Raw genomic sequence first — 142,184 nt, forward strand, 5'->3', positions numbered from 1 at the left:
TAATGTTATTAACATTATTTAATATTGCATTATTTTAGATTGAGAAACGGTATATTTCTCTATAATGCAGACTTAAATATTGTTAATAACATTAGTTAACACATCGCTCAGGAACTTACTAGTATAACCTGTTATATTCATATTGATATGCGCGTATAGGCCTCTGTACATGGTCAGTAATACTGTCAGTATCAACGAATACTGACAATATTATTTATTGTGTGTGGTTAATATTAACCACACACAATCAATAATATTGTCAATATTCGTTGATACTGACAACAGAGGCCTAATGGATTGACGTAGAATACTGACGATGATTTGGACTTAAATACATGCTTTTTCCTTAAGATCCATGTCGCCATAGATAATAATATACGTCAAATCACGTCAAACTGAAGTGAAATATTATTAATAATATCTGTTCGTATAAGATTATAAAAACTAATGTATACTGTCAGTAATACTGACTCACAATCAGTATTATTGACCGTGTAGTGAGGTCTTATAGGTTTGAATATCCCCCCTACTGGTCACTTGACCCTTTTAGTTCCAATTTTGGTACCTCAGAACCATTTTTTTTAAAATCATGTACATAGGGAAGATTCGAACCAAAAATCGTGGACATTACCGATACGATCGTGGACATTGGCTACATAGTTCAATGTCCACGTTTTGTGGACATAGAGGCGCTTCAAAATAAAGTTGCATCTATTGCGGTTACAGGAAATAAGCTCTCATGTTCTCTCTCAGATTTTTCTGTATAGTCGAAGTTTTAACTTAATGCATCGTATCAGATTGCGTCACTTGCGTCAAGTTTTATAATTACAGTTGTAAAGTGGTTACTTTTTTGAAATTGAGAGTTTTATTCAATTAACGGTAAGTGTGATTTAGTGCCGAGACACTACCGTGTCTCCAGATGTAGTTATTTCAAATATTTCAATATTTTGAACATGAATTGTGAATGTGTAACAAAATGTTGAAATGATGAAGAAACACAACCTCATTTATATGTATATAAAATCGTTTGTATACATGGAGATCAAGGAAGCAGAAATTTCTAGCTATCTAAATGTATATCAAGACATAGTCAAGTGCTTCTTTTTTATTGCTAATATTGCTAAATATGACTAAGTTCTCATGTATGATTTTAATTGATTTGTTTAAATCTGTTTAAATCTTACTGTTCTTCTTTTTTAAATTATGCTATTAATCTAAATATTTGTCTATCATAACTGATTATTTTAAAAACGGTGATGTACGGTGTTGTTTTCAGAATATTGATCATATGTTTTTTCTAGGGCGACAATGTGAAAAGTGTAAATTTTTATATGTCGCTCATTTATTGGAGCAACGGGCATAACTAAAGAATTATCATTTTTTAATTGTTTACATAAATAGAATGGCCTTTTGAAGTTCTTTATTTTAATAGATCAATATAACTTATTTGCTCATCATAAGAAAGCAATTTTATATCAATATATTGTATTATCACATTTTTTCAATTGCTTTGTTTTAAGGTAATTTCAAGTTACCATGGAAATTTCTAATTTTGTAATATAATAAAGTTGAAGTACCAAAATTAACGTATGCAAAATTTTACAGTATTTATGATGAAGTAAGAGAAAAAAATGTTGAAAATATAACCTTTCATGTATAAAAAACTTAGTGATAAATAAGGCTCAGAAATGCTTCTTTGACGAACTGCATATAAATCTTATCATAAACTTTTCTCGGAAACGAGATTATAGTAGTTTAAAAAATTAAGATTTTAATGGTCATAAAAAAGTAATAGATCAATGGCCATTTTAAAAAGATATTTATGTACATAAATTTGTATATAAATTTAACCTTGGAAAATAAAAATAATCTTGCTTTGTTTTTATTCGATGAAGATGCAACTTAATTTACTATTGTATGTTTCTACTACTTATTACTATATAATATTATTTTATTAAGATATACACTTAGTTTTTTAATATTTTACTCAAATTGTGCAGGTATTTGTAATTTTGGATGGGCCTTAATGAGCATCTCAAATTTTCAGCACTTTACTCTTTAGTAACCATCTTAACAATGTCTTATCTCATAAACCATGATTGTGTAATACTGCAAGTTGACTACTAGTACTGAAAATCTATATTTCCTGTTATGTATACTGATTATATTATACTGACAACAGTAATAAACAACCATCTAAGTTGTTATTGAGTAGTTTTAGTGAAAAATACTTAATATAAATACTTTTATTTTTGTACAATTAGTTATTATGAATAAAGGACTGCGTACGTTTCATATGGAAAAATAATCTTGGTCAAATTGGTTCGTTTTGAGATATGTTATACTCTTATGTTATATTCTTGTGATTCTGAACAAATGTTTCCATTGCCACATTCACATAAAATCAATTTAGATTAAAAGATATAGCGTTTTGAAGTGATAGAATTTGACGCTATATTATCTTCCTAAGATAACTTAATGCTTTTTCTATGTGTAATACAGTGTAATACCAGGTCGATTGATAAGTTTTTAGAATAAAGCCCAAGACACAATGCAAGGGAATAGCGATAGCGATAAGTTTCATCCTATGTGTATTCCTGTGTATTCAATTTCTGATAAGTTGAAACTTATTGCTATCGCTATACACATAGTTGCTTAGTTCTAAATTATCCATTTTGCATACATATTTTTTTATAGCAACTATGTGTTTTCTTTACACCAATTGATTCATCTCATTATTCTGTTCACAAAAGCATTAAGGTACTATTATCAAAAAGTCAATAGTTCACGAGTTATTAAACATTTTATGTCAATATGTACCAAATGAATGTGTCAAATATATATATCTCGTAAACTATTGGTTTTTTTATATCTCTTCCTTGATACTTTTATGTACAGAATAATTAGAGGAATCATATAATGAAAAAAATTCATATAATTCCATTAAAAAAAATGAAGTTGACCTTAAAATCTCCGAAGCGTCACCACCTAAAAAAATTATAACCAGCATATGTTATGGTCCTTTTAATACCGTACAACTTTTGTAATTAAAATATTTTCATACCTCTAAACATAACAGAGATGTTCAAGGTGGACAAAGTTATTACCCCACTGTATATAATATTAAAATACAATTTTAGAAAAAAACACTTATCTTGAATATGTTCTGATATGCATTTACAAATTCAAATGTGACCAAATGTTTTAAACAGAAATGTCTATAGCATAGACATCTTTGTCCCCATTACATTAATTGAACAAATAAGTCTTTACACATGCAACAAATTTTATTTATTACACATTTTACATATAATACGTAATTTTTTATATTATTAATAGCAATCTTTTTTTATTTTATAATTTTATTCTAAAATAATAAGTTTCTTTAAATTCGTTTCACACAATTTAACGATATGTTTACCTAATATTTTTATATCTATTAAAAAATGGTATTAGAAACATGCTTTTTGATTGCAAAAATAATTATATTTTTAATAAAAATGTTTTTTCTACATGCTTTCAGTGATATTAGAAGTTAATTATAAAATGGACGATTCCCATTTTATAATTGTAAATTCAGTTGATTGTACAGAATCTTTACCTAAAAATGTTATTGAAGGAAAAGATAGCGACGATGTTCTTATACAATTATATAAGGAACGAAGATATTTATATGATAATAGTCATAAGGATTTTCCAAATAAACAAATAAAAGGAAATGCATGGTTCGAAATTTCTACTATTATGCAACAGAAAAATTTAGGTTAATAGTTTTTCATTATTGTAATAATAGCTACGTTAATATGATATATATTAGTGTGTATTTAAATTTATGAATAACTCAATTAATATTAATTACAATTTTTATTTTTTTATAGGTAAGCACTACACACCTAAATATTGTCAAACAAGATTCACCTCTTTAAGAGATCAATATAATCGTGAAAAAAGAAATATTAGAAATAATTCCAAAATTGGAAATACTTGTACAAAACGGAGACCATTTCCATTTTTTACTCAATTATCTTTTCTTGACAATTTTATTAAAAGGCGAAGGTAAGTGGTATTACATTATAAAATTAATTAAAATAATTTTTTAATTGAAAATTTTTAGATACGTTTTTTGTTACTTTAGAACTTTTTCCAACATTGAACGAAACAGAAGGAATACACATCAATTCATAAAAGATACAACAGTAAAACAGGAAAATAACAATAATAATGAATCTACTAGCGAATCGGAATATGAACAGCAAAATACTGTCAAAGTATCTAAGAAAAGAATTATTAGTACCTGTCGAGATACATCTCAAGACATAGAGAATCTTGAGCAAGATCATAGTAACCGTACCAAACAAATAAATTGTTCAAGATTCAAAAGACGTAAAATTGAAGAAGCAAGAAATATTGAAGATACATTGACAAACATCAGTAAAACAATTCTGAATTTCCTCAAAAGTACAAGAAACACTTCAGATAATACACGAACAATTGATCAGTCATTTGCTAATTATATTCGCGTACATTTAGAAAATATTTCAGAACCCGAAAAAACAGTAAGAAAAAAGATGATAATTGATGCTCTTACTGCACCTATACATAAAAGAACAGTGTAAGAAATACTACGTTTCTAAAATTTTCTTATAAGAATGCTTTTAATTTTACAATTTAAATTTATGTATAAAAAATATCGGACTGTCCAAAATTCAAACAATAATGATGAATAAGGCAAATAAAAGTAAAAATGTCCGCATAGCAATTAACTGATTTAACATCTCTTTAAATATGGATCTGAAAGGGACATTGCAGTTATTGCATATTAGGACTTAATTTGAATTTACCGTTTAATTGAATTGCGTACCAATTATCGCGTTGAACATAATTACTCTCATTTACTCGTTATCCGTCATTATTATTTAAATTTATATATAAAAATATTAATTTTCAGATTTCTTCATGTTAAGATCTCTTTAATAGATGCTTATTAAGTATCAAAACTTAATTGTGAATTTTTTTCGTTAGTTTAGTTATATTTTCAAGTCCGGAAAAATTTTCGGCACACAGTTTTAAAATGATTACAAATTTGGTATATGTAAGTATATATACATATATACATAGTCCGTATTTAGAATGTGCTTACAACGTGTTAGCGCCTTAACATGCTATAGTTTATGTTACGCATATTATCGAATTTTAAAGATAAAAGTGCATTTTTATCCATAAAAATGCATTTTGAATACGGATCTATATATGTATATATATAATTCACATCAAATTATTTAAAAAGCATTAAGATCCAGCTTCGACCATTACAGCCAGTATATTCTATTTCTTATTTCTTGAGTTTTTATGTGTTTAAAATATGAGTAATTTGTAATATACAATTTTCTATTGTAATATTCTGTAGCATTAGTGGTACTCTTATATAATAGAAAATTATTATAATAAAGATATATCATGCATTATTGTTTTATTTCGTATCTAGATGTATCTATATGTAAAATATCGTTGCATCAGAAAAACCTCTGGTTGCATATATAAAATACTGATGTAATAATTATTTCATCATTTAGCTATCATATATTTTAAAATTTTAATTATAAAAATTATATTTTAAAAATAACATTAGATAAATGAAAATATTAATACAAAATTTATTATTATAATAAATACATAAGTACTTACATACTAAATATTAGCATTTTTTTAAACTAAAGGTTTTAAGATTTAAAAAAAATTAGATATTACATTTATATATGCAAAACTATATATAGTTATTTTTATTATAAATACTGAAAAATTATTGTGTGCGTGTGTGTGTGTCTACGAAACTAATAAATTATAAAGTTAGTACTGTGTTATCAGTTTATTATTTTTAATTACTTAAATTTAACAGTTATGCGACTTCCATAATGCGCTGAGTGTTTTTAAAAGTATCTCGTTGGTGATAGTTGACATCCACTTCTTCAGAAGGCGGTAGTTGGCGGTAGTGCCTTTTGCGATTACAGGTAAAAGGCTTTCATGTCCTTTCTCAGGTTTCTATATATGTATATTCTGTGGCTTTTTAAGCGGGGAGCACAGACTTTTGCATAACGCATATACCATATACATAAAGAATTTGATTGGTCCATTTTCTTATGCTTGAGTCAATGGACCAATCAAATTCTTTATGTATATGGTTTATGCGTTATGCACAAGTGTGTGTTGGTTTTGCATGATGCATAGAAAATCAACAAATCATAATCCTTCTTTTTCTCTCACTTCATGGAAGAGAAGCATTTTGATTGGTTGATTCTCTTAGGGTGCGTCCCGATGGAGAAAGAAATAGCAGAATGGAATGAGAACGGAACATTGATAGAAAAGAGATAGGATTGTTCTATCTCTTTTCTATCAATGTTCCGTTACTGTTCCGTTCCGTTATTTCTGACTCCATGTGACTGCACCCTTATGCGTCATGCAAAAGTGTGTGCTGCGGCCATTACGGCTACGTGAGTTATATGTTTAGTCTTGAGTTGAGTGTTGTTCCGTTTGTGTGATGACAAGACGTGACAAGATGAGCACAGTGGATGAAACGTCAAACGAACCAATATTGTACGAACTATTGGAATATTTTGTTCGTAAGCAAGAACCGGAATTGATAGTAAGTCAAAATTAATAACAAGATGTCAGATATATAAATTTTCACTGATTGTAATTCTACAATGAATCGGTAGTATGTAGTCTCATGCTGATTAATGAGTCAGTAGTCAGTAATCCTAAATCTTATAGATGAATCGTTGAAGTTGACTTAACAGTCAACTTGTAAGATAATCGATTTTCTTAAAACAGGCCAAATTAGACTCCATTCTTTTCCTATTAGTCGAGCTAAATAACTTGTACAATTAACGACTTATTGTATCAATGATATATCAACCGGAAAACTTATGTTTTTAAATTTAAAAAATTAGGTTTTTTTTAATTTGCTTAAGAGAGAGTTTAATGATTAAAGTCGAATAGGTTTTCTATAATAAACCATTATAGATTTAAACTTTAAATCTTAAGTCATAAGAAACTAATCAATCGTGATCAATTATTTTTCTTACATTCAATTGTGATTTGTCAATTTCTTATAATTTATGACTATCACTTATAATTTAAGACTATCAACTCATTGTAGACCTCCACTTAGAAGTTAGTTGCCAACCAACTCTTATCAATTTATCAATTTTAATAAATTACTTAAGTCACCGACTATCTTTCAGACTCATTTCTGATTTATCAACTACTGATTATTGATTACCAACTCGCTAGTCATTATAGAATTAGATAAGAATGTTTATTCGAATCCAATTCTGACTCAACTTTAACCCAATTCTGACCAGATTCCTTCAGTGAAAACTTAGTTATTCTATACATTCATGCAGGGGGAAATAACAGAGTTAAGAAACATTATTGTAGTTAAATCTTTAAAATGTTTCCATATTTTAGAAATGCAAGAACGATACAGCTATCCTTTCAACTACTGGAACGATAAAAAATGCTCTCAGGTACCTCAACAACAGATACTCCTTACCTGAAAGCATCTCACAACAAGTTAGTCTTACACTACCTTGGAAGTTTGCTGTGGGAGATCATGGTCGGGTACTTGCTATTTTACAAGAGAATATCATTGAAATACGAAAGGCTAAAGATGAATATTCTTCTATAGTAGGAAAGGCATTTGGTAAATAATATATTAATATATCATATTAGAGTACTATTAATGTGATAGATATCTAATTCTCTATATCTCTTATATGTAAAATGCTTAAGACCATTGCATGTAAAAGAATTTTAGTCATAATTGTAAAGAAAATCATAAGCAAATTTACGTTTTAGAATGTTTAAGCATGATTGATCGATATATTTACTTATGATATTATGCTACAAATTTTTTATATATGAATGACTTTAATGTATTTTCTAGTTCCAAAGGATGCTTTTCCTCAGTGGCGTAAACTTGTCTGGAGTCCCGATGGAATGATCTTAGCATTGGCATCTAGTAGTGGCTATACATCTTTTTACAACGCACTGGGAAATAATATTTTTAATATAAGCTCGAAAACAATTTCACAAAGTCCTCATATTCTTGAAGCTGGTGACGCTATAGCATCAATGTTGTTTCTTAAACCAAGGATAATGAATGAAAAATGGATCTATGAATTTATTTTAATTTCATACAGCGGGTTACTCAGATCTTATTATATTTCTACAAGTGGTTTCAATGCAAATTATAACTTTTCTTTTGGCAATTTTTACAAAAACGGTGTTAACATTGTTACCTATGATGAAAAACATAATTTATTTTATGTTGCTGGAAATATGTTAACGCAAAAATTGACGGTAAATAAATATATATATATATATATATAAATTATGATACATAATCTTTTAAATATAAATATATTTATATATTGTTTCAGTCTACTGCATCCGAATCTGGATTAACTTCGTGGCGACTTTTGAATGATTATCCATACTGCAAATTATCATTTACATTTGAAGATTCTACTACCAGCAATTCGCGATTTTCTATATGGAATTTAATTCCTATTTTCAATTTTCAATCAGAGTCAATTATATTTTCTATAAAAATTTCACCAAATGGTGAATTTCTGGCTTGTTTGCATATGGATGGTTCAGTCTCACTGTGGAATTTGCCAAATTTAATATTACAAAAAAAATGGAAGTTGTCTGAACAACCAGAATATGATATATCTAATCCTTTAGGATTTACAAAATCTAAAAAATTTCCACCAGGATTTACAGAATTTCATCCAATAGATATTGGCTGGTGGAATGATCAGGTAAGATATCTGATTATTTAAAAATACAAAGTTAATCATTTTTTAAAGCAATGTTAATTTGTTAATGAGATATTACTATTAAATCTAGCATAAATGGCCACGCCACAGTTGTACTTATATTACAATAATGTATTATTTACATAAATTCGTCTATTATCAGTTAATAAATCGTTGTGAATTTGTAAAATGTTAAGTTATGTATGACTTCGCATGTTAAGTATAATAACATAGGATAAATTTATTTAAATAATACATTACTGTTGTATATAACTACATGTGGTAATTTATTTCCCTTTGATTAAAAATTGTAATTAGTTAAGCCTATTATAATGTTCTATATGTATATGTAAAATATTACTATTTTTTAAAATAAATTTTCTGTTTGAAGGCTATTATAATAGCTCGATATTCAGGCTCTACTTCAGTCTGCTCCATATGGAATCTAAAAAATCTTTTAGGCGTTAGTCCAGAATTTCTAGCAGGCCAACCACAAATATGCGAACTTGGTTTAGAAAAAGGATTTTTGTGTTTAGATTGCGAAACTTTTATTACAAGTAAAAAACGAAGTCGAGAACCCAACGACGGTCATTTGTCAGGTTTGTTTATATATATTTATTGTTTACTACTTTATAACTATCTTATATATAACATTATTTATTAACTAATTGTATATGATCTCTTCATTAAGAATGTAGGAATTTATCACATAAATATTACATATATATATATATATATATATATATAAATAACAAAATCAATTCCATTTTAAATAAAATTTAATTTTATTATAATTATCTTTAATCTTATATAAAGAAGCATCATCTGAAAGTGAGAAGGACGATGATGAATTGGAACCTGTTACTATATTAAATTATACTACAAATTTAGTACAGAGCACATTGTATTCAATAACCGATATTGAAAGATTTCAACCAAAAAGAAAGAAATCGAAAGTATTGCATCGAACTTATAGAATTCTGGGCTTAAAAAGCACTACTCCGGAAGAGTTATACTCTAGAAAAATAGACATTGAGGTATATGTATAAATAGTTTTACGTTTTATTTAATTTGGTTATTAATTAACTTTTATTCATCGAATAAAAAATTAATAGGTTATATTTTAGGAATACGAGGAAGCTTTGGCTTTAGCAAATACATATAATTTGGATACAGATCTTGTATACCAAACCCAGTGGAGAAAGTCAGAATTATCTTTAAATGCTATTACAGAACATTTAAGTAAAATAAGCAAAAGATCTTGGGTTTTAAATGAATGTGTTGTACGCGTCCCTGATACTATGGAAGCTGCAAGAGAATTATTAAATTTCGGATTGAAAGGTGCAAATCTAGAAACTTTAGTAGCTATCGATATTTGCGACAATGACAAATTTGTAACTCCCGATACAGATGACGATTGGCAAACGCTAGATCAAATTACTGTAAGTTTAAGACAGGTAAGCAAAACTATATGTGATAATATGTCTTATAAAATACAGCCTCACTTATGTATATTATAAAGAAAAATTGTATGTAATTTAATTTAATTAATAGGTACAGAAAGTCAATGAAATGCTTGAAAAAATAGACATAAAAAATTTATCTGAAGCACAGAAAGATTTAATTAGATATCGGAGGCAACTTCTAAATCATTTAGACAAATTGCTCACGTATGAAATTATATTAGAATCGCCACTCAAATACAAGAAAGAATTTTATGAAGAGTTTCGAAGGTTATCACCTATTAAAAACGCAATTAGGTATTAATATAGTAACATACTTTGTCACTGATTTATGAAATATTATATATTTTTTGTTATAAATATTCTTTAAATTACAGATTTGCCAAAGATAGTGATTATCGAGCTGTTGAAATTATGTTTACCTATTATGGAGAAACTTTATTGCCTCATTGGTTAGCAATTATCAGCTTTTTTCCAGAAACTTTAAATACATTAGATTACCAAAAACTGCTACCAGAATGTGATTTGGAAAGTCAATTATTTTTGTTATATCAACGTGAATTACGACAAAAAGATTGGTCAGAAAGACACGAATTTAATGAAATAATAAATTTCGATTTGGATGATCAAGCAGAAATATTATACGAGTTGGATCCTTCACTATTAATATATAAGTAAAAATACTTTGTATTATACAAGATATCCTGATTTTAAATGATAAAATTTCGGGTGTAGAGGATCGAAAAATTAAAAAAAAAAATTCTTTAAAGATATGCTCGTTTTTGTTTTATTAAAAAAAAAAAAATTAAAAAGAAAGAGAGACATATAAATAGTTTTAATTTTTATATAACTATACGAATACGAAGCCTATAACAGTCTAAGCTAATATATTAATTAGCAATTAAAGATCCAAACTAGACTGTTATAGGCTTCGTATTCATATAGTTATATTCTTACATTAACGGTCTTTAGTACTGAATATTATTTAATTTTTATACTTATTTATTTACACTTATTTATTCAAGTTGTTATTTAATGTAGCTATTGTTCAAAGTGTTGTCTTATGCAGCATTGTACGCATTGCAGCTCGTGTTGCAATCAAACACTGATCTGGTCAATGTAATGACTCACCAAGCCGGTACTCTTTTGTCCAAAAATCAGTGCGCATATTGCCTCTGAAGTATTATCGCTGAAGAAGTAAAAAAATTAAAATAATATTTCGCTTTGAAAACAAATAATATTTCGAAAATTACATTTTGTCTTTTTTGATTCCTTACACGCTCTCGAAGTTTGGCCATATAAATTTGGGACATCTTGTATTATCTATATTTTCTATTTAGTTATATTATCTAATCATCATTATTTTTTCTTTAGAAACGCACAACTTACATCAGATTTATTACAAAAATGGTATAGAACTCGTGCTTATGAAATTGAAAAGAATAGCTCTTTAGTAGATAATGCTTTGCAGTTAGTTAAAATTGGAAAGTCTCATAATATTAAAGGCTTGGAAGACTTGTTATTAGAATTGGAAACTTTAGACGATCTTGTGTACACCGTGCATTTGGAGGATATGCCGTTAGATAAATTAGAGAAAATGAGCAACATGGAAAAGATAAAGCTTTTGATGAGTACATCAAATGAAGTAAATTTTGTTGAAAATATAAAGAATCTTTTATTGCCTTTTATTAAACGAAGGCATCAATATTTGGTATGTATAGTAAAATTTGAGTCACTGCAATTACATGTATATACAGAATGTTATAACAGAATATTATTTTTATATAAATTTTACATATTTTAGGGTGGAGATCTTCAGAAATTCTTATTAAGTGATTATCTAATCTGCTTAAGTAAAGACGATTTGACGTTTCCAGTTAAATTTTTTGAATATTTAAAACAGACACAGGATATTGAAATAATTGAATCGATAGATGATGTTGTTACTTTAGCTTTAGATTGTATATATGCCTGTGACAATCTTGATATGTACGAAAAAGCTAAAGATATTCTAGATTCGATATCTAAAGATCATGATGAAACAAGATCAAACACAACACGAGAAGATATATTAATATGGGATATATCATTATTAAAAGAATGTGAAGGAGAACTTGACTGTGTTAGAATTTTAAGCAAATACGGTGTAAAAATAACGTTAAAATTTATACAAGAGAATATAAACGATCCTGATGTTGCTAAATCACTGTTAATCCAAACAGCAAGAAGTTTAAATAAAAGGTTGTGTCAAGCGTATAATATTTATAAATTTTAAATGATTATCATAATAGACATATGAGAGACTATGTATTTATTATTTCAGTTTGATACCTCCAGATGAAAGGGAATGGGCGCAATTATTAAACGATATGTTGGATGTACATGGATTGATTTTTTCATGTATTGCTGTTGAAACCTGTTTCGAAATATGTGTTTCGGCTCGTTTACTTTCCAGAATTAAATGTATTATTCGCAATTGTGCGACGTTAATAGAAACTAAGAAAAATGAAAAATCTTTGTTAAAAGTATCCTATGAGAAAGCGATTGATCTTATATTAGAAGCATCCAAAGAATATTTTAATGGTTCAAGAACGCTTACGGATCCACACATGGAATTAGCTAAGTAAGTATTTATTGTTAACATAATGATAATTATATGTAAATATATAATAACTTGTTCTGAAATATAACCTATTTCAATAATTATTCTAGAACTTGCTTGGATCTTATTGAAGATGATAACATAAAAATTAAAGAAGAATATGATCTTATTAAATCGCTTCAAATACTGAATGAATTTAATATTGATATATTACCTCTTCAAGTTAGATTAACGGTAGATAGATTAAACTTGATTGAACGCTGTTTAAATAATCAAAGAGATGCTTATAAAAATCAACAAAGATTATTAATGTTAGCAACTTATTTACGAATCGAAGAAAATAACAGTAGACTTCGTGAAAGAAAAATTTCGGAATTAATAGCTAAAAAAGCATTCGAGGTAAGATATAGCCTTCTTCTCTACGTTTTTTTTATAATTTAAAGTGTTTTTTTTTTTAAATAAAATGTAAAGATTGATATATTATATATTATTATATATTTCTTATTTCATAGACTGAAGATTATAATACATGTGCCACGATATGTATGCAGTTAGCAGAAAACAATTATCTTTCTGCTTGGGAAATATGTTTAAATTTGGGACGTTGTGATAATTATCAGGATTTAAAAATTAGACAAAAGTGTCTATGGTTTGCTGTAAATAATGGTCCTTGTGACATATTGGGTAATGTTTTAGAACATATATATTTGTTAGAAATACAAATGTTACATAAGAATTTGAAATTGTGGATGCCCGTTACGGAATTTGAAAATTTAAAAGATGAAGAAAGTGATACAAGCGAAGATGATTTTACGGATGCTATGACAACGGTAAAAGAAATTACTTTAATGAACTATACTAAATTTAATACTTTCCATATATATTGTATAATACGAGATATAAAAAAAAATATATTATGTAATTTACAGCCACAGATAGAAACGAAAGAGTTTGTCCCAAAAATATTGGAAACTTCAACAGGGATTGTAAAAAGTTCAGCTAACATCATGAAAGAATCTACATTTAGTTTAATAAGAAACATCAGTGATACTAATTTTTGGAAATCTAGATTGAATCTTAACTTTAAAAATAAATTAGAAACTAATGAACAACATGAATTTGAAGTGGAACAACACAAAGAAGACACCAATCTTCAAAGTTTTCCATGCTATTATGAATCCTTACACGAACTGTATAGGATAAGCGATAATGAGACAAATTACAATAAGTATTCTATGACAGACATAGAAAATACAAAATTAAAATGTTGCCGAGCGCTTTTAAGAATAACCATGTTGAGTGAATCCTCTTGTTGTGGGCTAGAAATAAGTGACATTAATCATTGTAAGTATTATATTATTAAAAATATATTTAATCGTAAATGTTTGTGTAACAAAAATTACAAAATTATTTTATTAATTTCAGTACTTTTAGAATGCGCAAAACACACTATGTCAAATGACTGGTTACTTAGTATGGCGTATCTATTGAGTTTAAATAGAGATCGTATTTTAGATGCTCAAACAATCTTTATAGATTTGCCACAAACTGAATTGTATATACAGACTGCGCTCTATTACTATTCATTAGAACTGTATAAGAAATTATACACTAATTGTGAAAAATTATATTTATATAATCCATTAGATTTAGTGAAAACTATGCTAATTGCAGCACATAAATCTGAAGAATGTGATATTGTTAAAGCATTACAATATTGGCAAAGTCATCTACTTCTTGAAGCACATATTAGTAATATGAAACAAGTGAAAGTAAAAGATATAAATACATTAGAATTGGAACAAATTACTACCCATGCACATTCTGAAGAGACTGTGAAAATCTCAAAATCCATTAATGAAGAACAAGTATCTGTAGAATGTGTCGATGTAACTAATATTCCATCAAATTCTAAGGCAAATGAAGATCTGAAAACGGTTATCTCAGGTGATATTGATACCGTAGAATGGACAGATGATTGGGGTGATTTTTCCGATGATAGCATGGAAGCAAATAATGATAAGAAGGATAAAATTAGATCCAAAGAAATTTCACAAGAAGAACCCGTTCTTTCTCTTGATTGCACCATTGCCGAGTATGAGACAGAGGAAGATCGATTTAAGCTATTTAAGAAACGGTTTAATCAAATAAATAATTTAGAGCAATATCAGGAAGTGAAAAGAATGATATTGCAGTGGCCGAAATTTAATGTGCCAGAGCATACCACAATAGATAATCATCCAGTTTTAAAAATGATGAAAGTGATAATTGCTCTTATAGAATCAAATACGACTGATTTTGAAGAAAAAATATTAAAAGAGTATGAGAAACTTATTGAATTATTAGAGTCTAAGGAGGTATTGTAATGAATTGCATTATTTCTTTTTTACAGATAATTAAATATTATATTTATCTAAATATATTTTGTAACACAGATTCTCAAACAATTTTTGAAGCTAGAACGAGATCACATTAGCTTTGTACAAAGCCTTTACATAAGATTGTGTTCTCAAGACATTTCGATGCATAAAGAAGCAGTAACTCTTATTAAAGAACAACAGGTCATTGTCGTCTATCTATGCGTCTATAAAAAGTTAACTCTTAAATATATAATTTAATTTTATTTTTTCAGACTGTTTTGTTACCACCATTAATACTGGAAAAACTTTTTCGAAATGATTTAACAGCACTGTTTAAACCAGATCACATTATATACAAACAGATAATCGAATATGTCTTTGTAAATGAGTCTCTAACCGGCATTGAGGAAAATGCAAAAGTACTTGTAAACGAGTTAAAAAAACAGAAATATATACTAGAGGCTTTGCAAATTATAAAATTAATGGAGAGAATACCATCGGTCTTATGCACATTTGATACTTGTTTTCAGCTATTAATGCAGGAATGAATCCTGAATGTAAAAAAAAAACTGTGATGCATATTAAATATAAAGGGAGATTACAGAAAAGGTATTTATTATGAGTAATCTCTCTGTTTTGTATAAAAATTTTTAAAAGACGTGCATGCGATATGGAATTTAAAGTTGCCTCAGTTACAAAATCTATTATATTTCGTGAGGAAAGAACGTAAGAAAGACTGAAACAATTTTGAATCCTCCCGCAAAGCTTTCTATGACTATATTTTGAAAGATTTATATATCTTTTTTGTATATACGAAAGAATTTATTTGTAAATATGTATAATTATAAATTGCGTTTAAAGAATAAGAATCTATTTGATGAAGAAATTCAGATAGTGTCTAACTAGCGTATATCCTTATGCCTTAATCAATCCCTTTGTGATAGAGCGAGTTTACCAGTATTTTCTAAATCGAGTAAGCTCCTTTGATTCAGTGTATCTCAAAGGTAATAACTGGGTTCACCAACGCTATCTTCGTTGATTTTATCAGCCATGATAAGATTGAATTATTTAGTCACCGCGATACGTTATATCGTGCTGCATCGTGTTGTACGCTCAATTACCATTGATGTAAATATTATTGCGCGTTGTACCCTCCAGTTGTGCTGAATGTCAACGATGATTGAGCGTGGACTACGCTCCCTACGCATATGATCGCTTGTCTAGCTTGGCAAACTGCTCCGTCCATCTGAGAATTTAGTTTGCCGCTTCCTTCGGTTGAATAAACACGTCCTCCAGTCGGGTGAGTCAATATATTTATGTATATGTCTGTGGCCACGAATATCCGGTTGCTTATCACATGTATTTATAAACGTGTATGTTTGTGTGTTCAAAAATACTTAAAATTTTTATTATCTTTATTAATTCTACTGAATGTAACAGGAATATGCTTTTTTTTAAATTTTAATTTGTAAAAAAATACGTAACAAGTTTATTTATATATTACTTCTTTGCTATAAATTACTCATTTGTTCGATGTTGAATATTTTGTTTAAAATGTGTATATGTGCGTGTGTGTACTAAAAGTACATTTTAAATAAAATTAAAATTATAATACAATCTAATTATCATTTGAAATGATAATTAGATTATATTATAATTTTATCATAAGAAATGAATATTAAGTAGCTTTGTTATTATGACAGTATCAGGTTTTGTGTGTAATCATTTTTATTATTTATAATTTATTTTTTATCCTGCTAATGTTAATTCAATCAATTGATAAATTGTTCTCACAATATACAAAAATTTTATAGCTGTAGCTTATCTGTACAGTTTAACAATTAATCAGCCGAAGAACAAAGAAGATATTCCAGCTACGGCTTTACTCACCGTTCCAAACGCCCTTCCTCGCTCTCTCTCTTCGCTGTGCAGGAAACGTACGTTGCTCTTTTTCATCGACCCGGCTTCCCCCTTAATAACTCACGGCTATTTTTGCGTCGTGCTTCACGACAGTATGGAGTACAATGACACGCTGCTCATCCCAGGTCAGCATATACGCCCGCCCGTGAACGAAGAGACGGCGATTGCACTGCTGGAGCGACTCTACGGTATGAAGGCGACGAATGTGCGCGAATTAAACTCTTATGACGACCGCAATTACCATATGATATGTGATGAGACGACCGTGAATCCACACGTGATCAGCCCGGAAAAGGCCGGCTATGTTCTTAAGGTGATCAACTCCTTGGATTCCCGTAAGACTGATGTGATAGAAGCGCAGACAGAGTTAATGATTTTCCTCAATGAGCGAAACGTCTGTTGCCCGTTACCGATTAAGAATATCAACGGCGTGTACTTTTCTTTAGAGACTCTGAAGAGCGAGAATACCATGGAGAAGTATGCCGTGAAGCTGTTGGTCTATCGTCCCGGTGAGCTGTTGTATCATGTAAAAATAACCGACGAATTGTTGCGCAAGGTCGGCAGCTTCACCGCGAGAATTGACGAGATATTCATGGGCTTCAATCACCCTGCCTTCGATGATCGCAAATCATTGTGGATGTTGACTTCGGTGCCGCGAGTGCAGCAGTTCACGTATGCGATCAAGAGTTCGTTGGATAAGCAGCTGGTGCACGACGTGATCTTAAGTTTCCAAAGGGAGGTATTACCAATCACAGACCAACTGGAGCAAACGATCATACATGGTGATCTGAATGAGCACAACATCCTTGTGAGTCCCGACGGTAAAGACATCGTCGCCGTGATCGATTTCGGTGATTGTCACAGGACTTGTCGTATTTTTGAACTAGCGGTAGTTCTTTGCTACATGATTCTACAAACAGTCGATGTAGAAATGGGTAGATGCGTCGTGGAGGGTTACGAAAAAATCAAGAAGTTAACCGACATGGAAAAGAAGATTCTCAAGATCAGCGTATGCGCTAGAATATGCCAAAGTTTGGTAATGGGCGCTTATTCGCACTTGCACGATCCTGAAAATCAGTATTTACTGACCACACAGAAAACCGGGTGGATGTTACTAAAGAGATTGTGGCCCATGAGTCGAGAGGATGTGATGCAAGCTTGGGGATTGACTATTTCCTAAACGAATAATCTTGATCAGTTTGCCGAATTAATGAATTAAGTGCTTAATTAAGAAAATAAGATTATTTACAGCTTTGACTATACATTTTTATATAAATATTTGAACGTATTTAATAATTACCTTTTGGAAATAATTAGGCAAAATTATAATTATTAGATTAGGTCGGCGGAAATAGAGGTGTTGAACTTTGAAAAATTTATTTTAGCATTACATATCTATCGGTTTTTAAAGGACGTAATAATATTAATCAGTAATTGAGCGTTTTTAATTGCAGTCATTTATCTATATGTATCAATAAGAATATCTAAAAAGAGCAATATTGTAACTCTAATATTCATAAAGTTTTGTATTCACTTAATATATTTTATTTTACAGTTTTGATTTTATAATTATATTATCTAAATTTCTTCTCTATTATGTTTTTTTTTTTTTTATTAAAACATAATACTTATCGTCTAAGTCAATTACGAGAGCAATAATTCTATATTTTATATTACTTACATAAATGTAAAATATATTTGAAAATATATAATAGGAAAAAGAAAGATATTTTTCAATTATTATTTATTTGCTCAAATGATGCCTCTACGACTGTTAATAAAATAGTATATAGCCGATATTCATAATCGTTCTTTAGTAAATTGAGTTATCATAGAAATTTCTAATTTTTTTATAATGAAGTTAAAGTGCCGAATTTAACTTGTGCAAAATTCTAGAGTAGGTCAACAATGAAACAAGAGGAAAAAAATGTTGAAATTTGTGAAAATTTTACTTTTTATGTATAACTTAGTGACAGATAAGGCTTGGAGATACTACTTTAGCTAATTGCACACATTTTATCATAGATTTCTCAAAAATGAGAATATAATAGTTTAAAATATTACTGGTCACATATAAAAAAAACTAATATCAAGTGAAATGTAATGGTGATATATGACATGATATGAGATAAATTTTATTTATCATCGCAACATTGCTAGAAGATTCTTGAGCGTTGTAAAGGATGCAAACATATGAACGAGTTCAAATACTCGCGCGGAATAGCAGAAAACGCGCAAAGAGTGGGAAGGAGAAAAAGAAAGATGACGTAACGTTACCAAATTGTCACAAAACAAATTGTACAAAATTCAATTTTATTATTTTTGCATATTATTTTTCATATGTTTTATTAAGATATACACGTAGTTTTAATATGTTATCCAAATTATACAGATATTTGTAATTTTGAGTGGATCCTGGTGAGGCACCTTCAATTTTCGGCACTTTATTAAAGAACTATCTTAAAACTGTCAAAAGTCTTAAGATGGTATAAATCAATCAAATCACAGAGCCATATTATGATATTAGCATTAAGATATTATTTAAGTACTATCTTATCCAATACGTATTGAAATACAAAACTATGAATGGGACTTACATTGAATAATTTTAATATATATATCGTACAGCTCAGCTAGCAACCGACTTCTAATTAGATATGAAATACGTTTATTAGGAAGTTTGGAATTGAAATTATTTGCTAAATAAACTTTAAGAAAAACTAACTGCAGTATTGTGCAGTGATATATTCTCTTGTTTTATTCGCATTTTAGGCAGTCACATATTTACATAGATATCATGAACAGTAATGCTTACGTACAGTACTAAGTGTGGAGCCATTTTACATACCTACATCGTGATATATACAAAAATGTACGTGTCGGAACTCATCTCCCTTTCAATAATTGTTGTTATCATGTAGTGTATAACCAGAAAATAACTTATTTCTCGATATCGCATTGATCAGTAACACGGCGGAGTCGTATTGTTATAAGGTAAGTATCAGTTAAATACTTACTAAAATGTAACACAGTGATATACATGACACGCCGATGGTAGTTACATATCATTGCACTTCCTAGCTGTAATCATTATAGGATGTATTAAAAATCGTGTATCTTCCTTCAGCTAAGGAATGCATGGCTGAGGAAAGAATCTCGACTTTTGATGTTTCCGGTATATTCATCGTATATTTTTTCCTTTTAATCTCTCAACATAAAAAGTATTTATAAGCGTGTACCTCAGTAATTTATGATATTTCGTAATATTATACCTTTTATCTCTTGTGTCTCTTTAATACTCTAATTATTATATTTTATTTAAATTTCATTTACGTTTCAGCTCGTTTTGGCAAACTGCTTTAGCTGTGTTGAGGCAAATTCGTTGATAGCGAAAATCTGTTTACAATCTTATCAAATCATATACTGATATATAACTTCACATAGGCGCCGCGCGCCGTAAGTATGAAACGCAGCGAAATGTATTCGCACATTTATACATATTAATAATCTGCCACATCCCTATATTTACTATACAATAATTATAGGAGTTGAAGATATATATTTTTTAAATAAACTTTTAAAAATATTTCCGTTGTCCATATCTCCTACAAAGAGTTCCGGCAGCGCCTATGATGTAATCAAAAGTTTAATACGATTAATCATGTATACATATAAGGGAGGGCCAAATCTTTATTATACGTACAATCAATATCCGCGAGAGGAGTTCTTACTGAAAACATTGAATTCTACGATGGATTCTATGAGTGAATACGCGACAAATGAATATTCGTAACTACTGATAATTATCTAGATAGTGAGAGAAGTGATTAGAGGCACATAAGTAAAGTCGGGCCCTTTAACTAATAACGGAATGGTCATGTTCACGAATTTTCGCCAGAGATTATTAACAAAATATTATATTACAATACTTATATATTTTCTTTTATTGCTTATTGAATATCTATATTGGCTTAAGATCGCCTGACGGGACGCGTATAGGCGCGCAATAATTCATTTGATAACTTATATTCTTAAATAACTTTATATTTTACATTCGTAATATAATTTATATTAAAATTTATAAACATAAAGGAGTGAGGGAAAGACAATGTCAACAAAGATATTCAAGGACAGAGCGTACATATAATTTCTTCCTGTTTATAAAACGGAATGTCAAATGATTCTTTAGTATGTGAGGATTTTTTACATTAATGCCCAAGAATAATGATCCGAAGAGCGTTTCAGTCTTAACAGGATGATTTTCTTTTGCTTCAGAAATAGACGGAGATAATGTATTTAATTGTAGCAGGTAATAAATGTAAAAAAATAAGCGTCAAGAAGAAATGCTTCTAATGTGAAGAAATTTGTGGTGTAAACAATGTATGTTTCCCATGTTCTGAACTTAACGTTTCATTAAAATTTGAATACCGTTCTGTTTAAAGCCATTTTCTGTGCGACTCAAAGCACCAACATTGACGACATTTAATAATATCGTGTCGATATCAACTGTATGTCGTGATAACGAAACGATCTTCTCAGGATATAGTATCTTATAATCGAGAATGGATTGAAACAAATTGAAATAAATTCAGATTTTTAGAAATACACGTTAAAAAAATCCTTTTCAATCTGGAATGCATTTTTATAGGAAGTGTACGTGAAACATATTTCTATGCTTTTTAATTTAAAAATATATTAGCTTTTTTCTGCATCGTAAATATTGCTCAATTCAAAATTCTGAATTAAGAAATGTAGTTTTTCAGTTCCATTGAATCTATTATAATTAAGTTCAATTAAATCTAATTAAATAAAAAAAGTTTCGCTATTTAAAATACGCGTATTTAGATAGATCAAATTTTAATCCATTCTCGTTTACTAGGTAATAAATTTCTACTGCTTTTTCTCTCATTACCATGTTATAACAATATAACGCTCTTAACTTTTTGTGGACGAATGTCGGATTTCCATTTTCCTTCTTTTTTTTTTTTTTTAACTAGGAGAGCAACATGAGGTTTGACGAGCAATTTACAGGAATATATCGCGCCAAACTACACGTGACACATACGTTAGAAAATTATGATTTAATTAATTTAGAAATTGCTAAGATTGGCGGGTTTCTCTCTGTTTACACAAGGAACACTCGAGGCGAGGAGGTAAACTGGCTCTCGCGACGACACGATGAGGAAACTATTACAGCGAAGTAGTTTTGGTCAACTTTCTTGGATACTTGTTTTTTAATCTATAAGTTGGACATCGTAATACTGTGCAATTTTATTCCACAGCGAGTCGCTCCTTCCGCGTGCGTTATATAATTTACTAACAACAGGCATCCCGGGTGCATTTATATATGTCACGAAGTAATTGTCCGACTAATCACGATTTACACTCTCTGTCTTACGCGCACTCTTAATTATCGTTCATTTTGTCTAATCCTCACAATGAGTCATTTATCAATATCTCGAATCTAGCGACACGATGCGCAGCACTGTTTCTTGTACAGCGGCACCTTACATATGTTCATCGTTTTCACTCTGCTGCACAACTGCGAGTGGTCCTTGCAATCTTCTACAAATGCTAAAATAAAATAACATTAAATACAACAATATTTTTTAAAATTGTAATGTGAATATATAGCAGATCAAAAATAAAAAACAAACTTGTACAGAAAATCTGAAAAATTCTAAAATATTCTATGAAGAAAATTTTTTAAGAAAAATGTTCATCAAGGCTTCAGTTAACATGAAGGCTGTGTGAGTGAGAGAACTCTTTAAAATTTAGTATATTTTTCTTATAGAAACCTTACCGGTAGACTGAGGACAAGGCGGACCCCTGCATGTTTTCATTACAGGAGGTCGTGGTATATCTCTACAAGCATTTCCCGCTGGCTTCTTTGTACCGAACCAGACACATTGTAAAATCCTATATTTGATACCATCTTCCTCACAAGACGCGGTGCACTATGTGTTAGAATATATTACAAAATTTTAGCATAAGTATTATCATTATCACGTAAATTCTAGTCGTAAAATTTCTAGTTCGATCTATTTACCTCAGTCCATTCGCCGACCCTCCAGACACCCTTGCAGGCATCGTTATAGCATTCTTGTCTTTGTAGCGGCCTTGTAGCCTCGTCACACTTACTCGGGTCCAACAACGTGACATTCTCGTGACCATCCTTTGCGTCGTGCACCAAACGACAGCTAATGTCCCGTTTCTGCATCGCTGTCTTCCAGTTGAAACATCTGGACGTTTCGCATGGAGTCCATTCCGTGGTATGCCATTGAGGACATTTGCCCATTCCGCAGGGTCTCACCTTCTCCGGTACCGGATATCCGGCGTCCTCGCACAAAGTCTGACCGATTACCGTTCTTGGTGAGACGTGTGTGAAGTTGCCATCCGTTTTTGTCGATCGAACTGTACACTGTGCACCTCGCATCTATGGTATAACAACAAATAATTTGTAATGCAGTTATTTCGAATAAAGATATATTTCAATATGTGAGTATATATAAAATTGGATGAAATTTTAAATTCTTTTGACTTTTAAATATTTTTATTAAAATGTCATGATCTCTTTTTTTTCGTATAAATTGATAAATTAATGAAGTTATAGTATGTATTTTAAATGACAGTAAGTAGAATGTAAATGAATGAATCATGATGAAATAAATGAATGAACACAATCATATATCGAACAAACGTTCGAAATTTGTTATCGCTTCAAACATTCTTAGACAATTGCTTAACAATGATAACAATTAAGTCTAAAATATTCTTTTTATCGAATTAACTCAAAAGAATTGTAAATTTTCTAATTTAAGCTAGTCACAATTAGAAAAAAATGATCTTACCTGGAATCCACTTCCTCCACAAGTTTGAGAACACTTCGACCAATCGGTCGTAACCCACTCGAACACCAGAACATTATCCGCAACTGCATTATAAGTCCTTCGTTTAATTATTGGATCGTTTAAACATTATCAAGACAATGTAAATTATCAAGTATAATCTTACCTAATACAGCGAGAGATTCTGCAGCGGTATCTTTTGTTGTAGCATCCTCTTCCGTTATAGTGGACGTCAAAATGTTCACGGGCTTATTTTCATTACCTTCTCTAAACGCTTCTTTTAGATCCACTGAGAAGGCCTTTTCTATGGAGCCAGCGTGATCCTCTCGATTGCGAGATAAGTTTCTTACGTTCTCATCAGGATTCTCCCCAACAACGCTCGACCTCAGATCATCTATCAATGTCGAGTCATCTCTCGTTCTACTTTCCAAGTCTCTAGTAGTCGGAAATCGCGCGATTGTATAATCCGCCGTGTGATTTTCTACATACGGCACGATTTTCCGCTTATCCAGCTCCTCCTCGAACGCCTCGCTGTACTCTATTGTCCTGTTCGTGTGGTTTAAACTACGATGATCCGGCTCCTGTATCCTTAATCGATCTTCAGGACTTCTAGACATCATTGTGGAGGTGACGGTCGATGAATCTTCAGTTCTCAAGTTCCCATAAACGTCGTGATTGATGGACTTATCACTATCGTCGGTGAAACTGTCTGCCTCCTTGAGCATTTCCTTTTTTGTGCTCGAGTCTTCAATGTAATGTACGCTCATCTTGCCATTTTGTGAAGATGCGATAGATTCCGTTGTGCCTTTGCTTTGGAGGATGTGACTTTTGGGCGTGGTGCTCCAGCGATCTTTGTACCCGGTCTTCGGTTCTTGCCACTGTCGTTTCACATTTTTTAACGATTCTTCCATATAATCGATATCGGGCTTCGTAGTAAGCTTGGTATCAACTTCTTCCATTATATCCGACTTGATGCCGTCGCCGTGCTGCAGCCCGAATACAGATTCGTCCAAATCGTACGGATCGACGTCGATAAATATCCGCTCCTCGTCTGGGCCGAAGGTCTCGTCCGGGATGGCTGTGTTACGATATAGATTGTCAAAGTTATCCTCTACATTTTGATACGTGAAGTCGGCTTCTTTGTTAGACATTTTACGCTTGGTTGTCGCCATCCTTTTATGTTCGTCCTCGACAAATGGCGTGGAAGCGGTTCTGCGATTATTACTCATAGCTATTTCGCTGTGAAACGGCCAATAGGCCTATATAAAGCGTGTTAATACTTAACATTTAGATTTTATAATATGTAACGTTATGTGTCGAGTAAATCATAGAAAATTTAGCTACGATGGCGATATAAGCAGATAGACGCGTGTTATATAACACTTCATCAAGTTTATTCACAAATAAACGTCTTACCTTCAAGCTCGATATCAAGTAATTCAAGTGCGGCACAAGAGTGGAAGCACTTGATGGAGCAGGTGATTCCACGGACTCATGATATCCCGGCTGATTGATAGTCACAAATATCGAATAATCGACATCGAGGAAAATTAGTCCAGGAGTGCAAAGCGGAATACAGAACCATCACCAGAAAATTAGTTTGGCAAAATTCATGCATATACCATTTGTTAAGCAATGTCAAGATACGCGCAATGAATTATTGTAGCGGGAGACAATCTTGACAGTAGAATGCTTTTTCGCGTACCTGGTTGAGAGAGGTAACAGTGTGTTCTTTATGCATCATCGTGGCATCTGACGGAGTGGGACTGGTCTTCTGCTTCTTTTGATGTGGTTTTCTCGTTGGTTTGCTAGGAAACGCACGTTCATGGCTAAGGTCCTCGCTATCAAAACGGTTTCCGTAGGCTGCTGTAAGAAAGAATCAAAGTTGTATGTGTATAAAGCTAAAAATTATATTTTCATTATTTTTAAAATCTGGGTTACTTACATTATGAGCTTAGAATTAAAAAATCTAATAGATTTTTTATATCTCACTAACATAATATTTATTTTTTCAGAAAAATATTAATATTTGTAATATGTTATACTAATGTATATTTTATTAGCTTTGAATTTAAAATATGTTTTAAAATACATTAATTTTTGATATTTGTTTATTTATTTATAAATTGCATTATTTTAATATTAAGAAATGTTGAATATTAAATTAACATAAATATTCAAATGACAATTACATTACATTAAATTATCACGCGGATATGTTAAACATTTATACACAACAATTTTAACGAGAATCGGTTTTAATAGAAATACAAATGAATAATAATGTTTGTAATATGAAATAAAAATGTTTCCTATTTTATAAAAGTAAATTATTTTTTTTAAATAAAAATGCGTTTACCTGCATGATCAGTGTACGGACTTTCGCCAGAATTCGCTGGTGCAGAGTCAAGGTTTGCATTTCGTTGTAGGTGAACGGAATTGCCAAGTCGTAAATATTCCTCGCTGCTTATCTGCTCTTTGGAACGAAATTTCACTATCAACTGCGTCTCTGCGTGCGAATTTCCCGCTGAAAAAGATTATTACCGAATTTTTCATAGAAACGTGTCGAAATACGGATACGGTATAGACTATATGTATATCTAGGCAAGATCTCTTACCAATGCAACCGTAGACTCCCGAGTCCGAGGCAACTATATCGATTATCTTCAAAGCTCCCTTCCTGCTGATCTTGTATTTTCTGGATTTTCGTATTTCCTTGTTATCTTTCGTCCATACGATCTGAGCTCTGAACGATATTGTATTTTGTAGTTATTTTACTTGATTTGCAGTTACATCGATTTTGTGCTTGTACTTACTTGTCAAACTTTCGAACCGGACAGCGAATTTTGATAGAAGGTGTCCCCTGAAAAATCTTGGCGATTCCGCCAATCTTCAAATCCACCTTCGCATTGATATCTGTTTGATTATACGTTGTGTTCAGACTCGTGATGGTTGGTGGCATGTTAGAGCTTAAGTCTGAGTCATGGCAGGCTCTGGTGTTACAGGGTTTCTCGCTGGCCGGCCTTTGAGCTGGGCATTCGCGTTCCTCACGACTCTGCTTACGACCTTGCGCCATTATCTGCTCGCAAACTACGTCTCGCTTCTTCACACCGCCGCCACACGTTCTCGAACACTAAAATTATTCATTTATATCGGAGAAGTTTAGGGATTTTCAAACATGCTTTCTAGAGTATCTATAATAAAATTACATATATAAATCAAATATGAAACCTACTGCTGTTAGATAATTCAAATTCTAAAATTTCAAACAGATAATTTAAATACATGTTTTATATATATTATATAGGTCATATTTGAAAATTATTTGATAATACGTACATATTTTAATTTTATAATCTCACTATATATTTTAATATATATGTATATTAGATTTCATTAATATAAATCATTAATACATATAAATCTTTGCAACGTTTACAGCGTCTTACTCTCATTAATCCATTCTTTACATATATTGTTATTAATAAAAATGACATTTAAATTTTACAATACTTATGCATAATATTTCCTTAAAATAATTAAATTTTTATGATCTTTTTTTTAATAAAAATATATACAAAAGTTTTGGCTTTTTCATCGAGTAGATTCTCTCACGTTCTTTTTGTATGCATGAGAGAAGTGGTTTATATCACTTTACCGTTCTACGCGCGCGGGTTCATGTGTAACAAAGAGCTTTTTCCCCGAGATTGTTGAAGCCTTATACAAACGTGTACAAACATATACCTTCCCCCATTCCCCCGTGCTCCATTTGACAGGACAATCCAGTACATTGCAGTATCGTCTGTCGGCGGGCGGTGGTTGCGGACACATGTAATTTGGAACAGGCACTGCTTTGTTGGTGCCGTGTGTCACCTCATGGATACAGGTAACGTCACGTGTCTGTATACCAATACCGCAAGGGCTCATGCAAGTGGAGAATTCGCTATAATTCCACCTATGGGCGCAGACGATCACATTTGTCAGGAAAGATCGCACAGAAAGTTGCGTCGTAACATTAATTAAACCTTCCTAAATTGTACATACAATTCGAAAAATTGCACAGTCAGGCATATTATGAAAAAGGTCGTTCAAGTACTTTTTAAAGTTTTTTTTTATAATTATACTTTTTATAATTCTAAATATACATAATTAGAAAATGTATAGAAATATACTCGAGTAGCAGGCTGGTGTTATTTGTCGTAATTTTAAAACATCAAAATGACACTATATAAAGATACTACTTTGACATCAAAATGACAACAAATAAGGATAATTTGTTACCTAGGTAGTAACGTATATTTAAAAGAATAAATTCTGGAGTTACTGGAACCTTTTTGATATTTAATAAAATGTAACTTTAGTTATCTAAATCTTATCTTATTAAACATTAAAAAGACTGCACCAAAATATTCTTATTGATTGCTGAGCTAGAGACGCTTTAATATCTGCTTGGGAGAATTTATCCGTGGAAAAATTATCGTTTCCGAAGCGCTTTAAAGTTAGTATCAAAGCTAAAGATATCTATTTTGAACGTTCATTATTTTTTTTATTTAATAAGATATAAATAACAGTCCAGAATTTGTTTTTTCATGAGTATACGTTACTGATAATTTAATAAATTGAAACACAAAATTTGGTAGTCAAATTTTGTGTTTTTTTGTTGTCTTATATATATTTTTTTCATTGAAAAGATGACATTTAACGAGAAAAATGCTTATTACGAGGGTGCATTGAAGCTGATATTATTTGACAGTGTAAGCTGTTAGTTGGAAGCATTCTCAAGATGTATACTTGGCGATTAAACATTATTATGTAACGCGAAGTATTTTAACGTTTAGGCATTAAATCGATCGATATCGCGGAGTTGTAATTTACCTCGGAGGACATGGATGATCGTTACAGACTCGTATCCTCGCCTCTGGCTTTGTTTCCGCGGAGCATAAAAGCGGCATCACTGTTTTCCCGGTGTCGTCCCGTACACAATTTATAATAAGATCTTGAACACCTAGGAAGAAAGAGAAGCACGTGTATAATCGGTGTACGCGATTCGCCATAAACGGCAGATAATCCGACCGGAGCGTACGCTCTCGTCCCTTTGTATCGCGTTAGTCGACACAGAGTAATCTTAATACGATTATATCCCAACGCTGTTAATTGTACAATGACATCAGCACGATTTTGCCGGGCTAATTAAGGACTACGTCGACGAGTTAAATTCGTTTAGCTAATCCTATTCAATAAACGATTAATATCGATTTTGCACAGATTCTGTACAATGCTCTCTTATCTCGTTTACAAATATCACGTAGAAAATTAGAATTTTTTTAATCGTTCAAGAATAACTAGACACGTCTAAATTTAAAAAAAAAAAAAAAGGGAAAAAATAGAGAGACTATTGTTTAGCTAAATGTTTCTAGTATTTCAAAGAAAAAAATGCATAAGACACGAATGATTCAATCATGTGTATCAAGGGTTAATTTAATGATTTCTCGAAATAGTTATTCATTAGCGTAAGATGAACGCGGGACAAGCTTGAGTGGAAATTGTTGTATTCATTTAAAATCCATATGCGATGAATTAAGAGCCGTGGATTACCCAGGCAATAAAGCTCGATCTCCTATCCATCCGAGTATATTATCAAAAGCAATTTTGGCGAACAATGGTTCAATTCGCCTGAACCGTTACCTCCTAAGCATGTCGCGCTGCAGGGGGTGTAGCCAGTTTCCTTCCACGAGTACGTAGTTTGCACGTCGCTACCCGGGGCGACCTTGATACCGCTGTCGTATCCGCTTCCGCCGGAACTACCGGGCGATGATCTACTGTACGAATCCGTTAGGCTCGACTCGGCGTATCCGCTATCGCCAACAGTGTCGATTCTGTAGGACAAGCTGTTCTCCAGCAAGCCGCACGGCTCCATCGTACACTTTTCGGTTTCGACGGGCTTCAGGCCGGAGCACTGGCTGTCCGGTAATTTAGCGATGGTTTGACTGAACTCGAGGAATATCTTACAGTGTACTTCCCTGTGCCTGACGCCCTCGCCGCAGGTGACACTGCAGGGGGACCATTCCTCGGCGATGAACCTGAAGACCCAAGTTCCACCAGATTGATACATTCGCGTATAAGATAGTACGATAGGCGAACGTGAGCTCAACCGGAAACTTAGGTAACTAGAATTTTGGGTCACGAAAGAATGAAAAATGCGATGGACGCTTAAGATTTGATCATTCATTTTCAGTATGAGTACTTGAGAGAGATTTAAAGCATATAAATTATTCTTTAAAAATATATGACCAAAACATTTTAATCTCTTTCTATTAAAAAGAAAAACCTCCATGTTCAGTGAACATTAAATTGTGATTTAAATTTAACGTAAATTTTATAAAATCGCAAATGCATATGCGCATGTATAATAAAGATATTTAATTATCAATAATTAAAGTTGTTTTTTATTAAATACAAAAATTTATGACATCACTGGTACTCATAAATATGTATACACATTTTATCATCAGATTTAATATGTATATTCATACTAAAAATAGTGAAATAATTATGATATTAACCATAATTGTCGCAAATAAAAGTTAGATTAAATTAAATACTTATTGTTAGATATACATACGTTTATATTTTTTATGTATGCATTTTTATATATGATAATAAAGTTATTTTAATATCATATGGATGTTAAAATTTAATTAATGACGGTCCATAATACTTAACGTTTTTATTTATTTGAAAAATATTTCCCGTCAAAACAGATATTGGCGTTTGTTATTATTGTATATAACATGCATTTATTATTTACTTGTACTGTAAATTAATACAAATCATAAAGTTTACAATAATTTAAAATAAATTCCACACTATAAAGCAAAATATGTATAAACAGTCTTTAAAATAAAAAATGAACTTCCAATATAGCTAAATGTACTCATAATTTTGTTTAAAAATCAAGATTATGTGACTATCAAGACTGATTATTAAATCTTAGAAAATTGATCAAATTGACCAAGTCGATTATTCTCCTCATATTTGATTATGATTGGTCAATTTCTTATGACTTAAAAGATCCCACGATCGTCTACGACTTCTACTCGTATTGTAGACTCTCTGCATAAATAAGCGAAACTTTTGTTCTTATTTATCCTCGTATAAAATAAATCTGTGACACATAAAATCGTTAAGGTAACGGGAAGGTAGAATGACGAGTTATAGACGTTAAAAGTACGGGGAAATTGTCAGACAGTTATATAGAGAGAGAAAGTTATAAACGCTGATTGAAGGGAATCTAGATCTAACATCTTATGGAATTTCCTACGGTGGTAATGGTTGCTCTAAAGCCGTTGCCATTGTTCTCGAATTGCGATCGATGTTACATATCCCGCGAGGCTTGTAGCGAAACGGAAAGTTTATACGAGCTAGAAACTTGATGAATTAATCGTTTGGCGGTCGCCTCGCGGACTACCTAAATTGGATTTTAAATTAGATCAAATAAGATAGATATTTTGTTTCTTTACATTTTTCTTTACAGATTACATTGTAAGATAAAATTAAAATGCTATCCATCTGTACATATGTATATTAAGAGAAATTCGCAGAAACGATCAATTATATATTATATGTATAAATAAAGAATCTTATATGAAAATGTATGTAAGTACTTATATCTTATCTTTTTCAAATATAAGTACTTACAATATTAAAAAAAAACCAATAGAAAGAGAAGAGCTGTTAGAACTAATAATTATTGTTACTCTAATTTGATTATAATTACTATTATGTGTGTGTGTATGTGTGTGCGCGCGCGCGCGCGGATGTATAGGTACATATTATATATACGAGAGTAGAACTTACGTTGATTCGGAAGGTATTGGTTGGTCCATCAATTTCTCTGACATTGGAGATAAGGGATACGGCTGCACCAACGGCTGTGACATACCGTCTCCATCTAAATAACATTCCATATGCTATCTTATTTTCTCCATGCGTATTACTTTTGTATGTGATAACCGCATTCTTCGATAATTTCTCGGTATAAGAACTTTACTTCTAAAATTTTTTTCATACGATGAAATACGTTGAGTCTTAAGAAATATATTTTGCGACTTCGATATTTCGCAAATTGTGTTGCAAAATATCAGAAAGGGCTTCGTAAGACTCAACCCTTTTTATTGTATAGCAAAGTGAACTTAATCACATATCTATAGCTGTTTTGTCAATAAAACTATTTTAAATACACCTTTAAACAAACACATACACATAATACATAGCATTTGTACTCCGTTAGAAAAAAGAATGCAATCATTAAAACGTACATATATCAGTATCTTCCTTCAACTCGATATTTTAAAGAAAAAAAGGGAGAGAAAGAAAGAAAGAGAAAGAGGGAGAATTTGTTAAAAATTTCTGCAGAATAATATCCCATTCCACAGAAACGCAAATAAAGACTGAAAATTCTGAATTTGTTTATCTTGAATTATAAGAAACGTAAGAAAGAGTTAAGATAATGTACTCATTTTACAGCTTACACTTCTAGCAAAGTTAATTACACAACACTAAGATTTTTCTTATCAGCTTAGAATAACACGAAGCTTAAATTTCACAGATTCGCTTCTAATTTTGTATAATCTGCTTAGAGAATTGCGCATAAATTTTCAGATCGTCGCTTAAAGCATGTTAAATTTTGCCTGTGTTAAATGTCGTTCGATCTAATACGAGTTTAACTTAGATAACGCAATTACATGTGGGACATGCGACGTTCGTCTTGCATTCCTGCTCGGTATGAGGGCGTTCCGCGAGGTCGCAGTCCCTGGAGATGGCACCAACACCATCTCTGCATTCGATCGTTCTCGTCCGTATTCCGGTGCCACAGGTCACGGAGCACTGCATAAATAAAAAGTTAAAATGCACATTTCGCGTAGAATTGCAATAAGATGCAATGTGGGCCGATAAAAAGCAAGGAATATAATACAAGCGATTTATAAAAAATTGTAGTGGCGACATTCACATTTGAAGAGACAAATCATATCAATATCTATTTGAGAGAGTGAATTAGTAGGAATATTCAATGACATAGTAATATAAAATATGTAATATAATAATATATTAATTATAATGTAGTATATAATATATAGTTGTAATTTAATAATATTATACGAGTCATATGCAAAGGCAATATAAATACATATAAAAAACATTATGAGGGAAAACAGTAAATATATGAGTAATACAACAATTGGTTGTTGAATAAAATACTACAGTTATACTATAGTTAACTAAAAATAAAAATATAAATCATTTAATAGCGCTTCGATTCTTCTTGGAGTCATCCGCAGTTTATAATTGGCGTAATTCACAGTAAAATATTATTAACAGTCTGTTAATGAACCTAAAGATAGAAGATCGTTGTTATTACATGAATGTCATCAAAAACTGACTATATGTAGCTACAAGGTTTGAAATAATTTAATGGACATATGTTTCATTTTAGGTCAACATTAAAAACGAAAACAGGATGTTAAAGAGGCCAAATTTTGCTCACAAAGGTGTAAATAAAAAATAGTGTTTTTTAAATAGATTCTGACCTTCTGAATAAAAGACAATGTTACTAAAAAATTCAGGATTGATACGGAAAATGAGCACAAACAAGATATATTTAAACAACAAATTTCAATATTCTTGCTTACTTTTCAAGGTGTCTCTCAAATGCCACAAACTTTTTAATTTCATCATATTCAAGAAGTCAAAATCTAAAAAAAAAAAAACGCTATTCTTTTTTATTTACACCTTTTCTTGAGCAAAAATCATTTTAACATCCTCTTTTCGGTTCGTAATGTAAAAAATTAAAAATAATGATTATAATTATGTGTAAGACATAGAAGATAAAAAATAAATATGAGGCTTGTTTATTTGATTGTTCTATTTAAAAATTGTTTTATCAATATTTATTCACAATTTATGATAAAAGAGAGGTATAATAAAATAAAAGAGTTTATAATTTGTAATTTGTTTCCTGTGATTTAGTAAAAACACAAAGCATAAAAAGTTCGTTTGACAAGGATAAATCAGAGAACGAAATTCGAAACTGCGCTTTACTCTAAAAGTAAGGAAAGATGCCATCGAAACTATCCGCAGCACATTAACGACGTGGCATTTTCGCATGAAATGCCACATTCCAGGGCGGACTAATGCTGAGGCGCAGTCTAATTTAAAATTCCGGATTGCAATTTTCGGTTCGTATTTCAGCACGAAAAGTCTCGTTCGAGGCATGTTGCCACGAAGTTTCTCGCTCGCAATGAGACCTGCAAAGAATGGCGAGAAAGGAATAAGAAGAAAGTATCGAGAGAGACGGATCAAGGAAACGGAATCTATAGACAGAGAAAGAGAGTGAGAGAGAGAGAGAGAGAGAGAGAGAGAGAGAGAGAGAGAGAGAGAGAAAAAAAAAGAGAGAGAGAGAGAGAGAGAGAGAGAGAGAGAGAGAGAGAGAGAGAGAGAGAGAAACAAAAAAGGAGAGATAGACAATGAAGAAGGAGCTCGGACGTGAGAGCTATCGTTCACGGAGGTGGAAAGGTGACACGAAAGGAAAAGCGGAAACCTACTCGACTTAGGTGCCTCCCCCACTTCCACCCTCTTTCCCCTTTTATCCCGTTCCTCATTCTGGATTCTTCACCCTTCTTCCATCCTTCATCTCCCTCCGTCTGTCTTTGCTTTTCACGGTCGGAGCCATATAACTCGGGAAAGAGTCTCGCGATAGCGAGGGGGAGTGCTTTAAGAAGCCTTGTGCTTTCAGTTCAATATTTGCATGGCTCCCAGTTGCTCACAAAAGAGAGAAATCTATCAATTCCTGTCTTCTAACGGCGCTTCCCCCCCGCTCTGCAGCTTCGGATGAAATCATTACGTGCCACGCTGACGGGCACGGAGCCTTTATGTATCGCTACTAGAAAGAGCGCCATTCTAGGATGTTGTTCGGTTCTCGAAAGCGGATAGGGACGGATTGTATTGTGTATCGATCAGAAATGAAGCGCCGTAAATCATGGACCGCGCACACTTTTGCGTGCACATGACTGGGAAAATTTACTCGTTTTATCTGGTATTCCGCACTCATTAGTCTGTGTACAAATGAACGTAATGGAATAGTGATTCGTTCGTTCGCGCGAAACAAACATTCTTTGAAATATAGAGATATGTAATGGCGCAATGTGCGTTTATATTTACCAATTGCAGTGCAAATGTACTTGTTATAATATTATAATACACTTTATTCTCTCAATTAATCATTTTTAAAAGGGGCAAGATCTCGTAATTTTATAATAACCAAAATCGATCTACATGAAAAGGATGATTTTGCAGAAATATCTAAAAATTTAGTTAGATATACAAATCTAAATATAATTTTGTTAAATCATCAAAATAATTAAATGTAGAATGCTCAAACTGGTAGCTACCAGAATATCAACAATTTTTTCAGCATTGCCCATCATGCTTAATTTTGTAAGTAATCATTTTGATAATCCCACAAAATTTTATTTTCATATCTGTATCAAACTAAATTTATAGATACTTTAGCGAAATCGCTCTTTTCATGTACATTTAATAAAAATATCCATGTATCAGAGTTTCTTATGTTATACAGAATTATATATAAATATAAAAAGGGAAATCCTCTACTATATATGAGATAAGTTCTTAATATAAGTTTACGAGGTTTCCACTAAACTGATAGGCGTTATCTGTTGGTTCTTCCACTACGAAGCTCTTGATCTAAAATCTATTTAGTGGAAAATTCATTATTAGATCGTGTGTGTAGTCGTTGCGGAAAAAGTTTTGTAAAATTAGACCGATATTTTCAAGTTTCCTTGAGATAAATCCACTCTGTTTATTATATTATATACATGTGTATAATAAATAAATATTTCTAATAAATTCCATATAAAGTGATAAAATAAGATTGTGTTATTAGGAAAATACAGGATATGTTGCATTTCATAATTGTAGAGGTAACATTTAACGTGATCGTGAAACTGCAAGGCATGAGACTCGTAATGTGAGATACTCAAGGTACTGCTAATGTAAGATTGCCGAAATTTTTTGCATTATTATAATGTTTTAAATGAGGATAGCGATTTTAACAACAAGGAAATCCGTTGTCTAAATCGTAGCATATTCGTATTCTTCATTTAAAATATTATAACAATGCAAAAAAATTTAAAAGTTACACAAGGAAAAAAGTATATTTTATTGTGTTGTTAAAGACTTAAGAATATATATTTTTCATAATATCTGAAATATTATAATTTTAGAAAATAATTTAAGAAGTTTTTATATGAAACAAAATATAAACACACTTCGTAGTACAATATACATCTTTACATAATAATAAATAGAATAAAAATGTAAGAAGCGTAAAAATATTAGGGAACGTGTAATTTAGAAGATTAGATTGTGGTGCGATTTAGAAAAATACACCGTGGCGCGACTTACTATTGCCGATACTTTTCGGAATTTTTAAAATTTATTGTGCATAGATTGATTGAAAAAGAAAAGAAGAAATAACTTGAAAAGATTTCATACACGCGACAATCTAATATCAGTACCGTAGTACATGATCAGTAAAATATTGCGCTTTACACGTTGCAGATACCGCAATAAATACACATCTAGTGCAACGGGCCGCATTTAGCGACCTCATGAATAAAGCATGACGTCTACATTCCGCAGGGAAGTTGCGGAGATTTTTCCTTTCACGTGTCTGCCAAGAAACTTTAGTTCGCTCAAGAGATGGGAAGCGTTCACGAAAACTCGTACGAACGCCATTCTTTACTGTTATCTTCCTGGACGTTCATCGTCATGTCCTTATTTATGTAACAAGATTCTCTGTATTCTCGAGGATCATGAGAGGCTATTTTACCCACAGCGGGAATTCGCAATGTGTAACTGAACGCGAATACAATTCGCGGATGTATTCTAATACAGGAATTTGTCTCCAGGAATAAATATCTTTCCGCAACATTCCTTCTAACTTCTGACATTTCCATATCTTTTAAACTTTTTCTATATTTTATACAACGGTTAAAAATACTATGCATGTATCTGTAAGAATAATCTCAAATTACTAAGAGAAAGTAGTAGAAAGTATATTTATAACTAGCACTAATTATAAATTATATTTAAATTATAGTAATAGTAACCATTTTTTCCTCTCAATCTATCTATATATTAAAGGCCGATATTTATAGTCAGTTCTTATATTCAAGATCGTCTTAAATTCAGTCTTGAAATGTCACGAACCAATCAGAGAACCGCATTAGCGGACACTTCTTAAGACAGTCTTGAAATAAGAGCCAACTATGAATACTGGCTAGAATATATCAAATTGCAAAGAGCGACTAAAACTGGAAATTTATACTTTTCTAAAAATAAACGTTATACATGTATAAGAGATAGAATAATAAGATCAATATTTATATTTAACAATGTAATTTTATAGATTATATGAAAATGTTCTGATTTTATTTTAATTGCTTTTTAAAAACATGTTTATTTCTTATTGAAATAATTTTTGATTCAGATTCTAAATCGCCCCTTCCCCTCCACAACAAACTTTTATATTATACCTTCATATATCCTTAAACTTTAACAGCGACAGTAGACAATCCAGAAGAATTACATGTTTATTCAATGCAGAATGTGGGCGATTCGAAGAAATAATAAAGACATTTTGGAAAATTTCGACTCTAAATTCTTTTTAGGCGAAAGCACCGCAGAAGGATCGAAAGGTGCATCCAACCGTCTAGAATTGGACGAGTTCCAAGTGGATAAGTAACGCGCATTGTCAGACATATAAAGACACGCGACACTTTTATTGCGGAATAAATTTGAATAATACTCGTAGGTATTTTGAGGAATTGAAAAACGTTTGATAGCGGCTTGAAAAGTAACGTCACAGCGTGCAGGTGATGGAAGTTTGTTTCGGATTTGTCAAAGCGCCCACATCCGTCGTAAAATTCAGCATGTACTACGCCTTTTATTGTTACAATGTAAAATACAAGGTATGTGTAGTTTATAAAACGTTCTAATTTTCAACAAGGGTTTCTTCCAATTTGAGAATCTCGTTGCTATTGGTTATTGCACGGAGCAAACTTTGGAAGCAATCAGAGCAACTGTTGGAAGCGAACTAACGGCGCGACAATTCGTACAATGAAAATTCTGGAAAGCTTCCAGGCAATGTATCGATTTTCGAGGGGTTTAAATGTCTGCTTCGACAAGAAACTGGATCAGAGAGGGAAAGAGGATCAAAGAAAGAAAGAGAGAAAAGAGGGGAAGGGAGAGCAGCAGAGGCAGAGAGAGAGAGAGAGAGGTGAGTGCTGGCCAGAAAATATACCGGAAAACTTGCATAGATGTCACTGACCCGTTCGAATATCCGTGGCAATATGTATTACATACATATACAATACGTATCCGTTTGGATCGCATGTGTTCGCACGCAGGTTGCGACGAAAACATTGATAAACAAAACATGTATGCGCGTTCCGGTTACCGCCGCATAAATTTATCCGAGCTTTCTATGTTTTATGCAGACGTTTTACGATAACTTTTGCACATATGCTCTCTATATCTGCTCCTCTTTTCTTATGTTTCATCTCGAACGTATTTTATAATCTGCACCGATTATATCTCGCGATTAATGGACGTGAATTATTTATTATCTTTTTGATGAAAACAATGTTAATTCTAATTTCTGGTGAAAGGTAGGCAAATATGCGCGGGTCGTTCATGGATACAGATAAGATAGAATTTTTGACAGATTAATCCACAGTCGCTGATTTAATTTAATTGTAAATCGGATCGACTTCCTTTAAATGCTTTTATTTTTATGCTCCTTATATTTGGAATGAACAGATATGAAAATACGCTCATGTTTTTGAGTGAAAAGAAAAGGGCAAAAATAAATTACAATAAATGCATTCAAAAAATAGAGAAACGTCACTTTTAACTGTTTAACTTAATTTTATATCGTTATATAGAGATATAATAGAGAAATTTTGTATATTTGTGACTATATAATTATATGTTATGTTTAATATTGCTAATAATATTACATATATGCAGTTTTACAAAATTGATACTGAAAATGATAAATTATACGTATTATTATAAAAATAGTTGAAATTACTATAATTTAATTACTATAAATTTTAATTATAAGTAAATTATAGCAATTGCAAGTACGTTTTATATAGTTGTACCAAAAAGGATTATAAATCATAGTTAAACTAACAAAAGAAACCATTTTAAAAACTATATTTTTAAAAACCATTTTTTAAATCCTTTTTTTTTTTTATCAAAAGCTTTTCTTTTAGTGAAAAGAATTACATTCACAGACAATTCAAAATTATCTGACTTAAACAAAAGCATTTGCAATTTTGTTATTAACGCCATGCGATGGACGTGTATTGAATTTTGAGTGTGCCGAAATTGAAATTTTGGAATATATCCAGAAACTATCTCAATTTTCGACCAGTCGAAGATAATACAAGAACCATATCTATGCGTTGTCAATTTTGGAACATATCTATAATATACTGGAGCGCGAATCTTCTCTATACCGAACTATAGAAAACTGCGGCTTGACGAAGAAAAGAAAGGCAAACATAATATTGATGTTTCTGACTCTTTTCTACTTAGTTAGATAGTAAAACAGTATTAGCCAATCGGTAAATTTCTGACAAAGAAACAGTATTAACTTTGCATTAGAGTGTTCTTCTTGTTTAGGAATTCAGACATCCCTACTTCTCGATGGTTCGCTCTTCAGGGCGATATTCATAGTTTTCGTTCTTATTTTAAGAAAGTCTTAAGTAATGTTTTAAAAAAGATGCTAATATGGTTTTCGGATTGGTTTATGACATCTTAAGACTGTATTTAAGACAGTCTTAAATATATAAGATTCGACTATAAATATCGTCCGTAGAGCTCACTGGTGTTGACTTTCCCGCGATGCGACGCTCATATCGACAAGAGGTATAAATCGTATAGATAGAGATGTCCGTCGCAGGTATATGTGTATATGTATGCTATTTGTACACGATAGGACGTAAGTGTACGTGCGAATGTTTCACAAGTAACTTCGTTGAGCTACGTGAGCTTTTTCTCAGCAAAACGTTATGTGCCATCCGTGTTTCCTTTTTTTCTCTCGTCTCTTAGTTCCTTTCTCCGCTTTCCTCCCTGTCTGTTTTTTGAAGCTCTATACGCTCTCGAAGATAATTCTCGAAGAAATATTGCAGCAAATATGCGTTACTTGTTATATTGTCTTTCTTGAAAATGATAATTTCATTTTATCCGCGTAACGCAGAATTTAAAGGGCGACGAACAATACGGACGAAGAATAATACGGAAAAGAGGATTTATCAACTTGCTTGTTTTTTTTTTTTTCTTATTTCTTCGTATTGCAATGTTGAAGTATAAAACAAGGAGTTGTTCGTGTAACTGTGTCACGCACTTTTCTCATTTAAAACTTGCAAGAAATGCTATTGCTCGCGTCTCGCCGCGCCGTTGCTTTCTTAGGAAAACGATATCTCTCTACAAATAATGTAGAAAGAAAGAAAGCTTTATCTCCCTATTAAGTAAATTATATCACTCCTTTGTTGTAACAATTCGAAAATTGTTATTTTTCATATTGCCTTATTATTTATTTTAATATTAATTTTATATAGACATTATATATGCTTTCGGACATCCTTAAATCTTGTTGTATAATACCTACAACAGCAAATTATTCTGAAATCGCTTATGTGTTCAGGAGGAATATCTTTAAGGATAATTGTGTGATTTTCTATTTATTTATATCCGTCATATTTATTTTCCATCTATCGGTGTCTCAATTTTCCCTTCAAACCGTGCTAAGAAAGCTCTTCACGCCGGTACAACACGTTCCTTCTTTCCCTCTTAACTTCGGCTTTGCCATGGAAAGAAGGGCAATGCAGTCGCCTCTCACTTAGGCCAGCTGAAGATTTTGGAGGAACGGGGGTCGGAAATGGGAGGGGCGAGAAGAGGCGGTTGTTTGGCGACTAAATTGTCCTGTTTGATGTTGGTGTCTGATGTGGCCTCGAGCATCTTCAAAGAGCAGCTTCACGAGAAAGAGTACGGCTGGATGAGCTCAGTGATAGAGAAGATATTTCGCGGAGAAAGAGACGACAAGAGACATACACCTCGCGTATATTTCGACGTGACCTATTCGCGTGCAAGTTTACCCGTAATTCGTACATACGGCACATAGGAGACGACGAGGCAGTTCACAGTCTGCCTCCATTTTTGCGCTGTATCCGCGAGCGAGAGCCGTTACCGCATTCTCTTTCATATCGGTGGAACAGGATTCGCCGTTGCCATTCGCAACGATGGTCAACGGCGACTGCACGGCGATGTTCCACTCGGACGATTCGCAATTCCTTGGCTTCGAGAAAATCGGATTTCATCGCGCGAACGATGTGGCAGTGCGAATGAGAGCACCGTTTCATTCACGTTCGTCTACAACCATCCGCGCGCTTGAAAAAAAGCAAATGCTTTCTCTTTCTCTTCGGGCAGGATAAAGATACGAGTCAGTATCGAGTCACGCTTCTCTGCCGATTTTGAGTCGGTTCTCCCGCTGAGAGCATTTTGAACGGATATTAAAGACGTTTCTACTGAGTTAATAGTTTTTTCTCGGACACTAACATATATTCTATGGTGCATCAAAATGTACTTTACCAGTATATACTTTACAGTATATACATATATCTCGTCTTTACGAAGATATTGCACAAATTTGGCATCAAATTAACTATTACAGGACGGAGAGTCGCAGTGGCGTTGAATGATTTATTGTTATTTAAGAAAAAGCAGTAAGATTTTTAAAAAAATCACCTTGCGCTTTTTAAAGGTTAAAAAATTGTGTCACTAACTAATTATATTTTATGATAACATCTATTTTGCTTTGTTTTAAACAAATGTACGAAATTATTTAATATATTACTAATATAATGTAATGTGTATTATTAGTTTTGACACATGATGTAATGTTATGTATATTTACATTAAACGTTGTGGAAGAAAATAAAAATAAGTAGCATGAAATGTAAAAGTTACGGAACTCCGTTTCAATTTATTTAGACTAGGAATCCATGCACTGTGAATGAAAACTTTCAATGTGTCAGTAAAGAATTAAAGTATATTTTAACGATGGCATCTCTCTCTATGATGCTTTAAGTGACAGAAACAAACAAATTACCTTAATCAAGAATGAGAAATTTATCGCATTTCGTGCCACGTAAACGAGTTGTTTGCTCAAAACTAAACGCAAACCAGATTATTTGCGAGTTGATCCATAATTCACGCTTAAATAACATACTTAAATTCGATTCCATTCGTATTCAATTCGTATGTTGCTCCGTGATTTTTAGCAAATAATTAAAATAAAAAATTAGATTCAAATTAATGTACAATTAATTGCAAAAATGTTTTGACCTGCTGTAATTTCTCGATTAGCTTTAGAAACGACTTGATGTTGTTAAAATAAAATAGAAATAAATAATTAAATTTCTTCTTTGATGCCCATAAATTAAAAAGAAAATTTATTAAAATGTTAAACAAAGTTATTTTATTTAAGAGGAAAAAAAATAGATCGCTTGTTCGTGTATGTGTGTGTGTATCATATTGAATTGAATCAAAAGTATTAAATGTAGTGTATTTGTATAAATTAATTTAAAAAACTCCGTTACGTTTATTTATGAAGATCTTTGCGAGCGTCGTTCCCACCGGAGGCAACTTTATCCATGTAGTCAGTCCATCGTCCATGTGCAATTACGGTGGTTGTACACGTGGGGCTTTTCGAGAAAATCGCATTCTCTCCGCAGAGAAACGGAGAAATGTGAAATCGCGATTGCGGCAAGAGGAGGATCGCGTTTCCGTATAATTCGCGTTGACCTATCCGTCGCCACAAGCGCGCATCGTGCAAATCGCGCGCAGTTGTTAATTTGCTTTACCTTTAAACGCCACGGTGCGTTGTAACTTGTCGAAAAGGGCGAACGGATGGAAACAGAGTTTTACAATTAGAGGCTTCCTTGCTGCGCGCGTTTGTGCCCAAACGTGTAATAACGCCGTAATCTGGATTTGCAGATAAATTAACGCGTGCTTTGAGTAATGCGCGCACAAAGTTATTCGAGGAACCTTTAATCTGCTAATTGTGAGATCTTCGGATACATCGATAATGTTAGTGTAATATAGATTTGAGCTAACTTTGCAAGTGCTGTACTAAACATTTCGTCATTGTTAGTTAAAAAGCTATTTACGTTATTCTATTATTACCTCTCTTTTAAAAATGCGAATAAAGTATCAGATTGAAATGGAAATAAATCTATTAATGGAATATTAATTATATATGTAATTATAAAAATTCTAACATCATTAAAAGGTATCGATAATTATAATTTCTTTCTAATTCAGGCTATCTAAAGATTATAGAAGAGACTTATTGTAATAATCTAAAGGTCGTTTGCAATTGGAGAATAATTAAAGAAACCAATATCACAGATCAATTTCCAAAAGTCTTACATTAATTTCACATTTACGATTTTGATTTGGGTAATAATTAATCAGGTAAGATTTAAAAGCACAATTTTGTCAGAAGTGCAAGTTATTTGAATCGGTTATTTCATACGCGTAACAGCCTAGTTACATTTACGTGAAGGGTAAAGGGAGCGCGCAAATCGCGCACAACCATTAACCCTGTTTCCATCTGGGCAGTACGTTTTGCAGTAAAACTCGCAGTTGAGATAGCAAGCGGTACCGTATGTGTGCAGTGCACGTACATACGGAGTTAGGTATGTGCGCGTGTGTGTTTGCAACTGGACCCTGCGAGTGCACCTAAATCCGTGATTGTGGCGAGAAGGCTTAACGTTTTCGCTCTTAAATGATACGAGCGAGGCGCCCGCGCCGTGTCTCCGTCTGTATTCCAGCGCGTTTTACTCTCGCGTAGAATCGTGCATGCACTCTCACCTCGCTCCATTTATCGGTCTCCCACATTGGACAGGACACGGTATTGCAGGTCTCCTGAGTGCGCGGCTTGTGCGTGCTGCTACACTTGTGATCGGGTAGCTGTAACAACAACTTAACATTACTATAGCTGTTGGAATTTAATAGGGAAGTAACTTGTTATTTGTAATAACAGTTAAAGTTACTTTTTGCAGTAACTGTAACTCTCAGAGCTTACGGTTAGTTAAATTTTTTGTAATTATTAACTAATGGTTCCTTTTATAGTTACTTTTTATATATTTCAAACTCATTTGTCAATAAATGGGCTAAAATAGAAACAAAAGAGTTTTCAAAAATTGAGAAATTTCATTTTTATTATGAATATTAGACGACAAATGTCAACGTGTGTTTGGACAGCGGAACATCGACGATTACCAATGAAAGAAGATATACTTACAACTACATAACTACATGGTAAAACAATTTTGATTAGGATTTTATTTTTATAATTATTATTAATGTTAGTAATAATAATTATATCCATAATTTCTAAAAAAAATAGTTGCATCGAAAACTATAAATTATAATAATATGGCAATATCGTTATTTATTTTCAGTGCAGTCTTCACGAAATAATAAACACGATAATTAAATTGTGTCTCGGTAGAAATTTAACTTGGAAGATAATCATCAAAACGTTTAATATCAATGTTTAAAAAGAAAAATTGATAAAAGTATTTCGTTAAAGAAAAATCAGTCGTAAAAATATGGTATATAAATATTAAATTCTCGAAAGATGTCTAGAGTTGTAGGCTGCGCAAGACACCGTGCATATGTGAAATATGAATGTACACTGTCTTATATACGTGTGCGTGAGAGCTGTCGGACGGGGGAGGTTTTACGATGAGCGACGGCGTGTACTCGCGGTGCAGCTCCTCGAGTTTAAACGAACCGAACTGGGTTAGGGATCGTGGGATCTTCCAAGACCGTCATGGAAAGCGGGACAGGGCTGCGTATGTAAATGCGACTCGTAGACAAGTACGAAAGTACGGCATAAAATTTCCCCGAGATGAGAGGAATGGTTAACGTTCCGTCCGCGCGGAAGCGCGGCGGAATTACGGCCGTGTCTAACGTCAGTGGCGAAATGTGAAAAATGTGGCGTTTTATCGTGTGCACGCGTAACGCTGATTCCGTCGCGCCTGGCAGATTTATTCTGGAAAGATTTATTTGTCTTTACATCGTAAAAAGCGCCGCCGCGTTGACATCTCTCTGAAAGGTGGACGCGAACACACTCCACCGGGTTTTCAAAACCGTCGACACGATTGTATTGATTTCTCGCATCATTAGGCAAATTTAAATAATTTAATTACGATATCTCAAATTAGAATGTTTCACACAAACATGAATATATTTTGTGCGTGAAAAACTTTCTATCCTTTCTCTTGTTGAAGAGTTCTTTAATTAGAGAAGAAATGGATGAGTAATATATGTATAGTACTCGTTAAATACGTATAAAACAATAAAGAATGAGATTGTAAATAACAATGTGTCAAGTGTAAGACAAATGCCAATAATATCGACAGCCGCAGGATTATTTGCACGATATGAAATATCGAAATCGAAGCGAAACCGAACGTTTGTTTCGCGTTATTAAGAGATAAGTGATTCTCCAACTCCACCAAGCTCGTCATAGAGTCAAGGAGAAAACTTGACTAAAACGAAAACTTTATTATTTAAGAACCTTTCTCCCGGATTTACCTTCGTGGTCTCGTTCCCGTTCTCCTCGGTGCAGAAGACGGACCTTGTTCGCGAACCGCCGCCGCAGCTTGCACTACACGCACTCCATTCCCCGTTCATCCATCTGAAAAGATAAAGAAAGAGTTTTCTCAAGGTGGTATCATAAAAAACCGAGATTAAGTTTGTTGTAGAGTTATCCGCAGCCGCGTAGTGTTAACTAATGCACGCGCTAATGAAATCCGATTAACATTCCGTCTTCGTCTGATGGCAAAAGTGCGATCAGTCAGCCAGCCTTTGTGCGTTATTTAAAATTGGTGTAAAAAATGTATGTGCCATCGACATCTGCGATGTAAAGTTTATGATAGAAGGTGGCAACATGCTGTTTGAAACGCGTTTAAAATGCAACGGACGTTCCCATCGATACGCTTCTCGTTCTTTTACATCGGTGAACACGTTCATTTTTTACGTTCGATTTTCGTAAAACACGAAATTGTCGGATTGCTAAACATGAAATAGAACTCGGCGTGTAGATTGCCTAAATTTTGCGTGCTCTTTCCGTTATTTTTTGTTATGACAGAGAAAGAGAGAGAGAGAGAGAGAGAGAGAGACCTGTAAGCTCTTAAATGTTAAAAAATAGTTACAATAATAAAAAGAGTAGCTTAATTGCAATACACACAATATGCATAATATATATTTGTTTTCTGTTTCAACATACAGATTTTAAATTACGATTTTTTAAATTAATGCTAATTTTTCATGACACTTCGAAAATTTTGCTAAATAACAGTAATTAAAAATGCACTTGAAATAAAATTACAAACAAAATATAAATATTCAATAATATGTTATCTATACAGGGTGTCCCAAATATACTCGAAAGTCCTCTTTTTCGCTGGTAGATTTTATGAAAAATTCTAAACACACAAACTCACATGCGCGCGCGCATGCACAAAGTGTTAATTAGACTGTACAACCTTCACGTGGTACGCTTCGGGTAATGCTAATGCCAACGGTGATTGCATGCTGCGATACAAGATTATACTCAGTACAGCAAATGCCGTCTTGTCCAAAGTCGTAACTTCGAACATGAAGAATATTAATTTAAAAATGTCGCGTGTAAAACTATATGTTAACATCGTATGGTTTAATTCTCTCTCTTTTTAACCGGAATAGATCGAGTTGAATAGAAACAGATAATTGCTTTAGTTTTCAACCTTTCACTTAAGTTTTTACATAAAAAGCTTATCTGTGTCTAAAAGATAATAAAAGCATCTTAAAAAGAAAACTTAGAACTTTTTTTTTTAACGAATGTTGTACGTTATACTCAGTACACGCGGTTTTTATAAGCAGTCAAATTCAAAGGAATCATTTTTACTTCAATGTTGAATAACTCAGTAAAAAAAAATCGTACAGAAGTTAATAAAGAAGCAAATTAAAGGTAAAAATCAGCCGAATCGTTATTTTAGGTATAGATCTAAAAAGTAGATATTTTAAGCTACAAAATGCTTTTTGAACGTCTCATTTCGACCATTTTTATAGAAATTATACTTATTTAAGTTTATCCATTTTTCGAAAATATGAGAACTGATGCTTTAATTTCCGCTGGAGTATATTTAATTCATATATTATATAACTTATGATATGTATTCTCAAATTTCCACTCAAGAATAATTCTGTTTCGTCATAAATGGTAGTATCTTTTTATTTCAAAACGTCAAAAATATTTAACATAAAAAACTTGGTGATCTCATGAATTTATTGGCAGTATTTAATTTGTGATTTATTCTTGGAGCTTAATAAATAAATTTATTATTTATAATTATTTAATCATGTTATAATATATTTATAATTATTATAATTAAATATATAATATTTTCTTTTAAAAAAGTACAATACACTTCTTCATTATTTCATACTTTATTTACAAATAAATTATCAAATTTATAGTATGTTCTATATTTCAATCATTTTTGAATATGTATGTATTATAGTTTCTTCAAGATGTATGTTTTTAATTCTAAAGTGAAGATAACTGTTCTGTAAAAGTTTTTATATCAATCTCACTTTCTCCGCAAGTAACTTTTACATTTTGTGTTTCTTTTATCCTACTGTAGGAAGTTCTTTCGACTTAGAGTAAGGTTGTCGAAATCGTGCTATTTTTCACGTAAAGGTTTGTAACTCAGAAATTATAAAGATTATTTTGAAGTTTTTCTGTAGCATATAATAAACTACAATCTTTTCCCTTTTTATGCAATTTTTTCATAACTTTTTTTGCATTATGTTATGACGTTTTAAATGAGGATTTTTAACAAGCTTGTAAAATAGTGCGATTTAGGAAACCAGTCATCAATCAAAATCGCACTATGATTAAAATTATTTGCAGGTTTATTAAAATTCCTCATTTAAAACTTTATAATAATACAAAAAGAATTTAAAAATTACATAAGAAAGTTAAAAGTTATATCTTATATTATGCTGTGTTAAAAAACTTAAGAATATATTCTTCATAATTTCTCGAACACATGATAACATCAGGAGGTAATTTAAGAAGAGCTTTTATGTGAAAAACAAAATAAACATTTCGCACGAAAACAAAATAACGGAGTTTATCTTTATGTGAAACAAAATAAACACTTCACATTTTACAATATATATTTTTACACAATAATAAACGAAATAAAAATGTTAAGAAACGTAACAGTTTTATGCGATTTAGGAAACTGCAACATTTTGTAAAGCTTTATTTACGAGTGTATTTATTAATTTACAAACACAAGAACATAAAGGCAACTTAAAATCTAATTCTAATATTATTTTAACCTCAACAAATTATTAAAACTTACGCTATTTAACTTAAGCGATTGTAAGTGGTTATAGTTGTAAGAATTGATCAATAACGGTCGAAGGAGAAAAATACGTATAGATACGCAATTATAAAATGGGCGTTGCAAAAATTTGGGCGCTATCATCGATAAATCCGATAAATGATAGAAATGGCTTTACTTTTGATATCATTACTGGATACTTTTAATCTAAATGCTAAAGTGTTTTTCTCTATTAAAATTCTCGATTGATACCTTTGATGGTATTCAGTCCCAATGTACATATCGCGCATCGAGTGGGTGAGAGAAGATACCGATTTGCTAAACATTTACCAAGTAACACGGGTGAAAAGTGTCTTCCATCGATGTAAAAAACTTTTTATGAAACTGTCAAAGTCACTCTTGGCATTTTTCATGAACGACGCCATAAAAATGTTTCGTGTACAAGCGCGATTGCGCTAAATGACAAAGTCAAACGGTAAACCCTTGCATCTGGGTTTACGTGCAGGATATCGATCATCGATTACCACCGACCTTGCCGATCTTGCGATCCCCGACATTCTTTTCACGTGATCTTCAAAGTCATCTTTGATACGTTCAATTTCCGATGGTAAAGCTGCGCGCATTAGATTTAAGAGCGTTTGATAGAAGTGATCCTTGAAATTTGAAATTAATTACTGTCAGTCTTTTCAATTTCCTTTCTATTGTATGTGTTGCAACTGAACGGTAATAAATAAAATTAATGACTTATCGGGAAAGTAAAAACATATATTGCATATATTATACATATACGCGTATGTTACAAATATATATACGTATGCTGAGCAAAGATTCAGAGTGATACATAGAGTAGTAATTGTACACGATTTTGCAAAAGATGCGTTGCAACATGTTAAATAAAGACAAAGATATGCGTTAAAGAGACAGAACAATAATATAAAAACTGTAAAATTATAGATTTCACTATTATCGATATTTTTTATTTGGAATAAAAAAAGTTTATATTATTGATGATAATCAATCAACTTCGGCTGTTACATATTTCTTTAACATCTTGTCCAACGTGATATCTGTCGACTCTCCCTCCCCAAATTTATCCTATACATAGTGGATACCAAAAATGACTACAAATTATAGTTGAATCATGGTATAATTTTTTTTCTGTCAATGCGGTCTTTCTTGCCTGCGTCTTTTAATATAAACATAAATTGTATTACGTTCTTTATTATTACAAGTATCGTAATATATAATATATTATTCTGTAATAAATTTTTCTAGTGTATGTACAAGATCTGTCTCGCCATTGCCCGATTAAATGCAAACTGGGTTAGATAGTCAATTTTGATAATCATTCATGACTTCCGGTTTCGAATGTAGAGATCGCATAAGCTACAGAGTGGTGAATAACTAAGGGATAAGTCGTAATGTGCGATTAAATCATAACTTCCAGATTGCTACCTCAAAGTGCGGTTGCGGCTTTTCACGATGCAGCGGTCGGAGTCCTGTTTCTCTCTCCGGGGAGGGAAAGGTGAGTCGTTTAGTCGATTCAGCCGAACTGAATTCAAACTAAACTCGCGGCCGCTCCAATTAGCCACTGACCGATTCGCTGCGCGATCGATACAGCTGCTAATTTATCAACGGTTCGTAATCGCGAGTCCGCGATATCGCCATTTCTGGCGCTTGATCGTTAAACGATTATACGAACCGATACTGATTAGCGGCACTGTCGCAGGCACGTACGCGTATCCCAACCGGCAATTTTCTTACATTCTCGCCGATCGATTAATCGAGTGACGTGAGACAGATCGAGTGAGATGTATTACATCGCGAAAACCGTCCGCTCAACGAAACGAGGTAATACGTCTCTCAAATGCAATTTTATAACATGTGACTGGCGCTTATTACAGTACGATTTCTAGTCACTTATTTCTTGTCGAGTGAAAATTTGCAATATAATCACTGCAATGTTAACACTTTGAGAAGATCGGAGTTTTCTAACAAAGTAACAAGTAAAGAACTTGTTTTTCAAAGATTTTCGGGATCGCTGAATTAAATGTTAATTTCAGAGAACTCTAAAATTCAAATAAAAAAAAATCTGATTAAATCGTGAACTCGGTTTTAGGTTTTTGGTATCTTCGAATTTTAATTCCTATAAATATTTCAAAAAGATAAAAAAGGATCTAGTGTTACAGTGTTCATAATCATAATTTGAAAATCACTTTGGAAATAAGTATATTAACTGTTTATATAATTGATGAGCTTTAAATAAAGCAAAATTAAAAACTTGATATTACTTTGTACGTAATTAAGAAGTGCCTAAAATCGAGTTTCATGATAATCGAATTATTTTTAAAAAATTCTGTCCGTCATCTATTTCTATTACTTTGAATTTTTCATTTTTGATCTCAGATTCAAATAAAACCTTATCAAATTACTCCACAGGCTAGGTTTTATAAAAATTGAGGGAGCAATTTGTAAAATGAAACTGGTTGAAAAATGAAAGGGGGTGATTTCAAATAGGGACGCCAGTCTACTAACGTTAAAAGAATATAACGTTCTCCATTAAGCTCGTGTCAGATTACATGTTGAAGATTAAGACTGTGTGCGTGCGTGCGTGCATTAAGATTGCACAGTCTCAGAGTCAACATCTATTAAAATAATGTAACATCTATGTTATAATTTTGCACCCAACAATATGAGAGGGCAGCGGTTTCGTTTATATTTCTTTTTTTTACATTATATTTTGTACTATATACGCGTTATTTTATTCGACATTTCTTAAATTAAACGTACTATCAATTGCAATCATAATTTAAACCTCTTCAATGATTAATCGATAATCTCAATCTCCAGTGTGTAGTCCGATACGAACTTTGCTTTTAGTCTCAACCAAAAGCAATCCTTGATCGCGAAACAACAACAAAAGACAATCGGCAAGGATCGCCAATCGCCCCGTGAACATCGAGCCATGAATTCAAACACAAAGAAAAGATTCTATATACCGAACGGTAAACTTTCAACGCTATTCGATGACTTCTTGGCGTATCCGTTGGAACTAGAGAAAATAGTTTGCGGGAGTTTTTGCCCGAGTCGACGCCGGAGTATTTCGTCGTTTGTCGGACGATTCCCATCGCTAGAACTGGCTTTAAATTGCTGTCCCGCAACCTTTTCGCGAGACAGAAGAGAAATATTGTTGTAAGCACAAAAATCGATTGTAGCGAGCACTTAGTCCCCAATTTTCCGCTCGCTTCATCGCGTACACTTCCTTGAAAATTTTGAGATATCACTCGTAAAAAAATCCAATTTATTCGCCAGTTAATGCGAGATGGGGTAAAAGTAACATTTTATATATCGTCGGAGTGGATATTTTATTATTTGATGCGCAAAATCGTACGTGCAGCTCGCGGGGTAAAGTCCTATAATATCTATTACTTCTCAATTGTACACGCGAGTGGCCTGACATCCCTTGACGTAGAACGTGCATGCAGTTCTACCGTAGATAGTTTAGTCTGTCCGAACGTACTCACTTTGTTGTGCAGGGGTGCGTGTTGCACGGCATTAAGGACTTCACCGAAGGTCTGCTGTTTGCATCGCAATAGCTGTCCTCCACGACGCTCTCGTCGGCCGATTTGCACACCGCCATCCCTATCTTGAAACCTATTAGCGCAAAAACGTGACCGGCAAATTAGCCCTCCAATTTAACGGTAAACGTTCATGCAAATAATGCCACGATGCTCGTGAATTTCACTCGTTATCTTCTTACTCAACGACATGTCAGTTTTTTTTTTCAGACATTTACGTAATACACGTTTGAATCACTGCATATAATAGGCAAAATTTCAAAAGTACACTGAGAGAAAGAAATAATTGCATGGTTACTATAATTTAATTATACGTGTAATTATAATTTATAGTCATTTTTTGCCAACTACGTATCTTTTGATGGAATTATGAATATAATTAATATCACTAAGATTAAATAACAGTAATATAAAAATCAAGCTCCTAATTATAATTATTTTACCAATTACAATCATAAATATCAAACACGTTTCTCTCAGTGTATAAAAATATTATGTTCTCCAAATTAGCATTACGAGAATTATAATTTAATGTATTTTTATGTAATATATGATTCAAATAAATGATAGGAGACGATAATGCTTTGACGATCAATAAATTTTCTCATAACATTGAGCTACTTTGTTCGTGTAATTGTTTGCATAGGGAAATATGACTAAATTAATTCAGTAATTACCAACCTCCACCGCAGGACTTGGAACAGGCGGATATCGATTCCAAACTCCAGGAGTACCGCGATTGGCAGCTTGATCCATTCCCTCCGCACACGCCACACGCATCTGTGTTCTTGTTACTACCAACTCGAAGGTCGCAACCAACCTTCTGCAACAGAAATCCACGCTCGATTAATGAAACACGTCTTCCATATAATAGATTTTAGCGGTGCTTGTCGTTATTATTTCCTAACACATTGTCAGAAACAAACAGTCTTGCTTTAAAGAATCGTTAACAATACGTTCATTTTGTAACTTGTCATGTTAATAAAAGAATTATGATACTTTTTTTAATGGCAATAAAAAATGTAATATTTTAAGTAAAATCGAAATTAATATAAATCAAAATGAGTATCCTTGCGTGAATTAAAAAAATTACTTCCTGTAGAAGTTCGATTTTATGAGAGAGAGGGGGGAGGGTAGAAGTTTGATTTTATGAGAGAGAGAACGGAATACAAAAATTTTACAAAGACTTCGTTTTAGAAGTTGCTGTTATATCGATTTACTGTTTACGTGATAGGAAATTTTTCCGTTTCGGCTGTCGTTGGAGCTAAAAGAATTTCGCAGTATCGGCGGTATCCCGGATACATTAAGAACGTTGACGAATGCCGGCGTGCCATCGGGATTCATGCGAGAGAGCGAGAAATGCCCTCTACAAAAATTCTAGATCTTTGAAGAGAAGAAGATGGTGTTGGAAGCTGGGGCGAAAGCTGACGTCGATTCGTGACCTGGCTCGGACGGCAAACTGATTTGTCATTCAGGTTGCATGAAGGTTTGCTCGGAGGTCGGGGAGTACATTATTCATCCCTTATCCTGAGCGAGAAGAGTGAAGCAAACTGGAAGGCGCGAGTGAAGTGGGACGCGCTACGGAGATACGCGGAGGATGCGGAGGCGAGCGGGTGTAAAAAGGAGAGGGACGTGTGCCTAACGAGGGATCTTCTTCGTACGATCAACTGGCGGTAGCGCTGAGATAATCCGAGATTTCGTCGCAGTGGACCTGCGACGTGAATAAATCGTTTCTCCCAATTACCTATGCGCTTAAATTTCTGGAGTTAACAGATCTGAAGACGTGCATCTGTTCGACGACGCGGAAAGTGGAAAACGAAGAAATAGGAAAGTCCAGTACATTGCAGAGCGCGATTCATGATTGCCGTTTGCTCTACAACTAAATGCCTCTATTTAGTCAAATGTTTTTAGCTAAAGTGTATCTAGCTAAACGTTTAAATTTTAAATACTTCAGCAAAACTCGTTTCGCGTGCTTCTCTTGGTTACTATAGTCTCGAATTGCATGAATTATCCATTCGTTATTATGCATTCATATCTTTCTTTTATATATGATTTCACGTAACGATGTCGTTTGATAAAATCTAGGCATCGAAGAAAAAAAATTGTACGCTAAATTCAGTGCGCGTGACGCGACGGTCTCTATTTCGGTCCAATTGACCGTTCGATTTGGCTGCAGAATCGAAATCGGGTTCGATTATCGTTCAAGTTTCAAACGCTCTGCGAAATACTTCTATTAAACATCGGTGATCGTCATTCGGCGAATTGCTGCCGTTACGAGCGCAGTTTTATTCCGTGCACCAATGCAGAAACCAGTATATATAGGTAGATACTTTATTTCTATACTTTCGAAACGAGAGATTCGGCTCTCTAATAGCCGCGGTCGGCTTTGAGTATCGAGAACGCCATACTGATTGTGAGAGCGAAAATTTCCAAGGCAATGGGAGCGTCGGGCAAAGCGAATTGGGAGACTGGCCAACATGGATGGAAGGAATGCATTTGATGCATTTGCGTAAGATCCAATCTTCAAACAGTATAAATGCGTTTTCTATTTTCTAATGAAGGAACTGTCGAAATTGTTCCGATGTTGATTGGGCTTTAGATATGTTGTAAAACCTACAAAAAGATGTTAAACTTACATATATTTTTATATTTGCTTATATCTCAAGGTTTAGGGGTTGAAATAATCCATCAGAAATCCATCCATAAATATATATAAGTTTCCAGAATAAATAATACATCCATTTTTTTTGTATTTAGCAAATATCTTCAAAATTATAAAATATATCAAAAAAACGAACAGCGCGATCTATTCACATTTTTACATCTTTTACACTATATTTTATTTTATATTCGTTTTAAATCATATAATAAATCGAAATACATCGAAATTTTAATAGGTTGCATTTTTTGTTCGTTTTCACATTTAAAGTATTATTCTATCTTTATCTTTTGATTGATTATCGAATAAAATTCCGACAAAGTTATCTGATCAATATATTCAAAATCTCTGTCATGTGACAAAAATGCAGCAATGAAATACCTGTCTAATGCCTTCAGCATGAAAATGAACGCAATAGAGTTATGTAAAACATAGATTTTAGTTGAGTATGATTGCTATTTTGCTGTGTCATTTTGGTTTTTGTAATTTTTTTCTAATAACGCATATATAATATTTTTTTAAGCGCATCACCAACATAAGAATACCTTCGCGTACCATGGGTTGGTCATTTTTATTCTAACTGTTGTCAGATACATAGAGTGTAATTTATGGTTTGCAATAAAAAAAAGAGTTCTGCTTTGTAAAACCAAAAAATGATATAAAGTTTTTTTCATAAAACTTCTTTTCAAGAAAATTGGTTTTAAAAATTCATCAAATATGCATACGACTGAATATAATTTGATTATCATAGCAGTCTATTATTGATTGATGTCTTTATCCGTATAAGAAAAGAATAATCATTTTCTTTTTAGTTACAGCATGAATTATGCTGCACCTTATCTAATCTTAATTTATACTAAATCAAATTAAAATCTTTAATATGCACAATTGCTAAAATAGATAATGAATAATAAAAGATTATTAAATATTGTAACTTGTGAGGTATAAAATAATATTAAATAATAATATTAATTTTGATGAAAATTTCAATATATAACAATAAAAATAATTTAGTTTATATAACTGTAAGTTCTTTTCCATTTTATCCACCACTGTGAAAATAATTCATGAGAGAAACGGAAAAGCTGGAGAGGATCAACGTTCACCGGATAGGACAGTTGGCATCCGGTAGTCCAAGGATTTGCCGAAATTTAATTTCATATGAGAATGAATTTGTTTCCCACTTTCTCTCGTCATATACGACGTCATCGTATAGTGTCGAGGTGTGTGCTTCTTTATAAAAGACGTGGCATGCGGGTGCGCCGGGATTAGGTTTACTTTGTCGCGAAAGTGGAAATCAATGATGGGACCCGATAATTGAAAGATAAGGTCGTCGAAGCAACTCGTTATTTCTGTAGGTAAACAAGACGAGAGAAAACGAGAATTTCTCTGGGTGTGAGAAATGAAATATCGTGAGATTTAACGGTACTCCGTGATCCTGTTCTATAGTATCGCACAAATAACTATATAATATTATATTACTGGCTGCTATTATTATGCATATTATTTTTAAATAGCTAAATGTGCTATTATGCAATATCATATTTAATGTTAAAGAGGCAGTACAATTCTTGTAACAATGTAAAGAATATTTTATATTTATATTCAAATCGATTCTTGTTAAAATTTTTATATTAATAATTTAACATTAATTTGACGTAATATATTTCTATTATTAGAACATTTTGTATTGATATTTAACATTTCTTCGCGTTAAAATGACATGAATAAGTGAACAGAAAATAATGCATTTTGTTACGAATAGTTTAAGATAAAATATAAATAAATAAAATGTTAACATATAATAAATATTAATTTTATTGAAGTGTGTTAATGTTACATATTATAAATGTTAACTTTACTGAAAAAATATGCTTTTACAATTTGCTTACAAATTGTTAGTGTTAAGTTTTCGCATGGGATAAACTGAAACATCGGCTGCATGATTTTTTTTTCATAAATTTTAACAGAAACACTATTAACTAAATATAACGTCAAATAAATATCCTTAAATGGATTTTCACCGACAAAGAAATTTAATACCAAAAATGTTTGAATAAAGTTATATACTTTATTGAAACATATTTGACATTAAATGTTTCTCTACAATAAGTCATTACGCGTGGAAATTCGTGTGCACCCCCAGGTAGGAAGAGGAAAATGTGGTAGAAGTCGCTTCGCGTGGAAGTCATGCGCCCCTAACTTCATTCGAACATGTTTGGTATTAAACTTCTTTGTCGATAAAAATTCATTCATTTGACACTATTTAGAGTATTTCTGTCAAAATTCATGACAATCGGTAGTCAACGTGTTTTTACTCCAATTTATCTATATGATGCTTATGCTGTTATTGCTCGTCTATTTACTAATTTAAATCATTTCATACATCAAAAACGAGATATTAAAGATTTTATATATAATATGAGTCAAAACATTCTCTACTTAGATTGAAATATCAAAGAGATTAGTGAGGATAATTGCTAGTGTCTCGCGATCTTCCACACTGTGTAACGATTTAGTTACGCAAATTTGACTGGCATTCAATTATTCGAGAATCTATTCGATGTACCTTTCTCGTTCTTAGCACCACTGCTGTCGCTATCCCATTAGGATACACACTCAACCTTTTCTACCAGTCTCTCGCACCATCGACACTTCCCTGCCATCGTGCCTCACCTTCCTTTCTCTTACACTCGTTTCTACCTTTTAACATAGTTTTCTCGAGAATAGAATTTACAGAGTATGAAAGAAGGGGTGTTTAACCCCCGGGCACTTTATTCGCCTTAGTATTTTCACTGGTACGATGAAATTTATTGTGTAGCTATTCAAAATTACATCGCTTGGATTCAATATGTACTTCTCATACATCTATTTTCTATTATATCTACAATATGCGTTTTCTCTTTCAATTTTAAATATCCGAGGGTAATGGGAAGGGTTCGTTTCAATTTTGGTACATCAATTACTTCAGAGATAAGCAACTGAAAGTAGAGAATTGGGTTTTAGGAAGGAAGAAAGGAACTAAGCGAAAACTAGAAAATGGAGTAGAAAGAAATGGGCGAGAACACGTGGAAGCAAATTTTTACCTCGTATGGTTACTCTTTTCTTTTTCCTTTTTTTATTCCGCGTCATTAATCATGGTCAAAATTCTTTTTTTTAAATAACGTTTTGACCAAGAGAGAGAGAGAGAGAGAGTTAAGAATCAACTTTAATAAGATACTTTAAACATTTGTTTAAAGAATGTATTCTTGTCTCATATTTATTTAAAATATTTTATTGCTCCCTTTTGCGGGAGATATTGCCTTAGGCAAGATCGGTGGCTGATTCAGTTAGGGTTACCTATAGAATATGCGATAAAAAAAATAGAGGTTTTCATTTAAAAAATTCAAGGTGATCTCGACTTGACTTTGGCAACACACACCACTCAAGATCAAACTTATAAGTTTTCAGTAAAGAGATTTTTTACAATCTATAACTTTTTTTGTTTGAAACATCTATTTATAAAACTTATGTTTTTTGAGATATTTCGAGGTCCGACCTTTTTGGAACACTCTGTCTATCACAGCGATGTAACAACATGCTTCCTAGGTCCATTTGCCAAAAATGATTTTTAGTGTTCCTGACACTCTTTGAAAGTTTGTCGGTTGAATCTCCGAATACCCTGTATATATTATACAGGGTCTTCCATGAGGAAATTAAAAAATTAATCTATACAAGATATACATATTATATTGTACATATTTTTACATTAAATATTAAATATTTCGTAACATATTCATTTTTTGGTAACTATACCTTAATACTTTTGCATAGTTACTATGTATTTTCTTTAAACCAATTAATTCGTCTCATTATTCTGCATAAAAGTAATAAGGTATAGTTAACAAAAAATTAATAGTGCTTACGAGATACGAGTATAGTATTTCATATTTCATGTCAAAATGTGCCAAAATAAAATATAAAATATTTAATGAAGTACTCATTTTTCGGTTTTCTCTCACGGAACATTCTTTATAATACATATATAATATACAGATGTTACATACAATTCAGTATATATGTATAATATACGCATTGCATATTATGTATAATTCCCAATAAATATTTCGCAACTTGGTTAGAATCAAAATTTGTTAGCAGTAAAACAATCAAAATTGTAGAAAGAAGTTTTAATTTAAACTTCACAAAAAATATCAAAGGACCACGCTCGTGAAGTACTGTAGTTTCTCGAAATATGTCAAAAAAAAAAAAAAAAAGAGAAACGTTAATGCCATCATCGCAATTTCCGATTGACGTAATTTCTTAAAATACACTGTTCTCACTATAACCGGAAACAATTTTTTTCGCCTGAAGATATATTTTAACGAGTGCGGGACGTAATGAAAAAGCTCGGCGCGTCCATCGGGCGTGTTCACAACGAAAGCGGGACTCGGCACTTTTAATAACGCAAAGCCAGTTTGCGTTTACCGGAGTTTGCTTAATGCTTAATTACGTGGACTTCTTTGTTGATTAGATTGTTGTCCCTGCGACTGCGTCGTCGGCGTTGTCATTATGAGAATTCGTTAATTATTTCTCAACGTACCGCAAGCGTGAACTTTTCCCAGCGTTATTGTTAATCCAATTTCTTTCTGGTTGTTTTACGGTATCAGGAGTCTCATTTAATTTAGGATCAAAGAATTAAGATTTTAATGCTGGGACGAGGACGCGCACTAAATTTGCCAGCGTCTACTTCTTGAGCAAGTAGAATTTAGAGAAGTGTGAAATACAATGTATACTCTAAATTTATATATATATATATATATATATATATATTGTATAATAATAATTTAATCTGTATCATAATTTGACAGTTAATTAACTCAACAGATAAGTCATTCATAGAATTAAATATCTGGTTATAGTATATGTTATTAAGAACACGACATTAAAGGTATCCCAGCAATAATTATTAAAAAATATGCTTTCCAGTACATAGTTCTCTTTATTGGGTAAAACAAGCTGATACGTGTAAAAACCGCGTAGCGTTACTGTACAATAATACCAAATGATCATCTCACATTACGCTTCTGAAATATACGTGTTTACGAACATATACTATCTGCATATATATATGTGTGATCAAATTAAGTTAATGGACGATGAGATCGGGCTCCTCGACGTGCCCATGTTAAATATTAGCAGAAGTAGAGTGACCTGGCTGTTTCGTTAGTTTGCGTTTTCTTAACATGATACAGAGCGTGCTGGAGCGTCGTAGCGACGCCAGGAAGCAACGAGTTGCGAATACGTTTAAGGTACTACATACGCCTACGCGCCAACATCCGCGCGAATCTCTTCTTTCCGACCTCTCTCAGAGTTTCTCTCTACTAACTCCAGAAGTTTCATCTTGCGAAGTTTCGACAAGAGACGTGGCAATTGCGGTTAAATTCTTAAGTAACGCCTTCAGTTTAATCTCGGGCTTAAGGCTAGCTCCGTCAAAGTATTTAAGAACGCTGCTTTTATCAACTTAATTAATAATTTGTCAAATTCTTCTTGAATCCTACTTATTGACTAATAAAAGAAAAAAGGTATCGAGAAAGTAGTACAGAGAAGTGTAACATGTGTAATTATTTATACATAAAATACTGTCGCTTATTGCTTTTAGCTGCTCCGATCTTTGATTAATGTAAAATCAACTTTTCATATTAAATATCGTCGACAATTTAATGTAATTTGCATTTACGTTAATATGATTAATTTCAAATATAGCTTTTATGCGCATATAAAGGTTGTACTTCGATTTATTGTTTCAGGCAACGCGTTTTGGGGATATTGCTCAGTTCAACACGCGACTCTTGATTAATTAATTGAGTAATTATTCAATCAAAATTACAGATCGGATTATATCGATGGTCAAAACGCAGTGACCAAACTAATGGTGAATTTAATATGTAAATTCCAAAGCTACTAGGCAAATCGCGATCCATCGATTTAACAATACAAACGAGTAGTTAAATTGATTAATAAATCAAAATGTTATTTTAAATATCATTACTTCGAACTATTATTATACATTTTGGATGCATCCCCATACATGTCTAAGATATCAATCCAAATATTCCATATTTGTATATAAAAAACGTAATAATAATAATACTTTCCAGTAGATTCTTTAATCTTTCATACTTTTCATTTGCAAATTGAATGCATTTTCAACAACTGATTATTTTCTTAGTAGTTAAACTATCTTACAAAAAACTATCTTACGTGAAAAATATAAATAATATAAACTAGTAACAATGTGCCTTATTAGCAGTTAAATTATGATTAAATATTATTAATGGAATGTAAGTATCGCTTACATTATATTTCAATAATTAATGAGTAAAGGCCTTCACGTGTTGATCGACCGACAATTTATAGTGACTGACAAGCAGCGCACTGTACCTATCGCTTAATGCCCCTCGCATCTAATATATTGCGGTCTGCACGTGACAGATCCATGGTTTCCGATAATGCTGCGGTTAAGAATCGATAATTATCTCCTTATCCAAATTAAGAGAGTCAAATATTAGATTACTTTTAGCGATAAAATTTTCATGAATAACATTTAATTGAAGTTTTAATTATAATGTACATATAAAAAATTTATATATAAATGGAAACATATATTAATAGAAACTAATTTTTAGTTTAATTTAAATATTTGATCATGTGCAAATTGTTATTACGTACTATTAAATATTGAAGGATTAAATTTAAATTCTTTTTTTAATTTAAGCTTTTATTTACTATATATATATATAATATAATTACTATCTCATTACTATCTCAGATTGTGACATCTGAAACAATAAAATACGTTAATACGCAATAAAAATTCTTGCAAAATATATTAATATAGAAAAATGTTTCAATAAAATAACAATATAATTGAAAAACTGCGTTCGTAAAATGAATCAAAAACTCTCCTTTCGCTTTGGTAATTAATAAATATTGTTAATTAATTAATAATCATATAACTGGAAATGAATTATGCATGTCCAAAAACAAAATGCCAAATTAATATATAAAAATAAATATAATTTAATACCAAAACAAAGAGATAACTTTCAGTATATTTTATATTAAGTCCATTCTACCGATTGCAAAATATTATTTTATTAAACAAATTTTTCTATTCAAACATAATATGCAAGAACTTTTATTGTAGATTTTCTCACTTCTGACGTCATAATCTGAAATAGCAGTAATGAGTGAATAGGAATTTTAAATAACATTTTATTATTTTAAACTTTCATATGTGTATTATTTTAATACAAAACAGGAAGTTAAAAAAATAGCTATATCCAATTAATCTATTTCTATGGCTGGTCAAATAACTTGGTTTCAAAGTAAACAATGTTCACATATTAACGTATATACACTAATTAACCAATAAACTAAATTTAAATAAAAAATACATTATGTTAAATTGTTTAACTACATTGTTTTAATTAAAATAATAACAAAAATTATTAATTATATGGAAATTACTGATTATATGTAAAATTTAGTCTCGGTAAAGTTTAATTTAATTTTCATACATGATTTAACTTGTAATGAACAAAAGATGTCACAGACACAAAGTTCAATAATGGATAATTTTTCAGTGTATCTAGGGTGACCAGATCTGATGTAGGTATAAACTAGGACATTCTTGATTGAAAAGTAATACAAAAGTAGAACACTGAAATTTAAAAATAGGACAAAAAAGAAGACACTTTAGGCTCAATTATAATACAAAATAAGTATATTTAGTATAAAATAAGTATATTTAAATTTAAAAGTAGAAAAGAAAAAAGGGTAATTAAAAATTAAAAAATATTATACATTTTGCATGCGTATACATAAATGTATAATATATGTTTTTTTCATATGTAATTCTTAGATTTTCCACAACAGATTCAACGTACATTGAATCGTTTTAAGAAATATAAATAATAAATGATAAAGAATGTTATTAAAAATTTTTATGATTATTAATAACAGTCTTATTTACTTGATTATTTTAACAGTAATAATAATTACTAATATTTTTGGAAGAATATACGATGTTTAATTTGTATTTTGATATGCAATGCCGCGTTTATGAAGTGGATGCAATATTCTATTTTCCATATAATACCGCATTGTGATGGACGTTTGAGAGCATTAGAATAAAAAGTCGAGTACGGTTGGTTTTCAATTCAAGCGGTGCGACGCAATGGATCAATGACGTACGTGTCACAATAAGCGCAGATTAATGACGTCAAGGTCCCAGTTCAACCCACCTATCCATACTAAAGGGTAAGATTTCAAAAAGATGTGTGTGTGTGTGTGTGTGTGTGTGTGTGTGTGGTGTATGTGTGTGTGCGCGCGCGCGTGCACGTATAATATAAGTATGTGATTTCAATCCCCGTTCATCATTTTGATGTTTTCAATATTTTAATTGATATTAGACTATATAGAAAAATACTGTTACTTAATTATGATATAACTGACATTTTAATTGTGTTGTACATTGTTATTAATTTGTCCACAAAATTTACTTCTTTTTTTTGAATTTCGACAAAATGGATAAATGTTTACGAAAATAAAAATTTGCTAACAGAATATTATGGCAAATTGACTATATAAGAAACTGCCTTCTTTGTAAGTATTTAAATGATTCCTGATTTAAAACGTTCCGTTTAAATAATTACAAAGTGATAGATTCTGCTCTATCTAATCTACTTCCGTTAGCAATCTGCTGTTTGGATTACGTTGACAGACGTTTCTCTTCTAGTCGAGTATAAACTTAATGCGGGTGCTGCAGTTGACATCAATTTACCGTAATATTGTGTTCGAATTCGCTAACAAACTATTAATGTATTGATAACATTTTGCCTCGTATTTTGTTTACTAAAAATTTCAAGAAAACTACGGATTAACATTTGATTTAATGTTGTGTGAAAGAAGAGAACGTTCTACCCCAAAGAAAATCTCGTCGGAGCAGGCGAACGAGAATGCCGCGTAAAGCAAGGGATCCAGATCAGGAGTGGGACGGAATAGGTTTTACTATTGCAAAAAACGCGGGTTTATATATGTTACAAAATTGTTGCTCGTACTCGATTTGTTCCGTATTGGTTGGCAATGCCCACCGATCGACACTCGAGTGGGGGAGATGTCGATCGGTGGTGCTCGGTCGCGGTCGGCGAATTTCGGCGAAAACGGCGGTTGTCACCTGAAATTTATTTTTGTTTGGTATAAAAAAAATATACGAGCCTTCATCGCTGACATCGGGGACCAAAGTGTGGCATCCGGCTAGTTTTCCGGACAGGAACGATGCGTTCCGGGACGCATCGTTACAATTGTTTGACAGTCATACTCAAAAACTGTGAAATGCGTCACGATCTTATCGATAAAAATCTTTGTTCATTTGTTACAACAAAAACAAAGTTATTTTCCCGAAAAATAAGTTTGAATCATAATTTTGCAATTTTAATTTTAATGTGCAATTTTGACGTAATTGATTGTAGAGAGAGAGAGAAATAAAAGTACGTTCTTTTTATATTTCTTTTTTCTTTTATTTCCGTTCTTTTTCTGCAAACAACTCAAAAATGATAATTTTTTTAGTTATGTTGTAGCAAGTAAGCGATTTAGGTAATGTAAACAAATTTTACTCACCAAGCACTCGCCACTTATGCACACGTCCGTGCCCTCCATGTAACATTTTGTGCCGTCCTCCACCTTATCCGCTAGTTGTACCACTATCGTCTCGTCGCTGTCGAATAGCAGGCTATCCGTAGAATCGCGCGGCACCGTCTTCTCGCCCGATGGCAGTTCCTGCCGCGACCGTGTAACGCTATTCTCGAGGGTCTGCTCACCGCGGCAGATCAAAGCGCATGGCCTAGTCGGGTCGTAATGGGGATACCATTTGAGCAGTTGCCCGCTGTATGGCACATTGTTGAAGGCGGCGCATTGTACCGCGCGAAAGTCGCTCGATTTCTCGCAGGGCTGAAATCACAGAAAAGAGAGAATCCGTTGTCAGGCGCGGGCTCATTAAACGCCTCTACGACGTCGTTACGTTGCTACAAGTGCTTTCGAGAAACCCATCGCTTCGCAGCAACGAGCGATCCTAAATTTTTAACATCAGGACTAAATTGTTCACGAAGATCCTATTCTTGTATTGTATTTCACAGATAATTTGGTATCTCGATTTGGCAATCTATTTCTTCCGAGTAAAAGTTCAACGATAAATATCATCAGATGTATTTTTATATTCCTTATACCATTAGAATTCTGCACTAGAACTTTCTTGTTTTTGTTAAATATCAAACATATACCTATCTCAATTTAAGTTTTAAAATATTAGTTTAGCCACAGAAAACAGGTCTAATAATAAAATAATGTAAACTGTGAATAAGGTGGGTTAAATCAGATTTTACAGTTTATAAATGAAAAGAAGATAATTCACCAGCAGTGTTCTACAGGACATCAACATCGTAAAATAAACTAAGAACGTATAAGAAACATATAAGAAACGTAGTCCACATATAAGAAACAGATACTTTTTCAGTATAAAAAGCTCTATAAGAAACATCTACTATTTTTTGTTGAGACACAAAACGTTGATGAAAATTTGTTATGTCTTCTCAATTTCAGAAATAGAACTTGGCAATATTTCTGAAATAATTCTTATGAGATCTCAATAACGATAATTTTAATTCTAAATTCTCTTGCCGCCTTTTGCGGAAGTTCTTTCAAATTTCGATGACAAAAAGAATGCTTTCTCGCCACAGTGTAATTCAACGTAATATACAGTAAAAGTATTTTGTATGAGTTCACGTCGAAGTCACTGCATGGAGAACAAAGTTTCCCCAATTCTGGGGATAGCTAATTAGAGCAAAATCATATTCCATTTATACTTCTCAAACTCGAGCTTGAGATATGGAATCCAAAGTGAAGGATCGACGCGACGCCTGAGAGCCGGAAGTTACCATCGCAAAAGTGCCCGCTAATTATCGTTATAATTAACCATTCTATAGTTGGACCGCGATATCTCCGGGGTATTTCTATCGACATTTTCGCCTCTGCGAATTTACCTCACTTTTCGTAAAGTTAACGAAGAGTGTAAGTTCGCTATAGAGAACCATTCATTATCTTTCAACCTCTTGATTTTTTACTTATCTTATTCACATCGTGTTTTCCGTTTCTCGTCACTGTGACAAGGGAATAATTTTCGAAATTCGATTCATCGATATTTAAACATATAACAAAACAACATATCATTTTACTAATTATTTTAGTATTCCGTATAAAACTATCATGTTCGTTAACACAACTGTAAGAATATTCATCATCATTATTATTCTTATTGTTGTAGTGATATAATACCTATGATCAAATAAAAATTGTATTTACGTAATGTTAATGTAATATAATGTAAATAATTTTTGAACTATAAAGTGAAACACGCAGTTTATATATAATTACGTATATAATTAGTGACGAATTATTTTAAGGGCTAGTTCCATAATTCATAGTTAACTCTTAAGCCAAGGTTTAGAAAGAGATAAGTTGAATCTCAGTTAAGTGTTAACTTGTTTAAATTGTAAAAAAAAGGTCTAATTAAATAAGATTTAATTAAATAAGATCTAATTAAATAAGAAAATTGTTATATTTCTAAATTCCTGTATCGGTCAAAAATTTTAGTGTTTAAATATTTGTATCCATATCTGATTCTGTGAACTGCGCGCCGAACTCTTTTTCGGTCTTGAAACAGTAATGAGCAGAAGCACAGTAGTAATATCACTTATTAAACTGACAAGCAGTTTGATAATTTTTAATGTTACTAAGCATCTTTGTAAGAATACCTATATTTAAATCCTGGCTAAGGCATTATTTTTCGCAATAAAACTACTTGTAGATTTAAAATTCATATTTTATAAAGATTTTTTATTTATATCTTTGAAAAGAGACAAAGAAACAGAATGTTATGTTCTCGTATGTATTATTCTCGTATATGTGTGTTGCTTCAGATTACGTTGGAATATATGTAGATCATGTTGGAGTAAATAATCGCGATTAACTTCGCTTTTCAATGAGAGAATTAATTGCGGTCAGTTACATGCAGGAGCAAACTTTTGGTATAAACAACGTGCCGAGTCGCATTACGCTGCGCTGTGTATGATAATAATTATTTGTGGCGTCACACGACGCGTCAATTCTGTCCACGGTAATTATCAAATTCGATGGAAAATATGTAGGTGCGAAATACGCATAACGTGCCGACCACGTGAAATTTACACGTATACGGTTCAATATGACCGTTCGCGACAGCTCCGGCCGTGCGACACGGACGGCGAGGATAATGTAGCTAAACATTCGCCGCTACCATTGTTAGGAACAGTGTTTGTTGTAATGAATTTGCCGGCAGCGCAGTAATTAATTAGCGCAGATCGGCCAACCGCAGAGCTCAGTTTCAATTGGGTCGACGTATATTTCGGCGGTATGCTGAGTTTACGAGAAGCATATTGCAATCGTTCCTATAAGAAATCTACTTATAATGATGTAACAAATTATTTTCGCGAAAGCAGAGTTAACGTGACGCTTAATCACCCTCTAGTAACGTATTTATTGCTATTTTAACTTTTCAGAGTATTTAATTTTACCTCTTGATTTAAGACATCTGTCAAAGGTAATCGATTGTTCCGTGCAGGGTGGAGCTTTCGTGAATTTAACTTTATAAATTTAATTCATGTTTAATATTCACAATATATGTATTCTTGCAAATTGGGAAATTATGCGACGCAAAGAGAGACGTAGTTGGTAGTTTCAGACTGAAGCTATTACTACTACCACTGTATTTCCCTCAGTCTTGATTACTGCTAGCTCACACGAACGTGACAATTCCGTAACTTGCCGAGTTAGTTCGCTATGTTATAAAGAGATGTTATACTACCTAAAGTAATTTCTTTAATCTGATAATTTCATTTTTGATTAAGAAAGGTAACTTATGTGCGAGTAACATATGTAATCATTCTAAAAGTAATAGCGATAAAAGTAATAACTATAATAATAAAAAAGGGGGATACATTTGTTGTTGTAGCTATACCTACATAGTATGATCTATAAAACAGTTTGAAGAGCTGCGTAGTAAAATACCTACCCTAAAGCGTATAGCAGACCCTCCTCATTGTTATAGTTATCAAATTACACTTTTAGTATGATTACTTATGTTACGTGCGTATAAGTTGTTTTTCTCAATTAAAAATGGAATTATTAAATTAAACGAATTACTTTATAAATATTATATTGGAATATATTATAAATGATAAGGAAGATAAAAGCTAACAAAGAAATAAGTATTTTTATTTTAATTAAATTTGTTTTTATGACAAAATCGTTTTTATTATGCTTCGTGTAATATATTAAAAATATATACGTATCGAGTATACATTTACTGTATCAATAATAAAGTATGACAATAACTTCTGTTATCTAAAATAGAACTCGTCGAACTTTTCGATAGAACTCATCGAGTACTATAAGAAACGCTACTCAGAACTACTCGGTACTCTCAAAAAATTTTCAAAGATTTCCATTATTTTTTTTAAACTTTATTATATTTCAAAAATGTTTTTTATGTATCAAGAACTCTAGGTATTCACAAAATAGTTCTGTTAAGCTGATCAGAACTATGCGACCTTGAATTTCGTTAAAAAGTTAGCACCCCATTTTTAAAAAATGTAAAAAAAATGTTTATTGAGCGGAACTCTTGTTATTAACTATAGGGAACTCTTCGTCTTGTCAAAAGGAAGTGGGAACTCTAATCAGAACTCCTGAGTACTATAGTTGGGGTGCTAACTTAACATACCCAAATTTATTTGAAAAAAATTAAAAATAGTAAATAAAATACACCTCAATACGTTTTTAGCAGGAAAAATTATCTATATATTTTTCTTTTTTCTTTCTTTCCCTTTTTTTTATGAAACAATATTACCAAGCAATTAATCATCTTTTTTTAGAATATACATACGTAGAGTAGCATCATTCCACTATACAAGTGCAGACATGACCTCCGAGCATCTTGAATTCTTAATTTTCTGTCGAATAATTTATTCACAGAAGCTTGGTTGATATGAGATAGCCGGAAGAGGATAAAGGGCGTAGATATTATTATATATTTATTGACACGAGAGTAATAGAAATATGTGTGTGTGTGTGGATATTCTTAAAATATAAATATACTTGAATGTATATTAATAATATGTTAAATATATTCAACAAATTTTCCCGAAAAATTATTTAAATATGATACACGATTACTTATAAACTTTACTTGTAAATTTCTCCAATCATTTTTTCTTTATTTTTTGAAGAAGAGAAAATTAATTTCTAGTTTACATTTAATTGATAATTATAAAAATTACTATTAAACACACTTAAACAAGATGACACAACTGGCAAAGAAGTATGTATTATCATAATGTATCAATGACACGTAAATCTATGTGTAAGTTCTATTTACAATATGACTAATCGTCTTTAGAATCTCCATGAGCGAAATTTTGCATGAGACAAAGAAACTTTATATTGACAAATTTAATATTTCTTCTGATTAATTATAATATGAGTACGTTAGGACATTATGATTATTTTTAAAGGAGGATGTTGAGCTAGAGCTGTTTTATGGCCAAAATGAAAAAGTTCTGAGATGTGCAAATTACATATTATATTATTATAAATGGCTACTCAAGCGGATTCGAATGGTATATCACTTATCTTGGGGGTACATCATGATTATGGGAAAAAATTCGCATACTCGAGATATTAAAAGTATTTAAAAAAAACAATGATGATGCTTTTCATATTTTATTAGAGCTGTGTTCCACTTGACGCTCATAACGCTCACGACCATCATTTGTCTTTCCTTGATAAACAACAAGGGATCTATTTCTTTTTCTACAAGCAACCAAAAAATAACTACTTTTTGAGTTACGTCATTATTATAGCAAATATGATTGGTTAATTTATTACATTCCTTTTTAGAGAACAACATAAGAGTTTAAACAACAGCAGTTTATTTTCACAAAGCAGTAGCATTATTCACACGCTATTTGCGAAGAGACTTAATGAAATTCCTCAATTAAAGCACTGCTAATTATTTCGAAATGCTGTAGAGTATATATAAGTCACATATTATTTTAAACTCGGGAAGGAGATTCGTCGAGTAATTATGCGGTTGGCTTCTCGAAATAACATATACCGAAATCGACTCGCTCCACGGAGTGCAATGCCGAGATGCACCCTTCGCGGAATCGGCTACGAAGTAGAGGAGACCCCGTAGGAAGAAACTCGGCGAAGCGCCGAAATCTGTTGGGAACCGCGGAAGCCACAGTGCGGAGTTCGAGCGCTCCTTAACAAGGAATCTCAACTACTCATTACGCAAAAGCGTTTCTGCATCCAACACTCTTGCGCCGATGGGATACCCATGGGGCATTCGCCAGACGTTTCAGCCGATTACGAAACCCCGTGCACTCCGGGAACAATGGATAATACCTTTCGCGCGACACCGCAGCGACAACTTACTTCGTCCTTAAATTGACGGTACGAAGGTGGATGCGACTCTAACATCAAGTTTTAAGTTCAGCAGAATTAGTTTCGTCTTAATTATATCGGCATTTAAACATGACAACAACAATTGCCGATATCCTAAAACATTTCTTGAAAAAAGCTACTCATTTACTTATTAATCAAGTTTTAGTTATTAACAAAAAAATACTTTATTAAAATAAATATTAATATAATCCCATTGTATCTGTATGACTGGTTTTCTTAAATATTAATTATTATTCTTTTAATTAATTATATATATAATGAACACTAGTCAATTAATATATAGTTAATCAAAATTTCTTTTTACTGGAATTATTTCATCCTATTCTAATTAAAAATAAATACAACTATTAGGATAATTTTTTATTGAATATTATTATACAAAAGACAACACACGATATTGCTTATGCGTCGTTCTATTGCGCTCATTATATATATACATTAATTACACAAATGGTGTTTTGTTGTGCTTACAAGTAATTCAAGAATGCGCGATATGTGCATTGCGTGTATGGTTATACAAATTTCATTATCCGATTTCTAATGTTTACAAAATACCAATTTACCAACGCACCAATCAACCGTCAAATCGAAAGTGCGATGTTTCGTCTGCTTGCTATACGAAGTCAGTGTTTAGTAATTCAAATAGTTGATGAATATTTATTAAATTATATTTATCTGAATATTTTTCGTTCTGCTTCTATATATTAAACGTGTGTATAAAAATTGCGTGGAACCACGAACAGGTGCATGTGCTATTTGTCGCATGCGATCTGTCCGTTTATTTTCATTGATATTATAGTCCATACAAGTCCACACGGACGAATGTTAAAACAACCTATAAATGTTAAATCAAACTATTGTATTTGATTTTTCGAGGAATTTCTTTCTGTGATATTTTGATTTGCGAATTTCAGAACACTGTATATATATGCATAATACAAAATACTGATTGTTATTTATTATATTTCACAATATTTGTTAATAATCTTTCATATAAATTGTTTTATATTAATCCTATATAGCCTGAATTTTTTGTGACTATAAAAAATTTATATAACGTGGAATCAACTAATATTTTATTAATCTCTAAATAAACATTAACAATGGAGAGTAGTTTTAATAACTTTTTTGTTGCAAAAAATCATTAAAGGATTATATATATGTATGATACTAGTCGTATATATAATCTGTAAGAATTGACCAATCAAAATCGATTATTTCCCTCTCATTTAACTAAATTAACAAAATATCAATATAGGATGTGATTTCAATGTCACACAAAACTATAGAGGGTTAATAAAATAATAACTTAAAAAAAATTGTAAATTGTATATCTATTAAAAAAATTATTAATAATAATTCTTTATTTTTATACTAGCAATAAAAAATCTTAAAAAATTATCAAATTAAAAAAAATATATCCTCTTACTATTATCAAATATACGAAATAATACATACAATATTGCATAGATTTTTCAATTTATTCAAACTTTATTTATTCAAATTGAAATTTATCCGTTTAATCGTAGTTACATACATGCCGCAATTTTCATTTCAATGTCCAATTATATTATAAAAGCGTACATATGGAAGCACGCATCAATTTTAATTTATCAATGCTCATTTATTTACCAATAATAATAAACATTGATTGCATTAAAGATGGGCACAATCATTAATAATTTAAACAATGGATTCCACATAAACTTAGTAACAAAGCCATTTTTATTTTTAAATAAGTATGATGTATAGGTATTCACACCTCACTTTTATCGATAAATATGCGTATTATCTATATAATATATATATTCATTCACATAAATAAATATACACACATATTAATTAATATCACTACCATGTTGTTATACATATATTTTGTATGTATATAGTGATATGTATAAAGACTTATTAATTTTAACAAAGCACTCATTTTAATGCGGTTTCTGTTTTAGATGGTTTATTAAAATATAATTAATATATACAAATCTGTCTATGATATAAATATTATAATGTATCATGTTTGATGCGCTACCAACGAATACGTTTGCTGTTCCGTTTATTTTCAACAGGAACGGATTTTGAATAAAGCTTTATTTGTTATACACTTCGCTAAAATATCTTGGGAATAGTCCCTTACTGGGCCGTTTTATCATGGAAAAGGGAGAAGCCTGGAAAAAAGGGCGTAACCGTGGCGTAATGCCGCTATACGCGAAATACATCTCGAAGAAGTAGCACAAATGAGAATGTCGTGAGCCCATTTTCTTCATCTTTCTGCGAAGTGACATCCCCTTGTGGACGGAATAAAGGAAAACATAACGGTAGGTACCTTTTTCCACCGTGTCGACGGTTACGATAACATACCGGCCTTTTCCCCGGATAAGAATTCCGGTAAGGACGAGAGAGCACCGGAAGTACAGAGGCTCGAGGAGGTCGCGAGTGAAATGCTTGCGAAAATAACATTCTGAAACGTGTCTAGGACACGAGGCTATTTTCCCTTCCACAGGGAATAGTATCTCGCGAGACAATGCACGCACTGGGCACTACCATGTTTAATTAAGACTATACCTATTCGCTAAGTGCAAAGTTAAAAACGTGAGAAATAAAGCATAATTGTTGTTTTGACAATTCCTTAAATAATACATCAACAACTTATTTCACAATTATTCGCTTACTATTCGAGCTCAATTTTTCTATATATCGCTCCCTTGCTTCAAAAGTGACATATGTGACTACAAAAATATGATTTTCTAATTATTCTCTCTTAGAAAGGATTTTTGATGACAAGAAAAAAATGTTCATGCAGATGAATATTATTTTATCGCAAGCTTGTGTAGTATAAAAATAGAAAACAATTTTAAAATTATATAGATTGATACAATTCTAATTCTCCTCTCTTGAATAAAATAATAGTAAATTCAGTTGGACCAGTGCATATTAAAGGCGTTGTACACTAATTAATTTAATCTGTGTAAAAGCAAAATACAAATATTTTAAATTATTTATAATAAAATACAAATTTTATTTAACAGCACAATAAAATATATTGAGGATTTCATGGTTTAATCTGGTTTTATTATGTATTTATATTGAACACACATTTTTACACGTTTATGTATGACGGTTTTAATTCACCGAGTGAAGATTGAGTGCATCCAATCGCTATAAGATTAACTTGTCTTGCAAGAGTAATATTAATTTATAGTTATGTTTCTTTACGTTTATAGATAGATAAATCTTTACCCGATATTATAATGCGCAAAGTTGATGTAATAGTATCTGAAATAAAATCAATAAAAGCTGTATCTAATTATTGGAAGAGTATACTGCAGTCTATACGCGATCAGATTAGTTGACCTTTTTATTTCTTTAGCAGCATCTGACAACAGAAGGCGACAATTATATATTGCTATTTCTATCGCTGTTCTTGTTCTTTGTGTTGTGCTGTTGTCTTGCATTGTGTCAAGGGCTTTAATTTGCATACATCTAGTTTATTTCTGTTATATACTTCCTTCTTCTTCCTTGTACTTAATATTTATTCCTTCGAAAACAATGTATGAATGTTATGTCAGTGCTATAAATAAAAACTTTTATCTTATCTAGTTATCTCTATCACTACTAGATGTCAAAATATTCAAAATTAATTTCGACACAACTTTGCGTCGTTTCCTAGTTTTTTCGTTAACCTGGTGCATTTCTGCGTATGCCAATCGTTGCTGGCAGTCATGTGGCATCAACCGGGGAGAGAAAAGGGCGGCATGCAGCTTGATTCCGAATCGCGTCTACGAGCTGCGACTGCTGCGAGGCGGCCTCGGATAGGGAGAAAGAGAAACACAGCGGCGGTAGCTGGCACGTTTCTCGATTATCCGTATTTACGGAAATTCCGTGCACGTTACGCCCGGTAACTTTCGTAACGGATTACTCGACGAAAGTTTCACACCGCGCGCGCGCGTGGAGCGGAAACTTACCCCGATAAACTACACCGCGCGAATCGTCAATGCAGTCAAATGGAGCCTGAGGCGCGCGCGACTCTTCTAACAGCGAGCAAGCCGCGCTTGCGGATTCCACGATCACGCTCAAACATCTAAACCTGTCACTTCGAGTTTCCTGCCTCTTGAGAAGAGAGCCGATTTAATTGAGCACGCCGTATACGCGCGAAAAGGCGGGGACCCTTAAGTACCACGTGAAAATATACCACATTCGCGACAAGGCGCAGGTTACATGTGACTTAATTAATATCCTCTCGAAAATAAATGTGTTGCGCTGCAACCATTATTCTTAACACCAGAAATATGTACCAACGTTTCTTATTCACTAAAAGACCAAACGAATAAATTACTATGAAAATGAAAAAAAGTAAATAAAAATAAAAAGTCAAATATTTTTCAGTATAAAGAATATAATTATTAAAAAGTCAGAGAATTTCAGATGCTATTATTTATTCAATTTCAATACGAAATAGGATATAATATTAATCTAAAAAAATGGAAACGATTAATAAATGATCTTTTAGTACTTCTAGTGTTAAGGCTAAGAGTTCACTCCATTCGTCATTATTATCTCCGAATGTGACGTTGAAAGAGAGAAAACACGCAGTAAAAATTGTTACAAATTGTATTTAAGCAGAAACTTTTCAATTTATTTTGCAAGAATTTTCGTTGTATACTTTTTGACGTTACAAATATTTTGACGTTTGAAATAGTAGTGAGTAAACACAGAAGCCTTAATATTTGTTACCAAATTTAAATCATAAAAGAAAATTTAAAACAAATTCAAACAAGAAATAATCAATCACTTAAAATAATTAACAATAAGTCATGATTATTTGTGGGATAAAAATCTTGAAAGAGATATGTAACATAATTAAAAAAAATTTATTTTAAATATATTCTTTCTGAATATATATTTTTATTTAATTAAATTAATAGTAATATGTATATTTATAGATGCACATTTGATAACAAAGTTTTAATCAGTTGAGATCATTCGTCAAAACTACGCAATTCCCGATTTGTTTCTCATTGCTATATTCACTTAAAATTTAATACGGTAGCGCAGTATGTAATAATTATACAATGCATCTTTTAAACGTATATCATATACATATTGATTTGATGCTGCAATAATATTTGCGATATGCATTATCGTTTTTGTGACCTGAAAGTATAAAAACAGGAATTTAAAACAGAATGGATCGGTTAAAGAGGAAACATGTTTATAGCATCATGTAATTTCATAGAATGAGACTGCAATATTGATCAGAATCAAATGTTTCGTCCTTTTGCGTTTCCAATATTACGTACCAAGTGGTACCTCCGAATACGGATACGATACTCGAATGGAATGTTCTCAAATAATTCATTCTAGATTAAGTCAAACGATATCTTTATAGTTAATTATTTATTCTAGGACATTGTACTTCCGAATATTTTTAATTAAAAATATCCGTCCTATCACATTAATCACGAAATATAAATAATTTAGTATCCTCTATTTATAAAGAGATTTTATATTCTCTGTTTCCAGTACAAATCTCAAGTAAAAATCTATCTTATTTTATCAAATTCGATAAAAACAGTGTCGATGTATAAATAATACATATTTCAACACTCGCAGTCCTAAACTCTAATAAAAAAGCTTAGTGATATACTTTTTTCTCCTTAAATTGCATAATGAAACAATTGTGATAATCCGAGTAACAGATCTTTTAGACAACTGGAATCACCGGTCGCATACGAGTTGGCAGTTCTTCGAATGCGCGCAGAGATTTCCACTGTTTTAATTCCACAGAACCTAAATTTTACTCGATCCTATTCCTGGTTTTATTCAGCTACCGCAGTGCAAACACATCCAACCCCATTTTGAGTCGCGTCGTAGTTTCGCCGAATGTAATATCTGATTCTGTTCAAGATTTTTCTCTTCTTTACTTTTTTACTGCTAAATGATCATACAATCTTGACCTATATATCTATAAGAAAATTATATATATTTATTTGTTAATATACTTTGTTATGGCTATCTATATAAATTAAACAATAGATACATTTTATATAATACAATTTTATCTTTCAATATTATATTAACTATATAATTATAATCGAACAAATTATATATATTTTCTATCTTATTTTAAATATTCTCTTTTTGTCATCTATCAAAAGAATCATATTAGAAAAAGCAGCTCTTTTAAAACAGAGAGAAAGATTTAGATATTATAAAACTTTTGCATCATCAATTAAAATGCTCGACATGAAAACATATATTTATTTCATTATTTTCATAACGAATTCAACGAACACTATTTCTCATGTGCGATATTGAATCGCAGCTTCGTTAGCGATATCGCTCGCTCGGTAGATTTAGGGATTACCGTGGTATATAGATGTTGCAACGTGACGATGTGTAACTCTGGCACTAACCGCGTCGTAATCACGGTTTCGTCAAATTTGCCCTGATTTCGCATAGCCCTCTTCGTCAGGTGCAAGCATCAGATAGCCTTTCGTTACGCAATCGTTATATAACGCACACAGTGCACTGACACGCGTTTATCGGCCGTAAATGCGATTACCAGCAGCGGAATGTAACTTCCCTTTGTTGATACCGACTACCGACTAAAAGTGCATCAAATTTTGCCACAGTTAGCGACCTTTTCGCTTTCACACTACTTCCGCGCTCTCACGCATGAATAAAGCTGGGGGTATTATCTTGTATCTCCCTGGGATTAGACTTGTGTTCTTCGAAACTAAGTTCAATAAAAAATCATTGTAAAAAGTGCAAAGATTTATGATATGTATGTTTCTCGTTTTTTACTCCTGAAGATATAATATTTTTATAAATTACATGATAAAAATAGAATGTTATATACAATATTTTATCAAAAATACGTTAGCAAATTATAATAATCAATAAAAAATTTAATTTCTTAAATATTACTTTAAAAAAATATATTAGTTTTCTGAAAAGTGTTAAATGCTGTTTTTAAAAATAAAAATTTTAATCTTCTATTTAAAGCGAGATCGAGGAATGCTAATATACGTCAAGCTATGCAATGTCATTGAGAATTGCAAATCCTAGACAACATTGAGATGTATGGTTATTAATTAATGAAGCAAAAGGAGAGTTTTTGTTATATTTTTCATCAAATGTGTTGTTTAACATTAAAACATAGCTCCAAAATATATTTTGTATTCTCCAAAAATATACTTTGCAAGAACTTTTTTCTTACGTAGTTTCTCGCTTCTGACGTCACAATCTGAGATAGTAGTGGTAAATGAACAGGATTCTTAAATAATAAAACATTTCACAGCAAACTAACAGGCATACGGTTTGCTAAATATCTTATTTCATCTAAACCAGAGATAGTTTCAGGTTTCTACGCAAAGACCGACACTTACGTTTATCTCTATCGTATCTCGTATGCCACTGTACCTAATCAAAAGACAAGCCTACGTAGTTTAATCTATGCACGCGCTGTAATTTACAATCCGAATTTATAATGCATTACATGGGTACGCTAATTAGTCTAGCCGATCCGAGCGTCGAATTTGACCCAGTTCTGTGCATAGATTGTTATTATCCACTGACGGCATATGATCCTTCAGTGTGTATCCGTTACGTGCACACGTGTATTGTACATATGCACGGTTCTTCCCTATCGGAAACTACACGTGGACAACGGAATGTACTTCCGCAATTATCATTCGTTATATGCGCTTTTAGTGACAAAATTAACACGTTATACAGAACAAGAAAGCTCAATCCTGCAGTCTCCTTTTAAAAGTTTATTAATTATATTAATACTCTCTTTCAGGAAACACTTTTTATTTTAAATAAGAGAAAAAATCCTACTTTCCGGTCACAGGTTGATAATGTTCATATGCAAATTTACAAATACATTTTTCGATCCTATAAACTGCGCAACAATTTGACTTATCGGAATTGAAACGTAATCATAAATTGATTACTATTCTTAATTTTGGTGATTAGATTAGAATAAATTTGATTAAATTGAGATTAAATTTGGTAAACTTTTTAAATTTAGGTAGACTTTGAGTCTATCCCATGAATGATGCAAACTTGACATCAATCTGCGTTTTTCTGCATTTTAGTTATTAAATAACACAATGTCGTATAAAATTTTTGGATACGAGATAGCGTTCTGCTCTTTGGCCACTATCAAATTATTTATTTCTAATAATATCTGTCTCCGTGTCAAGCACGTCTAAAATTTCCTGAGCACGAATCTGACAGTAGAGCATGATAGAGCTAATTGTAACAACCATCACAAATCTCGCGTCTCTGTAACACGCTGTTATCGACTTCACAGTGCTGGTCTACAATAGTAGACAGACAGTTATAAATTATATTACGGACAAGCAAAGTCGTCAGAGTTTGTAGCTGGGGCACATGATGATATATCCGCTTGATTAATAATATGTTCGAGATCAAGCTGTTATTTGGGAATTATTCAGTCAATTTTCGAAAAAATCTTGTATCAAGGATGCAGTCGAATTGTCGCTACGCTTCGAAACATTTTTTGATTGGCCAATTAGTAAAATTCTTTCTTTCCATTAGTCAATTAAATGTTTCGAAGCATTCGTAGCGATAACTCAACCACACCCTAAATGGATCGTACCCAATTTTATTGTTAGTATAGTTTAATTCGTGATTCCAATTATTGTGTAGTTTCAACAACAAATGTTTTCCATTTCGGATGTGCCGACTTCGAAGCAATTTCACATTTGTAGCGAAATTATTATTGTTACATTAATATTAAATATCTACAAATTATATACACACATAAATAGTTTTGATTTAATTAATTTATTACTGTAAATGTTCTATTAAATTTTAATGAATACACAAACAAATGTTATTTGTAACGATTTAAATATCGTAATAACATAACATGGAAAAAACTTGCTATAGTTTATCAGCATCTTTATATTGTATAAATGTTGATAAATAAATTAAAAATATATCACATTTGCAATCAACGTATTAAGCACCGTGGAGTTTTTCGTTCATGGATTGTCTATAAAGAGAGAGAGAGAGATAACGTTTATATTTTTTTTTTAACAATGCATATTTGATACTATTTGTAGATCGTGTTTACGTTTTTAAGAAGCAGTTATGTTTGAATAACTTAGTTGCAGGCACGTCACTACATAAAGACTTTGTTTTCTGTTGTGGTTAAAGCTTTTGTGATTAAAGGTATAGTCATTTCCATGGTAATTCATCTCAGTGAAATTTTTATATTATTTAAGTCATAACTTTTGCATGTAATAAATTCCACAATAAAAATTATATTAAATATTCATTTGAGAATGGTAATGCAAGAACTACCTCTGATAATTGAATTCTGTTTTTGTATTATTCGTTTTTTATGATCCTTCTTAACGGACGGAATAGCTTCATTATTTTAAATAACGCGTACATATTGGATCAATTTAGATATTTATGTTTTTCCTGTTGTATATTCATTTTTATGTCTACAGTTACATTATGTCCATTAATAAATCAATTATGTTTAAAATGTGATTGAGTATGTAAAATATCTTTTTGTAAATTTTCATATCAGTTTAATGTTGAAATTGACGAAATAGTTCTACCTTATACACCCCATCTGTGGAATAAGGACAACACGAAAGATATCTTAAATATAATTCATGTCGCATCTAAAAAAAAAAAATAAAAAAAGAGAGAAGGAAAGCAGTTTCTTTCTTAAATTGTAATTATTTAAAAAATGTGATTTATTATAATAATTTTTCTCTTTTCTACTAACGTTTTTCTATTATATATTTTATATATATAATATATATATATACATATAAATGTATGTATATGTATATCTCTAATTCAATTTATGTTATTAATTCTTAACTTTAAAGACAACCATTTTAAATACTTTTCACATCTCTATAAAAATTAGAATAGTCTACACTTTTTTTCAGACCTACATAAAAATTAAAATTGCAATTTGTTATTGCATGATAATGTTGACGAGATCGTTCTTAAAGCAAATGTAGAGTGAAGCGCGCATACTATGTGGTCATCGAATTAGTACAAAGTTAGCGTTGCTTCAATATCTGAAACTGTATGCACTACTCTGACAGCTTAATTGATTCTCGACTACTATCAGCAAGTTTAAATTTGGCCGAGGAGAAAGTGATATATTAAATAGGAATCAAATCGTTGGAGCCTTAGGGAAGAATTAGTTTTGATATTTTATAAAATATATAAAATATGTAAAAGAGAAGAAAAACGCGTCGCTGCACCGTTTCGCACTTTCGTAAGAAAAGTGAATCCTGAATTAAGTCAAACATACAAAATTATTCAAGAAGGAAGAAAGAAAATTACGTGTGTATTTTAAAATGAGTTATTTACGATAATACTAAAAACAAAGAAAGTTAAGTTAAGCACAAATTGTTTATTTCAAGTCTAGAGAAGTAGGTACCTAATATATAGATATTAATTTTGTTATAGTTATGTATTAAATCTCTAATAAAAACTGTCCTTATACTTTAATTCATGACATTTTTGTTATTCTTTTCTCTATTTTATATTTTAATTCAACTTGCATGATATTTCCTTTAAAAGTCGATGTATTTGGAACACAACCCGCACATAATATGGAATTCGAAAAATTTCATCTTTGTCACTCTTCTTACGGGGGTGCAACATACAATAGTACGTGATATGTATATTCGAATTTTCTTTTTCTCTCTTTCTCTCCATTTCTCACCTTTTTTTCTGTCTCTCTCCAGAAAATCGAAACATGTTTTAAGGCAAAAAAAGATATTTCGTTTCCATTCAATGATAATATCTTAAACTTCAGACATGCAAATCTTTCACATGCGTCCTTTCACATTCTTTGCCTTGTATTTTCGTTCTACCTTAACGTAACAATATACACTGGCTGGAACACAGACCCGCAACGGATTTAGCAATGATTTTGTTCTATACGTATATCGAGGTTGAGTGCAACTACGCGACGACCTGGAATATCCACAACAGTCCGGACGCTACACACTTTTATTGTCTTTCTCTTGCGCAGAATGCAGTTCCGCCCTTTTATCGTTAGCGTATATAAATGTTGTTATCTGTAAATATTCCAGTCTGTCTTGCTCGCGCTCATATATTTCGCGCGCGTTGCGATATGCGAGCCTAGAATTTTTTTTTATAAAACAGAAAATGCAAGACAACATGACTGATCGGCTCCGTTTGAATGGTTCGCATCCATTAGTTTTATTTACTTAAGCAACGAATACAGTCCCAATCCATCAATTACAAATACATGTCCCGGATTTTTCTCGACAGTTTCGGCTTTGGACCATTATTCCAATTCTGTTAATTTAAATGTGTATTAATTCGCTTTATCAACAATGATCTCCTATTCATAAAATATATGTCCAACAAAAACATTTTTTCATTTTTATTCATTATCATTATCATTATAAAACAAAGTTCATAATTACAATAGTAACAATTTAGAGGCGTTTTTATTGCAAATTTTAATTAACGAGATAAGCAATCTGATGTGTAATAACGATGTAAAAATACTTTGTTATTATCAAAAATGATCATTGATCAACGATAGAAGTGACAAAATGTGCGCTAATTGGCTTAATAAAATGATCGGCGAGTTGTAAATGGAATGTTGATACGATCACGTCGTTTATTGTAACTGGTTGCGCGGATCAATATGTTTATCGCAGTTTATTATTAACTGTCGAACCAGCTGCAAGTTCGTCCCGCGTTATCACAATACAGCCGGTAAATATTGTCACTATGAAATGATTTGCGAATAAATTACTCGCATATTAATACTGAAACGTGACGTATATTAAGCATGGTAAATGAATTATCACGAATTACGGAAGCATTTATATCATTTTACACGCCGAGAGACTCGCAAAATTTTCTGGGCTACCACGCGTGTGATTTTTCTCAATTAAAAAAAAATGTGAAACTTGTTCGGTGTTACGCATTAAAGTGTTTCAAAAACTCGGAGTTATAAGTCACACGAATTTATTTTTGTTTTTGCAAGAGATTTGCGACTGTTTTTATGTTAGTATTCAGGTTTCGAACAAATACACACGGGGATTACAAACGTGCACATTCTAGTCAGAGATATTTGTCTAATATACGATATGGTTATGCGTTACATAACAGCCTTTCAAAATTTATTTCGCGCGCGCACACTATATTATTATACGAAAGACTATTAAATGCAAATAATTGAATTCAATTTTTAATTGTAGTAGACTACAATGGAGATTTTGAAATACTTTTTTATCCACAAAATTTTAAACCATTACTTTCAGTGAAATACAAAGAAACTTCGCTTTAATTTATTGTGATAGGTTAGAAAATTAAATGTTTGCTAAATTTGTATTAGAAAAAAGAAAAAAATATTTATATATCACTTTACACTAAAAAGTACTAGAAAGGTAATGTTTTATGCAAATCTAAATTGAGTGTACAATCTACTCAGATGTATATTACGAGAAGAATTTAAAACAATGTACTTAAATAAGATGTGTCTGTATTCTTAATTGAGATAAAAAAATATATTCTCAAGATTTATATAATACTTTCTACACTTCGCTAATTGGCTAACGTTAAATTCAATTGATTCAATCAATTGAATGTTTCTAAAGATCTAGTCTTAACTTTATATATATATATATATATAAATATATACTAGTTATATTAATTTAACTATATATATTAACTATATATATTAATTTACATATACACATACATTATTTTATTAACATTTATTATCGATTTAAGCCCTAATAACGATGTATACTTGTAATTTTATAAAATTTACCTTTAATTTATTAATGCATCTGCGGAATTCAAACATTCTTGCAAATTATAATTTTAGATTATAATTATACATTCCCAATTAAAATCAAACGGAATAAAGCAGATTTGCATCCGAAATTCTAGAGAAGCTTCTATAACCCAATTAACAGCTAACGAGCATTTTAGTTCAAACGTAGACTTCATTTTAATCAACGACTTTAGCCATTTATTTGCTAAATCATCATCATTTTCAATTTATAGATGCGTTGTCTTCGTTGGCGCATTCATTAATATATTTAATTCTTTATGGATGATAAAATATTTAAGATAAGATTATTACCTACCGTATGATTTAATTTATAAAAAATTTAATTATCTATATCGATTCATGTAGTATTTTAAGCTGAATTTAGTTCTCTAATAATACCATATTGGAAAATGTTTAAGAAATTTAATTTATTGATTTAATTATTTAATTATGTATATATACTGTTTATAACTCAATATTATTTATTTATAATATATATTTCTAATATTGAAGGTTCTAATTAAAATATCAAAATTCACTGTTTCTATACGTGAGAAATATTTCCAAACATAATTCTTTTAATAAAAAAAAAAACCTAGACTCCCTTATATTTTACTTTATTTATATTCATTTGTCTACAAGTGTTCACACGTTTGTGGAAATATTTATTTTAATGAATGGCAGAATCCGGCTCAACTTGGGCTTCATTAGTCTCCTTTCGTCCGTTGGAATCCCAAAACCTAAATTAATTTTAATCGCTTGGCACGGCCGTCTTATCGACCAGGCGAGAAACCTCTAGCCGCGTTATCTCGGTGGCGACGGCGCGGCGAAATTTTCGTCCCGTATCCGCAAATGAATTTCCTCTGTTTTCGTCGCTGGTAAAACCTAGTAGGGTACAACCTCGGTGAAATACACACCATGCTATTACGAGTGTTAACAGAGCGCGCTGAGGAAAACCAAAGAAAAGACCGGACGGAGAGACCGCCAACGCGGAGGTAAACGATGGAAGGAGGACGACAGTCGGAGAAGACTGGAATCTGAATTCAGCGCACGCATCCCCGTTTCGTTATACTAATGGTGTTGTGTTCTCTTTTGTCGCTCATTTTATTCGCTGTGATTCTTCCCGACCCCCGTCGCAATCGGAGCTAGCTTCCTCCGGCGTAATTCGTAACTGGCCCCGGTACTGACGTACTTTCTTCAGACCCTACTATAACTCATCTTTGCATTGCGCATTTTTTTACCCGCGGTTGGCAGGGATATCTGGACGTGCACTGAAAGAGCGAAATTAGCGTCGGAAGGAAATTTACCCAGGATGACGAGGTTCGTTTCCTACGTGTGTTTTTCAGGTTGTACCTAGAAGTAATTCCTTTGAGACACGGCCCCGAGTCACCTTGTACGCAGCATAAGATTCGCATCGCTTCTAATTGTGCAAACTCGATCTTGATATTTTAAAACATCGTTCACGCTAATGAGACAGTAAATAAATAGCCCTCTATCTATATCAGAATTTATCGTTCGTCTTTAATACTTAACTATAGCTATATAGAAACTACATCTAACAATTCTATTCCAGTCTATTACTTTGAATTCTAATATTATTTAGATATTCATTTTGTGTGTTATTTCAAAATGCAAAATTTATAATTATTTCATAAATATTTATATCAAAATTACTTAGATTAAGCTTTGTTTTTTCGCTACTGGAGTGTAAAAATCACCCCAGGTGACTATTCCCAGGTTAATATTTATTTAACGTGAAAGAATACGTCAAGCTTCACAAATTGATTGATAGTGAAAATGCATGCAATTTGCTTCAATGCACAATGTACGACAACTTTTTAACTTGGAGCTTGTTATTATATAATTTGTAATTTTTTTTCTTTAAATAATTACGGAAAGAACGATTTTGCTAAAGTATCTGAAAATTTAAGTAGTGTTGTAAACTAAAATTCTTCAAATTGAAATGTCCTTTTTGTGGATCGATATATTTAACTACCTTATTCACACACATAATTTGGATGTGTTTATGCAATAGAATTAATTAAAAAGATTTAGAATTTTATATTTAATGCAGTACGGATTGCGCCTTTTAATATCTTTACATATAATTATGGTATTTTCAAATCCAATTGAAAATAGTTTGTGATTAGTAATATTGTTAATTTGGGAAGATTTAGTGATTAGACAATAAATTTTGTCTGGATTTAGTTTGGGATTATTTTATGTGGAGAGGAAAAGGATTGAGATTAAGAATTAAACGATATATTTTTGTTTAATTTGATATTTAATCCTTTTAATTTGAATTCGTCCCATTTGGAGTATCAATTATTAATTAATTTAAAGTATAAAGAAAAACGGTCTAAATCGAGCAGTAGATAAGATTTTTTTAATTAATAGTTTATATATTACTAAGAAACATAAAATAAAAATATAAAATATATAAAAGTATAAAAATGTCGAACGTTTCGGAACTCACAGGTCCTTCTTCAGCGATTCATAAAGATGTTTTGATGTCAACGAGATAAACGCATAATCTTACGGTCAAAGCGACATAGTGTGGTATTGTGCTGGTATGACAATTTGTTTGAAAGAGAAATGATTCTCCTGTTTTCATACATTTTACACAATTTCCACATTCACACAAAAAAGGAGAATCATTTCTCTTTCAAACAAATTGTCATACCAGCAGCACAATACCACACCATGTCGCTTTGACCGTAAGATTATGCGTTTATCTCGTTGATATCGAAACATCTTTATGAATCGATGAAGAAGGACCTGCGAGTTCCGAAACGTTCGATTATTTTTATACTTTTATATATTTTATATATTTTAATTTTGTTTCTTAGTAATATTATAAACTAAAAATTTATGAATTAAAAAATCTTATTACCGCTCGATTTAGATCGTTTTTCTTTATACTTTGCATTGCAAAAAACGAGTGAAATTTAATTATTAATTCAAACATTTGTATTCTCTCAAATATAAGATTCACTGAAATTGTCTTACTACACTAAATAGCTACAGCTTAGTTTATAAATAACCGTCTTTATGCTCAGCAGTAACAGGTGTGTATATTAATTAATAATTAATTATAAGAAAATTTAGAGAAGAATAATTAACAATTAAAGATAAAGAATTAACTTAAACTGATTAAAGAGATTAAAATTAAGATTATCTTTACTTAGCAAATTCAAATGTTATAATTAATTGTGTTAAATTCAAATAATGTATTATTACAATTATTGCGAAAGAAAAACTGCGCTAGAAAGCCTGTCAAATGCAATTAATTCTTTACTGATTTTAGATTAATAGAATTTTGTTCGACACGAAAGTTAAACTGAATAAGGCTGACTTCTCAATATCGAAGTAGCTCTCAGACCAATTATTATATCCTGAAGAGGCAAGGACTTCTCGTGCGGGCTTCTCGCCATTTTCTACTCAGGAATATCTTTATTAAAAGTGGACGAAGCTTCTTACGTTACTCATGAAATCGAATCCTAAATTAATTTTATAGTGCTGACTTGAACCATCATCGCTTGGCGAATTGTCGGTTACTGTTAACATAACTTATTATGTTAGGCGTTTTTAGCTTCCAAAACAAAATTTGTTTAAATTAAGATCCAAATAATAATTTAATAATATTACTACTCTACTTATGATACAATATACCTATACACAGAAAAATTGTGTTGGACTATAAAAATAATTATAAGGCATTCAAGTTGATTGCTAGAATATAAAAAAAATTTGCAACATTATTTTGATAGTCAAATAAAATTATTTCCAGATCTGTATTTAGTTAAATTTGTGGATATTTTTTAGCAAGAGTGTTCTTTGCGTGTAAAAAAAAAAAAGGTAGAGGGTCAAGTAACACATTTTAGAAATCTCGCGTAACTGTTACGTAACTCAATAAAATATGAATCCAGAGTGGTGCAACGCACCGATTCGAACAAGGTTTTTGCGGAAGTGGATATCCACTAGAGCAAACGAAACAATTTGTTAATTTGTTAATTATCTGGAGATCGCGCCGTGCAACCGTTGTTTTTCCCCGAATTGTCAGGTCACGCAACCGCGTATAGTGAATTACATGCTGTGACCCTAAAAGGGAACCATTTGGCCGTGCCATATGCTTGTCGCAGCGATGCATGTATCACAAACTGCAGTGACCGGTGAGTGTCAGAATTGTCGTGCCACTGGGACATGTCAGTCACATGTAATTCAATCCAACCGTCGACTGTGTATCGTTCAACTTTTGAGTTTCGATAAATAAAACGCGGCAAACACGGAACTAACTAACGATGGCTTCAATGTTTGGAGAACGGCATTGCGCGACAATTTAACCGGTTCAATATCGATAACGAGTCGAAAAGGTGACTATCATCTCAAAAGCCGTTTTAAGTTTGCGACAACTTAATTACGATCGTAAACGTTTTAATTTACACAGTGATTATTTGTCGTCGTATTCTTTTACAATATTTGTCATAACTACTGCTATTAAAGAATCAAAAGAAAATAAAAATCAAGAAATTAACTGATTAAAAAAGTGTCTGCGTTAAAAGGAAATTAGAAAAGATATGATACGTGTGTTTAAAAAGTTTGTTAAATACAAGAGGAAGATAAAAGACATCTTACTGTTAGTCCCAATAAAAGAATTGGAACATAATTCAATATTTTTAGTTCTCGTAGTTACATCAGCTATCGAACTTTTATTTTAGTCTATCTATAAGATATAATTCATGATTTATGTTTACGCGAATCGATATAAATTAATAATTCGCCGATTAATTGTCGCTATAAACATTTTCAGTGCTGTCGTCAATAGTTTCCAGTGGCAGCCACTGTCTCGAGAATAATAATTCACCTAACTCCTGTCGTCCGCAATTACTTGCGCATCGTGGAATTGCAAGTAATGCATTATGCACGAGTCCAGCGTATTTAGTTTCGTAAGGAAGTTCCATTATTTATCTCCGCGACGCCGTAACAGGATTCATCATTGGCTTGCTCGCATTAAACGCGATATTAATAGCCTTGTAAAACTGTAGTTACAGACAGCGTCTAATAAAAGTTGCGACGGTGCCGACTGCATAAGCAAATACCCCCGCAAACGATCAAGATATTTCTCAACGTGATTGCTCATCTGCTAACTTGATTTATATGGATTTTCTTAGCGCAAGCAAACTTCGCACATGCTTTATACATATATGCCATTTGATATCTTATATCACACATAAATCTTAGATCGAGAAATTTCTAAAAGTTTTTTCTTTAATTATAAGTATATTGAATTTTCTCGGCAATCTAGATAAATTTAAACGAAATTAACTTACTTGAAAAAAATAATAATATCGTTTCTGTAGAACAGCGTTTTAATTCGCGTAATATAAAGTTCTTTTCTCTGCCTCTATCTCTCTCTCTCTCTTATTTAAAAAATCCAAAATTCTAGCTTCTAATACTCCTTAGTTTAGAAATTAATATTATAAATACAAAAATCTTATCTTGAAGTCATCGTCATATTTTATTATAAAACGTTTGTATATAAAGTAATACTTTTTAATATTTTAAATAGTTTTTGAGATAAAAAGAAAAAAGTTGAAAACTGATTTACACATATTAATAAGAGATTTTATCCCTTAAAATAATTTTTTGGCTACAAAACTGACATTTAATATTAAGTATATTAAAGTATTGTTTATTTTTGAAGAATGTTTAAAGTTAAAATTTAGGATTGTCTTAATACAAGCACAAGCATCATCAAACTACATTGCAAATGCGCGTTTCTTCTTCCTCTTGTTAGTACATAAAAATTAATATTTTTATAAAAATAATTTATAAAAATATGTTTCCATTATTTCTGTATATACTTTCAATGTGTGAAGGATTATCGTAAATTCAAAGCGTGCCTCCGAATCGGAAGGAAGACTAAAAGCAAGTACGCATCGTTTCCGGGATACATTACAAATGTAGTTGTAACGCATTACGCGTTAATCCAGTTTCTCGTTTCCGCAAAAATCTCGCGTAACGAGTAGCCAACGCGCGACGTGACTCGGCGCCAAATGCGACATTAATATCCCTGTAAAGTTACGATTACGGTGATTCTAATAAAAGTTACAATGATATCATTTTCGTATGACGCGCGCTACGCGGTTTTATCAACTGTATTACTCGAATATGTGCATGCAAGCGGACGTGTATTAACCGTTGCGAATCTGGTTCGGACACGATCGCTCATCTACGCGAGTAAATCAAGTTTTGATTTTCATGATTTATTCATTTTTCTTTTTACCCCGAACCGCGAACTGTCGTCATTGCATATGGATTGTCAGTTGTAATTTAACATTTCTCACACAAAATAAAACAATATTACTGAAATACCTAAAAATTTAGCTAAATACAGATCTAAAAATAACTTTGTCAAACTATTAAAATAATTATGTAGAACGTTCAAGCTGATTGTTAGAAAAACTTTTTGCAGTGTTGCTTACCATGCTTGAATATATTTTACATAATTATTTGTATTTCGATGGTACAGCAAAATTATTTTCAGATCTGTACCTAGTAGTAAAGTTTTACTCCAGCAAAATCATTCATTTAGTGCAATATTGAAAGATAATACACTGAAAGTGCGTTATCATATTTAATCAGAGTTGGGTAAGTTAATTTTTTAAAACCTAAGTTAAAGTTAACGGCCTTGAAAATTTAACTTAGTTAAGAGAAAACCTAATCAATAATGATATTAATTGAATTCAAGTTAAGTTAATAAAAAAGAGCAAATGAAAAGTTAAAAGTTAATATTCATTTTATTTCAAGTCAACTTTTTTAAAGTTTAAAAAGTTAACAGGCTTGGTTTAACTTGTTAGTTAAAATACAAGTTAACCCATAATAAAAGTAAATAAATGAAAAATTAATTTAAAAAGGTAATTAAAAAGTTAAATTTGGTATATTTATAAACTAAAATTAATTAACTTTTTAACTTTATAACTCAATTTTTGAATTTAACATTACTCACACGCACGCGCACGCGCGCACACACACACACAACCCTTGTATTATGTTTAATAATATTTATAAGCACGTCGGTATATTTATATAATATATGTAAGAATTGTACCAATATAGAGAATCCGCGAGACGTATTCTTCTGTACACGATTTCTTCTGGGACAGAGACTTTTGTGCGCTGTTTAATTTTACTAGGTATGTTCATCGAAATACAATTTCTATGCAGTGGATGTTGGAAGATGTAACACAGAAACTTCCATTATAAAACTTACGGCTGTGCCGCTTTTCAGAATATTTTACTGAAAATAATATTGCTTCATTTTCCTCTGCGTATATGTATATATATCCGCATAAATGCTACGAACAAAGCGAGTCTGATTATCTTTCACGAGTATTCCCTATTTCCCTTTCAGGAGAGAGAGAGAGAGAGAGAGAGAGAGAGAGAGAGAGAGAGAGAGAGAGAGAGATCCCTACTTTTATTATACCTAATAAAAATATCAAAACTCTTTCACATTTTCGAAATGGTAAAGCTTAAGAAACGAGTTGCGGAAATATAATTTATAATATCGTATAATGCTCTTCAAAATAAAAATAATCGTTTATGACATTATACAACAATGCACTCTGCATAATTAACAATATCAACAAAATTCCTTTGATCATTAATATCATCGAGTAAAATATTTCAAAATTATTATTTCAAATATTTTTACAAATTGTTTGTAATAGTTCAAGATGCTTTTAATAGCATCATTGTTGCATATTATTTTAATTTGTAATATATTATTGACAAAAATACTAGAATCTTTTTAAGACCGTACAATTGATAAACAATAATAAACAAGAAGAAGGAAGCACGAAGCAAAGCCAATAACGGTCAAAGCTGGATCACAAATGCTTATTAAAATTATGTGTGATGTAGTTCCCCTAATCGCGTGCCGAAATATTATTGGCTTTGCTTCGTGCTTCCTTCTTCTTGTTTAATATTATTGACTATTTACTAATCTAGTTTCAATTCAAGACTGTGTTTCAAGATCGACAAATAATTGGCCCGCCATTTGCACAAACTAATACATATTTACGCAAAATATTATTAAATATTTTAAGGTCCGTTTTGACAAAATAAGACCAATTTCACATGTATTATTCATATTGATCGACTTTCAATTATTATTATTTAAATATTTGTTTATGTGGTTATTTTAATACGACTGTCTCATATAATATATTAAAGATAAAGTTAATCTTCATTCTTAATTGATTGAATTTGAAGTATCTGTTTCATAAACATGTTATAGAAATTGCAATCCTTTGCATACCTTTTCTAAATTACTTAGAGTAGAATTTCATTTAAAAGAGTGAAAATTGAATCAGTCTGAATGAAAATAAATAAAAATAAAAAAATTAATTTTCAATCTTTAAGATTTACTCTAAAATCAAACCATAGCAATAAATATAAATTCAAGCGTTGATTGGAAAGATACCAACAAAGAAATTTGTAATTATTTCTGAAAAAGTATATTTTCAGATTTAACGTAATTTTACAAAATATTTGAAGATTTTAGTTTTTATCAACTATTAATTGCAATTCTTAAAATTTCAAATAAAAAAACTGTATAAATATATTTTTCTCTCAAAAATGTATTTCTATTAATTTTTTTTTCAGCCGTGTGTATGCTATTATTTCAATTATACATATGTAAAATTAATTAAATCGTATTAGTTACGATTTAATTAGTATTTTTTTCCGTTTTTGTTATACCATTTCTTAGAGTATCAGAATATTAAAAAAAAGTTTCACTGTAATTAGTAATAAAAATAGTCAATATATATCGTTTGTACTGTCCTAATATTCATGCGCAAATGACGATACATTTAGCAATGCTACACATTTTTATGCTCAAGCCATATATTTATTCACGTTTGAAATTAAATTAAATTCTGTAGTTTCCACATTTTGTGCTCACCAGAAAAGAATTACTACCGAATTTAAAATATTATATATACTAAGACTATGAATCACTGTATACATATAATGCGTTTGTTTGTTGTCAAAACAACTGTTTTAATGTGTGTGTGTCTGTGTACGAGTTACCGATTAAATTAATATGTTTTAAATATATTTGTAATAAAAAGAAAAAAATAAACATATTTTACAGAGACAATATATAAATTTATATCGTAATTTTATTTAGTTTTTCAAGAAACACCATCATATCCATAACTTCAATTATTATATTTACAATGTAGTTTTTAATAAGTTTTATTATTAATATAACACATTAATATAAATAAAAGTTTATAAATATTAAAATCAAAGATTTTTTAAACATTCTTATTACAATATTTCTTGTTGTTCCTCCGTACGCTATTAAATGCGAATAGAAGAAACGGTTTAATTTTTGTTTAACGGCACACAAGAGAGAGAGAGAGAGAGAGAGAGAATAGTTAACGTGTAATATAAATTCATAGCCTTCGCTTTACGAAATTAAATAAACCTTACCAAAAACTGCGAACCGATAGCAATTATATTGCACGAACAAAAAATTACATTTTATAAATACGCGCAAAGAGAAGTACCGAATACGAACAGAATAATTGCGTAACGCTCTTTACGAAGCACTGAATCTTTAAATCCACATTTGTATGCGCTCTCGCTTGGCGGTTTTTTATTGCTATACGCAGAGAGAAAATGAAAGAAGCGGCGAAAAATGGGAGTAAGAGCTGAGGCGAAGGAAAGGTATTCCGCGGACGTAAATTCCTTCCTAGTTAGACTTCAACCTGAAATTTACAACATTCTGTCCCTAAATTATTGTCCCCGACCTTTCCCCGAGGACCGACCGTTAAGCAAAAGCCTCTGAGTCGAGCAATTAATATTTGGCCGTGGTAACCTTCGATTACTTTGCCAAGATCCCTCGGAAGGGACTTGTTCCGTGACGAAACCTATCAATTTTCTCCAATCGTCTAGTGGGTCACAATCATGACCTGCGAACGATCGATTTAAAAGTTCCACTTTACCATCTATCGACGATAAATCACCGAATACATCTGAAATTGCGCTGGTAATGCAAATATGACTACTCGCGATCGTCGCGTGGTCGTGTATACGTAATCATGATAAAAGTTTGAAATACACGGGGGATTGATAACGTAACTGTGTTTATCCCGATTATTTCCATAACGGAATTTCGTTTATACTTCCAATAAAAATCCATTAAAGGTTATGCATATGTGACAGGTTTCTTGAATGATAAAAACGTTTTTTAAATTGAAAGAAAAATAATTCTGTTAAAAACAGCAAAATTAACATTTCTACGAAAAATATATTCTTTATAGACTTTACAACTTTGGGCGTCAAGTGGTAGTGATACATTTTATTTTTACATTTATTTTTAATCATTTAGAACTGGTTGTTTCATCTTATATTCCATTTTATTATCCATCATATTAAGCAATTGAAAAGCACCCATTGCAACTGTTGAGATAACTAATAATGATGAAAAAATTTTCGAGTGCTGGTTTCTTGCTTATAATAAACCGATGATTTCCCCAAAATAAGCGATACACTACTCGACTTCAATTGAATAGCCGTGTAATATGATGTATAATTTGTACATTTCGAAATTTTTTTAATTTTCGGCAGAAAAAAAGCCCAAACTAACATCTTCCTTTTCCCAGATTTACAAACGCAGCTAAACTACATGAAACAATGAAATAATTTAATGATTCGTTTATGTAATGGCTCAAATACAAAGCCAAAATGTGCGGTCACTTGATGTTTAAACAATTAAGAACTAAAATAAAATAACAATTATTATTGAATCTACGCAATGATTTCTGCATGATCCTTTTATTGCTCATTAATTTTTGTTTATTAAAAGAAATAGTGTTTTTATGTAAATTGTAACCTCCTAAATATATAAAAGTTTGTAACGTTTGAAAAACACTTTGAAAATTGAGTACAAGCATGATGTATTCATTTAAATTTCAATATTCTCGCACAAATTTCAGGATGTTTCCCAAATACTATAAATTCTAATAATTTTATCCTATCTAACAAAATAAAGTTTTACAAAAAAAAACTATTTCTTTTACTTACATCTTTTTGAATAAAAATTGGTCCTTTTTTAACATCCTATGAAAAGGAAACGGTTTATATAATATAATATAACATCAAACCGTCTGAGTTCTATAAATGTTCTTCTAGTAAACGTTTCTTCGTTTGTCTATAAGTACGGGTTTCCTTGTTTTTGCAGTGGAAAATTGCCACACTGGTAATAATAAATCAAATCTTTTTCGATAGCAATAGCTGCAAGGCACCAATAATATCAGAATTGTCAGGATCACGGGACGGTCATTTATACAGGAGGTCACGCTATTGACCAATCATGGATGTCGATTGGATATGACATCATAAAAAGCACAGAAGCGAGGCAGCACTTATGGCTCACGGAAAATTGTCCATCAGCCTGAATGAGAGATGCCTCACGGATGGGAACAAAATCCACGTCATTTTGACGAAGGAAAAAATGCGACAAATTTTAGGAACATGTCGGGAAAAATCTCATTTCCGTAACATAAATTTCACCTATGAGTGTTCGGCAAGGAAGACTATTGATACATGAAACACAAGATAATTAAATGATTCTTGCACGTTTAAAAAAATTCAAGGAAATATTCTTAAAAATTTTTCTACTTTACTTTGTGCCGTCAATAAAATAGAAAAAAAACATATATATTAATAAAAAAATATACACAGAATAAAAATATATTATTACATTTATTATAATAAAAAATGTAAACGCAAACGTGTAGAGTTCGCAAATGCTTCGTTATTGCTGCATATGCAAGAAATTCAGAGGGGCCGGTGTAAGAAAATTACGAGGCTATCACATTTCGTAGGGATAATCCTGAAAGATTAATGCAGCAAGCGAAGAATATTTCGCGAAATATCTGCTCAAACCTACTACTGCCGCTAACGTTCATCGTATGAACGGAATACCTGACGAAGCTGGGACTTGCGTTTTTCTTCTCGTCCTTCGTCACTTTCGTAGCTGCTCTTATACCTGTGCAAAGCCGGAGATGCAAATTTGTCAACAAGTTTGTCTTGCAGTATATCGCATGATATATTTATCATTACACGATATATGCATATATGCGCATGATAATATTGCGTACCGCGGCCATAAATTTCTGCATAATTATAGTCATCGCTATGTGGGTATGATAATATTTTATGATAAAATCAATTATTATAATCAAAGCTAACATAACGTATGTATGGTATTTGAAAAGTCCAATTATGTTTATAATAAGGCGAGTTATACACAGTAAAAACATTTTGTGTTAAAATGGTTCTTGTTGAAATTTTTGCGTTGAATACTTAACCGAGTGTTAATTTCATATAATGTGATTGTATTATTTAAATATTTTGTTAAATTTTAATATTAAAAAATTTCTTAATATTAAAATAACACTATTTATAAGTGAATGAAAACAACGACATAGAAATAAATAGGTTTAAAATGTAAATTCTAAGATAAATGAATAAAATGTATAGTATATGTTAATTTAACATAAAAAAATGTCAATTTTAATGAAGAAATATACTTCTACAATTTGCTTCCAAATCATATCACTCATATCAAATTTTTACGTTAATTTTCTATATGATATTTGTACTACTTTGTAACACATTTATCTTGCAATACTGTACAATACATTAATACATATTTCACTTGATCTATATTTACAGTTAATTAAAACTGCTTATCTGATATATAAAATACATGGAAAAACCGAAATGAGCTCATTTCAACTGGCACGTCATTATAAAACGACAAGAAGAATGAGCGACTGCACACGTTTGTATTGGACTGAATATACGATAATATAACACAGCCTTAGAACACTGTAATAGCGATACATAGTTATCTTCACATTTGCATTGTCCGGAAATGTATGTCTGCCGCGAGTGCAGTCTCGTCGCCGTCGGCGAGGGACAACAAAACGTTTCGGTCCGGTTAAGTGAAAAGATATTACGCGTTACGTATGCGGACGGAGTAAGCCGCAGGAAGGTGAGAACGCTCGATGGGGAAAGACGGGGGGTGATGGCAGGGCATCTCGACAAGATCGACGCGGCTTTGTGGACGACCACCGATACCTTCGTTGCATCGTGTATGTATACGCATGTACGAAGGATAGGCGAGTGCATTTTCTCGTGCATGAGCCAAGTGAGATACGAACGTCGCCCCGCGGGCGGAATGTCACATTGCGTCGCGTCGCGTCGGTCGTGCAGCCGTCCGGCGACAAAGGCGTTCTCCATCCGGGGCCGATGGTGCTTTGCACTTTTACGATTTTACGGAAACTTGGGATACGCGATCTCTCTCTCTCTCTCTCGTCGAGAGAGAGAGAGAGAGAGAGAGAGAGAGAGAGAGAGAGAGAGAGAGAGAGAGAGAGAGAGAGAGAGAGATTCACGTCGTTGTGCTGAGCGAGTCGGTTAACGACGTCAATTTGGGTCGAGCGTCGTCGTCGCGTTAATGCGACAAGCGTGTTAATCGGTCTGAAAAGTGGCGTCGCTAATCGTTCTCTGATGAATCTGGAACTTTAATACACAGAGCGATTTTGTTTAATGGCACGGAACTGCGCGAGCACGGTTTTTGGCGCGATTTATTTCAGCACAGTAAATCGATTGGATTCTAATTTATATTTTGATTTCCTTTATGCTACAGAAAAAAAACTCCATTGAAAATCATTTTAGTATATGCATATAGTATATCTGTATATGAGTATTATTGAACCGTTGTTCCAGCAATTGATTGATATGTGATGCGAAAACTAATACATGGAGCAGCAGTATCGCGAAACGACTCGCAGGAAGAAACGTCGCCGTACCATCACGTCATGGTCACACATGGAATGAAGCCGGTGCTATCTCTGATCGATTTTGATGTCAGCCACGAACGACGTTTGATTTATTCGGAATTTCGAGCAATACGAAAGGCACTCGTCATCTCGTCTAGGATTAAATAGATTAAGGGATCATTCTGGTCGACAAAGCGATTTTCAGGTAAATTGTATATATTTTTTTTATTATAAAAAAGCTATTGAATATAGAAATTTAATTGAAATTTTGAATACATATTTATTCCTACTTAAATTAGAGGTATAAATTTTTGAAAACGTCTAAAAGCTCAATATGCTTTACCTTTAATACACGTGATAATTTTGCAATCTGTTACTGGGTACGAAAAATTGCTTTTCGGATTAATTTTCATTACTTTTACAAGTGTTGTATAAAATAAGTGATTCACTATATAATTTTATAACAAAAGATGCGCGCATAACAGTTTACAACTTTGAGAATATTTAGTTTAGAAACTTTTGAAAATTTATACATATAGTTCGAACATGAATAAACGTATATGCGTACTTAAACTCTTAAATGTTTAATAGTTTTCCTTTAAAAAATCATGTTTAATCTTGAAAATGGCTTTTTAGATCAAAATCTGCCCCTCTGCCCTAAGGGCAGTGAAGATCTTTCCTCTTCCTTATTCGTAACTATATCAATTGAAGTCCAAATAAAGAAGCAAATTACTCTGAATTAAAAATAATGTGCGTAAAAATATGCGTACGCGGAACAGACACATTTTTCAATGAGAAATATTAAACGATAAAAATAACACAGAAACGAACGATGCGCACGTGAAAATATACGGAACTACTAAATACGATAAAACAAGGCTATTAACAGACACGCGAATATGGTTACCTGATTATGAGCATAATTGCTTCCTCGCGAATTAATAACGATAGGTCGTTAAACCTTGCGATTTAGGTTAGCCGATTTTCGTGACTAATATCGATTCTTCTAAGCACGCTCCTCTTTATAATTCGTTCAAGTTAAATGGAGTTGAGAATAGCGAAGAAAATCGACTTAGGGTGAATATCGATCGAGCGAAACCACGTCGAAGTGGAGCTGTTTAATACGTACAGCCACATTCTCTCCGAAACTTGCCCCAGATACGAATATAGGTCGGGTCACCTGCATCTGCCGTAACATCGAGGGAGCTACCCCGGATAACTGCAGAGCGTGCGTATTGGTTTTAGCCGCGATGTAGAACGATGCTTGTACACACGAGAAGCGCTGCCGGCTGTTATGCACCAATATCGAATTCATCATGTATCCAATTTACATCTCGGTTGGTACAACATTGACGCCGACGGATGTTCGGGGTGGACTGAAATATTTAAGAACGATTTGCGACAATAAATGTCATTTAATTTGCGTAATTGTGGCACGATCCGTTTGCATTATTGCTCATCATCGCAGTTATGCATCGCCTCTCCACGGTATTTTCAGTAATCACTCGTAATGAGCATAAAATAGCGATGTCACTGTTAAACGTAACACGATTGAATGCAATTAATACGCGAAAACGGCTCAAGCTATAAATTGTACGTGTCCATATGTATATACATTCGAACGAACACACGCGATTATGTCAATGTTTCACTGCGTAAACGTGTTATTTTGAATTTTAGATAAAGCTGGGCGTGCACTTCAACGTGCACATAAAGGAATCCCTAAATAAAAGGCTAGATAGATCTAAGATACATCCACATTTGCATAACGGAAAATCAATAACGGTTTACCACATCATAGCTTGATAACATTCGCTTTGAATACATTAATACGTATAAAGCGAAACGCTATTCTCCTAACACATTTCTGCTATATTTATTTTACATCGCAATGAATCGAGAATTTTTTATTTATTTAGAAAATTAGCGGACACCTTTGACAATTCCTGTTTTGAGAAAGTTATGATTAATCTCGTTGTTAGCATTACTTGTCAATCTTCTACTATTTCTACGCATTCGTAATTGCACTAAATAAAAGATTTTATCATTATTTTCTTCTTTTGCTTGCTCTCGTTTGTAGTTAAAAATTTTATTTTTATATGGCAAAACAACTTATTTTTAAAATATAATTAATCAGCTTTATTTGAAGGTATTTTGTTAATTTAGCATTTTATGTATAAACTAATTGTTAATTTTTTATTTTAAAGCATATTTAGTCCAGATTTGTATATAAGAAAAGATACAACGAAACTGCGAAGAATTTGTCTTTCGCGCGATCGGAGAGACTACAGAAAGTAGTTACACAATCAGTATAAATTGAATAAATACCGCAAACTTTATTAATAGCTGTCTAAATCTATATCAATTATGTTTTCATTTAACATTGTAATTTATTTAACTCAGATTAATAAAAATAACAAAAGGTGATTATATTGTAATATAATCATCCGCACATATGGAGCAGAGGTTGTAACAATTGTGTGTATTTTTTAAATATATTAATTATTATCAAATATATTAAACTATCAAACAATGGAAGTATGTGTATTTAAACACATCATGAATATCGTATTATATGAGCATAAATATAAATGTATCAAATTTTTTATCTTCTATTATTTTAATAAAAATTAATAAAAATAAACATAAAAAATATTTTTAATCCTTCAAATGTGTTTAAACAGTATTATAAAAAAAACATGTTTCAAACATGTTAAAAACATCGATTGAGCATGCTTAAAACTGTTTTTCTTTTTTTAGTAATCGTGTTATATTTAATTACTTTCTTTATTTATTCATTTTACAATGCTATTCCAAAAATATATTGACAATAAGTGTAACGACCTATTCCATGTGTAACAACTAACCACGACACACTTTACACGACAAGATGAATACTCAGGTAAATTAAACGTGATAATACTCACCTCCAGATTGCAGATTTTATATCTGGTAGTCCAGACCTTCCCCTTGCACGGTCTATTACGTCTGCATCGACGTTGTTGTCGTGAGATTCCGCCATCGCACGTCCTAAAAAAGAAAAGAGAAATTTATCAAGAAATTAAGTATAATGACTTTTTTCGAATGTATCTCGGCCAGATGTCTTTCCGAGACGTGCTTATTCAACGAACTTTTCATAATCAAGGCGCGCTGAAATCGTCAAGAGTTTAATTGCATTTCACCACCGCGTGTCGTTGCGCGACGCAGTTAGTTAATTCAATTTACTACTTCACGCTAATTTCATGAGCGATCTTTATTCGCTGGAAATTGCGTTACCTCAACAAGTATAAGTTGGCTCCTTTACTCAAGAGAGTGCAAAATACATTCGCATATTTAAATGAAAATATCATTTATGACACGAAATGTTCTTACCGATTATGATCTGCAGATAAGCCGTCTCTACAATATAAGCCGTCTAACAACATTAATTATTTTAACTAAAGCCAAGATTTTTATGAGTTATTCATATTTTTTTCTTATTAGATCTTTAAGTCGATTGCGATAAAACGTCATTTTTCACCATAACGTACGAAGATCGAGAAAACGTGATGCACGGGTATTCTTCTTTAGATAAAAATTATCTTCTTTAGATATTTTTCTTGTAAGTAACGAAGGATTATCCAAAAGCTTCAAATAGAACTATGAATGATAAAAAAAGCATTAAGTGTCGAGAAATTTTTAGAAACGACATGATTTGAAAAATAAAGGAAAATGAAGCTAATCACATATGGAGAAATGAGCATACTAACTTTAAGAAGCCTTAATATAGCAATACACAAATAATATCAATATTTACAAAGTAATTTACTATGTTCTAGTTATATCTATTCTCGCGCTCTCTCTTTCGATTTTTAGCTATACATATACGTATGTATAGAAATCTTTTGCTTGTGCGTTGAAACGGACATTGCATTAGCTGACTTTTTATGGTATCCATCGTCATATATTAAATGGATTCGATTGAATTGATTACGACTTGGTTCCAATTTTAGAGAAGTCGGTATCGATTGCATTATTCTACACGGATAGTAATTATCTGCTTTGAACAATAACCGACGCACAAACAATTAGTTAATTGGAATAATAATACGTAGCATACATTATGCGTACAGATTAATCCCAATTACGAAGCTTTGTAATTACGTAAATAATATTGCGGATGAGTTCATTTTTAAATTGTCCTTAAATACGTAATATGCACGAGACACAATAAGCCTGTTACTCAATCCTATTAATTTTGCAGCAATAATTGAATTACGTAAAGACGATATTATGACATAGGTACAGCTCTTATGGCAGTACTCCTATAAAAAGATCATATGAACATCACATTAAACGCGGATTAATTGTAATGTTACTGCGAAATTATGAAGAGGTTGTAGTAACAATATATGTTATTATCTTAATCTATATATATCATAGCAATATCATAATGACGTGCAACTTTTATTCACTATGGGGGATATTATTATTTGTGATCTGCGGACAAGCCGTCTACTCAAACAACGTTAAATATTTTGACTAAAGTCAAGATTTTTGTGAGTTATTCATATTTTTTTCTTATTAGATTCTTTAATTCGATCGTAACTGAAACGTTGATTTTGTATCATAATGTATGACGTTCGAAAAGACATGATGCATGAATATTCTCCGTAAAAAAATACGCGTCTTTACATATCATTTACAATAATGAACAAACTCATCGCAACGTACTCATTAGTTGCAACATATATAATTATTATTAATAAACATCTTATCAATTTGGCGAGATTTGGCGGAAATTGTAATAGAGACCAAAGCACGAAGGCACGTGCAGATGGTAGAAACATCAATAAGTAGAGTGCAGTAGATCACACAATAAGCTTTCTCGACCCAAGTGCAGTTCGCAAGTTGTAAGTGCCATAAATTGCTACGTCTCCTAGTTCTGGCCACCTCTGTATAACTGAAAAACGAGCAGGGTGAGTCGAGAACAAACTTATTGCCGGTGGTAGCCACCAAAATGAGTTCCGGGACGTTCAACATTCCGGCTGTGTTACCGGTAGGACTCAATATTAGAACCGCACGAAACAGGCGATGAGAAATCGCAAGGATTGGATCATGCCTTGCATGCGGAGAAGTCGAGGCCACCGTCAAGATCGCCCCTTTTGTCGCACGACTACCAAACAATATGTGTGCGCCGGATGTGCCATTCTCTGTGTTGTAGAGTTTATTTTGGAATACAATTTCTTCATCGAGAAATAAGAACTTTTGTTTCGTATATGCATAATTATTACGAAACATGTTACCACGAAGAAAATATTGAATAGGATGAGGTTCTCAAATGAGAACCATTTTCTTATGCAGTTAAAAAATTTGTAATAATTTAAAAAATAAAAAATATTAAATACTAATTTTTAACACAAAATATTTAAATAATATAATCACATTATGTTAAATTAATATTTGAATATGTCAAAAATTCAAAATAAAATTACAATTAATTAAAGAAAATAAAACAATTCACATTTACGACGTAAACACAAATTATTTTCATTTCTTTAATTAATTTTATGATATGCCTTAATAACTTTCATTACGTCAAAAATTTATAATTAATCTCTTACCTTGTACATGTTGACCACTTTGACCATGATGACAATTCTCCCCAACTAGTATTCTGAAATACAAAAGGTAAAGATTAGACCCTGTGATTATCGTATATCGATAATATAAATATAGAGAAAAAGACAAAAGCTAAATTAAATAACTGATATCAAATTTTTAATTATGAAAAAAATCAGTATCAGTGCGCTTCTCCTCCTTTGGTAAAGTAAACGACAAGGTTCACGAAACGTTGCCATTAACAATGGAGAAAAACACGGCGATATCACCCGCAAACTTCTGGTATCTTTAAGACAATACCCGTGAAAGCCTCAAAAGCATTATGAAAAAAATCATTTCGCGTATTGGACACGCTCTACGTCCATTAAGAGAGCTTACTGTTATTCATCTAAAAAAAAAAAACGTACATCAATTATCTTAGTTATTAGTACATCCATTTTCATGATCTCGATTATCTCAATGCGCATTTAAAACGATTTTTCTTTGTAATGACGTTTTGTCCAAGAGACATTATTCCGCAGACTTGACTTGTCTGCCAACGCACTGTGCCATTGCTCCCCATTACAACCCTCTGTCTCCTATTGTCAGACTTTTATTCCGCTCGTAAATGTGTCATCCGAGCCGACTACTAGCAGTAATCGGCGTCTGTAATGGCTCTCTGCAACGTAAAACGTGCTTCAGACGCCGTGACGCCTATGCGCATCGATCGGCTCATCTTGGCCAGTAAATTCGCGAATAAACATGGTAAGAATTTGACCAGCAACAGCAAAACGGTTGTCGGGATTCTCGGCACGTTTTTGCCGTTTTGTCTGAACCAGATTTCAAAAATTCACTTTCGCTACGTGATAGCTCAGGGCGCATCGTGATGAATTCATGTCCTGGAGTTTTATAAGCAATCGACTGCGCGTGCGCTAATTTCGGTCGCTGAGAAATTATAGAGACAAAACGTGAAAGCTTAATGGGAAGAGAGAGAGAGAGACTAGATTGTATCAATACATGATACAATCATGTTACAGGAATTTCTCTATCACTTTCAAGGAGATTTCTTGTGTCAATATATACTTAGAAATGTAATAAGTGTACAATCATTTATAAATATTTAAATTATATATACTAAAAATAAATATAATTCCATATTTTTGAAGTAAATTAAGTTAGAGCATATTAAATAATATTGTAACGAACGAACGGCTGTATTAAAACATGTAAATGTATTGTATCTAATTCACATTTCTCATATTTTTTCCACATTCGAGGCAGTTAACGTCCGTATATGCGAAATGTCGTGTGCGAGGTAAAAATTTATAGAAGACTATATCAAATGTGGATTGTTAACGTATGTATTCCCTCTCGAAATAGCGTGCGATATGAGCGACAATATTTCTTTCGATCGATCTTGTCTCGATTTGTGCTCGTTCTTTAGCTAAAGTCTCTGATAATGAGCCGTTGTATCGGCTTTTTCCCCCTGAAAAGGGGATAACGATGAAGGGAGTAATTAATCCTTTTTATCCCGAGAGTTCTAGTCCTTCCCTTCGCCCATCTACGTCCTGTTGGCTCTTGTTGCACTGTACGGAAAGAACGAGAGAGCATTTCGATGTGTTACCGTTAACGGTTGCCGGCACTCTTCATGAACTGCGGTGAAATTTACTACCACGGTGCTTCTTTCTGTTTCATCCGTTTGCTCTTCTTTCACTATCCCTTTCGTTGCGCTCATGCTCGCGCTTTTCAACGGAGAAAATGCTGGACTACAGAAGACTAAAGTGATGGATAAGAGCGAAAGAGTGGATGGAAGGCAAAAGGGTAGAATGGCGATAAGGAAAGAAAGAGGAAGAGAGAGAAAGAAACAAAAGAATAGACATACGGACAGCAGCCAGGAGGAACGTGGGATCGTTTTGGCGAAAAAAGCCAGAAAGCTTTTAACGTGATTCCACAGTCGGTTGTTTTATTCGAAATTCCGCACGATGAATAATGTCGGTGAGTCAAACGAGCTACGATCGTAGGAAATTATTGACGCATCGATCTCGCGGGAGCTGCTCCGGTGTAGCGCTGCACGAATCACTTTCAAAATACAGACCACCGTCCGTCATTCCATTTATCTCCGCCGCGCCGTCGATTCACGGATACGGCAATTTTCATCTTTAATCAAATAGTTACGCTCCTACGATCAAGTCGCGGCTATCACTCTCGTGCGCTATTCCTTCTTATAAAAAAAAAAAACTACATTATCACAAGCGAGATCGTTTAAAAATTAGTTTTACTTTTATGCAGCCAAGTATTTAGTGTCAGTACAATTAGTAATTATATATCGTCGACAAAATAATAAAAGATACAATAATAAACAGAAGTAAATGACAAGAAAAATATAGCATGTAAAGATTTAAAATGAGAGTAGAGGCTTGCGGAGTAATTAAAGATTTGAAATATAATAATAAATTTTATAAGAAGTTTGTAAAATTTTGCAAATTTCACACAAGCATAAATAATATCTGTATAAATGGAAAACGGCAATGCCGATACCGGCGTTGTCTCGAAAGGGGGCGTCTGCAATGCGGTGTTCCGACCGGCGCGGCGCCGCTGCAGATGCAGACTCTCGAGTGTCATCGTTGGTTACAGTGATACAACGATATATCAATACATATATTTATTCGCTGCCATTCTAGTTTCGCTGATAGTAAACATCGGTGAACGTTAATATTTTAAAAATTTCAGTGGAGTTCTCAACGATACTTTTGCAATACATTTTATCTCAAAGCATCTATTTTTGTACAAGTTTCTAGGTATACTGCAAGGAAAAGATTATTTTTCTGAAATTAAAGAAAGACGTATTTCAGTAATGCAATACAATCTTAAGTAACACAGCACTAATAATAAATGCGCAGAAGATGGAATGCACTTGATTTAAAATAATCATGGAACAGCAAATCTTCAGAGTATATACCGTAGTCTGATAAATATACTATGGGTTGTTTGAGATATTTTTGTTGTAAACTGAACTTCCGCTGCTCTTCTACTCGCTGGTAGAACTTTTTCAAAAGGCGAAGATGAGAGAATAATAATCAAGGACATAATATACATATCAGTTAAACGATGTGTCAATTATTCGACGTAATCGTAGGACGTAATGAAAATTCTATGAGGACTAAATTAAAATGAGAATTTAAATGATCATTTCTGATTCGCATGTTCTCGCATCATCGGGAATTGCGATCTCCCGCAAATTGGCATCGCGAAGGGTAGGGGAGCCAGTGATAGCCCCGATAGGCGATCTCTCATTCCGCAATGCGGGCTTTCGTCGTGCCCTATATAGGCACGGCACTGGCCCAGTCGCTGTACCACTCTAATTTGGCACTTTTATACTCTCCTGGGAGGGTTGATCGTCGGCAGGATAAATCTCGCCCAGAGACCAGGCTTTTATATACGGTCACGTCCACAAAGGACGTCCTTTCCATAATTCCATCGGTGCCGGCGGTGATTACAGACGCAGCGAAATATGTAAATTGAGCGTGAAAGCGAGCGATAGCCGCGAATGCGAAATGAATGCGACGATGAAAATGTTAATATCCATTGTACAATTCTTAAATGCAACGTGAGAAGTACGAAAATGCGATGCGAAAGTAATAAATGATATATGCAACAAATATTAAATAAAATTGTAAATTATACAAAGCGAGATCGTCAACTAAATCATCACGCAATAGAAGCTCTATGTTATTAGTAATTGTGTCGTTTTAAACTCAAAGGCTAATATCTGACTCTTCCATATTTTCCCTGTCTCTCTTTTTCTGTATATAATAAGATAATAAATCTCAACTGGAACTGTAAATACAGCGCATCTTCAATGCCTTTTCCAGTTACAAAAACATATTACGCCCGACTATGTAAATGCACGTGTATACATAGGTACGTCGAGAAGAAATAGGAAAAAGCGAGGGAAATCAGACCGCCACGACGAAGGAGAAGAACGAGAGGGAGCGAAAGGTAAAGAAAGGAGGAGAGGAGAGGCTGCCAGAGAGTAACAGGCTCACTATTCCCAATTCCCATCCAATCCAAAATCAATCTTAGTTCGTACTCTTAGACGAACCGAGAGTGAGATTCTAAAGGGATCGGTGAGAAGAGACGATAAAGGGGGGTGGATGGAAGAGGGAGGGGAGGGAGGGAGGTGGACCGATCACTTTTAAGCAGCGTTGTGCAAGTCTGCATTATTCAAACTCTATCGTCGAGCTAGGCAACCCCGCGAACGCCCTTCGAGAAGCACCCTTCTGTCTTTATACTCCCCCGGTGCCAACCCTTCGTTTCCACGTTTCGCCTTCTCTATCGACGCTTCATCCATTATCGTCTCGATAATCCACGAAATGTACCGTTTTCGCGTCTTGATTTTTTTTTCCAACTGCAGCGCAGTATCGTTTTCTTCCAGCAGTTGTTTCGATTTCGATGTCTCATTTTTAACGTGCTCATTTTTTCTGTATCTCTATTCAAAATTTAATTTCAATTTACCTTCGATAACTTACGTGTATACATTGTGTACTTACGTTTCGCGAATCCAGTTAATCTAGCTTTATATCAAATGAAAGATAGCTCATTCATAGATTTTATGTTGAAGGAAAAATTGTTCAGATAAAACCAAATCACTGTAAATATATCTATTATTCAACGTTTTGTTAAAATTCATACAAAATCTAAAAATGGTTTAAAAGTAAATCGGTATAGTACAATATGTTTTATATTCTCGAATGTATATCACGTTATTCAGTATAATGGAAGAAAATAAAAAAATTACACGCAGAAAATCTTTTAAAATAAAAATAAAAATTTATTTTTGCTTAGATCTGTCGGGAAACATTAAAAATAGTGCCTGTGTATTTTTACGTAATATATAAAATAAAAATAATTAATTTTGCTGAAGATGACTGGAATTTAGTCGAAACGTACGAGATTGTAATTTTAATTACATATATTGTATATTTTTTGGATTATTAAACATCTCCATATTAACGCATCGTCAACCGCGTGTAGACATTTTTTACTCTCACTTGCCCTTTAATATTTATATTTTTGATTGTTTGTTTATCGAGAGTCCAATATATACTTTAAAATAAAAATAATATTTTATACTTTAAGATTTTACAGATATTTTGATAAAACTTTCTCTAAATATAGATTTTCATTATTAATTTCCGTGTCCGAGTTATTGAACTTTTTTCTACGTAGATTTCTTCAAGTATGTTTCTTTGAGCCGTTCATTTGCTCCTCTAATCATTTTCCAATGGTATTTGATTTATGCAGCTGATGAAGTCAATATTCTACCACGTTTCTACCGTCAATACTCGCAGAATCCACGGTAAAAGGGTACGCTTTTCTCGTTCTCCCTTAAGGACTCAACGAGATATTCACGGATTTCGGTTTGGCGCACTTGATTTTCTTAAGGTACACTCCTCGATGTCGGTCACCTTTCATCGAGCACCACTCGCACTCCTACAGTTTTCTCGGCGCGCGTTTCTACAGCTCTGCTGACGGAGCCTCTTGATTTTCTCAATTTCGGACGCTACGTAAACAGCCCCGGAAACAACCGTAAACAGCCGTAAACTCTCCGGCTACGCGATGTGCTGCTCCACCGTTTTCCACCCCCGTAATCCTCGCGCGTACCTGCGACCCAGTCTCTCTTAATTTCCCTCGCCCTGAGCGCAACGCAAACAAGGCCGCGCGTATAAACTCGCTCATACGCGCGTATGCAAGAGCATCGCATAATGAATGCCTCGACGCCTTTCGTGCCCATCATTTTACAGGAGGTGTTGGAGTGCATCGAGCTCGTTGCGTCTCTTGCGCGATGACGATGTATGACGGTCGCCCGTGACGTTGCTATGCCTGAGCGAGAGCGTTTAAGCACGTACTCTCATTTGACGCGTCTTTAAAGCCGAGACAATTTAGCGGGCTCAAAGTTTGACTTATTCTTGGTATAAATTGAGAAGTTTTACCTACGGGTTTTTCGGAATTTTTAGCAGCAGAGTACTTTTTCGAATAAATGCGGTACGCTAATCAATTTTTTATTATACAACAGTATAATTATATTATTAAGTTACAAAATAATTACACTAATTAATTAAGTTCTCTATTTTATAATAAAAAATTTTCGCCGGTATTATATGCTTTATACGTTACAAAAAAACATACATACGTAAGATATATATATTATTCTCTTATTTAAAAAATTATACACAATTCAAAATATTAAGTTTCTTAAAAAAAAAATTTTTTTTTCAACTTTAAAGAAAAAATATTAACTAATCAAATAAGTATTGATAAAAAGAATATTCTTAACATGATCAAATGTTATTCTTGTTATTTTTGTTTCACATCGCTCTTTATTTGTAACATATTCGGATTTTTTTTTCCAATGTTTTTTCAATGATTTTTTTCCATTGATTATATAAAAAATACATTTATTTATTTAGTATCATCATATTCTTTAATGTTTGTTTTGATTAGAAAAGAAATTGTTTACTATTTATTTAGTTTTATGAAAGATATGAGTAATTGAATTGCGTTGGGAATGTCATGTCCAAAAATGTGATGTTTCTATCATGTGGCACTTAAGGGTTTAAAAATCTTTTTCGTCCTTTTCAAGTTGTGTTTTAATTATTTTTCTCTTAGTTAAGTCAGTTTACTTTCGATGATTGTTATATATAGCGTGTTTATTTAACTCATTCATGCAATAATAACTTGAAAATTATACTTTTTGAGTTGTGCCACTTTTGAAGTAAGGGAGAACAGAAAAAATAATTTTGAAAAAATCTAAAAATTTAGGTACAGAAACAGATTTAAAAATAATTTTGTTGGACCATCAAATGATTATATACTGATTGTTCAAGTTAGTTAGAAACTTTTCGAAGTATTGTCAAAATGATTGAGCATCTTACATAATTATATTTTGATGGTTTAACATAATTGTTTGTAGGCATATTTTAGTTATTAGTATGTAAGTTAATTATCGTTCTAAGAAGAACGTTCGAGAGGCTTCTTGCGCGAGCTTGTCGCTACCGGAAATTTCATGTGCATGAAGTTAGCACCGCCATTTTGAAAAAAAAATGAAATAAAATTTGTGCTGAATTGTGCTAGATTTGTGCTACATTGTGCCGCAAAGATTTCCACCCGTTCTTTCGTAACACCAAAAGTTATGCACTACAAACTCGAATTTTGAACAAAAAAGCATTGCGCGAAGGGTCGCGCTCAAGAGTAAAGTATCCTTAATATCGCTGTACCGGCGAATATAATGGTTGTGCTGAGTTGTGCTACGATAGCACAACTCAGATATACTGTATCGATCACATGGAAGCACTACAAACCCGATTTATGGGCAAAAAACCGAACACGGAGGGAAAAACTATTTTTAGTCATAACTTTTGGTGTTATGAAAGAACGGCTGAAATCTTTGCGGCACAATGTAGCACAAATCTAGCACAATTCAGCACAAATTTTATTTTATTTTTTTTTCAAAATGGCGGTGCTAACTTCACGCACATGAAATTTCCGTAGCAGAAGTAACCGACACGCGGATTTCCGAAGTCGCGAGGATTGTCTATCGGGGTTCACCAGATAGTGCCTGATTGGGCAAAAGGGCATTGACCCCACCGCGCTAACACCGCGCGATCCTTGCGAGCGTCACGGCGGTCGCCAGTCGCTGTTTAGCCTACACTAAGTTAGTTAGTATCGCTAGTTTAGCTATCCTGACAAGCAGGACTCATATAACCTCGTTATATTATACTAATAAAGGTTGTCGGGCAAGATTTTATTCATCCGTGAGTTTATTATTGTTCCCGATAACCACCCACATATTTCTAAATTTTTATATAGTTAAATTTTTAGATACTTAATATATATATAATATAACTGTTTTTTCTGTGAGCAGTATATATGTTACAGTTTATTAATTCCCATTTCCACCAATGTAGACATTAATCTTGGTTCAACTTATTCTTCATCTTTCTCTAATTCATAGAACTAAAAAGAGATAAAAAGTTAGTTGAATAATAAAGATTAAAATTGACTATTTTAGTACAATAAAGCTTCTCTATAGTTCAAGATTTTTCGATGGTCATGGTTTAATATAGCTCGTACATTAAATAATTGATTCGCGTGCATTTGAGAGAATCGATCTGCGGATGCAATAAGTGAAAGGATTTACAAAACGAAATATCGTCACGTGACAGCGGTTTAAATCGTAGTCGTTATATTATGTCGTATGTGCAGCAGCCAAAGTCGTTCTCCAAATGTGGATACGTTCTCGAGATAAACCGATTCGCGCGCGTGCATCATCCGAAAGCTATTTTCGAAACGAAATGTTTATGGCGGCAAATTATGATATATCGAGCCGTCATCGGATTTCGTCGTTTATATGTTAACGCCGACGATTCACGAGACGGTCACAGCCAAAAAAAAAAATAAAAATAACGATTGGTATTAAAAGGGCCGCGTAATAGGCTTAGAAAGACTGATGTCTCAAGTGGGATAAGCAGCAAACCCGTCGAAATAAATCTCGTGGAATTCTACTTCGGATCTGAGTAAAAGTACCATATCTCGAAATGAGATGTTTCGTGGTATCAGCGTAATATACTACGGCGGCGCTAATGAATCTCTACTTGCACAATAAACTGTAGAGATAGTAACTTGTTCTTTCAAAGAATAGCATAGATACTTAAGCAAGATTTATTCACTGCGAGAATCTATCTACATTTCACAAATGAGAAAATCAACAACTAAGAAGTAAGTTCTGAAACAGTAACGATTGATGTAACTAGTCGGCGTCAGTTATAAAAAGAAGATTCATAAAGTTTCTTGATATATGTATTTATGTATGATAATGTATAATACAATGGAGGAGGAAATTTCTCTGCAATAATTATAAGTATTATAAATTCGGTCATGCCTCTTTATATTTCTATACAAATCGTAGTGAATTATCTTTTATTAAATCCTAATAGAATGTCATATAATTTTCATTAATATGATTATAAAATATCAAGATTGTCTTTACGTTTCTATAAATCATATACTGTGAATACAATCGAGTTACCTCAATATTTAAATTTTAAATAAAAAAAATTATTAAACGGCATACCATTCTCTCAGTCCGCTTTATCGCGCATTCAAATTCGACAACGTTGTGAATTACACATCTCGCAGTACTTAAACTAAACAGTAACATTATATATACAAATGTTATAATTTCCCATTCAACAGTATGAGTGTAATATAACATACATTGTAAACACAATAGTACATTCAGGAAATTATAAACATAGCTGTAATTGTTACTGTTAGTTTGTGTTCTGTGGGACGTCATTGTAACACTTGCTTAAAATATTAGAATTATTATTACTCTTTAATATTTTGAGCTAATCGCAATATTCGCTGATAATATTGTCGGCAGACTTTTTTTCCCGTGGGCAGCAAAGAACAATTGGAGAATGCAGACTGGATGATCGGACTTTTAAGCAAATTCCTCACTTCTCGTCTGCATTATTCAATCGTCTCACCATCGCCTCCGGCGGTGCTTTCGTTCCGGTCGTAGCCCCGAGATTCCATTCTCGCGTGCAGGTGTCAATTTGTTTTCTCTCTCGCTCCCCTTACACATCTTCTCGCCTTGTTTCAGCCTTTCTTCTCCCTTGTCCCCAACCGGATCCCCAAAACGTCTCTCCCGAATGCCGAGGGGGCGAAACATTAGACTCCCAAATTATCGAAAGCAACAACGAGAGACAGTTTCTCTCTCGTTCGCCTTTGTCACCCTTCGGAATTCAAACGCCCTATCTGCCAAACTCTCTACCCTCATTGTTAATGGAAGTCTCAGAACCACTTCAACCGAACCTCAGATACGCATCTTAGAGAGGTACCTCCGCGGCACGTCACCGAGCATCCCCAATAATCGTCTTCCCTTCCGTTGTTTTCAGAAAGATTTCGATGGAGAATGGCACTCACTTAATATCACGCTGTCGATGCTAGAACGCGATTATATATCACTGTTAGATATATGTACAAAAGTAATGGTAACCTAATCCCTTAAGTTAAAAAAATAACATTTCATAAAATAAGATTTAATATTAAAACGGTAACATTTTATTGTTTTTAACTCCTATGTGTATCAAAATTCAAAATGTAACTCAATCAATTCAGTAAATAGTAACCTATAAATTTCAATTTAAAAAATTTACAATATTTTCTTGAATTAAATTGTTTAGCTTTATTTTTTATTTAAATTAACGACACATTGAATAAAAGTGGCGGTTTAAAGAAATAATTAAAAATAATTTTCAGATTAAAGGGGCATAATTTGACATTGAATTTAACAGTGTTTATCTATTTATTTTGGGAAAACGGATAGTGCAATTATAAAGAACGCTCATCAGGTTATCAACATATTGTGGATTAAATTTGTCTTTTATATTAATACTATGTTAGTATTAACATCAATCTAATGTTAATCATGTATATGTAATTTTATTTAAAAAATTCACATATTTCAGGCGACTAGTGTTTTTATTTACGGAATATATATTTTTTTAATAATATTTTTGTCCTTCTTGTTCTCTCACTCTCTCTAATCTCTCTACATTAGTTAATTTAGTCACGGTTTGTATAATATAAGTAATATATTCTGTAATTAATGTCTCTTGACGTGTATTGAGTGAGAGCACAGTCACAAAGTTTAATGACTTCGGTGACAACTTATACATACAGTTCTGTTTGAAATAGCTTATGTAAACCACAAATATTCCTCAAACCGATAATATGAGAATATACAATGAAAGTGTTCAATTTATTGGTGTGCGCTTGAATGCGAACCGCCATTCATCTAAAGCAGAAGTGAGAATTCTCTCCTAAACATTAACGTCTCAACAGATTTACTATCTTAGCATTCTGAAATTTATGGCCGGGTTGTAATTACATTAAATTAAACGCAAGTTGGCGACAGAAAAAAAGATCAAGTCGATAATTCACGTCGCGGAATTTGGAACCCCGAGATCAGGATTTTTATTTTGTGGCGCAATAAAAGGTTCTCGGCAATTATCCGAGCGAGTAATTAATTAATTTGAAAGCGATTAAGGGAGTGTCGCTGTTAATAACGACACATCCGTTGTTCGCAATTACGGGGGCATTACACGATAGGCGCCACGGTGATGGTCCTCGATGCGAACGAAATCGTCGATTCGGCCGTTCGACAACCGATAAAATCAGCATGTAACGACTATCAAGAGTCTAGCGTGTAGCACGTTTCGCGTTTTGCCCCGCGTTCGAAATCACCTTCCACCGGTACGCCGTGCGTAAAATACAAATTTTTATTCGCCGTAACACAGAACGTTACGGAACGCGGGTGGCTCGTTCGAGTGTACGTTAAATACAGAATGATTCCCCCGGTGAATCGCTTTATGGGACGATAAAACCGAGAGAGGGATCGTTGCGCTCACGAGTTGGGGTTTCTAATATCCTCTGATAGCGGGAGGAGGGGTGGAATTACTTCATATATTTATGATTATTCGCAGCCTCCCACGTTTTTGTTCTACCTGCGATTTTAGCTCGGATTTTAATAACCTTGTCCGCTAAAGGTTAAAGAATTAAGTACAGTGCTACGGGAGGGAAAATCATAAAAGTCAACGCAGATAGGAAAGTTGTGTGAAATTAAATTCAAGTAGAGACACGACCGACCTTTCGCTCGTAATTGCTGAGACACATTGTGATATTCCAGAATTGTAATTTAATTGCTTTCTTTCTTGACTTTTATGGCCATTATAATTCTCGACTACAAAGTTCGTCCATTACATTCGCATTATATATAATATTATACTTATGACGCTCGTCACTATAAATTAGGTCAGTAATGTCAATGTGATTATATTATAATAATTACCGTTTGCATAATCAATAATTATTTAATTAAGCAGCATGATTTACGCTCTTTTGTTTCATTTGATATATATAACGGCAAAAAATATACAACTATTTACAATACAAAAAAGGAACGTAATTAATAATAGATATGAAATCATTATTAATAGGAAATAGGTTCAGAATTAAAAAAAAATTAGTTACAGTTCACTTATTCGATATCTTCCCATAATCATAAGCATCATATATTTTCATGCACTATTTTATATAGTTGGTGTTGTATGCAGTGAAAGTGTTGTATCTGGAAATTAGTAGTATTTCACTGGCTAATACCGTGATGGTAGAAGCGGTACCAAAGTTCTGCACGAAATGCAATCACCGTTTCGATACATTTTCGGCATCGTTACTGCAGCTGTTAAAATGGTTAAGCGGGTTTCGGCGGCATGCTCGTGATAAATATCAAAACGTCTACTACGTTAGATAAAAGCGCAAGTTTAATTTCCCGGAAATTCATTAGCGCTGCCCAAATGAAACATAATGAACTTTTCTATTTCCGCATGTCCTAGATTCGTTCGTCCGCATGTATGGAGAACTCGCTGGCAATATCGACAGAAAGAAAAGTGACTATGCGCGATATAAATAAAATATTTATTCTCAAGTAGAATCTAAGTGGAAGCAAAATGAAATCGTTAAAAATCGATGAAATCGAAAGAAATCGTATGAAATCGTTAGAATCGATTAAGTATAGAGGTATACGTTGTTATATTTATTCAGCCTATAATACTTACGCGGTATTATTAGTTTCGAACTTCTAAACAATGCAAACATTATTTTTACGATTCTATTTTAAAAAAATGTAAAACTCCCATTTTTAATCAATTAAATATATAAATCTTATTTCGAGAATTTATTTTTGTTGATAAACTTGATCTTTTTCTAATTATAATCTTGTATCCAATCTAATACTCGAGCACCGAAATAAAGGTTAAGAAAGAAAACGATTAAATTCTGGAATATCACAGCATGTCTTAGCAATTACGAGTGAAAGGGCGGATACGTTTCTACTTCTAATTCAATTCAGACGACGTTACTTTCCCGGCCGAGTTGACTTTTATGATTTCTCCCCGTAGCACTGTTAATTCTTTAATCTCGACAGATTATCGGATGACAAGGTTAATAAAACCTGAGCTGAAATTATAAATAGAACGAAAAGAAATTTAATCATAAATATGATAAATGAGCTAGTAATAATTTGATTAAATTATCAAAAACTATAAAAAATAATTATTTAGAACGCTGGTTGTTAAAATTGTTTGTATAGCACTGCTCATATCATCGTTGAAGTTTCCTAAATTTTGTTAGTTCAACAAAATTATTTTCAGATGTTTTTACTTAAATTTTTAGATAATTTTGCACAATCGTTCTTTGTGTGTAAGTGATCTTAATTCTGTCCTCAAAAATTAAGATTGAACTTTTTTTTATTGATTCTGACTTATGCACCTATACGGAATAATTTTTCCTGCTATCTAATATCAGCGCAGCTAAATATTATTTTCGCGTGCCGCTGTAATTTTCACATCAGATGAAACGCTTGCCCGAATCGACGCGACGGAATGAAAGAGAAAAGAAAATGGCAGAATGTGGCTAATTTAACTTGTCCATGCCTGCGGATCCTCGTTTGCAGATGTGAGGCCAAAAAATGGAATCCATTTTGAGTTAATTTGTGAACGAAGCCTGCAAATCGATACGGAAGCTATGAAATCCGCGGTGGCAGCGGTGGCGGCGACGGATCCGGGAGGGGTACGTCGGCGCCGGAAATCGCGTCCGGAGCCATCGCCGGCGGCAGCACGGAGGTTATTACACGTCAGTCACACCTCCCTCAAAATTGCAAAAGTTTTATAAGACACAACGATCCTCGCGCGATTACGTCCCGCGCGACTTATGGCCGGGGCTTTGTTATTGCGCGAGTCGACTCGCAAGCGGTTATATTGCGCTCGTGCGAAACAAAGTACTCCGATTTCTAACTCAGTACGAGCGGCCCTGGATACCGGCTCGTGATTATCTAGCTGACTAAGAAATTGCGAGACGATTAGAAGCAACGGAAATTTAATTTCTCGTAAGATCTCGTTTTGATAAATAATTGCTTCACCCTTTAAAGTCACGTGATATATATGTGTCTTTAAGTAATCATATTTTTGGTGAGTATTACTACTTGGTTTAACTCTAGGGTTTTAAAAGAAACTGTTTAAACTGCCAACTAAAAATATGCCACGATAAATACAAACATAAAGTATAAGAAATTATTTATATAGTAAGGTCAGGAAGTTCTCGGACTAACTTTACAAGAGTCAACATGGTACACAGAATTATTTTCTCAGAGTAATTCTTTAAGTATAACTAATAGTACGTATATATGGTAAACGCATGTAATTTTGAATTTCGTATTTCAATGATACGAAAAGTAACTGCTAATAAAGAAATGCTATTATAATTGGTACAATTACGAAAAAAACTTAAATCTTTCCACATAGCTTTTATATGTCTTATTACTTTTGATAGTATTTTATTTTTTATCAGTATTGAATTCCCTATTTTGAATTTTTTTCAATTTTATTTTGATATTCACCGATAAATCTAATTATTAAAATTAATCAGACAATATAATATTCTATTTATTAAAAGTCAGATCTTAAAGGCTTATAAATGCAAAAAACAAATTGCTATTTGTCTTTCATAGACATACATTATTCTTGCAAAAGTTATTTAGAGTTACGTATGATTCTACATTACGCGCTAGAATTAACGATAGTTCCTTTAACCTCAAAAAATATTCATAATAAATATAATACCTTTACGTTCATTGTATTTAAAAAAATTGGGGCGCGTAATGTTGAGTAAAAGGTCCATGTAGCATAAGATGAACTATTAAATAACATTTGCAATAAGTTAATAATTGCAAATTGGCTGGTTACATAATGTATTCCATTGTAACGGAAGAGAGTTATAATTTTATTTGAAGCTCGGAAAGAGTTGCCTTAGAGAGTTGCCCCTGTATCCAAATGTACATTCAGTATATTTTTCGTAAAAAACAGTTTTTACGCTGCGCCATTTCCTGCTGAAAGCAAAAAATTTTCATCATATAATTTAATAGGTAGAAACTGGATAAAATTCTCTCTCATCTCCTTTCTTTCTCTCTCTCTCTCTCTCTCTTTTAGAATTTCTACGAATAATTCTATTAAACAAGTCTCGACCATTTTGTTAACTTTAATCAAATATGTGCGTAAACGAAACGGAACTCGCTGCACGACTGCCGAGTATTAACGGCAGCTCAGTAATAAACAATGTAATCCACATTAAAACATCTACATGAATATTACAACAGTCGCAAACGCAGAGATGTACCCACAGAGACAAAATCCTCTGTAAAGCATAACGCTTTTGTTTACCTAATATCGCAATCAATCCTGCGCGAGAACAGATAATGGTATCAGTCTTCGATTAAAGGATATTGACTCGATTGTAAAGCGGGAAATATTTATTCAGATCTTAGACGGGTCTCGCTCCCCCCCAGTAAATACAAGGAAAACAGATATCTCGCAGGGTGGAACGGCGAGTGGCGTTAAATTAACAAATGCGCATCCAATTGATACGAATATCTGGAGCGGAATTTCAATTATTCTGTCCACGGCATGACCACTGTATGATTCACGAAATTATTAGATTGCGGGGATGCAGCTCGCAATAGCCGCTGCCGCGGCGTCGAAATATCATTAACCGGTTGGATATCACCGATGAAAATTTTCAGACTAATCACGAGCTATATCTTTGCTTTATTTTATTTGTTCAAGCATTTTTTAGGGCATAATAGGGCTTACGAATTTTTTTAATTATAAAAATTAACTTAAAAAAAAAAAAAGATATCAAAATGCAGAAATATACGAATATATTATGCAATAATTCAAGAATTTATAAAATATCATATTAAAAGCAAACTAATCATAAACTGTAATTGTTAGAAAATCAACTTAATTTTTTTGTACATAAATTATGCAATCCAGAATCATCTAAACGAGGCAAACTAGTATGAAAATTTTTATTTGTATTTTTTCTTTTCTTTCTTTTATGAACTTGGGTTGAAGTGATGCGATAATTATTGTTACCAAACCTTACGTTTATTCATTAAAATAAAAAATTAGTACCGACTAGCGGGAACATTTTTTTGTTGGAAAATAATTTAATTGACTAGGCACTAATTTAAGGTGAGATGACAGATAGAATGCAAAACACCCGCGCATTCGTATAGTTGCAATCGGAACGACGATGCAATGGCTTTACAGGGCGATGATGGATAAAGCGGTATAACCAGGCGAAAGTTCGCGGCGCGAGTTCGTCGGATGAGAATTATTCAAGGATTTTCCGGATAATGCAATAACGCGGACTGCACGCCACCTTGAGAAATTAGCGGCATGAATTATGAATGAGGCCAAGTTCTCGCCTGTTTATCTTCTTTAATGTCTCTTGGCGTTTTGTAGATACGTATGCCGCGCGGTCTTGTCGCGCAACTCTTGCGCGAAAACATTCCAATATTACTTGAAGGTCATGATTTGACAGGAGTTTCAATATGCGCGTTTGAATCTTTAATCGTACTTTCTATCATCTTTAAAATTAACAAGGAATGTTAAGTGAAACATGAGACATTTATTTAAATTCAACATAATCGATAATTTTTTAAGCAATATTAGAATCTTTACAAATCGTCTTTTCTCAGTTTTTATATAATAATTATGAGAATTTTATATATACATGTATAAGTCTAATATTATTTTTGTAAAAAAATTATGGTAGATAAAATAAAAGTTGAAGACTGTTTTTTTTTCACAATTTCATTGGTTTTAAATAGTCACAGCTGGCTTTAATAATTGTCGATATTCTTGAGGAGATTCTTTACACATTTATCAAGAAAAAATTGATTGAAAAGTTTGTACATTTTCAGATCAGTATTTTCATCTTTTTCATCATTAATGCACAAAGGTTTCTCACAGGTTTCTTTCCGATATTGCAAGCTCGTATATTCCTACATGAATGTTTCATATTTCATCGAGCTGCATTTTGCGGATACATAATGGAAAATCGTGTCTTATTGCACGACCTGCTTGAAACGTCATCGGTATCAGTTACGGTGATTTTAAGTCATATTATCTTCTCAAGTTCGCTTCAAACGCTCACGGTCGTTTAAGTACAATCGTTTCCGGGACAATCCGTTAACTCGCACCATAATCTACGTAACCGTGACAGAATACCTTCGAAACCGAGCACCCGTTAAATGCAATTAGACTGTTAAAGCGTAGTAGACTCGCGAGTGCCCCGTCGACAGTTTTCTACCCTCTTCATACTTGGCGAGTAGCACTAGAGGGGTATAAGCCGTGATATTCCGTGCCACAGCACGAAGAAAGAGATTCGGATGCTCATTGTAACGGCACGCACGATCAAGCATCAAGCGATTGTTCCATTTTACGAAGCCCTACGTAGTTTTTTTTGCCATCAAACAATATTTTATATATCATTATATATACATATGTATATGTATATATTACATAATTTCATGATCACAATTTTGTTAGAATACTTTTGTTTGTAAAACAAACAAAAACATATTTTGTTTAAAAAGTTTTAATATCATTTTAACATAAAATTAAATTGTACATTTGCCACGTAAAAATTAATAATGTTATGTTGTTTTTTCTCTCACAACCGCATATTATCAGTAATAAATTGTAAAATTATTGTAACAGTGAATAGTATTACGAAGACTTATCTGATTATGAGAATATTGCGAGGACGTTATGAAATATCGGGACAGCTAATTTGCGTGAAACACTAGCCAGGAAATTTGCTAATAATCTGCGTTTAAATTTGCAGAAGATAAATTGATTAATTTGATAGCAGCTGACTACTATTTATATCTGTTCAAAAGTGGATCACAAATATAAGGGAATACATATAACCGCAGGAAATCCACAATATGGCGCTAAAAATAATTTATTAGCAGTCAATTACACGTAGCTGCGCTATTTGGTGATAATCGAGCAAACCGCATTAATTGTTAATATATCCGAGAAAATTTAATCAGAGGGACGTTGTAATTATCGTTTCAGTGATTCACGATATATTCGCAAATGAGCTTCTTATATGATAATAGAAAGTGATTATTTATACAGATCAAGAGTATTCAATATATTTTTATTTAAATATCTCGATAATATACAGCTAATATTTAACGTTGTAGAACAACATATATGATAAAATTAGGTGCATTTTGAAAGTCAAGTGAAACTAATTACATGTATACGTGTCTATATAGCGGAGTGTCTGTTCTCCATTTTAAAACTAGATATAATAGATATACAAATTTTTATTTTAAATTAAAATGGATTTTTTCAATCAATTACTCGTACAAAATTGTCTATCTTGAAAACTGGCTGCATGCAAATTTATCAATCGCAATCTATTTTCAATTTACCATTTTTAATCACCCGCGGAAATAAAGCTGTGTAGAAATATACCCTTTTCGATTAAAATTTTTTATTTAAACGTATTCTATGAAAGGTTTCTCGATTTACAAAATCGCACATGCATCCTCGGTGCTGTTGCATTTCGAGCTGCGCGCAAAGAAGAATTCATAAAGTCTATAGTCAACGTTCGGGTATGAGGCACGGGGCAAACACGTTCTGTGGGTTATCCCGCCGCCGTTTTCTTATAAAACTCGACTATATTCCTTAGAAGATAAAGGGTTGGCACGGGTTTCGGGTACAGATTGAATGGCGTTGTCTACCGAGGAGCACAATGAACTTCGTATGCCTCGAGAGACGAGAAAATATACTTCTTAGAAAGTCGCTGTTTGGCATGGACTTTAATGCGAATACCGTTCTACTTTTTTTACTTTCGTTTTTTACTTTCTAAACTATTCAGCAAATGGCCGAACCTTAGACATTTTTTAAGAATTTAGAACACGCACTGTGTTAGATAAAATTAAGAAATATCAAAGCAATATGGTAAATCAATCCCTTGAGTGCAGCGATTGAATTGCTTAAAATAAACAATGTTCACATACATACACACATGCGTGTGCTAACATATGCATTGAAGAAAAAATTTTAGACTAATAATCTTAATATTTTTTTATAGCACTAACTAAAAACATTTATTTACAGTTAAATATTTATGCAGTAATAAAATAGTTCAATTAAATTAATGTTCTTGTACCAAAATAAAGATTTACTTACATTTCGCGAATAAATATTTAATCAATGTTATTCTTAAAATCTAGTATACTTAATATATTTTTAGTAGGTACTTAGTAATAAACTAAATTTGAGCTACATTTAATACATGTTTTTAGTTAAATTGTTTAACTCTATTATTCTGGGTAAATTAAGAACACATTGAGGAACAGTAGCGACCTATGGAAATGATATACATATTTCAGCAAAACCGTTCTTTCCGTGTACAATAACAATCTAAATAACAATAGCCAAATGGATTAACCAATTCCGCCGCATCGATCGGCCGCATAAATGTCTTTATTTAGTCGATTCCATTACGATCCCCGAGGGAATTCGGTTTACTGGTGCTTACGATCTTAAAATTGAGTTTCGTGAGAACCGCGGGGGCGGCTGTCTCTTTACGTTACTGCCAAATTTTTCGGTATCGGCAAAACTACGCGGGACGCGCATCTCATCGGATATTCGCGGAGGAACTCCCGGAAAACATAGGACACGTCGAAAACAAACGATACCGCCGCGACATTCTAATTCGCCTTTCAAATCCGCCTTATATGCAGAATCTACGCCGTGGTGTATTCGTAAAGTTAGTTTTATGTACGCTGCTGCAATGCAATCACCGAGAAACAGTGAAATATCCTGTGGAAGTACATACGATGTATGCATTGTGCACAATTTCCTATACGGAATACGATTCTATTTTCCTTATCCGGTGTAGCTTTGGTTATCGCGAATATCTCACGAAAGTACGGAGTTAACTGCCGAATATTTGACATTAATCGAATAGACTTGTACGCGGTAAAATGGTAAAGTTGTACTTTGTTTCGGGATTATCGATATATTTTGACAGAAAATAGAGAAAGTTCGAACGGATAATACACACTATTGAATTCGTAAAGTCAATTTATATCCAATTTGTGTCATTTTCATCATGTCAATCATTTTAATATAATTCTTACATGGAAGAAAAGTTGCTAAAGTATTTAAAAATTTAGCAAAATACAGATGTAAAATATAGATCTAAAAATAGTATGTTGGATTATCAAAATAAATGTAGTCTGCTAAATGTAGGGTGTTCGAGCTAATTGCCAGAATACCAAAGCTTTTCGCAGGTTATTTATCATGCTTGAATCTGCTCATAATTATTTGGTAGATTTACAAAATTATTTTCAAATCTATATCTATATATATATATATATATGTATAATTTTTTTAAACACTTCAGTAAAACCGTTCTTTTCGTGTACACTGTTTATATTCAATATATTGTTAATTTATAGAGCTAGAGTTAAATTATTTTAATTTAAAAAATACATTAAATTTAACTTAAATACAATTCAGTTTATTATTTATTAATACAATAAGTGTATATGTTAATACGGATTAGTTTATTTTAAAACTAAGCAATTTACTTACAAAAATAAACCGATTATATATGTGGTTGTTTTTTTTAATTAAATGGTTTGTATTAAAATAACCATTTCGGTCAAACACTAAATATTTATATTACTTTTTTTGACAATCGATATTTCTTTATATTTTTAACTTTTAATTTATTATGTTCAACTAAAAAAAGACTTTATAAATAAAAATCGTCATGTGATCGGTGTTTGTTTAAAATATGAATATGTTTGGGATATGAATTATCTCTAAATTTAATTATTAATATTTTTGTACTTCAATTATATTATTTTTTTAATCTTTTATTTTGACTTTTAACTTTATTATTAATTATCGTTTTTAAAATAATACATTTTGACATGTTATATTGGAAGTTAAAATAAGAAAATGGTATTTAACTTAAGAAATTGATTTAAACTTGGTCCTTTAATATTTAACACAGTGTACACTTACAGGTTTTTAGTATTTTAATATTTTATTGTAAGATCTTATATAAGGAATAGACTATGCAATTAAGAACTGTGATGCAAGAAATAATATTTTCTTTTTAATATTACTAAAGCTTAAATCATTTAATAACGGAAAGTATATTTGCGTACGCGAATTTTATAATGACGTAAGAAAATCTGGATGTTTTATTCGAAGTGATTATATAATCGAAGTGTTCATTATTACCACGTCCATCATTTATACATTATACTACTTTCGTCGAGGTGGCACTTTTATAAGATCCGGCCCATAATCATTTATCTTAAAGTATAAGCTACTCGATTTCGCAAGGTGTAACGCACTTTGCTAGGCGAAAGCGATTCTCCGATATAGATCACTTTTCATTCGACCGAGCCATTAGTTTGTCCGATCATCCTTCAACTCTCCGTAACCACAAGATGCAGTTTGCGCGAGGAAAGAAAAAAATAATCATGAAAGTGAGGTAAAACAGAATCGACATTGTCATACGTGCGCGATCAGTGTCTCTCATTGTCAGCCCATCTAGAGTGCTTCGGCAAGAGTGCGAAACCGTTCGGGAGGTCGCGATAACGAGGAGCCTTTGGCAGTTTTGCAAAAGTTTTACGGGCGACAGGCGGCTTCCGGTTGTCGGGAATAGAATGACATCCGGGTAGAATGCGTCGGTTTTCACGTAAAAGCTAGTCGCGTCTCAGGTATGTGCGATACGGCGCGGCGTTGTGGTGCCAGCGATCGTGTTGTAAAACTGATCACATATTTTTCCGTCGACTCAAACGCGCGACTGTATTTTACGAACTTGTGTCGCGACTTGTGGCACAAAAGTCTCCTTCCAGTTTGAATTACGAGCTGCGCGAAATTTGTCGGTTTAATCGTTCTGCAGAGAGTTGCCTTCTATGTGTGCTACTATGAAGAGCCAGGAACATGTTGGAATAAAAGATTTTTTACGAAAGCGTATAACAATGAACATTTTTCCCCACTCCTTTTAAATTAATTGTTTTTTTACTGTAACAACAGAAACATTTTGCATCTTTAGTTTCACAACTTGAGGATGTATTACACATATTTTTTACGAAATAAAAACTATGAAAAAATTACGGATTTTTCTACATTACATTTGAAAGAAATACAAACAGTTTGGTAGCAATTTAGAAATTGGATTTAAAATTATTTCAAAAGAAATAGAATATGCTTAAAAAAAAATTTATTAATAAAATGAGAAATTTTTTATTTATATAAACTACAAATTTTAATGTATTAAATATAAATATTGACTTCATTAAACTTTCATTATGTATTTTTATGGCATTTTTATACGGAAGATATAAATTTTCAAGTCACTTTTTACAGAGACTGTATTCATCCTTCAAAGTGATGTCAACTGATATCAAATAAATTACATCTATTACATATTTTTTACACAATTCATCACTTTCACAATACATTATTTACATGTGACTGTATATTATAAATATAATAATCCTATATAAAGTATTGAAGCATATTGTAATCTGCATAATTAAAAGCAATTATCAATGTATAATTAGCACCGGAAATGATTATAAATTATAGTAAAATTATATGCAACTATTTTGTTCTCTCTCTCAGTGCTCCATCTTAGTCCTGTCATTAATCATTTACATATCTGATAAAAATGTAATGTATATTTACGCATTAATTATTATAAATTTCCGTAATGATCTCTTCTAGAACGATGAGATTGTCGAATTTCTAAAAGTTCTAACATCGTGTCGAAAGTATTGCGATATCATCAGTGATTGTGGTAGAGAATTTTTCTCCATAATAACAACCGTTTGGTGATAAAGTTACTTGAATGCGACCATTCCAGCCTTCTTGCGCCAGAAAAGCCTCGAAGAATCATTACAAACGTAGCGTAACAACTCGCTCGAAAATCGTTTCGAACTTTAAAGTAACACAGTTCGTACGCTGTAAGTTCTATAACGGTGTGTAACGCGCAGCGTAGGGATGAAAGATATTTCTCTTTTACCTCGAGGCCCGCGACGAGATTCAGCGAGATACTTTCCCGTTTCGCGTTATCCTTCCCGGCTTTCCGGGAAGATTGCGATTACTCCGCAAGACAGTGGAATTTACGAAGTGCGTCAGGCAATTTACATGTACTTTGCAGTTCCGCCAGACTCGCGCCACGCCGCGCGCCGCGTCGCGCCGGCTCGTATACAGCGCGCGTATAATCGCGTGTAGAAGTGATTTAACGTCGGAAAACGGCGCGAGTGCATCCATGCAAGTACGGCTCTAACGTCGCCTAAGCGTATCCACCGGAGTAAGTTGGATTCTAGTGGGAAAACAGAGCTACATACAACTCGATACGGCGCTGTTCTTACTGCACGTTACTGCGGTCGAGAAGTGCGCCAATAATGTTCTCTCTTCCACTCTCTCGGGCTACTTAAGAAAGGTAAAATCTTATTTCTCCCAGTGGGAAAAGAACGAGGCCGCGACAGTACCAGAAGTTCCGACCAGGATTCGTCCAGCGAATACCGCAGATACGCCGCATTTAGAGTTAATATTATATATAACATATACATATATAGTTATAATATACAGCTGCAAGAGCCTTCGTTCCGTCCTAATCAGTATTTTAGATTTAATTTTGTATTAAATTTTAGATTTTATGTAAGAGGGAATTTAACCACATCATAAATAATTAACTATACTGAGAGAAAAGTATTAGTGAAATAATTATGGTTAGGAGCTCCGTCTTTTTGGTTTTATAGCTCTTACTGCTATAATATTACTAATAATTATATTTGTAGTTTAATAAAAAGTATATAACACCGAAAATGACTATAAATTATAATTAACTTTCCGCCAGCAATGTTGGACTTTAAAAATACAGTTGATTTTTAATTCTTGTAAATAAATTCAAATCTGTAAAAAATAACTAAAATGCAACTTCTAATAACAGTAAAAATTAATTGGTTATTAAAAAATAATTTGTTATTAAAGCTTTTACAATTCAAATATATGAACATTTTTTCAAATCGTTATATATTCCAAAACAATATAAAAATTTACACTAAAGTTTATTCAAAAATCTAGATTGCAGACAAAAAGTGAAAATTTCACATTGCTGACGGGAAGTTAAAATTACACAGTATTTTGCAACCTTTTTTTTTTTAATCAATATACACATATGTTTAAACATATAGCTTTATTTTTTGTCTATTTTTTTATAAATAATTTTATAAATAAAACGATTTGGTTTTATATTTTCTGTTTGAACAAAATTTATTGACAATTTTATCAGAGTCGAGACAGTCGGCTAATATACGGTCAGCTAATATTATTCTGCTATACTCCATCGGTTTCATAATCATGACAGCGAAGGTGTTTATAAAAACACAGACGTGGAAGCGTGATGATTTCGTGGACGGAAATTGAACGACAATGTATTTTTCTCGAGTATTTAATCTGGAAACACGTGTCGGAAAAGTATTGTCTAGCTAGACGAAACTAAATCCTATTTCTCTAGTACCGGAATTCGTGACCTATAATAGGAGTCACGTACGATTTGAGTTAATTGAACAGTCCAAAGTCGGAAAAGCGAGATCCATATTAATCATTCTAGTACCAAGAGAATTACTAGCAAAACTGGTCGAGGACAATTTTTTTGCTTTATTATTATATTGAGTGAGTGATTTTCATTACAGTCTCTGTAACATTTCTGTAACGGATACTTCCTAATAAATGAAATGACAACAAAGATTACTGGAGATTAAAATACACAGTAGGGAAACATTGTTCTGAGGTAATTTCATTACTCCTCTTAATAATAAAACAGTGAAACTTCTGGTGCAAGAAGTTCCTGAATGAGAATGTTGCAAAAATTTTATGATTTTCCTGTCAAGGTAATGTTTTAACTTTATTAATCCTCTGGCATATAAATCTTTTCCGTAATTTCAGAAAAACGTAATTTATTCGCCTTACGTCTTTATACATCTTATATTATATGAAAAATTAATAAAAAATTTCAATTTTTTCTATTGTAGAAATTTATGTAATTATAGAAATTATATATGTATACATATACATATATATATATATTTGCGGGTAATTTAAAAATGAAATTTGAAATTTTTAATAATTTATATTTTGGTTACTCTTCAATTGAATATAGAAGATAAATTTTATATTAATAATTTCTTAACTGTATTGTACAAATTTACATAATTATAAAAAATTGCTTCCAGACCCAATAATTTAAAAGTAAAATTAAAAATCTTTAACGATTCCTATTTTATCTTTTTCTTAATTAAATATGAAAGAGAGATTATATATATATAACATTTTTTACACACACACATACACACATGCATACAAACACACAAACACAAACACGCACGCACGTACGCGCGTACACGCAGATGTTTAAACAAATTAAATAAAGTATGAATTTGCAGCATTTTATCATACAAGATAAAAGCGCAAACGATAAATGATATTTATTGATCGGTTTTTAAAAGCTTATTATCTGTTAAATTTAATATGCAGGTTTTATTAATTTTCTGCGTCGTATAAATGGCTAAGATTGACTTGCGTCAATGAATTATAAAACTTTATCTGGGAGGTAAGAAGCAAGCGCAGTTCTCGTGGATGACGAAAAGCAAAAAACGAATCAATCATTAATCCATCGTATTATCCAACGTCGTATTATACTATTTTTTACGCAAGATGGAAACGTTAATTTGATTAATTGAAAGGAGAGAGGAAGGGAGAAGTCAGCGAACTATTCATATCAAAAGGCTTATTAATAATGTCAAACATCGAATCTTGCGCAATCCAAAACATTATCAAAAAAAATTGGTCAAGGATTTCCACACGTCGCTGGAGACTAAATAATATCCAACAGGATATGGAAACCTATAAACGTCAAACGGAATCATGACCTTACTGAGCTCTAAATTAAGAAAAGAAAGACTCTCGCAAAGAATTTGCCAAAACAGTTTACCGATTCGATAATCTTATTCTCTGATAAGAAAATGTTTTTCAGCAGCAGTTCCACAATCTCGAAATTGATTATGTTTATTCTATTCTATGTAATTACATAACATCAGCCTAAATGATCTAATAGTTTTTCAGTTTCAAAATACCTAATGATTTAAGCTGCTGACTCCAAAAAAGGCTGTTTGGCACTTAAACTCGTTGAAAGATGGGTCGAGATCAACATCAATTGCTACATTTACGAAATTCTGGAAGAGCACGTCCTGAAATTTGCTCCAGGAGTCTCTGTAGACAACCTTGAATTTTCTAGCAAGATTCAGCTCTCGCTCATACTTCGAAGAAGATATAGGCGTAGTATAAATGAATTTGCATTTATTGAAAAAAAAACTTTGGCCTTCTTCTTCCCTAAACCTCAGTCTTTCGGACTACTGCGTATATGCAATGTCATGTTGGCAGTTCTTGAAAAAACCAGAAATTTACTACTTTAAAAAGATTTAAAAAGCTTTTAGTAAAATTTGAGAAAAGATTCCAGATGAGATCCCGCGCTACCCACGTGAAAACTTTCCAAAGCGTCTCTCTAAGTAAAGACCAAGGACCTCTAAAGACCGCTAAAGACGAAAAATTTGAACTATAAATAAAACTAGTTTTTACTCATACCATAAATGATATAGTTTTTTAATATACTCTAAAGCTTGGAAATAGCAATGTTCTTCCTTCACTTTATTTTTGTTTAAACATATATTGTATTGTGTATGTGTCAAATCTCTTATGTTAATTGTTCAATTGTGGATGGTGACCTTAAAGGTTCACTGATTGCAAGAATATTTGTCACCCCTGCGAAAAAGATTAAATTCAGCGGAAGAAATTTTCGATGCTATATAGAGCGTTAAATTCTGAAGAACGAGACGTTTGACCGTAACGGTAGTCCCGCAAGTTGTGGTCATAAATTTCGTCGGCAAGTCTTTCGCCATAGCATTCACGACCCGGATGTCACGTCATGCGTAATGAGCAGTAACTTACAACGGAAACAGCAGGAAGCGCAACCCCGCGTTTCGATCGCTATTTAAATGCAGTCCGAGAAAAATATCCAGGACATCAGAAGAATTCGGCGACGGCGTTCGGAGGATGGTAAATACTTAAAACATTCTTCACGGAGCCGGGAAAGGCATCGCGTAAAACTCTTTGGCGAGTTACCTATAGAGATGGAAGTAAAAGCACGCCCTTACGCGACAACACTGTTGTCCGATTTCTGCGACCCATTTCGCCCGCGACCGACGACGTGAATAAAGATGTTTATTCTTTCCGGGGCTTTCGGTGACATTTTTCTCTTCTGGCTTTCTTTCGCTATTCTCTTTCTATTTCTCACATCAACGCGAATTTTGCGTCGCCTATCCTACGTGTGGTTGGCACTTGTACACTCCAGTAAGAACACGCTATTCGAATCGCGAGATCGAGCGTGCGGTAAGCCATTTTGGTCTTTTCACCCGCGCCCCTGCGTGAACCATGGCCACGATTCTTCAAGTTTCCGACCCAATAGGAAACGGAGGATTACCTTCTAAACCGGTTTCGAAAATCCGACCGCATACGTCACGCGGAGTAAGGCGATTGCGATCGATAAAGAGTGAAGGTAAGGAGAAACCGTTTTACCTGATCTACGGGGTCGACCACGAGATTGTTGCCGGTGTTGCTGATCTCGGAAGTGTCCTCTGTGATCGAATGATCACCGATCGTGCTGTTGTCGCTCACGACGAGGCCCAGCAGGCATATCTATAACAGAATCGTTAACAATAAATTAATCCTTAGTATACATAATGATTTTCTAATTCTTTACTACACACGATGAGTCATTCGTTATTATACAAATAAAAGTATATATACTGATTGTAAAGATTAAAATTGAAGTTTAAAATAAATATTCATTATAATTTCATATTTAATAAATAAAAAATGACACAAAATATGGCACTTTATCCTGCTCAGTAACACATTTTGTTACATATGAAAGTTAAAAATAACAAAATGTTATTTAACTCAAGGAACTGGGTTATACCATTGTTCCTTTGGTATCTAACGGTGTAGATAACGTGGTGTTTTGACCTCGAGAAAATTAATATAGAGGATTGCTGAAAGGGTGAGAAGTTCTGCGGTTTTAGATGTCGTCATGCTCTCGAATAATACACGAGATCAGAAAGTCAGGTTAACAACACATGTTGGAGACTGATACATGTTGAAACAAATGTAGGAAAGATAAAGTGTGTGTGTTCAACCGACTATGAAACTATTATGAACTGTGCATATTGTCTCGTTTTATTTATCCGATTGCTGAGTAATTGGGTTATTTCAGAGATTAAGTGACTTCTTAAAAGTAATTCGCTGAAAATTCTCAACCTGTAAGAGGAAGAAAAAGGAAAGAAGAAAGATCATATAAATATAAGTCGTAATATATATTTAATATAATAATATCAAAAAAATACGAAATAGATATTAGTTGCTGAATCCGGACATTATTCGAACCATTTGTGTATTCATGCTGAAGCCGCAACGGCAGAAACGCGCGGTTGCTCTCTCCGCAGCATCGTTGGAAGACGTCATCCGTTTCCGATTCGCCGCCGCGAGGAAAAGTAAATCTGGTCGGTCGGTCGTCGCCGAGACAAAAGAGTGCGCGCAAGAAGAAGAAATTTAATTGTGCCCGGAGTTCCGCCCGAAAACGGATATCCACTTTCTGGTATTACGGTACAAGGAGGAACTTTTATAACAAGCCACCGTACTCGCGTGTCCCAACGACCACCCTTTTCCAGCCGCACGTAGCGCTTGTTCCAGCAAAATTTCCCAACCGGAGGAATTCATATTTTATGACGGAGGAGGAGAGTCTCCGCCGCCGCGGCCGCGCCGGTGCATAATACATTTTTGTTGAAACAATCGGCTGTCTACTACGGAAGCGGCATTAGTCATAAGGGCTTGCAAAGCGTATAACGATTCAATCTCTTGGGTTCCAACGACCATGCTTTAGCAATAATCGCTCGAAGGAAGATGAAATTATTATTGAATATAAATTTTACAAATAGTGCCGATTGAAAGACCGAGATTACTCATATTCTAAGGTAATTTATATATTTTTTTAATGTAACATTTTATGAGTAGAAGTGTATATTGCTGAAGCAATTAAAATTACAACACTGAAAAGAATGTGTCATATGGAACCGATATTTGTAAGAAGTTATAATAAAAATACGTTAGATAAAAATAAACTGCCGTATTTTACTAATAAAAATACCAAGCTGTACTTCTAAGTCCCACACATCCCATAATCAATAATCATATAGATATTATTTTAATAGCTCATGTCTTTTTTAACAATTTAAATGACAAGCAGCGTATTAATCTTTAATTTTTATTTTAAGACTAGTATTCAGATTTATAACATCTCAATATATATATATCCTATAATAGGTGATAGTAAAATATGAAAATGCTACAAATAGCGCTTCTAATAAAATTATTACTAAATCCTGTATATGGACGTCCTTTGCTCATTTCGTTTGTTGTTTATATAAAGAGTCCTTTATTAATTTTCTTATTATTAAATCCTGTATACTTCATGTTTATATTTATCTATCGTATAAATATATTCTGATAGCTCATGTCTTTCTTAGCGTTGTAATTATAATGGCTAGCTGTGTATTAATCATGACGAAAATGTTTTTTTCAGACTACATTGAGATTTATAACAATCGATAATACCTTTAATTGTTACGAGGATGTTTATACGCCAGGTACATTTATCACGATCTTCTTTTTCTCGTTGAGATGCATTGAACGTCAGGAACGTCACGCTGCTCATATTTAGGATACTTGGTCCCTTCGTGATTCACACAAAGAGATTCCAGCACGACGAGAGCGCGTTGATATATTTTACGGTTATGTCGCTTTTTCTCTCTGGCGTGCTTCATTAAAGCCTCGCGCGCGAAAGGAAGGATCGCCGGCGTAATCAACCGATGTGTATACTTGGCCGTTCGCGCACGTCCTGCGAACGAATATATTCGCGCGCCGCCACGCATTCGTTTAACGTCGGCGCGTGACGTACGCACGGCGCACACCCGTAAAGATCCGTCGACGATGGAGCTTAACGTCCGCTGCAACGTTATTAGCGATAAATTTAGAGGCTTAAGCCGCCCTATAATTAAAGGTAAACGGTCGGCATCTCGAATCCCTAGAAAATGAACTTGTACAGATTCGGGATTAACACAAAGAAGTACACAACAAAATAATCCGTTATGGGGCCCTTGTACTCGAAAACGTATGTTTTTTCTCAGGCTGTTATTAAAGGAGCTCTGATTAAAATGATGAAACAAGTAATAAATTATCAGAAATCATAAGTCATTAAATTATCGTATTAATATCATCAGATCGTAAGTGAAGACGTTCATTATAACTTCGTATCTTTTTATTTTGTACCCTTACGTTATATTTATTGTCCTTTGGCAATATGTGGGAAAAAAAGACATACGGAATCGATCTTTCTTTTCTTCATTTACACACACACACACACATTTTAATTTTATTTTTATAACATTATTTCTACTTTTTCATCGAGCGCGTATTTAGATATTTTAATATTCGGATAGATATAATCATATAACTTCACAGTTGACAGTAACGTTTTTCAATGAAGTATTAAATTTGTTTTTAGCTCGGATTTATTTCAGGTAACGGTAAACAATAATAAAATAAAAAATAGTGAAGTCAATAGACAGTTAAAAAATTAATAGACGGTAATGCTGTTAATTAACTTTCATAGGTATATTTAATAGAAACGTAGTATTATCAAAGATTACAGCCGATTAAATCTAAAAATTATCAGTTTTCTGTAACCGTTATATAACGACAAAAACTATATCTTAAAACGGAGATGTCATTAACTATCACTTAGGAAAATCATAATTGATTCCCAGTCGATCGTCTATATCGTCCTACCGCAATCAACGTCTCTCTTGTGGCCTCGACAGCGAGAAAATTACAGTGATCAGGCGTAAGGCGGTCAAACGGATTAATCACAACGATCGAATTCACGGTAATTGATACACCTAACCACATAATTTACATTTAACGGCGCATATATGTTGTAAAGGAAAGGGTGTAAGATGGCGAGATGGTTAAGTGGACGAATTGTTAATTTTTCTAAGCTAATAGCAGATATGATGAGCCGATATTGAATTTATACAAAGGTTTTAAATAATAACCATCTCTGTAGTATGATTTTAATATATATATCCACAATTGTATGGGTTATGAATGTTTAAGAAATATATTGCGAACCAAGTCCCCTTCTTGGCTATTTTTGTAAAGCTGAAGTGTAAATAAATACTGCTATACATATATCCACAAAAGTAGATAATATAATAAGAAAATGTTTTAGATGCACTTATGTGTAATTCAGATTACGAAGCTTTCATATTAAATAAAAATGTTACGATATTGATAGCTCTCACGCCATATTGAACCAAGAAATGATAAAGATTTCAATTTAAACAACTTTTTTTCGTTCTCGGCATAAACTCCACTTCACAGACACGTATTGCTTTACATCGCGGACTCATTCACGTATTCATATACTTTAATTCTGAAAAAGGATTTTCGATTCTGTGAAAGAGGAAAAAAGTAATTGTTGTACAAAAATTATTGCACTTATTCGGTAATACATACGACTTTGAGATCGCTTGAAATCCATCTTGTATAATAAATGTTAGCTGTACATGTAACAGCGCAACACACAGCGCAAGTAACACGCGCGCAAGAACGCACTGCTAATTTGTAATGAAACGACAGTGAACACGAGACTTTCTTCTGTCAGCGTAAACCCGATCGAACGGTGAACTGGGCTTAGCGTAAAATTTATGTCCGACACGGGACAGCTAACAAGGCGTCGGCCCTATGCTATTTAATTCTTATCTGACCTCTTGATTGGTTCGCGTGCCGCGCATGGATTAACGCCGTCGGACCACATTAATTCCAGTAATTAACTTGGCCCCGCTTACGCTCGACGGAAGTTCGACGTAGGTTACCCTCTTTAGGATCGAAGCCGTAAACTAGCGTGCACACGTCGCCCTCGATAATGCGACTAAAGCGACGTTACATCGAGAATACAAATTTCTTCTCTCGTCCATTTCCTTTCGATGGAACAAGTTAACCGAAACAGCTCCTGGCTTTCTCTAGGATCAGATATAATAGCGTTATATAATATTCTCGCAGAACAAAATTAATAATACCATTATATAACAATATTACAATTTCCTACTCAATATAAATGTAAGATAACCGGACTTTATGCTTTAATATTTGACTTTATGCCAATATGCTCTACTCGCCATTTAGAGGTATAAATTACACGGTAAATTCAACAGATAACACTATAATATGTCGATGCAGGCTGTCCGTTTGAGCTGAATTGCATCAATTTATTGCTCCGTTTGTTTATTTTGTTATTGTCTAAAGCAAAAATGCAGAATGTCGGATTCGTGATGTAATATATTGCTTTGTAGGTAAGTAATATATTGTTTTGTATACCTACCAGAAATGCAGGTTATATGTTTATTTTATTGTTGTTCTGTATTTATATCTTATAACACTTTTTATTTAGTTTATATTTTCGTTGTAATGTTCCGTTTACAATTAAAGAAAGAAAATTCTTTGTAAAGTCGTAGTATCAATAAGCTAACTAGACTGAAGGTACGTTCGGGGAACAGCTATTAGCGCTACTTGTGTCATTCTATTTTTGTTTTACGTCTAATAAATAATAAAGATAGAATAAAAATGGTGTTACTAGTAGTATCTCCCCGAACGCATCTTTATCCTCAGCTCTTTGTATACTATTTAACTATTACATTCCAATAAACATGTTACTGTATTAATAAACTTATAGTTTTATAGAAAGTAGTTTCATAGAAAGTAACATTGGATCACTTTTTTTTTATGAAAAAGAGGGAAACAAATATAATACTTCATATTGAGTATACATAGAGTACACATAGATGTACCCAATATGACCTAAATGTTACATTTTCTTAAAATCTCCACTGCACCTATGTAAATATTTGAAAATGTTATATATTTTTTTATGTTCGAAAATGTTTTCTCTCTCGAATCTAACCATCAGTTTTCAATTTTAAAAATCAGTAAAAAATTATATAGAAAAAAATCGTAAAATTTATAGATAAGCCATATAGAATCCGGTTACTTTAATATAACACAATGTACATAATAATTTACCTTGTTGAAATACTGATACAATATTACTGTTAATTTTGCGGTAACGCGCAATGATGATCGTATAGTTTATATAATAAATGACAAATCACACGAATTAAATCTGATTCAATAAATTTGAAACACGATCATAAAAATCTACTTAAAAAATATATAATTGATATAATATACAGGTCAATGGTAATTTTATATCAACTAGATTAATATTATATTTTAAAAAAATTATGTTGTAGTAAATCACATCGTATCTAATTCATTCCGATCAAAAAATTGATTTGACACATTTTTTACACAATTATTTCTCATATATGTATGCTTTTTGTGCCAATATATATAGTATTTGTAAACTATTATGCAAACTGTTCAGCTTAACGATGCATTGTAATTTACATATGCGCACGATTTATGATACGGCAATTAGTACTGAATTGCATAGCATCAGGAGATACATTTCGACATTGCATCGCAATTAAAACTGATCATTCAGTACAATGACTTTTAATCCTGATTAATGATGAAATATCCATGAGTTCTGATTACGAATTAGAGAACTTTTTGATCGAAATATATACGGTTCAGATTTTTTCATGGTGCATTTATCTCCTTGCAAACGAGCTCTTTAGATCATCAGAGAGAAAAATGGATTCACGAATGCCTTGTCTACGCGGTTATCAAGGAGAATTTCTATTTTCGTCAGTGACCTTTTGGCATCACTGCATGAAAAGAAGAGGAATGTGCTTCCACTTACGGGAGGTGAACACGGGATTGTACTTTACGTTACGGTGTGAATAAAATTAATTTTCAACCGAAATCGCATTGGTGTGCAACTACACAAAGGTGTTTCAAAGGCACGTGGCGGGCACGGCGTATCGAGAAGCTGCACTAAAAGGACCGTCGTGTTTCTAGATTAGACCCTCCGCCTACCTTAGTGTGAGTACAGTGCATTTATTTATGAAGGAATGTATAACGCACGTGTGTATTCATGTGCTCAAATATTCAAACAAAAAGTCGATATTTTAAATCGAAATTTATATTTAAGAGGAAAAAAGTGTATCTTACAGAAAAATTTTATATTATTTTGTTCTAAAAACAAAAAAAGTTGATATAAACGTAAGTCTAGAAATGCATTGTTTTCATTCTAAATTGTTAGGAGTGAAATTTTTTTTATCTCCAGATATAATGAATCAATCTTATTCAATTCCAGGAAAGAGAATAGAAATTATGGATTTAATCTTAATATTGCTTTATTCTTATACTGTGCAGTTGTGATAAGTATAAGGATATTTATTTTTGTTATCAAGCAGGCTCTAGAAAAATAATTCTTGTTTCTAATTTTTTACGTTTAAGAAATATAAAAATTGAACGCGACAATAAAAGAACTTTACATTGAACGACGTTAGTTTACATTTACACGGTATAGAGCGTTTATCGTTGCGACTTGCATAATAATAAGAAACATATCAGCATACATAATCAGGTACAGAACTTGGTCAATGTCGGAAAACTGCGCGAGCACGGATATGAGAAATGGATCAGAGCAGGCAGCACCTTAATCTCCTGTGGCCGACGATTATAGCATACAATGCGTTTATTCACAATGCATCTTAATACATATATGTATAATGCAATCGTATAAACGATGAGTTCGCTTGTTATAATCAAGGCTTTTTAAAAGAAGCAGTCAGAATGTCATAAAAAACGATCTCTTTGCATCTCCCCTCGATGTATTTCCTCGAGCTCACTTGAAATAGACTATTGATTTAATGCACCGCACTGGCATATGTATTCAAAAGATATATCATATCGGTGTCTTCATCGAACACGTACAGTCTCGAGAGTTGTGTAGGATAAAATTAATAAATGATATACACTTTTTTTATTATATCATTAACTAAATATTTATTTTCCTGTATAAAGTTTGTTTTCTCATTATTTGATGAGTTAGAATTTAAATGGATTTGAATGCGTGTGTTTCATTTATAAATGTAAAAAATATAAATATTAGTTACTTATTATTTCTTAATAGAGAGAGAGAGAGAGAGAGAGAAATTAAGATTATTTTTAATCATTCTAATAGATGTTCTAATTTTATGATCTCACTTGAAAATAATTGCGTTTTTATTATTTCGTTCTTTTCACAATTTTTTTTTATTCCTATGTATAAATAATATAATTTACTTTTATATAATATTTGCATACTGTTGGATAAAGTAATTATACATAATTTCAAAATGGAATGTAAGTCGACAAGAATTATAAACAGTTAAAGTTATTACATCAATCTATCGATGGTTCCGATGAATAAATTGCTTTTCATCTATCATAACTATAGCAGTTATAACTGAAGGGTTTTTCATAAAAAACCAAACAAGTTTAAAAATTAAATTTTCAGGAAACAAAAAAATTTTCTCATCTTCAAATCGTTCATTGTACAAATATAATAATTTTTCTCTCACAAAAATAATAGATATATAAAAACGAAGTTTTAATCAATATTTTGAAGATTTATTTAAAAAGGAAATTTAATAAACTTTGGTTTGTATCAAAGTGACGTCAGGCTGATGAATGAGATTTTTAAGTCAATGGACATCCATCGTGATTCAATCAGCTTGTTATGAAAACCGTAACAAAATATTGTAAAGGATTTTTCGAAGAACTTTTATAAGAAGATTGTTGTTTAAAAGCGGGCTCGTCAATATCGGCTAGTTCCAAGAAGCACTTCGGGATCCTAACACGGTATATTATTCAGGAGTTTCGACAAAAATGGCGGTTACGGGTCGATCAAACCATCCTGAAAGGGGAAGATGCAGTCGCTTTCTATACATACATAATATATATGCGTAATGTTTTCCGATGTTGCAGATAAAGTGGATGTTATAAGATATTACGATCATTTTCCATCGCGTATTACAAGCCTTTGATTTTCCTGCTGATGGTTACCGTCCGATGTGAATTATTATACCTTATGTATATACAACATATTATATATTGAACTCGTTTGTATGTATTTTCTGCTAGATATATTTTTATGTTATACGTACAAAGTATGTATATACATTGCACGTATTATCTATAATAAGCAAAAAACTTTATTTGTGCTAAAGAGAAAATAATTTGAAATTAATTTATATCAAAAAATAAATAAACAATAGAAGGGCTATGAGTCAAGCTAAATATCTGTTAATTTTATATATAAATTATTATCCAGCCTATTATCTAAATACTTATTTAAACATTTATATTTCCATTTTCTATTCTTACCATAACAAAAATGTTCATGTGACGCCACTGATAGAGAACGATTTGGCGTCATAACTCAGATAAAACAATGAATTTATTTGATTTCTGGAGACATCCTTCAATTATAGTTATAGAGATACCTATATTTTCTAAATTGCTGTTTTTTAGATTCGATAGAGATAAGCAAAATCTAGGTCTAAAGGTTCCACACTACATTGTTCACGTTTTAACCCAAGGAGGAAGAATAACCAAAAAGAAGAATCAGACCAACTGGTCACGAACGAAATCGTGATATTACGTGTAAACTGCGCTCCGGGATGAAGTTCGATTTTATGGCGACGACTACGAGCGTCCATAAATCATACTTCGCTTCTGATAGTCCGGCGAAGCCATGAGTCAAGCTCTCGATGGTCTGTGGGCACAACAGTCTGTTTAGACGCAATATAATCGGAAAATCGTTCAGGGCAGATCAAACGTAGCGCGAACGTTTAATCGAGGAAGAGACAGGATTTTATTACGAAAGAATAACAACGATAACACGACGTATATTTTTTCCAATCTCGCTAAATTGAGTTTAAAGAAGCTTCGATAAATCGTGCTTTGTTGTTCTGCAAAAAATTGAGATAGGAAATCATCAAAACGTACGGATAAATGCATTTAATACATGAATATTGCACGACAAACTTATAGCTTTATTCTATTTAATTTAAAGTGTGACTGTGTAAATAAAGTATTCCTAAAGTGCTACATATTATGTATTCTTTATTCAATACGTGTCAAATTATACGATTTCATAGCCCGTAAGAACATTTATAGACATTTTGTTGAATTATTTATGATTGTATTTCACCTCATTGCACTGCTATGCGCAGTATTTACTATTTTTACTGATAGTAGGTTATATTTTTTGATAGTTACGTTGATATCAGAAATTTACACAACATGAACTCACATTATTCGAAACGCAAAAAGTAGTAAAGAAAAAACTAAAATATGTGATTCCTTTTACAATGAAATATTATATCGTAACAATTTCACTTTTCGTTCTATTAAAGTTAATTAAAATTAATTATCGATAAAATATCTTCTCGATGATTTATCTCTGACAAATTAATTTCTCAAGTGCGAAATCATAAACTGTCTGAGTATAACTTCGATTAATGTTAATTCGAGTAAATATAAACAGTTAGAGAAAGAATCAAGAAGAATGCTGGTACTTTTATGGACATCCATAAAACGTCACTCTTTATTCCGGATAATTTACTTAGTCAAGAACTCAGGTAGACCGAATCTCATAATTTAATATACGGTGAACTACCACGATGTTCGTGTGCTGTAACCGCCCAACAGTTAGACGATAAAATCTCTATGGACCTCCCAGAGCTGTTTTTCTCTCGTCTACGACCGGTACGCGAAACTTTCTCGCATGGTTCTCTGCAAATCTGAACACTTCCTACTCATTAAACGAAATTGAACCTCTCTGGCGAATACGATTCGTAATTCGTCGTGCCGGAAAGGACACCGTTTTCGTGCTGCGCTGCATGTTTAACTGGGTTTGAAGTTCGCTTTCAAAATGCACGCAAGCACTACAATTAATTTCGATATTCCATTTTGTTAATAAATCTCTTTTGAAATCAAATATAAAAGTGAAAAAGACTAGTGGGAGAAGTCGGGGCAGAAATCAACGCGCAAATTTCACATTAGATCAATAATTTTTAGTAAATATCTTTTTTTTTATTTTATGAATCTTATGAATATAGGATTACATAAATAAATTTCGACTCACGCTTTGACCATCTTCAGTAACAATTGAGGTCAATAGAACGTGTCAAATTTTCGCAAATTATAACTGATTGAAAAAAACACGATATAAAAGCTACATGATTTTTTTAAAACTTTGTAAATAGTTTCATGGATATTTTCATTAATTTTATCTTTTTGATTTTACTACTTCCTATCGGACATGTTGAACTCGTTATTTTTATTTGATTTTATTTGATTGTAAAATGATTGAAAAAAAAAAAAGAAATTTGTTAACTTCACGATACTATAAAGTATAATCAGGTATAATTAAAATAAATAGTCGTGTTGTTCAATGCCGCGTGGGTTAACCTCGCTTGCTTTCAAACTATCGCAATCAGACTATCCGGAAATTTTGCAGTCAGGCAACCCAGATCGACGTGAATAATGCATCGTAGAGGCTCGCTGTCAGTTCACTGTCAAACTTCGCACAATTCCAGCGTCTGGATCCACTGGAAGCAGCCGTGTTCGATATGTGTAATGTTAGATCAATGTTCTCGGAATCATGCTGATGTAAAATTTATTTCGCGCACGGTGAATAGTTGCTGTTGCACGCACCACACGAAACCGCGGCAGCTATACATTCGACCAAGCTTTATGGAAAAATGTTTGAAAGTAGAGTAAAGGAGCATGACTAGTAACGACGTTTCTCCGTAGCATGAGGAAAAGGGGAAACGTCTGACAACTCCGATATTGAAGTTAACGTTCACGACGCTCGTATCGCGGGCTCGTGTGACGGCGATGTGTTTGGCAAACCCTCGTTTGCCAAGCATCAAAAGAAGTGCATGTTATGCGCGGAAAGTGTAGTAAAAGAGTTGAACGAGTAACAAGTGCGCGCAGGACGAGTATCGAAATAAAATTCGAAAACTGGATTTCCTTGAAAAATACTGGAAAAAGCGTCCGATGTCAAAGCGTAATAATGAAAAATCAGGACGGAAAATCAGCCTTTGACAATCATATATCATGGAATTGGACACGAATACATTTCATCAACTTACACACGCAAGCTTTGGATGAATGCAAATAAATTCTTTGTTATTCGAAATAAAATTGCATAAGAACGTACGATATTTTCATCTAACACACACACACACACACACACACACACACACACACACACACACACACACACACACACACACACACACACACACACCCACAC

The 142,184-nt window shown here is 32.6% G+C and overlaps 3 protein-coding genes across 4 annotated transcripts; 2 read left to right on the forward strand and 1 right to left on the reverse strand.

Annotated features, from left to right (window-relative positions):
- Window positions 1–6,538: 6,538 nt before the first annotated feature.
- Window positions 6,539–16,006, forward strand: LOC108773726 (neuroblastoma-amplified sequence). Its single transcript, XM_018539640.1, has 18 exons — window positions 6,539–6,640; window positions 7,468–7,702; window positions 7,946–8,361; window positions 8,442–8,825; window positions 9,214–9,421; window positions 9,639–9,859; window positions 9,950–10,279; window positions 10,377–10,582; window positions 10,663–10,959; window positions 11,660–11,996; window positions 12,090–12,526; window positions 12,609–12,908; window positions 12,998–13,286; window positions 13,400–13,717; window positions 13,817–14,231; window positions 14,313–15,244; window positions 15,323–15,448; window positions 15,520–16,006. Exons 1-18 carry the CDS (start codon window positions 6,554–6,556, stop codon window positions 15,793–15,795), a joined length of 5,814 nt encoding a protein of 1,937 aa, XP_018395142.1. The 5' UTR covers window positions 6,539–6,553; the 3' UTR covers window positions 15,796–16,006.
- A 204-nt stretch (window positions 16,007–16,210) lies between these two features.
- On the forward strand, window positions 16,211–18,398 carry LOC108773744 (hydroxylysine kinase). Of its 2 annotated transcripts, XM_018539673.1 has the most exons (3): window positions 16,211–16,547; window positions 17,081–17,184; window positions 17,261–18,398. In XM_018539673.1, the coding sequence occupies exon 3, from the start codon at window positions 17,262–17,264 to the stop codon at window positions 18,345–18,347; it is 1,086 nt and encodes a 361-aa protein (XP_018395175.1). In that variant the 5' UTR covers window positions 16,211–16,547; window positions 17,081–17,184; window position 17,261; the 3' UTR covers window positions 18,348–18,398. The 2 variants fall into 2 exon arrangements, with proteins under 2 accessions (XP_018395175.1, XP_018395165.1); XM_018539663.1 differs by having other exon boundaries at window positions 17,081–18,398.
- A 3,609-nt stretch (window positions 18,399–22,007) lies between these two features.
- Window positions 22,008–104,439, reverse strand: nolo (ADAMTS-like no long nerve cord). The gene is made up of 23 exons (XM_018539628.1): window positions 104,329–104,439; window positions 102,728–102,780; window positions 100,052–100,154; window positions 64,482–64,811; window positions 52,841–52,982; window positions 52,106–52,235; window positions 45,778–45,880; window positions 44,044–44,142; window positions 32,760–32,901; window positions 31,873–31,966; window positions 29,701–30,161; window positions 28,891–29,020; window positions 27,760–27,970; window positions 26,832–27,148; window positions 26,634–26,761; window positions 26,375–26,542; window positions 25,721–25,881; window positions 25,432–25,521; window positions 24,182–25,274; window positions 24,019–24,101; window positions 23,217–23,603; window positions 22,971–23,124; window positions 22,008–22,741 (listed from the first exon to the last, which is right to left on the reverse strand). The coding sequence occupies exons 1-23, from the start codon at window positions 104,437–104,439 to the stop codon at window positions 22,632–22,634; spliced, it is 4,800 nt and encodes a 1,599-aa protein (XP_018395130.1). The 3' UTR covers window positions 22,008–22,631.
- Window positions 104,440–142,184: the final 37,745 nt, after the last annotated feature.

The sequence above is a fragment of the Cyphomyrmex costatus genome, unplaced genomic scaffold (assembly GCF_001594065.2).
Source record: "Cyphomyrmex costatus isolate MS0001 unplaced genomic scaffold, Ccosl1.0 scaffold1034, whole genome shotgun sequence".
NCBI classification, from domain to species: domain Eukaryota; kingdom Metazoa; phylum Arthropoda; class Insecta; order Hymenoptera; family Formicidae; genus Cyphomyrmex; species Cyphomyrmex costatus.

What these genes read in the sequence shown, in the direction of transcription:
- LOC108773726 (XM_018539640.1), top strand. Translation starts at nt 6,554, where the DNA reads ATGAGCACAGTGGATGAAACGTCAAACGAACCAATATTGTACGAACTA. An exon ending in AGCAAGAACCGGAATTGATA is followed by an intron (nt 6,641 to 7,467) that starts GTAAGTCAAAAT and finishes TCCATATTTTAG; the next exon opens with AAATGCAAGAACGATACAGC. An exon ending in AATTATTAGAGTCTAAGGAG is followed by an intron (nt 15,245 to 15,322) that starts GTATTGTAATGA and finishes TTTGTAACACAG; the next exon opens with ATTCTCAAACAATTTTTGAA.
- nolo (XM_018539628.1), bottom strand. Translation starts at nt 104,439, where the DNA reads ATGAGCGCAACGAAAGGGATAGTGAAAGAAGAGCAAACGGATGAAACA. An exon ending in GGGAGTCTACGGTTGCATTG is followed by an intron (nt 26,543 to 26,633) that starts GTAAGAGATCTT and finishes AATCTTTTTCAG; the next exon opens with CGGGAAATTCGCACGCAGAG. An exon ending in GTGGAGGAAGTGGATTCCAG is followed by an intron (nt 23,604 to 24,018) that starts GTAAGATCATTT and finishes GTTATACCATAG; the next exon opens with ATGCGAGGTGCACAGTGTAC.
- LOC108773744 (XM_018539663.1), top strand. Translation starts at nt 17,262, where the DNA reads ATGGAGTACAATGACACGCTGCTCATCCCAGGTCAGCATATACGCCCG.